The sequence below is a fragment of the Eucalyptus grandis genome, chromosome 8 (genome assembly GCF_016545825.1).
Source record: "Eucalyptus grandis isolate ANBG69807.140 chromosome 8, ASM1654582v1, whole genome shotgun sequence".
In the NCBI taxonomy this organism is placed as follows: domain Eukaryota; kingdom Viridiplantae; phylum Streptophyta; class Magnoliopsida; order Myrtales; family Myrtaceae; genus Eucalyptus; species Eucalyptus grandis.
In genome coordinates, this window is record NC_052619.1 from 46,296,641 (window position 1) to 46,423,657 (window position 127,017).

The following is a 127,017-nucleotide window of genomic DNA, read 5'->3' on the forward strand; positions in this document are numbered from 1 at the left end:
GGTTGGGCCATCTGCCCATCAAATTAACTTTCATAATTTTTCTTTCTAGAGTGAAGTTGCGTGGAGTGAAACTAGCACGAAAGTGATGAGCAAATACTCCTTTGCACTTTTGACTAAGCAATGACTAAGCAAAAAGAGACTCAAAAAAAAAAAAAAAAAAAAAAAAAAAGGAGAGACATTGTCAAAACACATGGGGCATTCGACGTCGGTGGAAGCTTTACACCTTTGAAGTGCCATTCTTCCTTAAAGTCCAAACGCGGAAATCCTCTTTTGGACTAAATGATTTGAATGAAATGTATTCTTTCACACCTAGACGAAGTCTTTCTTATAAACTTTCGCATGAAGTATCCAATTCTTTTGAAAATGACTTGCACTTCAATTTGATTGGGAATAACATCCTTAAGCAAGTGAATTCCAAAAAAGCATCTATTGAAAAGGCCCTACCTGAGCAAAAGATCCTTTGCTCCAAAATAATAGAAAATAAGCTATCAACATATTAATTAATCATTTAAAGGCGTTCTTCTACAAAACTTCTCATTTCTTTGAATTTATACATTAGAACCAACTGTATTATTTTCAACTAAACAAAAAACTTCATATATTTTCATGCCCGAGATATGAAAGGAAAGGGTAATCCTTTTCCATTACAAAAGCTTATAAAATTGCCTGACAACTATTGCTTTATGAAATGTGGGGAAGGGGAAAAAGGATGCATGTACCTCTCTACATTTGGCGCATGAATTTATCAGATTCCTCTAACACTTGTTGATAATACTATTGTTTAATTATGTATTGCGATGAAAATGTATCTCCATGTGATGCCATGATGCCATGATATTTAGCTCTGAAAATTCAAATAAACATGAGAATTTTTGGCCCAAATATAGAATATGCTCCATAGTATTAAGTTTTTACGCACAAATATAAGTTAAGCAACTTATTAATTATGTTTTATGCATATAAACAAAAAGGAGTAGCAATAGAGAAATGTAGAACCGTGAGAAATTGGTGTAATTTAATAATCATTGGCTGAAGAGTTACATCTCAACACTTATGTTGTTATAGATAGATTAGGTCCACATAGACCTAGTTTTATAATTCTCGAGGATGGTTGTGAATGTTTGGTTCAGGTGAGTATAACGTGTAGTAGACTTTTAGTGCAAATATTTGCATGGTTTGATTTACATTAATCCATTATTGGAGCCTCAAGGGGATATGAAACTGTGAACGGTGATGATGAATGCTTTGAAGTGCAGGGACCGTCACTGTGCCAAGTGGCTTGGTTTGGCGCCAGGGGGCAAGTTCTGCTCGATTTTCATGAAGAATATTCTTTAATGAAATGGTAAATTTTTATTTAAGTCCTGCAAAAGAAATACGCCGGGTTGATTATTTTGCAGCCAAAGAAGTGACACCTGCACTGCACTGGGTCTCGTTTTCGGAAAGCTCGCCCAAAAATATTCGGTCAACATCACGGGCTCGTTGGCTTTCAAAGTTTTCTCAGTCGAAATGGCGGGTAAAAGGAGTTATGCGACTGTTACTTCCTCGGAAAAGTTTGTGTGAATGTCGAACAACATTATATATATATATATAGCATTTTCATGTGTATTACAAGGCAAAGTATAGACCGTTAACCTCTCTACATATTTTTTAGAAAAATAATTATATAGACAAAAAAAAGAAAATTTTTAAATTTGATGAGTAAATGCACTTGAATAATTGCAACTTACAATAGAGCAAGCAAGGAACACATAAGTAGACAAATTAATGTGAAAATACAAATGACTCCCTCGTACCGTTCTTAAACAAAAGATGGTTACTTAAAAATATCAAAACAAGTTAATGGAAAAAAACTAGAATGTGGTACGCGTTTTGAAGATCTATTTTATGACTCATTTTTTGAAGACACAATGAGTCTTTTTTGAATAAGTACGAAATTTGAACAATTTCTTAGCTATTATACAAATTCTTGAGAAGCTAAGGTCAATGATGTGCAAGATATGTTGCCGTCCATAGAAGATGGAATATTGGAATGAAATATATCGGAATTGAATTGAGAATGAGATAGATACATTTAATTGGCAATTTTCACAATTTCCCATGCTCTTCGGCAAATTATCTTAGAGTGCAAGAACTTGTCTTTACGTGTGAGCTCTCCAGCAAATTATCTTCCTTTGTTTTTCACTTCTTACTTCAAAATGATGAGCACTCCAGCGATCTTTGAAGTCTTTAACAACATTTACAAATGAAGTTGCCGCTACACTAAAGGATTGTAGCTCATTCTATAAGTACACATTATTTCACTCTATGCTCAAAATAACTCTTTTAAAATGATTACACCAGCACTCTCTTAGAGAATACACTCGGATTTCACAATTTTTTTTTAATTACTAAAAAGTAAGTATAAGAAGTAAGAACAAAGTTTTAGTTTTAGAGCGTTTAGATCCCTCGGCCGCCTTCAGCTTCAAGTCTCACTTTGACACGTATATATAGCCCTTAAAGCTTCCTCCACGCGTTAGAGACTTTGAATAGGTAAATAGCTGTTGAAAAGGGTGATTTTAGATCAGCAGGATCACTATGGAAAATGGAATAACGAGTTTCAAAGCGTTATTCCATTTGCATAAATGAAAACATTTGCCTGTCTTTGCTTGCGCACCAAATTTCGGACCAAACCCGCGGCCTCCGAATCGACGACACTAGAATTTTTCTTCTCTCTCTCTCTCTCTCTCTCTCTCTCTCTCTCTTCCAAAGCACTTTGGCGATGGCTCTGCAACTGTGGGAGACCCTCAAAGAATCCATCGTCGCCTTCACGGGCCTGTCCCCGGCGACTTTCTTCACCGTCCTTGCCCTCGGGCTCACCGTCTACTATGTCGTGTCCGGCCTCTTCGGGTCGTTATACGACCGCCACCAGAGGCCGAGGGACTACCAGGAGCAGATGCAGCCTCTCCCTCCTCCTGTTCAGCTTGTCGAGACCTCCGAGGACGAGCTCAAGCAGTACGACGGCACCGACCCCAAGAAGTCTCTCTTGATGGCCAACAGGGGGCAGATCTACGATGTCTCTCAGTGCAGGTATGCTGCGACCTTCTTCTTAGTATCGGATGAACTTGTTATGCTCATCGCGCGATTTCGATTGTTTCCTGTGGCAGTCGTGGGTTATGGATCGGATCGTCACTGTCTTCTTAGGCTAATTCTACATGAATTTGTTGATTGCAATATACTGTCTATTCACTTGCCAAGTTAACTCTACGATGAAATTGGCCTATGTGAAGCTTAAAAAATGGTTGAGATTTATTCGTCCACACACGGTCAAATCTATGAAACAAATTACCCTTTTTTGCGGGATCTAAAAGCCTGGTTAATAACATGGGAGTAGAGTTTGCTTCATTGAATGTCAGTTGAAGATTGGCTCAGACATTACTGAAGTGATTTGTCAATAAGACCAAGAAAAATAGCTAAACAAAGAATGTTGATGAAGATATCAAATAGAGAATAATACATGTAAAAGAAAGGAAAGAGATGTAACCCACCACCCCATACCACCTAAAAAAGGGAGACTTTGAAGTTGCAATGCTGTACCATACCGTACAAAAGACAGTTGTTACATTGAGATGAGAAGATCTCGGCCGAGATCCGTCGTTCCACCCACTTGACCATGGAAGTGAAATTTGCAATACTTTAAACACTAGCAAATGGACGTTCGACACAATAAAAGTCATATTGAATGACATTTATATTTTACGACATCATGTTTTGGGAAAAGTGCCAAAAAAAGTCCTAAAGCTTTTAGCTTTGTGCCGATTTAGTCCTAAACATTTTTTTGGTGCCGATTTAGTCCTAAACCTTTTTATATTGTGCTAATTTAGTCATTTCCGGCCAATTTTGGCCGGATTTTGCTGACTGGACACCGGTCGGCTGACGTGGCCTGATCGGCGCTAACGTGTACAACTTTTAATAGTATTTTAATATTTTTGGAATTATTTATTATTTATTATTTTTATTATTTTTTTCTTCTTTTTTTTTTTTTCTGCTCATCTTCTTCCTCCGGCCCGGTCGCCGGAGCTCGGCGGCGGCAGAGCTGGCGCCCGGCGAGGTCGAGACCTCGCCCGGCCACCACCCGGATCGGCAAGGGTCGAGCCTCGCCCACGGCCGGCGAGGCTCGACCTCGCCGAGATGCGGCGCGGAGGAGCTGGCGGGGCTCGCCCTCGCCCATGGCCGGCGAGGCTCGACCTCGCCAGATTCGCGCGAGGAGGAGTTGGCGGGGCTCGCCCTCGCCGGCCGTGGGCGAAGCTCGACCCTTGCCGGATCCGGCGAGGGCGAGCCTCGCCGCCCAGGCCTCAAGGGCGGCCTCGCGCCGGGCGGGCGAGGTGGCCGGCGAGGTCGAGTCAGCCTCGCCCGGTCGTCGCCTCGGCGGTCGTCGAGCTCCGGCGACCGGCAGGAGAAGAAGATGAGCAGAAAAAAGAAAAGAATAAAAATAAAAAGAGAAAAATTTAAAAAAATATTAAAAATTATTAAAATATTATTAAAATTGTACACATCAGCGCCGATCGGCCACGTCGCTGTCGATCAATCCAGTCGAAAATCCGGTCAAAATTGGCCGGAAATGACTGAATTGGCACAACGTAAAAAGGTTTAGGACTAAATCGGCACCAAAAAAAGGTTTAGGACTTTTTTGGCACTTTTCCCTCATGTTTTCGGTTATGAGCTTGAAGAGTTATACTCCACATTCACATTGTCTCTAATTTTACTTCCTTGTGTAATGATGGAACGACTTGCATGCTCTAGCAATTGATGTCCTCACTAATTTTGGAGCTTGGACCTGATAACCTTTTTTTTTTTAACAAAAAAATTCATAACTTCAACATGTAGCTGGATATGCATTTTTTTGTTCAATTTGAGATATTTATTGAGAATAAGTAATGTATGGCCTATCTTGTAGTTAGACTTCAAGTCACGGGCAATAAGGTTTTTATTATCTATGGTTCGTGTGTAAAGTTCAGTCCAAATTAAAATTCCAAGTTGCTTTTACAATCATTTCTAGAGTATAACACAGTTTAATACCACTCACGGACCACTTTCGCTTCAAATTTGACAAAGATTGGTGCAAATGGTGCTATCACAGATCTCACAGCACCTTTTTAATGACAAGAAATTAATTAATTATAATCCGGTCAACTAATCTAGAGGTACATCGATCATCACTCACGAATTTGTCATGCAACCTCAGCGAAGTACCTTTCAATGAGATCAACACTAAGAAAAATGGAGGCTTCCCCGAAGCAAATCAATCAATCAGAAAATTGGCCTTTAATTAGGATACTATGACAGTATGGTCAGAGAAATTTATCCTATTTTTATTTGTTAAAAAATTTATCCAATGTTGAATAGTCAATTTTATTAACAATTCAATTAACAGTAAATTTAACATTAACCAAAGATGTGCGGCGAAGACACATCTAACTAAGATGAGAAATGTGGTCTTCCATTAAGAAAAGTTTATCGTGCAGATTGTCAACACTTCTTGTGGGCGAAACGCACGGTATAATCCCATATTAAAATATTCTTTGTTTTGTTTTTTTGGTCGAAAAAAATATTCCTTGTTGACCCACGCCAAAAGGCAGCAATGCACCTGGGAATTAACAGTCTATAGAGAAAATCAAAGGGTGAACAAACTACCGCTAACAAAGTACCAAATCTTTGGCAACTCATTGCTCATTGTTAACCACTTCCGTTTCGTGATTCTAATGACTTCTTCTTCTTTGAAGTGCAGAAGGAATTATGATGTCTTCCTAAGTTTTAGAGGCACGGATGTCCGCAACAACTTTGTCGGTCATCTGTACACAGCTCTAGACCAGAGAGGAATGAACACTTACTTTGACAATGAAGAACTGAAGAAGGGAGAGCAACTTTCAGCTGCACTTATGGAGGCAATCGAGGATTCACGAATCGCCATAGTAGTTTTCTCTGAAAATTACGCCTCATCTACGTGGTGTTTGGATGAGCTAGCAAAAATCATGGAGTGTAAGAAGCAAAGAGACCTCATAGTCTTTCCGGTATTTTACAAAGTGGAACCTAGAGAAGTGAGAACACCAAGAGATGACCAGAGTTATGCACAAGCTTTGGCTAAGCATGAGGTCAAGTTTGAGAAGGATCCAGAGAAGGTGAAGAAATGGAAGCAAGCTCTTTATGACGCTGGAAGCTTGTCTGGACAGCTTGTTCCTGAAAATGCGTACGTAACAACTCTTCTACTACTTCAATTAGTGAATTTCTTTTGATACTTGATCTTCTCTAAGGCTTGGGATCCTATAAAGTTAGGAGTAATTTGCCCCATCTCTCTCGTACAAGAACGCACCCTCACCAGACATTCACGCATCACAGAGAATACTTATACAGAACACAAAACTTTAGGAGTAATTTGCCCCATCTCTCTCGTACAAGAACGCACCCTCATCAGACATTCACGCATCACAGAGAACACTTATGTAGAACACAAAACTTTAAAAGTAATTTGCCCCATCTTTCTCGTACAAGAAGGCACCCTCACCAGACATTCACGCATCACAGAGAACACTTATGCAGAACACGAAACAGAGCGCCATATCCGAGCCATTCGTCCTCTCCGAGCCTCCGTTGATCATCGACACGCGGCCGATTGTTCACGTCCCCGCGTCGCCCTAGCCGCGTCCCCTCAGTCCCTCTCCATCTCTCTGTGTCCAGCGACTTTAGGCCACGAATCTAGGCTCGCAATTGCGGACCTGGGGTTGCAAGCCCAAACCGTCTGTTCCTAGCCTCGGGCGATGGTCGCTGAGGCTGGCTAATATGGATGAGATTTTCCGGTCTTCTGTGACAGAGGGACAAAAACATAGAAAGAGGGCGCAGCAACCGCTAGGACAGGCGATGGTGACGGGCACATCATGGTGGCAGGGACATGACAGCCAGAGGAACGCGATGACGGCGGCCACGAGGCAGTGGCAAAGGCGTAGGGAAGCCCAGAGAGAGAGAGAGAGAGAGAGAGAGAGAGAGAGGTGAGGAGATTAGGGTTTGAGTTTTGAGCCCTGGCACTTTTTGTTTAAATCAAATTATAGAAAGTATAGAAGAAAATCCACAAAATCCGAAATTTTGAACCTACAAATTAAGATATTAGTTAAAGTAAAGTTGCACAGTATTCAAATATGTAAGTTTCTTCGGTATCAAATACTGTACATAAATAATCAAAATCACGTGTAGTAATCTATGTCTATTAATTATGTCTACTATATATAGTTTTAGCTGAGGCTAAAAGAACCCTTCTGTGCCCGACAACGTGAAAGCTGACTTTGCTCTGTCATTGCCACATGGCATAGTTGTGCCATGTAACATATATTTCGCCAATTTTCATTTCAGTGACTTTAACAAATATATATTTGTTTACAAAAAAAAATCATGATAGTAAATTTATCAACTTAATTTTAAAGCTTAAATTCTAATAATTTGAAAATTCGAAAAATTAGAAAAAAATAAAATATCTTGAAATCAACTTTTTTAACTAGCATCTATTATTATATATAACTCATGACCAAACAAATATCCATTTACTTTGAAATTAGATAATGCAAGTTATTGTCAATACAAACCATGATATCAATCTGTATATAAAAAATACCAATAAACCATAGATAAGCTACTCCTAATTGGAAATATAGATCATTTTAGAATGTGATCTAGCTTTGCTTGGTATTAGCTTACATTTGGCACTCTTGATCAGGCTATCACTCATGCAAGAGTCATGCGATTAGCACCCTCATTCTTGGACCAATTATAAGGATTCTGTAGTACTAGATAACAGACTATATCCTCTTAAGAGAAAGATTAACTTAAAACTCTATAGAATCATATTTTCTAGACTTCAGCTTTCCAATTCGGCCAAGAAGTTAGTCGACGGAGCTTGCGCTCCCATGTTCCGCCCCCGTTACTCTTAGTCGGAGGGTCTTTTGTACTGCTAGCATGCCTCTGCTTCTTATTGAAGTTTTGAGCTAGCACTTTCACTCACAGACCCAGACTAAAATCACTTACAGAGTAAGACTTGCAAAGAAAGCTTTCTCTTGATATCCCCTCTCCTTTCAAGTGAGAAGGGATCAGCTAATGTACATACAAAAGCTAATGCCTGTAGGATGTTGCCAGCTTACTTCAACATTTACTAGCGGACAAAAACAAAAGTGAGCTGCCTACGCCTGTACAAGAGGTTATACCCTGTCTAACCAATGGGGATTATCTTTTCTGCCTTTGCTTAACAGGTTTCAATGACGCAAGATCTTTTTTGTAAATTCTTGATCGTGCAAAATTCCTTTCTATTGGTTTTGGACCGTTTTTTCCCTTTGAATCTTTTCCGTCTCATCGGTACACTTCTAATCCATGCATTTTCTCTTCTTCTGAGAAAATTAGTTTTTCGTGCCTTTTGCTGCTGACGTAGTAACCACTCCATCTGAAGGCTGGCCTTGGGCCTTTTCTTCTAAGTTGGGCATGATTAACTCATTCCTTTTTCTCTTCCAGTGGCTGATCTTGAGTTTTGGAGACCTTCCAGACTTCAAAAACATCAGCCCTGAAACATAAGCTCTGTGCACTAAGCCAGAAACTTAGTAGGCAGATCGATTACTCTCTCTCAATTTCTCTCTTGGACTTCTTTTTATTTATAGCTCATATAACCCTTGAGAATGATGATGAAAATTCTTCCATCACCACGCAGATAATACTTTTGTTTGTTACCTCTTACATGCTCTAGGACAGCTTTAAAGAATTCGATTTGAGTGGCTTTCGTAATAAAATTAATATGTGCCCCTACTTTTCTTTGTTTCTCTGGGTTTTGTTTTTTTATTTTGGTAAAATTGTTTCTCTGGGTTTTGTTTGGTTCTGCCAATTGTTGAATGTCCCAGATCTGTCAGGAATACTCTCTCCTTTCATCTAGTTCCATTCATCGGGCTGGTAACATATCACTGTAGCATATCTAGGACCACATCCTAAGCAGCTTAAAGCATGTTTTACTAACGGATGGAGTTTACTGACAAGGTGTAGATACCCTCTGTCAATGTTGATCGCGTCTGCAAACCCTGTTTCTACAAGTGCGAGTCCAGTTTCCGCTACGCTTGTGTGAAGTTTCTAGCTTAGTCATCCTTGTCCTTCCCAATGGAGATACGGATTTAGAACACAGAGTTCCTCTAAAGAAAAGTGTCTCTCGAGTCTATTATATTTCTTTATTAAAGTCAAATCTCCAGGTAGTAGGGCTTTAGAGAATACATACCTTGACTTTCCATTATTCAAGGAACTCTTCCCTGATTGTTTTGTAACATTTTAACTCAACTTCTAGAATCTTTATGTGTGAAGCAGGATCTTTTATGAACCATTGAAGTTGCTGGAAATCTTTTTCTTAAGTCTACCTAGGAACTCTACATAGATTTTAGTACCCTTCCCTTGAAGGCTGTGATCGTTGGAATCAATCTGTAGACATCAAAATTTAACACATTCAAATTTTTTATTTTCGAGTTTTTTATCACCAGATTCAAGGGAGAAGTACACTAATGGTGCCAAAAGTTGTGTACGGCGCTCACTTTGGTGCCAAAAGTTTCCGTCGGATCACTTAAGTGCCAAAAATTTTGAAAAATGATCACTTTGGTGCCATCGCCGATTTGGTTGGCCGGAAATCCGACGTGGCAGTTTTTTATTAATTTTTGACGCCGACGTGGATCGCCGGAGAATACAATCAGCATACAAAAAAAACAAAACGATGCCGTTTACCGTTTTCCCCAAATAAGAAACCCTAAATCCCCAATTTCGATTAGAACCGGAAGTTGAAAACCCTAAATCCCCAATTCGATCATTTCGAGTACATACTTCGATTTTCTCCCAAAGTTATCAGCTCGCTCTTGCAAATGGAGGACAAAAGCTTCAGCAGCGGCTCACATTCCTATAAGAAAAGTGAAGTAGATGGTGAGTATTACTGTTATTGTGGGTTACCGAGTCCGAGAAGAACATCTTGGACTCGGTTGAATCCCGGGAGAAGATTCCATGGGTGCGGCAAATATAGAGAAGGCTCGAAGTGCCAATATTTCAAATGGATTGATAGAAAATTCTCTGATCGAGCGACAGAGGTGATATTGGAGTTACTTGAAGGCCGAAATCAACCTTCACCTATGTTAATGGACGAGTTGGAGGATGTCGACTCAATGCAAGCTCAAATGAAGGGTTTAACATCTTTGGTGGACCATTTGAAGAGGAGGTTTCAAGGCTGAAAATCGAAAGAAACTTTTATCGAGCGTTGATTGTGTTCTTATTCTCTTGGGTAGTTTATTCAAATGTAAAGTGAGTAATGAGAAGAAGTTTGTATGTCTACCATAGTCGAAAACGTGGAATATGCACTTGTATTGGATTGTTTATAAGTAAAATGTTGGTTTGCTGCAATTATTGTATGGAGCAGAATGTTTTGTTGTTGTAATCTATGGGTAGAAATGCAAGGTTGGACTTGGAATGCATTAGTTGTGAGCACTTAAAAGTTTTGTTGTTTAGTTGTGTATTGTCAATGTTTGTTTTGGTTAGTTTTGCTTCAAATATAATGGTTTGCTGCATTTTTATTTGGTAATGCTTTGCTGCATTGAAAGCTTTTAGTAATGGTTTGCTGCATTTTTCTGTTTGGTAATGGTTTGCTGCATTGAAAGCTTTTTGTAATGTTTGCTGCATTTTTATTAGATAATGGTTTGCTGCATTGAAAGCTTTTGGTAATGGTTTGCTGCATTTTTATTTGATGATGGTTTGCTGCATTTTTTTATTTGGTGATGGTTTGCTGCATTTTTTATTTGATGATGGTTTGCTGCATTTTTATTTGGTAATAGTTCGCTGGTTTGCTGGTTTGCTGGTTTGCTAGTTTGCTGGTTTGCTGCAACTGTAAACCATGGCCGAAATTAAAGGATGGTGGCAAATTCACGATTGACCATTTCAGTGTCATAAGTTGTAAATAATGATCACTTGAGTACCGAGTTTTTATGAAAGTGATCATTTAAGTGCCAAGTTTTTATGAAAGTGATCATTTAAGTGCTAGTCGCGATTACAAAGTGATCACTTACGTTGCACAAGTTTTTTAAAAAAGAACATGTTAGTGCCAAACGTCACATTCCAAATGCACATTGTTCTTGCACCTTGTTCTTGCACCAGTTGATGCACCAGTTGAGTTGCTGGTGCATCTTCTTACACCAGCCCAGATGCAACACATATAATCAGCAACAGTGCAGCACAGTAACAGTGCAGCAATGCTGACAGCAACAAATTTCATTATAATCCACAACTTTAACCAACAATGCTGACAACAACAGTGCAGCAACAGCAACAGTGCAGCAACAGCAACATTGCAGTAACAACAAAAATAAAATATACAACAACAGTAGCATAACTGACTTGCTAGCATTCTAGCCGAAACCAACACAAGGAAAAATGAATAGTCATTCCAGTACTTGCCATTAACATTGATTGATTGTTTACAAAAGAAAAGAAAAGCATGTCTAACTTCACTCCCAAGCATCGAGAGTTCAACACTCTCTTAAAAAAAAAAAACAATGGCATTGCAGGCAACAACTACCATCAATCCAGCACACTCCTAAAAAAAGAAGATAACAAGAAAAAGACCATGTCCAGCATCACATGAAAAATCATGTCCAACATCACATAAAAAGAGACCATGTCCAGCACCCTCCCTCCCATCAGTCAATATTGACAACACCTTCATCTCCTTTTCCTCTTGGAGCTTTGAATTGATTCATAATCCGAGCACTCTTTCGAACTAGTCGTGCAGGTTCTTTAGTTGGGCTTTCTATCACCTCATTTTCCTTGTCCTTGTTTTTGACGGCGGCTATTTTTGTTCTACCACGTGTCATGTGTTGGTCCATATCATCACTACTGCTCCCAATCGTTGGTTGAGATGGAACTGGTGCTGGGTTCTTTTTGGATGGTTGTTTCGCAGCTGTACCCGATGTCTTCTTCTTCTTTGGAGCACTCTTCTTTGGCTGCGCCCTTGATTCTTGAGTTGGCCCACCTTGAGAGAGAAGTACCTCCGAAGTTCTCCCAGGCTACAAAAACATAGTGATATTGTCAACCAGATGAATTGAAATATAACAAATTAAATGCATGAGGCCTATAAATCTTACATTCAAAATGGTCATTCCAGTACGTTCATCTGTGTAAATCCCATAACCATATTGCCTTAATCTTTTCCCAAGAGCCCCTCTTGTTCGTTGTGGTGCATCATTTTCAGCAGCAATAATCCTTGTAGCAACCTCTGCAACTTGTGCAGTTGCTCGTCTTCTGACCTGATAAACACATAACAAATGTAAATTTTAGCCTATAAAAAACCAAACACAGCAATGTACAACTTACAGGATATTTTTTTCTTGTTTGCTCAACAGTGGACTCAGTTGTTGTTGTTGCTGTCTTGCCCATTCTAGTCCCTATCCCTGCACTTGAGCCTACAACAGGGCCTTTTTTTGGCCCTTTAGTAGGCCTTACAACAATGGACTATATTAGGATTATGACCACCGGTACTATCGAATAAGTACTGTAAAGTTACTAAGACCAAGAGGATACTTACCTTACAACATGGCTTTCTGTTTGCCCTTCAGTAGGAATTACAGCAGGGCCTTCTGTCCTCCCTTCAATAGGCCCAACAAGAGTTTCTTCAGTAGGTCCTGTCCCTGGCACTGAATCATCCATTACATCTTGTTGTTGATGCTGCTTTTTCAGCTCACAACCTTTCTTATTGTGCCCTTCCTTGCTGCAATAGGAGCATTTCATCTTTGATCCAGTCCTACTCATCCTTTGACTTGATGCCTCTTCTGCTGCATTCTTCGTCTCTTTTTGGCCTTCCTATTTGCTTCTTCAGCGGTAAAGGTAGAGGACTTTCATGATTTGTTGGCTCCCAAAATTTGCTGCTTCTGATAGGCTGCATCATGAATTGGTATGAAGCAAGGTATGAGTTTTTTTTTGTACCAATCATGTAGGTAATCATATGGGTTTTCTTGCTTCATCTCGAATAGCACAAATGGCATGGACACGGGGAATTCCATTCGGTTGCCGAGCTCGGCATGAACACTTTCTTCTATCCAGGTTGACAACATACTTATCCTGATTTTGAATAATCTCATATCCATTATCTCCATTCCAAACTGGATGGCAGAACCTACTAGCAGCAATATTTGCATCCAATCTCTTCACAATCCTAGGGCCACAGTCTCTACTCCATTTTGTAGCCTCATCTCTTTGCCTATGCAGTCTAGTCATAACCATAACTCGAATATCATCAAGCATGCTGATGATTGGTTTGCACCTGGCCTCTAAAATTCTACCATTGAAAGCTTCACTGAGGTTGTTATCAATGATATCGCATTTGAAATCTTCGCTGAAGAAGGCTCGACACCAGTGCTTAGCTTCTGTATGGAATAGTGCATCAAAACCGTCCTTTGTCAACTGCAACAATCCTTGTTTGGCTAATCTGAAATCAGCCATATTCGTACTCTTTGCTATCCGCGAATCGCTTCGTAGCCTTTCTCCTTTGAAGTTCCTTGACCAGTTTGCATATATGTGCCTCGCGCACATTCTATGCTCGGCATGTGGCATCAATTCAGCCAATGCGGGGAATAAGTCCCTACAAAAATTCAAACCAATAAATACAAGTCAAGAAAAATATGCAAGTGAAAATTTTTAAAAGGGAATATATTATAATTGACAATGAAATTACCTTTGTTGGTCGCTCATGAATGCCCATCCTCCCCATCGGTTATCTCAAGGTCAGCCATTAAATTTTTAGGAACCAGGACCAAATATCCTTGTTCTCTATCTTTACCACTGCCACGCTATCGAGAATATTTGATTATTGGCATCTCTCTCCACAGCAGCCAACAACTCTTCCTTACATAAACCCTTTCGAAAGCATCCATCTAATCCTATAACTCTTCTACAACCAGCCAAGAAGCCATTTTTGCATGTATCAAAACAAACATAAAATCTATCAAATCTAGGCCCAAGATCAGAGAGTGGCCTCTCCATAACCTCTACATATATCATTCTAGATGGGTTTTGAAACATGCATTCGTCAGCGTAATCCCATACCTGCGCATATTCTTCTTTATACCCACCTATCAATATCTTCATCACCATCATCTTAGCTCTCTTACATTGATTCCTCGACACATTAACCCCCACTTGCTCCTTCACTAACTGTTGAAATTGAGGACTCTTGATCTCGGGCATTGCTTTGATAGTATTGAAAAAATGCTTTGATAACCACACACTTGTTACCCTTTTATTGTTAAAGATAATTGGACAAGTATGCTCCTCCTGAAAAGACCTAATCTGGAATGACCCATTCTTACTAAGCGCAGCATAGAGTTTCCACGAACAATTAGCTTGTGAGCACTTAGCTCTCACAAACTCCTTCGTGTTTCTAATGAAGTTAACGCTCCTCTGTTCACCAATTGAGTTCTTTACAATAGCTTCCTTGAACTGTTTGGCATCATCAAATCTCATGCCCACCGACAAAACAGGTTTATCAACAGTCGGATCATAACAAGGGTACTTACTTTTTCTTCGAGGAGCAGGTTCTTCATCATCATTGTCAAGCTCATTTTCCGAACCAGCAACTTCATTGCCATAGCTTTCTTCATCTTCACTTCTATTACCCTCAGCTGGATCTCCATCCCTATTTACTGACTCGGGCCTTCTTGCTGAAGCTGCAAGTTTTTTTCTCAGAAATTCCCTTTGCTTTTTTCTTGACTGTGCGAGTTCATCATCATCTTCGTCACTTGGGAAATTTACTACAACCAAACATTCATCTTCCGATTCACTAGATAAAGCAATTTCCCATTCTAATCCAATGAAGTCTTCATCCAAGATTTCAGGACATCTCCCTCTTTGTTCATCTCTATCAATATGACTTATCTCCCTATCATTTTGCCCTCCATCTAACCTAAACTCATCCCCAACCTCATTACTCGCTTGAACAGGATCCCTCACTTCTCCTCCTTCAGTGGTGGTCTGCTCATCCCCATCCTCATCCTCATCCTCATCCTCATCCTCACCCTCACTATAATATTCAACATATACCTTAGCTTCTTCACCGTGAAGATAATGGTAAATGATATCCTTAATACCATTATCGTCATTAAAAAATCTCAACCCATCCTTCAATTCTTTCCCAGGAACACAGTAATGTAGTTTTTGCACTTTGCATCGTAAAAAATATACCAAATCCCTCATAAAATCAATATATGATGGCTTCCAAACATTGACATAAATAGTACCTTCATTTCCACCACTATATTCCCAATCTTCAATGCCAATAACAAACTCTCCACCATAGCAAACAATGACGCCTACCTGATTTGCGTCCATGTCGATGCTGCACCCAATGGAAAAAAAGAAAAAAGAGTTATTGTCGTTTTGTTGGAAACACGTGACAGAATCGGCAACTTTACATGCATGTTCTTGTCGTTTTGTTGTCAAGGAACAAATGCGACTAACATCTCCCAAATTCAGTGCATTTACAGAAACAAAAGAAACCGAATTAAATAAACAAAGTGAGGTCCCCACCACCCATTTTTCAATTTCATCACATTCACATTCGGTCCCCAACAAAAGCAGTCCAATTAATTAAATAAACAAATTCGGTCCCACCACTGTTTCCATCTGAGTCAAGCCCCTCAGTACCCTGTTTTTCTATTCGGTCCCCACAACAGAAAGCGAACGAACGATGAAAGAATCAATTTCTCTATTCCATCCCCATAAAAGTGACATCCCCACCACTTTTCCCCCTACTTTTCCCCCTGAGCCGAGCCCTCAATTTGCCTTCCTTGCCCTAACTTGCCATTCGGAACCCTAAATTTTCGCAAAATTGATCCACGTAGAGAACATGACAAACCTGAACAATCGTGAACGACGGTGTAACTACAGCAATGGCCGAGCGACGACAGGCGAGCGACGGCGGGCGAGCGAACGGCGGTGGGTGAACGACGGTGGGTGAGCAAGCTACGGCCGGCGTCGAGAAGAACCGTATACGAACCCTATTTTACTCCCTCTGCAACGACGTTGTTTTTGCTATGGAGCAAGGCGGCGTCGTTTCTTATGTCAATCCACGATGGATGGCAAGAAACGACGTCGTTTCTTACGAAAGAAAGGACAACGGCGTCGTTTTATGCTATCCACTGTGGACAATCTTAAGCCACATCGATTTTTTTTTTAAAAAATATAAAGGCCACGTATTTATTTTGGCCGGAATTTCTCGCCGGTGGCACCAAAGTGATCGTTTTTCCTCCGATTTGGCACTTAAGTGATCTGACAGAAACTTTTGGCACCAAAGTGAGCGCCGTACACAACTTTTGGCACCATTAGTGTACTTCTCCCCAGATTCAATGTCAAAATCTTCAGTAATAGGATTATGATTCTCAGGAATATTTTCCTTGTGATTATTTTATGGCCATCTGGTATAAACTTTCCAAGGTCTTCATTTTCAAGATCTTGTTCCCACAACTTTATTGAAACCATATATACCCGATAGTTCACCTGATAAACCCATAACCATTTCTGAAGCGGATTATACTTCATGAGTGCGTTTGTTTGCCAAACATATCATCTTCTACCTGATTACTTGGAGCTTTCTTGGGTAGCCTACTAAGATATTTTAAATTGTCTGGCCTAGTTAACAGATCTACAGTACCTCTAGACTTTTTACCTTCTACTTTGTCAGGAAAGTTTATTATATCTCGCAAATTTAGGTTTGCAATACTAGCCCCTTACGCAAGCAATTAATTTTTTCCTTTATCCATTTTACCTTCTTTTACATAGGATCATGTCTTCTTTCTTTAAAATATTTGTCAGTGGTTATAAGTGATTCATTTGCATCTCTTCGCTTTTGCTTAAGACCACTACATCATGTATATACACAGCACAAAACTTATGTAGATAATTGAAGGCATCATCCATTTCCCGCTGAAAATTGCCTAGGGCATTCTGTCTGAGATCTCTCGCTGCAGCTATCTTATAGTCATTATCTTTGTTGGTTTGCTAAGCTGAAGATAGTCTGTAACAATTCACGCTATTCCTCGTTCCTGCTCTGCATGGTTAATGACCATGAAGGTTGGGCTAGAATGCGGACTAAAACCATCTCTAATAAAACCTTTCGAGAACAGATCAGGAATTTGTTTTTCAAATACCTCTACCATCTCACAGTTTTTGCTCAAATGATGGTAATTGGATCTTTTAGCTCTAATCTGGCTTTTACACCATTAAGACTCCACAGTTTGACTTACATTTTACACACACAAAGAAAGAAATTGTCGATCGTCACGAAAGTTACTTTTCAGTTTTAGCAGGAACTTATTCCATTTCGTTCCTGGCAGTTGCGTACTCCGAATTTTTCCTTGTTCTAGGCAGAACAAATTTTGATACTAGGAGGAATCATTTGGAAATGAAGATTTTTCGCATCCAAATAGCTTATGCACCCATTATTTGCCATGCTGAGCTCACACTCTAAATGCTTGTCACATGGACAGTCTCCACAAAACTCTAATTGTTTCACAGGATAAACCTCAAATTTGTGTCTTAACCAAGGATTTTGAAGAGTCACACCTGCTATAGTAATCGTGGTGCTGTCTTGCACAAAAGACCAATTTTCGTTTTGTCCCATTAAGAATGCATTACCAAGAATGACATCCTCATCTAGTGTCGGGAAAGGAAAGATCCGTCTAAAAATAAACATTGATTCCCACCTGCCATTCTCAATGCAATAGGCTTTGTTAATGGTCTCCACCATTCATCTGGCGATGCATTAGGTCTTGCACAATTAGTACAAGCTCCAGTGTCTCTAATGAATATGGATAACACCCAGGAAATTTAAACATCACAACCACGTAAGTGCTTAACCCAGCTTCCTTGATGTGCCATTTGGGAGGGTTCGATCATATCCCAAATTTTGTCCATGGCTATGGACCATTGCCCTGCTGTATTCCTAAAGCTCGGAAAACTTCATGTATGTCTTGGGATGCGGATCTTTTCTCCTTCGCAGTGCATTACCATTACAACATTGTTCTCTCTTGACTATGCATCCTCTTCTTCATTTACAGGCATATTAATTTGTCTGTATCCTATGATCCTTCTTCAAAAGTTCTTAAGTTTACAGATCTTTGAAATGCAACCTCTTCCCGATTGACTTGTTGTACTGTATCCTGTGCTATAGTAAGAGGTTCAAAAGTCCTTAATTTCCTTGCGAAGAGGGTGTAGACAGTGTTCCAAACATAAGGTTATTTTTGCTCCCCTCTATTGGACCTGAGACGCACTAATCTCCCTAGATGCTCCAATAGGTTCTAACATAGTTGAACTCCTAGGCCGTGTAATTCTAGGGAAAAGTGTTAAAAAAAGTCCTAAACCTTTTTCATTTGTGCCAATTTGGTCCTAAACTTTTTTTTACTAAGTGCCAATTCAATCCTTTTCCGGCGAATTGTAGCTGGATTTTGTTGACTAGGTCATTTGATGTGGCACAATCAGCGCTAACGTAGACAATTTTTAATAATATTTTAATATTTTAATATTTTTGAATTTTTATTTTTCTTTTTTTCTTTTTCGTTCTCCTCCTCCTTCCTCTAGCTGTCGCCTTGCCGGCGACGGTCAAGCCTCGCTATCCTGGTGTGAGGCCACCCTCACGGCTTGGGTGACAAGGCTTGCCCTCGCTAGATTGAGCGAGGTTTGAGCCTGACGCTCGATGAGGCTCGATCTCACCAGCCCGACGTGAGGCCAACTCAAGGCTGCCTGGGCCGCGAGGGTGGCCTTGCGTTGGGCTGGTGAGGGTGGCCTTGCCGCCCATCGCGAGGCTGCCCTCGCCGACCGTCACCTCTGGATGGTTGCCGAGGTCCGGCGACCGGCGAGAGGAAGGAGGAGGAGAAGGAAAAAAAGAAAAAGAAAAAATTCAAAAATATTAAAATATTATTAAAAATTGTCAACATCGATCCGATCAAGCCACATTAGCCAGTGGGCACCCAATCAGCAAAATCCGGCCACAATTAGTTGAAAAGGACTGAATTGGCACCTAGTAAAAATGTTTAGGATTAAATTGGCACTATAAAAAAAGGTTTAGGATTAAATTGACACTAATGTAAAAGGTTTAGGACTTTTTTAACACTTGTCCCTGTAATTCTAAGGGATTAATTTTTTACCTGCAAAATTATCTATAATCGTGTGAACTTCTTCAAACAAATTTGCTATATAATTTCCTTCCTCTAGGATTTGTGGTATTTATGAATCTATAAATCATTCAGAGTGATACACCAAACATATGACCTGCGGGTTCATCCTATCCATGTTTAAATAATTAATCCTCAATGTTCATGAATTCCCCAAACAAATATCATCTAGAGCCATCAAATAATTTGGATGGGCTTGGAAGCAGACTAGCCCATGTGCTAGCTTGGCTAGTATTCCTGATATCAATTAATCTCTAAAACCCGCACATCTTTGGTCCAATACAGTTGCATCACAAAATTGGTGACAGGAAAATGAAATAACGGGACTTATCCTATTCTGATCAACCCTATATATGTATATAACGACATGTGCCTCTTGTTCTTTCTCTTGTCTCTCTAATTTTTTTGGAGATTTAGCATAGGTAAGGGTGTCAAAAACCAAACCGCCGAACCGAAAACTTCGGTTTTTTCGGTTCGATTCTCATTAAAAACCAAATTTTTTTTTATTGGTTTAGCTTTATCGGTTAACTGAACCAAACCAAACCAACAAACCGATAAGAGCTTCTTTCTTGGAAATGAAAAATATATACAACAAAAAAAAAAAAAAAAAACAAATGCAAAAACCAAAAATTGAAAGTTGGAAACCAAAAACCGAAAAACCGAACCAAAATTTTGGTTCAGTTTGTATTTGGATCGGGTCTCATTCAGTTCGGCTCAGAAGTTTTTCCTAACGGTTCGGTTTGGTTCAGTTTGGTTCAGTTTTTCAAAAAAAATCGAACTGAACCGAACCGTTGACACTCCTAAGCATAGGTACATCTAAGGTTTGAAGTTTCCTATACGACACCTATGCCATTGACGTCGATTGTGAGAAATCTATGGCCTATTTAAAGTTAAATCTTAATAATCAGTAAACAGCACTAACATCTACTTCGAGCTATTTCTGCTCCAAAGTTGATCCCGACAGATAATCTTATCGGAAAGTTTCTTCTAATACCTAAGATGTTGACTTTAAGGGCACTATATCATCACATGCATTCGTTGCTGATAACTGTTCACTACACTATGTTGAATGTTCTTCGTCAGTCTCATATTCTGAGAAAACTTCATAGAGACATTAAACCTCAAAGTCTAAATTTTCTAGTTCCTACTCATCTATAGGTTTATAAGCAGGTTCATCATGAAGAGTGACATCTTCGATAAATACTACACAAATATTATCTTTTTGTTGATATATTTATTGACAATCATGAGGCTTGTGGGCTTTCAATCCACAAAATCGGACAAAAGTTACAACTCCTTAACAGGGTTTACCCTGAGGACAACGAGGTTAGAACCTCTGTGTTTCCTTTTAAAGGCCTCAATTCTTTGTAAGTCTGGATGACTTTTCAGATTTATAAGGCCTTAGTTTTCCCCTGGAACACTCTTTTCATATCAAATTTACTTTCTTCTTTTCGATCCCTTAGGAAAGTGTATTGCACTTTTGGCTTCTCGATGGATGTTACAGCCATTTCTACCCAGCACATATTCAATGTGAGAGCAAAAGCTCTTGTGTAAATAAGGAAACTATTTAGTTGCTTCCTTCGTTTAGGGTCAGTACTCACTCTCCTCATCGTATACTTTTTGCTTGGATTCACCCACCCGGACCTTCTACTACCTGTTTTTTCTCAAAGGAGCAAGTCGTAAGCCTTCTTTGTGACCTCTGGCCATGGCTCCGGAAGTCTGTCAAGGAAAGTCTTTCAGATTGTGGAAATTCACAGCGTCAAAATAGCACATATCAAAAGTCTATAATTTCATTAGAGCATTTAAAGGCTACTCTCTCTACTATTTCCATAGAAAGCAATAAACCACAGAATTCCCTATGCAAGACATCTGTTACGATGGCTTATAGTCCCTTTACAATAAGCTCTTGTCTAGTTTATATCCTCCTGCATTTGTCATCATAGCAATGGCTGTGACCCATTTATCTATCCTTTCAAACACATGTTTTCCGCTATCAAGATTAAGAAGAGCACCAAGAACTAATAACAGGCCTTAATGGCCTTAATGGATTATTCATTAAACAAACTATGGTTTGTTCTATGTGGATAATCGGGCTTATATAAAGTCCATTTCGCTGTTAAAAGCTCAATAAATATTCCATCATCAATAGTATTGGAGATTCTTCAGCCAACCCTAAAGATTGCCGAAGATGTTGGGCTAACTTACTAGTATCATTACCATTAAGGTTAGCTGCTCTTTTTACGGGACCTAAAATGAATGGCGTTACCTTTCCTTGCTACATTTTTTGGACCTGAAGGACTTGATTTAAATCTCGTGCCTTAGGCTTCTTTTAAATAGTCTCTGTTTCCATTACATCATGCCTTTCATTGACCAATAAAAATACCTCTCTTGCAAGAGCATTTCTCCCTTGTATCTACATAGTCGTTTACATTGTGTAAGCCATTATACATAGGAGAAGATAAATCTGGTATTCTATCAACCTGTTTTGTTTATTAGAAATGTTTATTTAATTTTCTTAGAAAGAATGAAAAGCTAGGATTTTTTTCTTTAAAGAAAATACAGGCCTAATGGCATTTTTGTAAATACTTGAAGCAATAAAGTGCAAAAATGTAATAATATGACAGATTTCTAGTGGAACCAACAGTAGGCCGTGTTTGTCCAAACAGCCAAAGACGGCTCTTTATTTTTCCACTTTTAGAAGTGAGCCTACAATTGTATCAAAGGATAAAGTACTTGATTTTATTACGAATTAACCTTATTAGAAATGCTAATTTAGACTTCACGTCGGCTATTTTTATCACAGATATTGCTTCGCAAAGGAATATACCAGATAAATGGGTTGGCATTTGGACAATTAAAGAAAGACAAGACAATTTCAATGAACTTTGTAAAGAGATGAAAACAATGCCTATCAATGATTTAATATATCCAATAATTAACTTGAATTATTGATAAACGCAAAACATATTAACATACAACATTTAAAATAACATGAAGAATATTGTTTTAGGTCTGCTTAGACTCAGGTGAGATGCTAATTGAACGTATTTGGACATTCACCTCCATATATATTGCAGACTAACTTCTCATTTGGCTATTCTCTTTGAATACTTATTCCTTTCTTTGGATTACTCTAAAAGCACTTTCTATGAATTTACCCTTTTTAGATATGAAGCGGGGCTTATACAAGGTATTGTACGGATCATCTCAACTCAACTAGATCGAACGCCATTAAATGTAGCCAAGTATCCGGTTGGGATAGATTCCCGAGTACAAGAGCTTCAAACAATCCTAAATCTACAGTCCAAGGATGATATTCTTATGGTAGGATTATGGGGACAAGGAGGCATAGGCAAGACAACCCTTGCTAAAGCCATTTATAATGCTATTTTTAGAGAGTTTCAAGGTTCTAGTTTCTTGGACTGTGTTAGTGAAAATTTCAAAAGTTTCACTGATTTGGTTCATTTGCAGAAAAAATTGCTATCACAGGTACTGCGAAAAGAATTAATAGTCTTTAGTGTTGATGAAGGAAGTCAATTGATTCAAGATAGACTTTCCAATAAGAAAGTTCTCATTATTCTTGATGGTGTGGATGATGAACACCAGTTAAATGCTTTAGCTGGAGATGGCAAGTGGTTCGGTAAAGGAAGTAGGATAATTATCACAACAAGAAACAAGCATTTGCTAACTTCTCATGGAGTATATTCGGATAAGTTGTATGAAGTTACTACTCTCAAATGTGGTGAAGCTCTTGAACTTTTTAGAAAGCATGCTTTTCTAAGAAGTCAAAAAATAGAAATAAGGAGCAATCTTGTTGATAGTGTTTTACATTATGCCAAAGGCCTTCCTTTGGCACTTGAGGTGTTGGGTTCTTTCTTGTGCGGTAAAGGAGAACATCATTGGGAAAGTACCTTGGAAAAACTAGCCAAAAGTCCTCCCAAAAAAATCAACGATGTGCTAAAGGTAAGTTATGATGGATTGGAGGACGATGTAAAGGAGATTTTTCTCGACATTGCCTGTTTCTTCAAAGGACAGAAGACAAAGCACATTAAGGAAGTTCTTGATAGTTGTGATTTTGACACGACTTTTGGGGTTAACATTCTCATTGAGCGCTCCCTGATTAGTGAAGAGGACGAGACCTTACAAATGCATGACTTGATAAAATTGATGGGTATGGAAATTGTTAAAAAAGAATGTTGTGATGATGCTGGCAAACGCAGTAGGTTATGGCTTTATGATGATGTTCTTGATGTTCTATCAAGAGATGCGGTAAGACTTTTACTGTATAAGAATTCAAATTCTATTCTTATCATTGACTTTGTACTATAGTTACAAAGTAACCTAAGTGTATTTGAATAAATATACAAGGAACAGATGCAATAAAAGCCATAGTTTTGAAGCTACCAAAGTTTGAAGAGACATACATTTGTCCTAATGCTTTCACAAACATGAGAACGTTGAGGTTGCTCATCCTGCATAACGTAGGTAATTCTTTCCAAGGTCCCGTCCGTCTCCCTAGTCAATTAAGGTGCTTGGAATTGCATAATTGTGCCTTGATTCCAGAATTTGGCTATGGTCGAAAGAGATTAGTTAGACTTGATATGCCGAATTGCAAGATCAAGGAACTGCCGAAATGTAAGGTGCGCATTCCTTTTTTCATGACTTATTCCTGTATGTGTTAAATCAAATGATGTTTGTTATTTTCCTAGGAAAACATCTACAATTACTATACTCCTTATACATATGAGATCATCAAATGTAGGCTAGCAATCTAGTACATAGAACCAATGTGGCTAAAATCTTCTGTTTGTAAATAGTCTACCTTATAACTAACAACTTGATCATACTTGAAATACATTTATAACAAAGATTTCATTTTTTATTCTTGTACTTAAACTGCTTTCCTAATCACGTTCATGTGGCTTTAATTTTTCTAACCGAGTCATTTTATTTACACAAATTGTTTAATCAAGTTTCATTAGCATCAAATTTGGTCAAATTCAATTGACGTTGTCGTCAGGGATGTCGGAGTATGATGTGAATTGAATATTGTCCATATGGTCATCCTTTGTAAATAGTGAACGGTGGTAGCTGCCACAACCTGCTTCTTCTTCTTTTTTTGGTGTCAAAGTCATAACCTGTTTGACTAGCTTCTATCGAAGCTAATGTTATGACCTATGTAGCACCGATATGGACACACGACACGGCACGACACGCCGACACGTCATTTATAAAAAATAGAGAATTTCGACACGTTCCGACACGTTATATATTAATATATTTTTATATATAAATACATAAATAAATAATAATAGAAATAGCCTAGAATTAATTTACACGAAAAATATTAAATAATATAATTCATTATTTTAATTTGTTACAATAATACACAAAATTTAGAGGAAAAAACATTGTTTAAAGAAAAATGCTGAAATGATAACTTAAAATTTATTTATTTATCATATATAGCATTTTTAGTACTTCTTTCATAGTAAAATACTTAAAAAAATAAAACAATTCTAAAAAAAAAAAAAACTGAAAAGAAAAATATTGACCCCTTGCGTGTATATTTATAGCAATTTTATTACTTCTTTTATTACTTTTTTTGTGTATATTTATATTTTGACCCCTCAAGTATTAGAAATTTTTAAAATTGACCCTGTGTGTATCAGAATCGCGTGTCGGAATTTTGGACTCGCGTGTCGGAGCGTGTCAGAGAGAGTTGACCACGTGTCGGATTTTTTAACACTCGTTGACCGCGTGTCGGGACGTGTCGGAGCGTGTCGGACACGTGTCGGAGTGTCGGACATAACACGAAGGCCTCCGGAGAGTGTCCGTACTACATAGGTTATGATTGCTAACGTATGTGCGATATTTAATCTACGTTATATTGTGGAATCAGTCTAATGACCACATCAGCTAGGTTTGGCTAGATTTGGTGTTGACACCTAAATTTTGGTGACCCATTTAGACATTTAAAATTAGGGGTTAATTTTATCCCTGAAAAAATAAAATCACATGGCATATAGTTTATGAACATTTTTGTTTATTTTATTGGACCGACGGCGAGTGCAAAATTTTTCACATATTCCGTTCAGATTCTTCACACATTTATGCAATATACACCAAATGATGTATTTTCGAACAAAAGGGAAAATTTTGGATAGAATATGTGAAAAATACAAAAGGGAATATTGCACAAGGTGGATATATTTCAATGATATATTTAGGGGTATCATGCGCGAACAAAAAAGGAAAAAATATATACCGTAGAGATACATTTTTAGACCTATATAATACCACGCGTGCAATTTGTTTGGGGAGGGCCACACATATCAATCCACACGGCCATACAAAGGGAGCTTCTCTAGGGTTCGTCGAGGAAAGAAACACAAAAAGAGTCTAAAAAAGGGAAAGGAGAGATTGGACGTGAGAAAGGGGGGCACAAGAGAAAAAGTGCGCAGAGGAAAAGAGAGAAGGGACGTGCAGCAGAGGGGAAAAGAGAAAAAGAAAAAAGAAAAAGAAATAACTGAAAAGACTTCTACTGTTCATCTTCTCCGAGGGTTTTGCTGCACTGCCGGTCCCTGCATCGCTGGTCTTCGGTCTGCACCACCTCCGCTGCGTCTCCTGCCGGACCGAAACCTGCCGGCCACCACCGAGCCTCCCGAGCTCCCCTGCTGAACCGCCTCCACGAGCAGCACCGCCACTCCGCCTTTTCCTGCTCCGCCCGAGCCCGAGTCGACGCCGAGCCGCCCCTGCCGAGCCGTTCCATCCTCTGCTGCAGCGCCTCCGGCTCCCTCGCTGCGACCCAGCACCGACGACCGCCGTGCACGACTTCCTCCCGCGACGCCGCTCGGAGCCGAACCCCCTGCACAGCACTTGCTGTTCGCAATTGGCAGTGGACCCGCGAGTCCCCCACGCCGGTCTCCGCCGTTCCTCTTGTTGCCGGAGCTCTTCCGCCACCGGTTTGGCCTCGCCGGAACCCTAGCCGACGAGCTCTCCCTCGCCGGAACCCTTCGCCGGAGTCCCAAACCGGTGGTCAAGATTTTCTTTTATTAAAAAAAGAAAAAAATCGAATTAGGTAGATTTGCTTTATTTTATTAGGCCGGATTATTTTATCTTATTTTATTTTTATATCTTGGTTTCTTTGTTTATTTCTCTATGCATAATTGAAAATCTCAATATATCACCCGATTCGCAACCGCGCCAGGATTTTTTATTTCATCTATAAGGCTTTAGATGAAATAATTAATTAAGCGGGAATAAAATTGATATTTTGATCTTTAAGGCTTAAGATCAAATTATCGATTTTACTAGCAAAATATTATCCCTTGATCTGAGCGATATGTGATGTCCTTTTTGGGGTAATTTTGAATGGATTTGATCGTTTTTATTTATGTTGAGATATGTTTGAGATAGAATACCACATGTTTAGGGTTATTTGCATATTTAGGCAAAGCATTCTATTTATCATGAATTTCGGAAATAAAAAATTGGGTTAGATTAGATGCATGTTAGGATATTACTTGTTTTAGGGCTTACATGTTTAGAATAGGAATTTTATTTCAAATTTAAGAAAAAAAAATCCAAATTCAAATAAATCAATTTAGGTTGCTAGATTTTAATTGCATGTTTAATTATTTGGCAATTATTAATTTTAAAAAAAAGGGAAAAAAGGAAAAACACACAAAAAAAAAGTCATTATGCATATGTCATGTAAATTAATGCATCTTTTGCACGTCATTGCATATTAGAATAAATTACATGCTTATTTAGAATAAAAACCATGTGCACGTCATATAGAATTTTAGGTTCATACAATGCACGTCATTTAGTGGTTTTTATTAGGTCCATTTAATTAGAAATTGTCAGTCATTAGATTAATTTAGATTGCATATTTAAATGTTGCATTTCCTTAGTTTCGAATCTCATAGAAAATACAAAGAATTATTTAGAATAAATCATCTCATGCTTTGGATAGACTACATGCTTAGTTATGTTGCCATATCATATCATTTCATGTTAAATTAGTGGCATGCATTGCATATTGCATAATTTTCATTAAATAAGTGAAAACAAAAAAGAGAAATTGCGTGTTAATTAGAAACCATATCCAAGGTTGTTGATGTGAATTTTGAATTAACATTGCAGATGCTTTCGTTGCTACGAGGTAAGTCCTGCATTTTCTATTTGCTTTCTTGGGTATTAAATTGATGGTTTGCGCACCTGCATGAACACCTCACATGTTAGGGAATAGATTTAAAATCAATCCAAATTGCTTGCCAAACATTTTTCAAAATAAAAAGAAAGGTACCGAAAGGGCGTTAGAGAATTCTAGCGTAACCAAGTCCCCGTACCCATAGTCTCTGGTTCGTAGGAGTAAAATAATTCTCCCGTTATTTTACTTGGGTTTCTAATCGACCCACCAAAAGTAGATTAGTGGCGACTCCTAATTGAAAATCAATTGCATGTTAAGAATTTGAACCTAAGTCGCGAATTGGTATGGGCTTGGAAGAGCCCGAGTTAAGTCTAGGCTTAATAATCCATTAGCCAAACCCTAGGTGGTTCACACCCCCGAAAAAATTGGTCGCGACATTTGGTACGGGAGAGTTTTGATTGGAAAATTTATGTAAGTAAAAGGAATTGACTAGAAAAAGTAAAAGTAAAAGTGCTTGATTAAATAGGTAGTGAAAGTGCAGGAATGAAAAGTAGAAGATTTCTTTCACAGTATTGCCCGTTTCTCTTTTGGGGCTTTATGCCATTTCATATGGAAAAAAAGGAATTCTATCATCTTTCAAGGTGATTCTTTGGCAATTCCGGCCATGAAGAATCACTTGATCAAGGTTGTGAAGGATAAGGCTCTTTTATTCTCTAATGTCCCGCCTACTCCAAGAAACAAGCGACTCCAGAGAAGTTGGGGGTTCGATCCGTCCATCTTCAGCTCGGCGTCCTCTTCCTAGCTCTCCTCCATCTCTTCAATCTTTGGAGGGGTGCCTGATGGTCATTAGTCTGTTTTTTAATTGTAGTTCAGCCGAGTAGTTGCTGCTTTGTTTCCTGCTCTCTGTATCTTTTTGTTTCGGCACCCTCACACTCTCCCTGCCCCACAGCTAAAGTGTGAGTTACGGTGCCGAATTCTTGTTCATTTCTCCAAAGTTTAATATATATTCTTACCTTTTACCAAAAAAAAAAAAAGTAGAAGTTTTCCGTACATATACCAAAAAAAAAAAAAAAAAAACAACAGTGAGCTCAAACCATCATGACTTTGAGCTGAAAATTGAAACAAATACTTCTTCGTATGCAATTTAATGTTTGAACCTAGAATGTGCTTAAGCTATACGAGAAGACTTTTTATTTGATTCGTAGGCTTTTGATATATGTAATAGTCCCAATATCTTTAAAGGCTCCTCCCATGAGAGAATTGAGAAGCCACGTACTCATTACCCTATGGATGGTAATAGATAAATCTAATTTACTTGTTAAGTTTCAACTGGTGTACAAGATAAAATATTATAATGTCAAAATAAGATTTAACTAATTCATAGAGAATTAACAATTTTATCAATGTGACTGAGCTTGACTATGGCTTTGATTTCATGCTAAACCCAAAAGGTTGTTATCCATCTCGTGTTCGAAAATTACAAAAAATAAAAATGCTTTATTCATAATTAAGTACAAAAAAGAACCTGCAGAGAAAAGTCATCATTCAGTTTTGATTACTTACTCCCAATTCTTAAGAAGTAGTAGCATCGCTATGTGCCGTAGATTTCTAGAGTTTCGTGCGTAAAAAACTCAACACTGTTTGATGCTAGTAATTTCTTAAGAGCATAGGTAAATTTCAAAATCATCGATAACTAAATTTTGATCAGCAACTTATTTGGCGGGTAATTAGTAAATTACCGATAGTTTTATAGCATAATCAAGAAATATTTAGTCTATTAACGTGCTAGAAGTTACCAAAAGTTTTGTGAAAGTACCGACAATTATTTGATTATTTTCAATTAGCAAATATTTTTGTAAATAATCAATATTACTTGCGTAGCTTCCAATGTATTAAAGTTACTAATTTTAAAGAAAATTGCCAACCTGTAATTGAGTCTATATATCAACTATTATTTGACTTTATAAATATTACCGATTGGTTCAAGACCTTACCAGTATTTAACTGCTAAAATTAGCATCATATTAAAGTTACTAACTCTTATAGCAAGTTACCAATATTAATTTGAGTGATTTACCAACTCTTCATAAGTTAAGTTACCATTTTGTTTTAGTTATTAACTCTTACTTGATTAAGTTACTAACGTTTATCTAATTGTTTAGAAATCACTTATTTAAAAAAAATTACCAATATTTATTTGTCAATGTTTTCGTCATGTTAAAATTACAAACTCTTACAAAAAAAAAAAAATTGCCGATGTTTATTTGAGTCCATTTACTAATTTTTAATTGATTGTCTTAAACGTGCTAGAAAAGCTCCCCAAATAAATGTGGGCATATTAACCAAATAGTTGATACTTTGAAACTATCAAATAAAAGTTGGTAAGTGACTCAAATAAGAGTGTGTAAATTAAATTTCGCAAATAAATGATAGTAAATTAGTGTAATGGTGTTAGCCAATTTCAAAAGAATTTGTAATTCTGTAAGAATAACAACGTTAATATGTTAGTAAGCTCTCAAAAATAAATAAACTATTAAAATAGTGGATGGTTATGAAATAGACACTGGTGACTAACACAAATAAGAGTTGATAATCTTGGGTATTAGTAGCTTTGCTAGTTGGTAAGTTGCCACAAACGTTGTTATATTATTGAAACTTTCAAAACAATCAAATATACGTCATTAAATAACTCAAATATCAGTTGGCAGTTTCATATAAGAAATTATAATTAGCTATGCAAATAAATATTGGTAAATTACTCGTTTAGTTGGTAATTTTGGAAGCCGTTTGAAATTTAGTATAAGAGTTACTAACTTTAATACTTTGGTAATTGCAACAAATAAATGTCTATGAAATATAGGAACGACTTTAACTCCAAAAACAAGTGGACTCATCTAACATTTGGTAATTTTCTAAAAGAGATTGTAACTTAAACAAGTTGGTAAGCTGGCAAATAAACATTGATAGATTATTAAAGGTAGCAACTAAAATAAAAATCGGTAATTTCCTATAAGAGTTAATAAAAAAACTTTAACCAATTAATGATGGTAACTTAACTTGTGAAAAGTTGGTAAACCACCAAAATCAAAGTTGATAGTTTCCTATTTGAGTTAATAACTTTAACAAGTTAACAACTTTAAAAATAAATGTTGGTAATTGTTAGAGTAATTGAAAATTTTAATTTAAAGTACAAGAATGCATTCACGAGCAAATCTCTATTCTCCATGTCTAATTGTTACACATATTTTGGTAATAAATGATATCACTTTATATTCTATTGCATAATTCTCTAATCGAATAATGCAAATTTTGATAATAAATGTTTAAAAATATATATATTTTTATGTATATATAGATTCTACTTAAAAATATGTATAAGATTATATGCTTAAATTTGATTGTTTATGATGAGGTCTCGAAAAGAATCGACCCATCTCATATTTGACTTACATTTAACAAACATTAATAAATGAAAAGATCAAATTCATATTTGGCTCATATTTTACAAATAAATCATTGAATTCATAATTGAGAAATAATCACAAGGCCTCGGATGTTTAGTGGATCATCCATCCAAACTCCTTGTGGGGTTTATGTTGGGTAAAAACTGATTGCCCAATTTTATTGATACCGGGATGAGTCTACCCGACCACTTTCTTGGCCCAATCACGTTGGCCATTCCATGGCCTTCCAGTCAAGGATCCCGAGGCCCACTTTCGGTCCATCTCGTATCTGTTAGTTAATCCTAACTACAACCCACGGCCTATTACATGTTGTTGGACCTAAGAAAGAAAAGTGCCCTTTAAAAACGAAAATCCATCCGTGAATCTTGGCTCGTCGGATTTATTCATAGGCGGGTCATACTAAACCAAAAGAAATGGGCAACCGGTCCGTCCGATTAGAATGCATGAGGAAGACAATACTCACAGATACTAAAGTTTCTAATGGTGAAAATTATTCATTGTAATTCCTCAATTAGTGCTTTTCATTTTGATGGGGGCTTTTGCACATAAAATCTATTGAAGAAGATACATGTTTTTGGGCTTTTGTCAGATTCCATTAGGGGAGGCCCAAACCAACGTGTTGGTCATTTTTTCAGGCCATGCATGGTGGGCAAAGGCTATCGCCCAAGTGCATCCAAGTGATGGACGAGTACTTTGGGGCACGAAGAATTAGGAGTAGTACTCATTGATATTATATGTCAAAAACCAAAGTCTTACTCAGTTTTTCCAGAATGTTTACTATTTTATGTTTGGATTTAATATCACCACACATAATTTTTTTGCGTCGAATTTGTCATTATCTACATTAAATCCATTTTGCAACCATCTACCACATGTGTTGACATACATGCATTGTAGTAACGGAGGGTCAATTTGGGCCGGGGGTACCAATTTGAAATTTTTGTGAGGCGGAAATTAGTCATAAATGTGTCATGAGGGACCGGTTTTGGGTCTTTAATGATATTAATCCTCTCTATTAATCAGAGGATAAACCTACTAATTCCATATAAGCTGTAGACAGAATTTCATTGATGTATATATTTATTTTGTTATAATTTTCTGCACATGTTTTATCTCTTGCGAAAAAGTCACGTCGATATCAACATTCAGAATCATAAATATAGTCGTATCCAGGCAATGGACAAGCATCATACTAGTTTTCTATAAAAGTTAGTACCTTTAACTTGTTGTTAAGCTACATAATGAAATAGTTTGTAATTTAAAACTATGTAGTAACTTAAAAGTATTGGTTACTTACCAAAGCATTACTGTTAATTAAGTTTTCAATCAAAATTTTGTTGGCAACAGAATTTGACAATTGACAATGTCTGTCAACTTTTACCAACACCGAACGGCGTTCAATTTTACACAATGGGACAATGGAATCGTCCCTATGTAATTTGTTTAGGAAAACTACAAGAACCATTAATTTGACTCCGGACAGATGGAAATAATTACTTGTTCATTAGAGTCAAATTTTGTATTAAATACTTATCTCAGGTTTTTTTTTTTTCATCTAGAATGTCTACCCAAGTTGGTTTCTTTGTTCTTGCAGGACTTCATAAAACTGAACTTCATTAACTTCAGTGGATGCCAATCACTGGTTTGTATGCCGGACCTCGATTGTTTTCCAAACCTCGAGATATTGGATCTCTATGAGTGCAAAAACTTGGAGTGTGCCCACAAATCAGTTTCATATCACAATAAGTTACAATTTTTGAATTTAGGGGGTGCTCAAAACTCCATCATCTCCCTGATATGCTCGAGGCCAAGAATCTTCAACTTCTCAATCTTAGAGATTGCTCAAATTTGCAAAGACTCCCTGATTTTTCGGATAAAATGAAAGGCTTGCGAGGACTTAATTTACGAGGGACTTCAATTGAGGGACTTCCTGCATCCATAGAAAATCTTATCTCTTTGGGGGAAATGGATTTAGATGACTGCAAGAAATTGGCAATCCTTCCGTCTAGCATTTACAGGTTGCCAAATCTTGAATTCCTGACGCTTTGTGGCTGCTCAAAACTAGTCAAGTTTCCAAAGAGGAAGGGGAATTCGAGCGTTCCCCATACGAAAATGGGATTTCCTAAGTTACGTTGGCTAAACCTTTGTAAATGCAATTTATCGGAAATAGAATTCCTGGAGAATCCTTCCTGTTTTCCCTCCTTAAACTATTTGTATTTGGAGGGAAACAATTTTACTAACCTTCCTACACGTGAGCAACAATATAAGTTGCCTCATTTACCAGTTTCGTATCATCAAAGAATACAAGAGATCCTCGACATTCCAGGGCAATTTCAACGTCAATGGGCAATTGGCTACGAATCTCTGAGTGAAAAGCCCTCAAACATATGTAACTGTGACGATGCTGACCTATGTTCATGTCATGAAGTGGTCCATGAAGTGTTGGCCTTTAATCATATGTTGAAGAGTGAGGTTAGACTCTCCCTCTCTCTTTGATTGATATGGGGCCGTGTACATGTTGGCTGCGCCAAGTGTTTGTATACTGTGGAAGGCCGAAAATCCTGAATCGGTGGGCTAATTAACAAAAGAAAACATTTTGAAAGTGATTCTGCATGTACATGTGGTGGAAGTGGCTATAAGGCAACGTAACTAATATTCTCTCTATCTATAGAACTCTAGCTCTCTGTGTTATTGCAAGGATCACCCAATGAAAAACTTCAACAACATATGTGCATCCAGTTACAAAATCTTCAATATTTCATATCCCCTTTCCACCAATTAAGTGCAAAAAAATCTTTGTAATACTATTGCTAACTATGGCTAAACTATAAGACTACCCACTAAACTCATTGAAACTCCTCTTTTTAGGTGCCAATTTCGAAAAACTATCTAACAATGTGCATTATGACAGGTTTTTCATGAGCTTTATGGTTGCCGAGAAGTTGTTATGCCTGGGGGAGAAATGCCAGAATGGTTGCTCCCTAATAATGATGGTCATATTTCTTTCATGGCTTCAAAGGACTTGCTTGAGAAATTCTTAGGAATAGCTTTCTGTGTCGTAACCCAAGCAAAATGTGGAATAAAGTATGCAAAGTTGAATATTGCCTCAGATTCTGATGCCGGAAATCCTTCTTTTCTGACCAAGCCATACCTACTGAATTTCGATAATGTGTTGCTTCAGTGTTACGAACCAAGGCTACTGTGGGGTAGATACTCTATTGGTCCAAATGACTGGCATCGTTTCATGTTAACCGTTACAGCATCGGATAATCAAATTGTGAAAATATGTGGATTCCGACTAATATGCAAGCCATTAGAGAATGATTTGGAGATTTTTCTTCAACATAATCAGTCCCTGGATCCAGCTTTACTGTACGAGGTTCAACATGAAGATAATCAGACGAGCATGGTGGAAGAAAGTTCAAGTGAAACAAAAGATTTTCTAGATAATAAAACTAGTAGAGAGAAAAATAGTTCAAGTGATTTAATACTCGAAGGATCCAACGTGACTGACATCTCAATCCAGGTCTCTCCCTCCCCCTCCCCACCTTCTCTCCATCCCCACCCCCCCCCCCCAAAGCAAAAAATCGGCGCTCTCTCTGTGCATGGTTGTGTCTGTGCGTAGGTGAGCGAGAAACATGCAGTCTATGTTTAGTGCTTTGTGTTTCATAATGCAAAAGCTGAAAATGCTAGATAAACAAATTAATCAAGGGTGATTATGCACCTTATATGTTATATAATGAAAGCAAGGATCAATGCATCTAATTATTATAGAACACTAGCTTAGGTTGAATTACAATGAACATGCTCAAATCAAGCCCTAGGTGGTTCACCCCCGAAAAATTTGGTCGCGACATTGGGTTCTTCTAACTATTTTCTCATTTAGCAGAAATGTCGCTATTCCCGGAGTGGTGCTTATCGGCGAAATATTGTCCCTGGAGGAGAGATGCCAGAGGAGTTTGTGCCTGTTGAAGACGGTACCATATCTTTCATGGCTTCACAAGACTTGTATGACAAGTTCCTAGGATTGGCTCTTTGTGTTGTTTTCAGTGTAGAAGATGGAAAAAAGGAGATATCTTTTGACATCGTGCCACACATTAACGACGAAAGGCGGAATGTGCTATCGGGAACTCTCGGGTCATTTGATTTGGATCACACGTGGATTCAATACCTCAAACCAAATGCGTTGTGGGGATTATTGGAGGGAGGAGTTGACTTTGGTCAATTTGACGAGATATATTTACGATTTAGCCTTAATCTTAGAGTATCTGGTGGAACCCTAAAAATGTTGGGATATATGATAAGATGCGGGCGAGTAGAGGATGATTTGAAGGCTGTGCTTGAAGACAATAAATCAGTGAATCCAGCTTCACTCTATGAGGAGGATTCTGATGAACCAGAAGACGGCTTCGATTGGTGGACAGATTCTACAAGAGAATTCCTTCACAAATGTCACATCCATAGACGGGAACTGGTCTAGTTTTGTTGGATAGCTTGGTCACGACTTCTGAGGGAGCTGCTTCCATTTTATTATTATCGCCATGTCTTTAGAAGGGAACTACTTCTTTCTTATGATCATTATGGGGTGTTTAACGTATGAACTTTTTATTATTATGCCAGCTTCATTTGATTTAAACTCAAGTGCAAGTTCATGGCAAGTGTTTGTTGATCATGGTCTCCTTGATAAATGTCATGTTCTGCACGGAAGGCTTAGTTACATGTCGTTTACATATCATTTACTGATTTCACAGCAAGTTTTCGTTTTTGGACTAGTCTGATTGCTATCTTGTGTTAATTCTCGAGTGTCTTATCATGTCCATGTTGATTCTCAAGTTTCAACAATAGTTTGAAGCAGCTAAAGTCTTGTACATTCAAAGACAACTTCCCACAGATTCATCAACTTTAGCTGAATCAGGGATGTCATACACGAATCTCTCTAGTGATTGATGATTAATGAGGCAGAGAGCGAGGGTGACAGAGTCCCCTGGACTGCTTTTTCAGTCCAAAATTAAAGTAGGTAAGAATGAGCAAAATCATCCATTACTTTGACTGATGGCTTAGCCATAGAGCGAGAGTTTAAAGCTTCCAAAGCCAGTGACAACTGCGGGAACAAGATAATCTCCTGCAGTCAGTGCTTGTCCCTTCTCTCTTTCATCTGAAGAAAATCCCCTCTGTATCGTCGACTGGGTGTCCGATTTTGTCAACTAAATCCATTGTACAATACACAGATTTAATTGTTTGACAACTAGTTTTCTGAAATTAGTTTCACCGTTTTTCTATTATATGAGATGTCCTGGTCAATTTAGATGGATAATTTTATTCCACTGTCACACCATTTCGTGTAAAATTTTCTGAGAGTATCGCTACTGTCCATCGGTGTAATGCCGGAATAAAATCGGCGTGCTGTTGTTGGGTCTTGTTAGCTGTTATGGATGAGAATTGTTCAAACTTTGTTTGGAAGGTGAGTTTATTTTTAATCTCACCCTATTGGTAGGTTCTGTTCGTTTCTCTTCTCAAACCTATAAAGTTGTTAGTCTTTATATTGTGATCTAGTCGATTCCTCTGTTGTTACTAAACAAATTGCATGAAATAGGTGCACTAGTCTTGTGTCGTAACTGGAGGCTTCTTTGAGCTGAAAGGTTTTGAGCTTGTAGCAGGTCGCTCGCCTGTTTTTGTATCACGTTATCTTAAAGCTCTATAGCCTCCCACTTTCTTTAACATTATTTAGACACAGTACTTTACATGGTTTCGCTGCGAAGTGTCTCAATTTACAACAAACAGTTTTAAGCAACTAAAATCTTGTACATGGAAGGACAACTTCCTACAGCTGAAACAGCGATGTCATGCACCGATCTATCTAGTCAATATAGTCGTCAATGATTGATTGGCAGAGAGCAAGGGTGATAAAGAATCAATTGGACCGCTTTGTTCGGTCCAAAATTCCACTGAGGTAAGAATGGACAAGATCATACATAAATTTGAATGATGGCTTAGTCATAGAATGAGAGTTTAGGGCTTCCAAAGCCATTGACATCTGAGTGAACGAGATTTTCTCCTACAGCCAGTGCTTGTCCCATCTTTCTTTCGTCTGTAAAAACCCCCGTTACATCGACCAGGTTTTTATGATTCTGCCCAACTGAATCTAGCTTTAAACCACCCCTCCTCCCCAGAAAGAAGCAAGCCCATCGTTGAATTCAGGATTCAAAAAAGTAGCACTTACGCTCCATTTCACATTCCTCATCATTAAAGTACACTTCGTAATCAACATAACCTTTTTCCATCACCAAGTTCAATTTCATCAGGAACATTATCGATGGAAATGGAACCTTCAATTTTTTGTCAGAGCTGAATAACTAACATATATTCATTTTCAACAAATTATCTGCACTCGCTATTCGTGCAAACATCCTGAAATTGCTTATCGATGGCATATTGTGTTCTGAGGGGGGTTTCAGGGTCAAAAGAGTTATATTCCTCTTAAGGTTTACTTTTCCACCTTACCCAATTGGCGAACGTACCCTTCAAAGAAAGAGTTCATACTTTCACTTATTTACATGGTAGATGACGCTACGAACCCCTGGAGTGCCTTAACTTTGGCCAAAGGGACACTTAAGTGCCATAACTTACGAAATGTATATTTAAGTGCCAAAATCGGAGTAAAAATGATCACTTGAGTGCTAATCCGGTCAAAATCCGGCCAAAATGTCGACGTGGCACTTTTCCGGCGAACCGAGCTCAAAACGACGCCGTTTTGCACGCTGACGTGGCCAAAACGGCGTTGTTTTGGGTGGCGTAAAAAAAAAATAAAATAAAATAATTAATTAAATTAAATTTATTTAAAATATTTAAAAATGATAATTTTAAAATTAAATTTAATTAAAATATTTTAAATTAAATTTAGTTGAAATATTAAAAAATTTATAAAAAAAAAAAAGGAAAGGGGGAGGCGGTGAGGAGCCGCTGCCGCCCGCCGGGAAGGGCCGACGACAGCGGGGGAGGGTCGGCGGGGTCGCGGGCCTAGCGGGCGGCAACCCCGGCCCTAGGGGGAGGGCTCGCGAGCCCTGCCCCCCCATTGGGGCGAGGGTCGCAGCCCTCACCTAGATCCGGCGAGGGTCGGCGGTCCTCGCTCGGCCAGCCAAGGCCGCGCCCGCGGGGGTTGCCCCGGTGGGCGGCGGCCCTTGGCCCCCGGGCGAGGGCGGCCGACCCTCCCGGTGTGGCGAGGGCTCGCGGCCCTCGCCCAGATCCGGGTCGGTAGCCCTCGCCCGGCCAGCCAAGGGCCGCCGCCCGCCGGGGTCGCCCCAACGGGCGGCGGCCCTTGGCCTTGCCGGGCGAGGGCCGCCGACCCTGCCGCCGGTCGCCCGGGGTCACGGGCCCGGCCGTGGCCCGCGACCCCGGCCGACCCTCCCCACGATCGCCGACCCTTCCCGGCGGCGGGGGCGGCGGTGGCGGCGGGCGAGGGCTAATCCCCTCCCGCCTCCCCCACCTTTCGTGTTTTTTTTTTTTTTAAAATTTAAAATTTTAATTTTTTAATATTTCAACTAAATTTAGTTTTAAAATTATTATTTTTAAATATTTTAAGTAAATTTAGTTTTAAAATTAATTTAGTTTTAAAATTAATTTAATTAATTTTTTTTTTTTTACCACGTTAGCCCAAAACGACGCTGTTTTGGTTATGTCAGCGTGCAAAATGACGACTTTTTGGGCGCGCTTCGCCAGAAAAATACCACGTTGGTGTTTTGGCTAGACTTTGGCCGGAGTGGCACTCAAGTGATCCGTTTTTCTTCGAATGTGGCACTTAAGTGTACCTTTCGTAAGTTATGGCACTTAAGGTAGCGCATGGTAACGCTCCTGTTTCTCCCAATTTCTGTTCTTTTGTTCCCCGGAACAAAAAAAGAACAGAAACCTGTTTGGTAAAACATTTGTTCCCGGGAACAATTTCTCAATTTTTTGTTCCCGTTTTGTTCTCGAACAGTTTTGAGAAGCAAAAAAAAAAAGTTGCTTCTTGTTCCGGGAACAATTTCTAGAAGTAAGCTGATTTTCTTTTTAATTTTATTTTCTTACCGCAACCACCGTCAACCGCCGGAACCACCGCCGGCCGCCGCCGGTCGCCGGCCGCCAGCGATCGGCGGTCGTCGGCGGCCGATGGGCTTCCGGCAGCAGTCGGCGGTGACGGTCGGCGGCCAACGGTTGTGCGGTGGCGGCGGCTAGCGGGCCGGTGGTGGCGGCGGCGGCGCCGATCCGTCGGCAAAAATAAAAATGAATAAATACAAAAAAGAAATTGTTGCGTTACCAAACGCATTTCTATTATTTTTCTATTCCAGGAGTAGAAATTTTGTATCGTTACCAAACGGGTTCTTTTACTTAGAAATTGTTCCCTAGAGCAGAAATAGAAAAGAACTATTTCTGAAAAAAAAAAAAAACTCTTTCCGGGAACAGAAGCGTTGTCATGCGCAGCAGCCTAAGTGTCCCTTTGGCCAAAATTATGGCACTTGAAGCGTTCTTTTGCCCATGGTAGATATTCCCATCCAAAACCGTCTTTCACATAAATTGGAACCCAATGATGTCGCTTATTATATAAGTAGCCCCACCATTCATTTTCACGAAGATCATCACTCAAACATATATCCGCAAGCTATTTCAGATTCCTCAACGGTTGAGGATCATAGGCAATTGTATGTAAAATCACCTTGACTTGTTGAATTTGAGAATATCAACCTAATTTTCTAGCATCTCTTTTCATGGTATGCCATAAGCCCCATGGATACTTAGAATCGCTCGACGCACGCTCAACGCACGCTCAACTGCATTTTGAATTGTCTCGTCCTGGTCGGTCATGATAGTGAATGGTGCTCGTCCTCCCATCAAAGAAAGCCAAGCCTCAACTTCTTGCCTTTTCAATCTTTCTCACCAAAGGTAAGAGTTTCATACCCTCCTACCTCAACAACATACAAGTTAAAATACCATTTCTTCCCTGGTTTTATCATATTCTCTTCCACAATTTGATTTCCTTTTGGTTCATCACCTGTAGCATCTGTTTCACATTCTTTGTCATTAGATAGAGTGCTACCATTTGCTAAAATTATGGAAAACAAAAATGTCAGTAGCACAATTATTAGAAATGCTGACATGTTGATGATTTTGACAGGTCATTTTTCTAAATAAGAATATGATGCAATAGTAGTTTATTGGTATGATCGTAAACCAACGCCATAGTGATCTATTAATAACAACTCGTGCCATCTGCAGATCAAGGTCCTTCAACCATGTCTCTATATAATCAAACAATTATTGATTGGTGGGTGGATGGAGACAAAATAGGTACGACCCATCTCAGGCAAGCGCAAATCAGATACATAGAGCTAATAGAAATCATAAGAAACAACACAAGATGACAACACTTAATACTAATTCAATCAAAATCACACTCTGAAATCTTGAACGCCAAATGTCACAATTCAAAAACAAAGTGAAACAGAAAGAAAAAAAGAAAACAAAAAGAAGGACAATTCGAATCTAATTCCCTGGCTTCAAAAAAAAAAAATTGGGTAAAGGTAACTGGCTTCAAAAATTTGTGTATCCACATATCAATAACTCTTATCCATTTTTTTTCTTTTCAATTTACTCCATCTATCGTATGTATGGGCAGATATATTGCTACACGGAAAGCCATGTTAGCACAACATCTATGCGTTTTTCCAAAATCGTCATTAATGTGAAATAAATAAATACTAATATTAAAGAAAATAAACGAGCCCACAGAAAAAAAAGGGGGACTTGGACTCCATTGATGGAAAATGGAGGCTCGGGAGCCTAGACAGAGAAGGTTGAGTTGGGCTGTGGGGCGGCACCATCCGGCGACCTTCGCAGGTACATATTTACTAGCCCTCATACAGTGACCGGCAAGTGAGAAATGTCAAGGATTAATACGTTGCCACGAAAGAGACTTTTATCTGTAGTTCTATCGTTGCTCTGTCCCTCAAATGAATGACTTAAGGTATTTATAATAAGAGACGTGAAATGGTTGTTAAATAGGATCTTACCATGTGGCGATCCACTTGATTGAATCAATGGACAGTGTATTTCACATGTCAAGAGGACGCTAGCTACGATTAGATGGCTTGTATCATCCAACTGTAAATTGATAAGAGTACGAAAGCATCTGTATGGTGTCGCTCGCAAAAGTTAGGCTTGGATTAAGTTGATTAGTAGGATAAGAGAAGAGAGACAGCAAAGTGAAATTCGATTATTAAGAGCACGTTTGGATAGCCTTTCACCCTTTTCATATCGATGAGTCTAGATCATCAACGCTAAACTTGGAAGTTGGGGACTCCAGTTCTTCGAGCAAAGCCTTGGAATGGATTTGGTTAATTCGAGGATGGGAAGATTAGGGATGGTGAATTCACCGCCATCATCGCCTTGCTTTCGAACATTCAGCTACACATAAAAGAAGCGACTTAATCCAAGGCTCCAAGCTTACACGGATTTTGGCATTTATGCATGCTTAGGCCTAAGAAGGAAAATCCATGCAACCCTCAAACATGGATTAAAGAAAGAATTCTCAGGCATCATAACTTCTTGCCAGAAATCTGTAAAGCTTATTAATAGAGCACAATCACCATATGCAGGATGACATATTTCTAGACAATCAGCTATAAATGGCTTATTATGTTTCAAATAACAACTTTCAGTTCCCCGCCACATAAAGAATCACAAAAGTGACTTTGATTATTCTCCCTTTCAACATCTCCACCACAAATTTCCGGGTGCAAATCAATAGAGATCACAAAATTGAAATAGACCTTCCTCGAGATTTTGAATCATTACACTGTTTACTCTTTCTTTGTAGAAAACCGCCTTCTCTGAATTTACCGTGTCGTTGGCGACTTGTCGAGTAGGCCGAGTTCTCCTTTACGAAATGTTCGAAAATGAACACGTCACTCAAAGATGATGATGTGTGAGCTTAAAGACCGATGATTTTTCCCATACCTATTTCTTCGTAACGGACTTATAACTTCCTTTATTATGCTTGAGGATGATAAGCTTATGTCAATTCAATCGACAAATATTTGGAAGGAAACTATGACAAGATTCCAAATATTCGCCAAAGCCAAGACTTTTGTCGTTCCTGCGGGTCCCTCCTCAAACATCGGCATCTAAATTCAAGAAACAGGACCGCATCTAAAAGAGGCGGTCACTTTGCTGCAGAGCAAGCTACTGGAGAACTAATTAACTTCAGTAATGCATGAGAGACACGGGAACGGATCAATTACAGTGTAGTCTATACCAGTCTGTGAGGGCTTTCTTGCCTTCTAGGGAACTCAGCCACGTCCCGAAGGTCTGTCTCCCTAGCTATATAGCAAGGGTACAAGAAATGAATGTTTCCTGTCTTCCTTTACTACTCTTGCCACACAATCCTGTAGATGCAGCCAAACATGTATACACGTATGTTTAAGCAGTGAAAAATGAGTACATGAGCGGCTGCTCAAACATAGAAGCTGATGGAAGGCCTAATCACCCGCCATCTAAATCAACACCAAGATCTCTATGTATTAGCTTAGGTCATCAGTGGGGAGTGACCTTGCTAATCTGTCGGGCAATACAAATGAAAGGATCACACCAAAGAATTGTAAAACTATTTATTTTATAATGATTAGGTCTGAACTCAATTGACTGGAGTAGTTTTCCTCTTCAGCACTAGGTCATCCATCGAATAAATATTCTGCTATTAACTGGTACATATATGATGGATTTTGTCTTTCTCTGAAAACATAAAAAAACAAAATGAAATTCAAAGGATGATACCATTGAATATTAATTGAGTGTACAATTCAGCAATGTCACTATCACAATTGCCCGACCTAGTAAAAAAATTATGCAATGTCCACAAAGTGAAAAAATAGTAAATCCATTCTAAAAGATTATATGAAATCTCCAAGGTTCCAAGTCAATTGCAAATCTGTCAAAGAGATGAGAACAAGTTTGAAGTCTTTGTATTATCGACTATAGCTTTTGTCACAATTGCCATAACCTTCTACATAATGCACCCGTAACTAATTTCATTTTCAAACTAACATTTACATATAAGAGACAATTCTGGCGAGATAGGCTTGTTAGAGATAGTCACGTATCTGTGAGATTCTAGTGAAGACCCATGATCGATTTTGTTATGTGCATCGAATAATTTATAACTTTTGGGCAAATATAAAAAAAGTCATTTTTCAGTTTTTTGTGAATCATAAAACGAACAATTCAACTCGAAATGGAATGGAAAATTAACTCTTCGTCGTTTCTGGAAAAAAAATTGAAGAGGAAAAAGCATCACGTTCCATCTTCCAATGTCGTCGTCGTCGTCTCCTTCTTCTTCCGAAGCAAGATGACCGTTCGACGTCTTCCTCCGCTTCAGAGGCGAGGATGTCCGCCCCGGCTTCCTCCCTTCACGGCAGCATCGACGTCCGCATCAACGGCGAGGGCTCGAGGCGCGAGATCCCGCCGGGCGGTCACGAAGGCCGTCGAGGAGTTGCGGATCGCCGTGCTCATCTTGTCTGAGGACCGCGCTTCGTCTCGGTGGTGATTTGATGAGCTCGGTGAAGGAAGGTGATGGAGTGGAAGAAGCTCAAGGGGACAGCTGGTGTTGCCCCTGTTCTACGGAGTGGAGTCGGGGGAGATTCGATGGCAGAGAGAGAGAGAGAGGGGGTTATGGCAAGGCATTGGCCAGTCACCGATTTGTGCGATTGGCATTATTATGACCATGGGTAATCACGGTATTCCTGTTCGACCCTATAAAAGAATATTGAATTCACTAATCTGTTGATACTTGATGGGATCGATTAGTGCGTTAAGAGTCATGTTTCGGAATGTTACAGATTGATTGTTTTCTTCATGTCGGTTTTTATTTAGTGCAAGGGATCGTATATTGCCATTTATTTCCACTCCCTTTGCTACTTTGTTTTGGTGTAGGTTGCTGGGTAGAGAATGTAAGATCGTTGTTAAGTACAGGCTTGGATGAGGTTCAAATGATAGGAATATGGGGAGCGGGAGGTATAGGGAAGAGCACTATCGCTAAAGCTATCTATAACAGTGTCACTAGTCAGTTTGGTGGGTGTGGCTTTCTTGCAAATGTTAGAGAAACTTCCATTAAACCTGGTGACCTGGTTCATTTGCAGAAAACACTCTTATCCGAGATACTGTGGAAAGAAAATTTAGTGGTCTTCAGTGTGGATGGAGGCTTTAACCTGATACGAAATGGACTTTGCTGCAAGCAGATTCTGCTTGTGCCTGATGATGTGGATCATGGGGACCAGTTGAATGTATTAGCCAGAGAATGTGAATGGTTTGGAAAAGGGAGCATGATCATTATTATGACAAGAGATAAACATGTATAGACTTCTCACGGGATAGATCGGGTATATGAAGTTAAAGCATTGATCAAGGTGAAGCTTTTGAAAGTTTTAGTTCATATGCTTTTCCAAGATTGAAGGAAAAAAAAAAGAATAAGCAAGGAGATATCATAGATAATATTCTGGGCTATGCTAATGGCCTTCCTTTAGCAATTGTGTTGTCAGGTCCATTTTTATGTGGTAGGAGCAAAAGGGAATGGGACACTATGTTGGGTTAACTTGCTGAAATTCCTAATAAACATACAGACAGTGTTCTGAAGATAAGTTTTGATGCATTGGAGGACAACGACAAGGACATTTTTCTTGAGATTGCTTGCTTCTTTAAGGGGAGGAATAGTGATTATGTAACCAGAGTTCTTGATAGTTGTGGTTTAAAGACATTAATTTGGATTCAAAGTTTAATAGATAGATCTTTACCAACCGTTGAGAATCAGAGAACAATGCAAAAGCATGACTTGATTCAGCTGATGTAGGATATTGTGAAACAAGGGTGTCCAGATGACCCTGGCAAATAGAGTAGATTATGGTGCTACGATGATGTTTCTGAAGTGTTGTCGGAGGATACAAAGAGTGTTTCTCATGAAACCATTGATAATCTTATCTTCTTTAATTTACACACTATTACCTAATTCGGGTTGGGTAATGATGATTATTTTCTTTTCCTTGATAGATAACCAATGTTGTTAAAGGCGTAGTGCTGGACTTGCCAACACAGGAAGAGCTAGACATCAATCCCAGTGCTTTCACACATATGAGGAGACTCATAGTGCTCCTAGTTCTGAATGCACAGGTCAGTGGAGGTCCCATATGTCTTCCCAACGACTTAAGGTGGCTTGAATGGAATATCCTTTATCAACTCTGAAGTTTAGTTCTGGTCCAAAGATACTTGTTTGGTTCGATGTGCATAACAGCTGGATTAAATAATTAGGAGACAACTTAAAGGTATGTCCTACATGTTCATAGTAATTATGACATGAGCATTCTCTTTGTTTAATTTGATAAAAGCATGTTATTTTTAATTTGCTGCTGCTGTATAGAAATTTGAAGTTCCTGAATTTCAACTGCTGTAAGTCGTTGATTAAAGTTCGAAACTTCTCAGAGGTGCCAAATTTGGAGACATTGAACTTAAGTAGGTGCTTAAAACTCAAGGAGCTTTCAAGCAAACTGAAGCTGAATAAACAGTTGATGTAATTGGCTGCTCTTAGCTGATGAGTTTCCTGATATTAAGGGCATGGAGAGCTTAACAAAACTTTATTTATCTCAGACCTCTATAAAATAACTTCCTGCATTAATTGAAAACCTAATCTCTATTAAGTTTTTGCTTTTGATTTCATGCAAAAGTCTTATCAGTCCTCCTATTAACATTTACAAGATGCAATGTCTAGAGGACCTTTCTCTTGATGGTTGTTCATTATTTGGCTTGTTTCCAAAGAGCAGTGAGAAATCCAATCTCCCTAATGGTAGACTTGGATTTCCAAATCTGGTCTCCTTATGGGTGCAATCTGTCAAAGGCAGAATTCCTTCAGAGTCTCACCTGCTTCTCTTCCGTAAATATTTTGCATCTCTTAGGAAATAACTTTGTAAGACTTCCTGCATGCATTTGCAAGTTTGAGGAGTTGATGGTTCTTAAAAAATTAGATGATTGCAAGCAGCTATAGGAGATCCTAGAGCTCCCACCAAATATTTGCAGCCTAGAAGCAAATGGCTGCAATGAACTGTCCAGATTTCCAAAGTTGCCTATTCAGTGCATTCAATACTCCATGTCAGTGTATGTTCACTTATATTCATGTCATGGATTGGTTCGCGAAGGCATTAACCTGGCTAATATTACACGTATGCATGAGCTGGTGGGATTCTGATTTAATAGATTTGCTATAGCAAGATGTTCGTGAGATGGTTCACTGCATGGATACTATACTTCCTGGAAGAGAGATAGCATGTTGGTTTATCTAAAGTCTTAAGAATGTTCTGTCTCTTTCTTGGTATCCCAAGATTTGCATGGGAGTATCCTTGGATTAGATTTATGTGTTGCCTTGTGATTGGGGGAAGGAATTGGGGCTAGCATTTCGTGTGAGGTTCAGGTATTGGTGAATCATGTTCATATTAATAATGATACAAGAACATTCTCTTCAATATAGTTTCATCACTTATGGTTTAACTATATTACATGCTGTTCATTTGATGAGCTGGATGAGATGCTAGAGATTGAGTAGAGTCTCTTTGATGTTTCATTCAAGGTATCAAAAGCAACACTAAGAAGGCGTAGGTCTCGCCTTATATGCATGCAAGCGGAGAATGATGTAAGGGTTCTATACCAACATGAATTGCCCTTGGGAAGCACCTCAAGTTGTTACAGATAATCTCGGTTATTGGAGATATTCCTGATCCATGGTAGAAAGGTCCACCTCTGGATTGCATTTAATTCGAAATATTTGATATAATGTGTAATGTAACCTGTCGCATTTGGTAAATGATTTTTTGTACTTCGCTTTCAGCAACTTTAGTAGTTGTGCTGTTTCCTGGTGAGATCATTATGACCCTCTTGTCCATTTTCTAATGTGTTTCTATGGATATGTGATGATTACATTGGCTGTCACATGAAGCAACTTCATCTAGGTTTGTGACAAAAGATGGATGGATGGGATATTTGTTGATTTGGCTAGTGCTAATTCTAAATTTTGAAATTGAACTGTAAGGGACTGATTTGCAAATGTCCAAAATTATACATGTGCCATTTCTATTATTTAGAAGCCGCAAATTCAAAATTTTGCGGCCAAATTTAGCTTTAGGCAATTGGGAGTTATCCAAATGCTGAAATGTAAATGGATAGTGAAAGAAGTTATGTAGATCTTGTTTTTGGCCTCAATGTAAGTATTGTTTGAGTCACTATGATCTTGTGCTCTAAAATTTGCTAGATTTGTATTGCTTTTTTGTGCTTCACTCCTGTGGATCTATTTTTTTTTTTTTTTTTTTTTCATATTGCTTATTGCATCACAATACGAAGTATCAGTGTCAATACACAAAGAGACTGAAGTTCTGGCTCTTTGCTCTCTCTTTCATGTTTATGTGTATATTAATCTCTTTAAGTTTCCCCCTTTTATGCTAGTTGGAATGCTTATCACACAAGATTGTAGTAGCCCTACAATTTGATGTGAAGGTTAGCTTTTCAAAGTTCTCAGATGTAGCTCTGTTTCTGCCTTTAACCAAATTAAGCTGGCTGGTGTTAATTTTACTCTTCTGCAGAGCTTTTGGGCGTTACGTCTTTGTGGAAGTTTGAACAAGCAAGCAAGCAGCTCCATATGTTTTATGCCACAGGCATCAATTGGTTAAAATTTCTCTGGTTTTTAGCAAATTCATGGTGTATACCTTCATACGCTCAAAAATAAATTCAAATTCCTTCCTATTTTCAGAATGGTATTTCGCTGTGCATCCAAGCAATTACCCTTCTATGTGCCATTTTCTTGCCTTCGTGTCTGTTTCTGTGACAGAGTATGGCTATATACCTATGTAAGAGGATATTCTATGGTTGAGTCACATTATCACAAAACTCCATTCACTGTCACTTTCTTTAACCAACAATTTACTTTATATAGTTTTCGCTGTGAAGTGTCCTCCCTTGTCTGTGCTAATTCTCAAGTTTCTAACAACAATTTTAAGCAACTAAAATATTCTACATTGAAAACTTCTATTCTTGACCCTTTAGCTGAAGCAGCAATGTCGCACACCAATCTCTCTAGTGAAATGGCTATTCTGTCTTATCTAACTGTAACTATGAGGATCTTCATTGTAGTTTACATCTAATCTCTCCTATAATTTTCTCTCTTCAACAATGCCATGGATCCAATCATATTCATTCCTATCGAAACAAAAGAGGCAGAGAGTTATGGATAATTACGGAGTATAGCCATTATCTAGCATGAAGTGAACAGCATAATCTAGGAAGAGGAGTTTTAAACGGGCCAAAAATTTCTGATCAAGTTTAGTCTTTTCTAGTCAATAATGGCTTTGGTAGCAATGAAATTTATGGTGGACACGCACAAAGCATATGCTCTTATTGTGTAGAGCGAAGAATGCCAAGTTTTGATGTTTACTCTTCAATTCATATTAGACTTTACCATGTAACTTTACTATTTGCTGGATAATTTTACATATTGGTGCCGTTGAATTCAGATCATTTTATTCGATTGATATATCTTATGGATGGAATGCAAAAATTTCTGAAAGGCTGCATTGGACTTGACTTTAGAGCATAGCTTTTTCATTTCAAGTTCTCTTTCCCACTTGAAGCATAGTCAGAAATGAGAATAGAACTTCCATACTTTAATATAGCTTCCATTTATTTATACCTGACAAAAGCAAGGCAGAAATCAATGTCATAGGTTAGGTCGACTCGGTCGATTGGTGTTGGTGTTAAGCTAGTCTAAGTCTCGACACTTCCTCTCCCAGGCAGTTAAAATTATTTTTGATAGTAGAAGATAAATGAGTTCGAAATTGGGGATTAACCATCATACAAATGCGTTCCCATCACATTGGTGGATTCAGAGAGAGGCTCCTTCCATTTAATGACCCCCTCCGAGCCCGTCCCATACTTGAGTTTGAAATTAGTTTTATTTATTTTTTATTTATTTTTCTTTTTTTTCCCCTAATATATAGTAGTTTATTCGACACTAGATTGACCTTGAATTTGTTCTATATTGCCCAAGTAGATGTATAAGGATATTCCATGTTTACACAATTCCGTGTATAAATTTTTGGCAGGATTGGTGCTGACAGTCCGTGTGATGCTGAATGTCTTGGAACTGTCATCCAAACCCATCCCTAGAAAAAACTGTCGTTTCTACTTTGCATCCAACAAAATAGTTATGAATGACTTCGCCATCTCCAGTTCCAAGTCTGAGGTTTCTTGCATTTTCAATGAAATTTTGACGTTCTCTCTCACCAAATTTAAGATTTGCATAGCCTCCCGCCTCAACAATAGGTGATAAAAGAAATTCCGGTCGAGCAGCTCTGTCATTTCAATTCAAACCTTCTTTTCACATGAGCATGTAACTTCTTTGGAGCATTTTGATCACGACCTTTCCCAGGATTCAAGTTACGGTTGTGGTCAATTAGGGAAGATGGCATTCTGTACTTTCCATCTGGACATAAAACAAGCACTAATCTTTGCTTTCACATTGCTCCTGACACAGGCCTTGGCTTAACAACATTAGCCAATCTACACATACTCTTTCCACGACGAGAACAAGCAAAAGTCAAGTATTAGATCTTACCGTCATCTCCATTTTGCGAGCTCCTCCTTGGGACACCAAGTCCCACTTGTTTAGCCTATCTTTTGCAGTACCCTTAAGAGTTCCTCTACAGAATCGAGTACCATTCCTTGCCTCGGTTTTATTACAATATCTTCGTCAATTTGATTTCCTTTTGGCTCATCTACAGCAGCTCAGCTTCTCTTTGACATTCTTCATCGTCAGATAGCGTGACACCATTCTACACTTATGGTGTTGACATGAGTTCTTCTTGTGTTTGCTAAAATAACAAAAAGCAAAAATTTTATTATGACAATTAATTAGTGATATTGGTACAATAAAGATTATGACCGGTTATTTTTCTAACTAAGAAAATGACACTATAAAACAAACACCATAGCTAATCTATTAAAAACAATTTGTACTTTTTTTTTCTTGAAACTAGGAGCCTATGGTCAATTGGGTAAGAAAGTTGTTGTAATATTGACATGGAAGCCGATAAGGATTTTGCAATTTAAGTTAATACAAAATCACGAAAGAAATAGACAAAGAATAATAAAGGACCTAAAAAAATTTACCTAGCTTGATCCAAATATTAGCACCTTTATTAGGGAGAGTAAAAAAAAAAATTCATTATAATAAGAGAATTATAATTTATAATTGCTAACGTATTTTCATACGAAGTGTTTATAAATGAAACTACTCAATTGGACGTAAAGTGTTGTTTGTTCTGCCGCCGACGAATAGGAGCTCTCTTTGCACGGCTTCTCGATTTCCTTTCTTCACGGCGCGGCTCTCTAGGAAGTCACTGTGCGGCTAAAACCACTCGAGCCTTGCCGTGGCGGTCATTCCTGAGAGCTGAGATGGAAAACCCACACTTCCTGCTCCGTTGCTCCTTCGTGCGGCTGGCTACAATAGGCTAGAGAGGGGGAAGAAACAAAACCTTTTCACAATGACCCTTTTACCCCGCAATAAAAAATATAATAATAAAATATGGGAGTCCCTCATTTTGTCTTCTAGTGCACGAGAGTTTTCTCCCTCTCGTTCTCACCGTAGCACAACGCTCCCCTTTTAGACCCCTTTTTGTCTTTTTGTGCAAAATGTTGTTCCCTCTCTTGACTTTTTTTATCAATATGTCATGGGGAGAGAGGGAGAGAGAGAGTCCAAGCTCTTCACTTTTTCTGTGAACGCCCTTCCTATCTCTTCTCTCTCTTTTAATGCGGCCGAACTCCTTTTCTTTTCTCAATTCTCCCGTAGAAAGCGACCACCCCCCACGAAGTCCCCAGGCCCCCTGTTTATAGAGGTAGCTCCACCCTTATTGATAAGAATTTTTAGAGATAAAATCTTATTTTATTTGAAGCTCCAATCCATCACACGATCAGATTTTTCATTTGAAGCTCAAAAGATGAGGCCTTGTTCGGCAATTATTTCTGAAATAACTGATTTTATTTTTTTGTTCCCCGTAACAAAAAAGAATAGAAAAAAAAAAGAATAAAAAATCGTTTGATAAAATTTTTGCTCCTGAAAATAGATTTGGAATAGAATCAAAAAGTAGAAAAAAGTTACTTATTGTTCTTGAGAATAATTTCAAGAATCAAGCCTAACTTTTTATTTCTTTTCTTTATTTTCTTCTTCCCTCTTCTTCTTATTCTTCTTCTTCCTTCTAGTCCCAGCTAGTTACTGGCAATTGCTGGACCTCGCCAGGTTAGAGTGAGCTCCGACAAGCTCATTGAGGCTCACCTGGCCACGATGAGCCTTGGCCTCATCGGTGGCCAGGCGATCCGGCGATGCTCGACTTCGCCTGGCCATCGACAAGACTTGGCCTTGCCCTAGCCTAGCTAGGCCGAGTCATGAGATTGAGCTTTGCCTAGCTACTGGCAAGGCTCAGCCTACCCCAGATTTGATGAGACCAAGGCTTACTATGGCCAGGTGAGCATCCAATGAATTGATAAATGCTGATAATCACTAGAATTGAATTTCATCAATCATGAGTTGAGTGCAAATTTTAAACTTGCCATGCGGACTGTACCTTTGAGAAATTCCTTCTATTGCACATATGATGTGCTTATGGAACAGCAAAGAAATTCCTTCTATTGCACATATAATGTGCTTATGGAACAACAAGTATACGACCGCTTATGGAAACAAGTAGAAATTTTATTATGTGCGCCCTAAGACTTTAGCAAGAAGTTTCTCCATTCCTCCCTCTCTAATCTAGTGGCTATGGACGGGAGTTTAAAGCTTGGTCCACCATGGCCACGAGCTCGAAGCTCAAGTGACCATTGCTATGAGCTTGAGGCCAAGCTCGAAACTCAAGCTGCCAAAGCTATCCCAAGCCCTAGGTTCAAGGTCGAGCTCCATGGCCAAAGCGGCTATGAGCTCGAAACTCGAGCCACGGCGAACACAGAGGAAAGAAAAGAAAAGAAAAGTAGAGAAGAAGAGAGAAAGCAAGTCACGGGTCAGCAACGGAGGAGAGGAGAGTAACAGTGAGAGAGAATGGAGGCACTAATTGACAAGTGGGATCCATCTGCCACGTGTCAATCAATTAATTGAGTGTTTTGCCGATGACGTGGAATAGGAGATACGCCTAAGAGAAAATATTTTCTCATTCGACAAACCCATCAAAGAGAGACCTCAAAAGAAACGAAGCCAAACTTATTGATGCTCAATGAACAAAACAAAACTGTCTCGTACATGCTAAAAGAATCGAATCAATGATCAAAAATGGTATTCGCAAAATAAGTTAAAATGTACATACCATGATGAGATTATAGAGGCTGCCATTGGGTTGATAATCGAAGACCACAAGCCTCTCCCCTTTGGCCTGAAAGAAAGCCCTCATGGGCACCAAATTCGGGTGCCTCGACCAGCCCACGGAGTCCATGTGCCCTTCGAAAACCTCCTCGGTCGTGCCCGCCGTCTTACTGGCATCGAGCCGCTTCACGGTCACGATCAGCTGGTTGTTGAGCACGGCCTTGTACGTCATCCCGATCGTGCCTCTGCTGAGCAACTCGGCGGACACTCTCATGAGCTGCTCCAACGTGTACAGTTGCGACTCTCCTGCGCAGAACACCAAGCATCCGCTCCTCTGAACTCTCTGCTAAGCCTCTTGAATCTTGCTGTTGTACTTCTCTCGCAGTTCCGTCATCAAGTTCGGAGCCGCAGAATTCACGGCCCTAGCTTGCACAACGGGCTCGTTGGGCTCCGCGGGCCCTTTCGGTCTCGCGTGGGTCTGGCGTTTTCGGGCCTTGCACAGGATGAAGACGATCAGTAATGCCGAAACCAGCAGTATGACCCCGAGCGCGAAACCCAGGATCACGCCGGTTCTCTTGGGCTTCCTCGGCGATGAAGACGCGGGCGACACAACGACGCCGTTCTGAGACTGCGCGCTCTGCGCCAGCGGAGCCGGCACGGAGCTGCTCCCGTTGCCACCGGAGGAGGTGGGCCCGAAGAATGGGGCGCCCGACGCGCACGCCTTGTTGATCACCTCGCCGCAGAGCCCCTGTTCCCGGCGAACGCCGACGGGTCGAACAGGGACAGGGTCGGCGTGGCGGGGATCGGGCCGGTGAGGTTGTTCCCGGAGACGTTGAAAGCTTTGAGCAGGGTCTGGTTGAGGGGCGGCAGCACCCCGCCGAACCGGTTCCCGTCGAGGAGGAGGGTGTCGAGCCGGTCCAGGGCGGTGATCTGGGCGGGGATCGGACCGGCGAAGGAGTTGCGGCCGAGGTCGAGGACGCGGAGGCGGCGGAGGGAGAGGAGGGAGGAGGGGAAGGGGCCGGAGAAGGAGTTGAGGCCGAGGGAGAGGGAGCGGAGGTTGGCGAGGGGGAGAGGTTGGGGAGGGGGCGGACAGGGAGTTGTTGCGGAGGGAGAGGACGCGGAGCTGGTCGAGGAGGGAGTGGGTGGCGGGGGCGAGGGAGCCGCGGCGGCTGGAGGACGGGAGGGCTAGGCGGACGACGCGGCCCTGGGCGCACTTCACGCCCCGCCACTGGCAGAAGTCGAAGCGCTCGTTGAGGGCGAAGAGGAGGCGGTTGTCGAGGTCGGCCCGGGACTTGAAGGAGAGGAGCGCGACGGCGTCGGAGGGGAGGAGGAAGTCGAGGGGCGGGTCGGCGGCGGCGGCGGAGGCGGTGGGGGTGGGGGCGACGGGAGGAGGAGGAGGAGTTGGAGGAGGAGGGAGAGGGCGGCGGTGCTGAGCGTCATTGCTTGGTTGGAGTGGAGTGGGAGTTTGGGGTCATGGGGGACTGAGAAAAAGTTCACGTGAAAGTGGGGAATATGGTGGAAAATGCGAGTTACTTTTTTTGAATTCGAACGTCGCTACTGGGAAGACAGTAACATGGAGTATTTTTTTGCTAGTGTTTTGAGACTATTTCTTTTTAATGCCACGAGAGAAAAAAATCTCCAACTATTAGACTTATGGACAAATTTAGCCCTGTCAATTTCCATTAGATATTACTGTCAAATTACTTAATTAAATAACATATGACAATTGATAGGTGTACTAATTGACAGGTGTACTAATTGAGAGTTTTACTTTTCATTTGTCACATGTTTACTAATTTGTGATTTTTATAGTATTAATCTATTTTAATGAAAATTAATAGAGGGAAAATTTATTGCAAACTATATTAGTTTAGGGTTTTTAATATTCTTTCATTTTTATACAATGACATTACTTGTGATTGTACGTTTACTTGATTTTCAATATGAGCGCATGGACTTTAATTAAATCAACTAGCGCATGGACTTTAATTAAATCAACTATCTTAATTTTTTAAACATGTTATTAAAAAATGCGGTTTGCTTTTACTAAAAATATACCAAAAGTGTTCATTTGGTGTTTGCTTTCTTGAAAAGAATTCATATAGCAGTAATAATGAGGAAAAAAATCAAGTAATAATTCTGTCCTACAATTTAAAATGATTAATATATATGACATTGTGCGAGGAATAAAATAATCGCTAATATGAAAAAATGTGCACATAAAAAATGTATTTCATAAATGTAATTTTTATAATTTTTTAAATTACTTTTTAATTTCGCTTAATAATTTTTCGATTAAATAAAAAGTCCCCTTGGATGGTCTCCCCACCCCCTCCCCAACCCACCCCCAAATCTACCTTTTTTTCCCTCGTCTCTTTTCCCACGCCCAAATTTTTTTCACTTTTTTTCCCTCCCCACCACCTGACACTGACATTTCCCCCTCCCTCTCCAACACGCCAACGTCGCCAAGGCCCTTTTTATTCTTTTATTTTCCTTCTCAAAACCCTAGCAGCGCCCTTCTCTTCCTCCTCGCCGCACAACCCCTTTCCTCTCCTCTTTCTCTCGATCTCTGCTTGCTCTTGGTCCTCATCACAATCGTTCACCGCCTCGCCTCCAGCCCTTCCTCCCTCGCAACTGCAGCCTCGTTGCCGATCCATCGCAGCATCACAGAGTGGCGGCCCTCGCCTTAGTCTTTGTTCTTTCTCTGGCTGTCTCTCGCCATCGCGGGCTCGCCGTCGCTCACGGCCTCATCTCTACTCCCTCGCTCTCGCCTCCACCCTCCATTGTCTTTCTGACACGCGTGTCGAAACTTGTCGACAAAAGTTGACAAAGCCGAGTATTTTACTGGGAAAGCCAATGTAGTAGCTTTCCTTTTAAGATCTCGGACCTTCATTTTCACGAGCACCTGCCTTGTTTTACCAAATTCTAATGGCTTCTTCTTCTTCTTCGAAACGTAAAAGGAGTTATGATGTCTTTTTAAGTTTCCGGGGCACTGACGTTCGTAAGAACTTTCTTGGTCATCTCTATACAGCTTTAGACCAGAATGGTATATTCACTTACATTGACAACGAGGAAATGAGGAAAGGAGAGCAAATATGGCCAGCGCTTATGAAGGCAATTGAGGAAGCGCAAGTTGCGATCATCGTATTCTCTGAGGACTACGCTTCCTCATCATGGTGTTTGGAAGAGGTTGCAAAAATCATGAAGTGCAAGGCACAAAAGGACCTGATTGTGTTGCCGGTGTTTTACAAAGTGAAACCAAGAGAGGTGAGAGAGAGGAAAGGGAGTTATGGGAGAGCCATGGCTAAACATGAGTCTGAATTTGGGAAGGATTCGCTCAAAGTGAATAGATGGAAGAAGGCTCTTTTTGATGCCGGTAACTTGTCTGGATGGCACTTTAATAATGAGTAAGTGTTAATTGATGTGATGCACTACTTTGTCCCTGTTTCATATTTGCATAATCACATCTTCACTCTATTTTTATGAGATTTAATAATTTCTTTGAACCGTCGAATCAATATGTCAAGTACTTTTCCCTTCTTCTTTTTTTCCAGAGTTGAAGCAGAGCTTATAGAGAGAATTGTGAAGGAGATCTCTAACCAGTTAGACCGAAGACCCTTACATGTTGCTAGGCATCCGGTTGGGATACATCCTCGAGTGGTAGAGCTGGAATCAATGTTAAAACTTGAGTCTGATAATGATGTTCTCATGATAGGATTATGGGGACCGGGAGGCATAGGGAAGACAACATTAAGTAAAGCCCTTTACAATACTATATTTAGACAATTTGAGGGTACATGTTTTTTGGCAGATGTTCATAAAACTTCAAAAGATTCGAAGGATTTAGTTCATTTGCAGAAAATATTGTTGTCCAAGATATTACCGAGACAAAGAGTAGTGGTATCTAGTGTTGATGAAGGTATTAATTTAATGAGAGATAGACTTTGCCGCAAGAAAGTCCTCCTTGTTCTCGACGATGTCAATGACGTAAGACAGTTATATGCTTTAGCTGGAGAGCCGGAGGGGTTTGGTGAAGGAAGCAGGATCATCATTACTACAAGAGATAAGCATTTGCTAACTTCTCATGGGATAGATGAAGATCACATCTATGAAGTTGAGCCTCTAGAGTACTGTGATGCTCTTGAACTTCTCGATGGACATGCTTTTCGAAGAAACAACAAAAAAATAATAAGGAAGGATCTTGTCGATAGGGTTTTGCATTATGCTAATGGACTTCCTTTAGCACTTGAGGTATTGGGTTGTTCCCTGTGTTGTAGGAGAGAATGTGAGTGGGAAAGTACATTACACAATCTTGCCAAGTTTCCTAACAAAATCATCAATGATGCTCTTAAGTGGAGTTATGATGGACTAGAGGACTATGCAAAGGAAATCTTCCTTGATATTGCTTGTTTCTTTGAGGGGCAATCTAAAGAGTATATTATGAAAGTTCTTGACTCTTGCAACTCTGACCCTACAACTGTAGTGCAAGTTCTTGCTGAGAAGTCCTTGATAATTGAAGAGAGAGAGATCCTACGAATGTGTAACTTGATTCAATTGATGGCCATGGATATCATTAGACAAGAATGTCCTAATGATCCTGGAAGACGTAGCAGGATATGGCTTTTTGATGATTTTCGTAATGTTCTGTCAAGGCATTTGGTAAGATTTGCTAGTATTGATATTGATTTTGCTCTCATTGTTTAATTCTGTATATTAATTGCATTGCAAATTTTATAAATACAGGAAACAGATGCATTACAGTCGATAGTTTTAATTTTACCCGAGCCAAAGAAGATAAACATAGGTCCTAATGCTCTCACAAATTTGAGAATGTTGAAGAAGCTCATCATGAAGAATGTGCATAACTCTTTTCAAGATCCTATCTATCTTCCTAATGAGCTAAAATGGTTTGAATGGCCTGAATGTCATCCTTGCATCACAGAATCTTCCTCAGGTCCTGAGGAGTCGGCTCAACTTGCTTTGCACGAAAGCAACATCCAGGCACTGAATAAGCAATTTGAGGTGCGCATTTAAATGGATAGTCTTTATTTCCTTGTCTTCTACATATCCATATCTATTTGCTTATGAATATGAATATGCATGCGTATTACTTAGAACTTTGAATGCAACAATTACGAACGCTGATGATGCTCATTAATGTGCTTAAGAAACATCCGCATCTATGTAATTGTTTATGTTTGATTAAAGCATTAATTACAGGATGTCGATCTACTACAAGAACCAACATAAGTTGAATCCTCCCGTTTTAGGGGAGTTATAAGCACTTTCCCATGAGAATCTTGATATTGATTCGAACAGAATGTATTCAAGAAAAAAGTACAATCTTGTTTTCAATATATTACAAGTATTGAAACTTAAAAGAACAATGAACTGAAAGCATTGGTAACTCTTGTGTACCGAAATTTGGAAGAAAGACTTATCGGTGATATAATTTGACCATTGAATGATGAATGTGCTTACATTTTTAATAAACATAAATGGAGATTTAATTTATTTTTATTTTTTTTGAAATGGTAGACTCTGAAAATGTTATTCAAGATTCTGTATTGTATGGTAAAGATGGGCTGACTAGATTCTTTTCAAAATTGTGTATGGAAAGAGAAAAAGGATTCTCTTGCTTATTTGCCTAATCATTGAAGTGAGTTTGCATTAAATGCTTTTGATTGAACCTCCCATTGTTCTCTCCAATAGTATGTGGCCGAGAATGAAATGACATGTAGAAAGTGTATAGTGAAGAATTGCTGTAGGAAGCGAGTCTGTCTTAAATTGGTCCAGGCTTGACTACTCTCAGACAATGACGAAAAGGCCCATGTCTCTTTCAGTTGGGCTAACCTAATCGACGTTTTCCGACAACTATTTCTTTATATTTAGAGGGAAGAAAGAAGCAAAACTGCGAGAATTTTAATGGATGACAAGTTCAATTTCAATAAAAGTTGGGACACTTCATCCCAGGAATCTCTCCTTCTAGTTTTCAATTCGTAACTCGTTCCCCTCATTTCCTTTCAACTGAGACATCGGTTAATGCCTTTAATCTCTTTTATCCTGAAGTAAGAAATCACGGACAGCAAGCGACTCTTCTCGTCCCCTTGTTGGGGCTTAGTCTTGCCTAGCGGTAGAGCAGCTGGGGATATAGATTGATCATCCAATTCTATGTCTCGCTTTTGAAAACAAGGCTTGTGGAGTGCGACTTCTTAGAAGAGCCTTACTCTGCAGACGCGCTGGGGTGCTATGTCCAGCACTTGACCCTTCTTCTCACGAAAATTTCGCACAAATAGCTTGCTCGCCTTTTCCACTGCAAATCTATGGCACAAAGGTGAAGACTTTGAAAAATCAAGGAAAGCTATTAAGAAAGGGGTTTCCATTATCACTGGATGCTTTCATTTTTGTTTTTGTTCTTATTATTAAATATTGCATATACTTATGTTATTATTAAATAAACATTGCAATTTTATGTCTTATGATTACTTTTAATCAGAAGATAAATGTACATGATGAGGCTTGGATTAACTATAAATAAAGTTTCACGTAATCTCCAATAGAGAATTTGATTAATATGGGTATTTATTTTGCTTTTGATTTCTGCATATATCATATTTCTCTTGCGAAAAATTCACTTTGGTATCAACATTTAAAACAACATAAATACACAGGCATCTTACTAGTTTTCCATAAAACATTAGTTACTTTAACTTATAGGTAAGTTACTTAAACATATGGGTAAATTATTATATCAGTTGGCAATTTAAAACTATTCATTAACTTACCAAAGCATTACATCCAGTCGAAGTTTTGTTAGCCACGGAATTTGATAGTTACAAACGTCTTTCACCATTTACCAGCACGTAACAGTGATCCGATTTTTGTACTGTGGGACAGCAGAATCGTCCTTCTGTAATTTGTTTAGAAAAAGTACAAGGACAATCTATTTGCTCGGGGACAAACAGAAGTTGTTTGTTGTTCATCAAAGTATTCCAATAATACTTTTGAGTTATGATGAGTAACAATTCTTGTATATAGGTTCCCAGTAATCGGACATACCACTAGTTTTTTTATTAAAAATTAGAGACAGTTTTGAATTGAATATTTATCTCAGATTTTCCTTTTTGTCCAGAATGTCTATCCTTATTGGTTTCATTGTTCTCGCAGGGCCCTAAAAAATCGGAGTCCAATAACTTCAGTGAATGCCCATCGTTGGTGTATGTGCCGATCTTACGTAGCAGGTTATGGCTTTTTGATGGTTTTCGTAATATTCTGTCAAGGCATTTGGTAAGATTTGCTGGTGTTGATATTGATTTTGCTCTCATTATTTAATTTTGTATATTAATTGCACTGCAAATTTTATAAATACAGGTAACAGATGCATTACAGTCAGATGCATTACAGTCCATAGGTGAGCCAGAGAAGATAAACATAGGTCCTAATGCTCTTGCAAATTTGAGAAGGTTGAAGAAGCTCATCATGAAGAATGTGCATAACTCTTTCCAAGATCCTATCTATCTTCCTGATGAACTAAAATGGTTTGAATGGCCTGAATGTAGTCCTTGCATCCTAGAATCTTCCTCTGGTCCTGCGGAGTCGGCTTAACTTGATTTGCACGAAAGCAACATCCAAGCACTCAGTAAGCAATTTGAGATGCGCATTTAAATGAATGTTCTTTATTTCCTTATCTTCTACATATCCATATCCATTTGCATATGAATATGAATATGCATGTGTATTACTAAGAACTTTGAATGCAAGAATTACTAACTCTGATGATGCTCGTTAATGTGCTTAAGAAACATCCGCATCTATTTAATTGTTTATATTTGATTAAAGCATTAATTACAGGATGTCGATCTACTACATGAACCAACATAAGTTAGATCCTCCCGTTTTAGGGGACTATTAAGCACTTTCCCATGAGAATCTTGATGTTGATTTGAACAAAATTTATTCAAGAAAAAAGTCCAATCTCGTTTTCAACATATTACAAGTGCTGAAACTTGAAAGAACAATGAACTAAAAGAATCGGTAACTCTTGAGTACCGAAATTTGGAAGATAAATTTGCAGGTGATATAATTTGGCTATTGAATGATGAATGTGCTTACATTTTTAATAAACATAAATGGCGATTTAATTTAATTTTATTTTTTGAAATCATAGACTCTGAAAATGTTATTCAAGATTCTATATTGTATATAGTAAAGATGGGCTGAGTAGATTCTTTTCATAAGTGTGTGGAAAGAGGAAAAGATTCGTCTTGCTTATTTGCCTAATCATTGAAGTGAGTTTGCATTAAATGCTTTTGATTGAACCTCCCATTGTTCTCTCCAATAGAATGTGGCCGAGAATGAATGACATGTAGAAAGTGTATAGTGAAGAATTGCTGTAGGAAGCGAGTCTGTCTGAAATTGGTCCAGGCTTGACAACTCTCAAACAATGACAAAAAGGTCCCATGTCTCTTTCGGTCAGGCTAATCTAATCGACGATTTCCAGCAAGTATTTCTTTATATCTAGAGGGAAAAAAGAAGCAAAACTGCGAGAATTTTAATGGATGACAAGTTCAATTTCAAATATAGTTGGGACTTTTCATCCAAGGAATCTCTCCTTTTAATTCCCAATATGTAACTCGTTCCCCTCATTTCCTTTCAATTGAGACATCGGTCAATGCCTTCAGTCTATTTCATCATGAAGTAAGAAATCACGGGACAGAAAGCGACTCTTCTCATCCCCTTGTTGGGGCATCCTCTCGCCTAGCAATAGAACAGCTAGGGAAATAGATTGATCATCCTATTATATCTCTCGCTTTTGAAAACAAGGCTTGTGGAGTGCGATTCCATTGAAGAGCCTTTACTCTATAGATATGCTAGGGCCGCTAGGTCTAGCTCTTGAGCCTTCTTCTCATGAAAATTCCACGCAAAAGCTTGCTCGACTTTTCCACAGCAATCGATGGCACAGGGTAAAGAATTCAACAAAATCAAGGAAAGTTATTAAGAGAGAGGCGTTTACATCATTACCTGATGCTTTCATTTTTTTTTTTTTCAATTCGTATTGTTTCACATGCTCGAAATGTTGCATATATGTATATTATTATTAAATAAATATTGCAATATTATGTCTTAATTACCTATAATTAGAAGATAAATCTACATTATGAGGTTTGGATTAACTATATAAAGTTTCACATAATCTCCAGTGCAGAATTTGATTTATGTGGATATTTATTTTGTTATTGTTTTCTTCATATATCACATTTCTCTTGTGAAAATTCACTTTGGTATCAACATTTAAAACAATACAAATGCACAGGCATCTTAGGGTGCGTTTACTGCATCCTATTTCTTGTTCCCAGGAACATAAATTTATGTTTTTTGTTCCGGGAACAAAAAAGGAACAGAAACGCGTTTGCGTTTGTTCCTTTTTGTTCTTTTGTTCCAAGGAACAAAAAGAAAAGAAACAAAACTTAGAAACACTTTTTATTTTTCTTCTTATTTTCTTTCTTTTTTTCTTTCGCGGCCGCCGGCCTCGCCATGGCCGGCGACCGGCCGACGAGGGCCGGGGCACGGCGAGGCTCGCCGGCCCCGGCGAGGCCGAGCTCGCCAGCTGCCGGCGAGGCTCGATCTCGCCCAGATCCGGCGAGGCCGAGCTCGCCTAGCCAAGGCGAGGCCGACCCGCCTAGCTACGGCGAGGCCGACCCTCACCTAGCTACGGCGAGGCTCGGCTCGCCGTGCCCGGGCGAGGCCGCCGGCCCCTCGTCGGCCGGTCGCCGGCCATGGCCGAGGTCGGCGACCGGCCAAAAGAAAAAAAGAAAAAAGAAAAAAAGAAAAAAAGAAAAAAAGGAAAAAGAAAAAATAGAAAAATAAAAGAAATAAAAATTATACAAATTTACCAAACGTGTTTCTATTTATTTTTTGTTCCCGGAACAAGTTTACCAAATGCGTTTTTTTGTTCGAAATTGTTCCCGAATGTAAACATTTTTTTTTTTTTTTGGTGACCTGGGAACCTCCGCTCGCGCTTCGCGGCAAGGAGAGTAAACCTTGGAGCTCGGGGGCCCCACCGCCGGCCCCGTACGCAGGTAAGTCGCGCGTTGAGCATTGAAGACTGCGTCTATGAAGTCTCGAACTCTTCCCCTTGGCGTGGAGGGTACCAAGCCTTAATCAGCGCGCCACCGCGGCGGTGGTCGAAACACTTTTTTTTTATTTCGTTCGAAACAATTTTTAAACGTAAGCACAAACAAACGCACCCTTACTAGTTTTCTTTAAAACATATGTAAGTTTAACTTATAGGCAAGTTACTTAAAAATTTTGGTAAATTATTAAATTAGTTGGTAATTTAAGACTATCTAGTAACCGTAGATACTTTCTCAAATGTTGTAGTTAATTTACCAATGCATTACTTCCGGTAAAAGTTTTGTTAGCAACAAAATTTGATAGTTAGAAACGTCTTTCACCCTTTGCCAGCATGTAACAGTGATCCAATCTTTACTCTACGGAATAGCAGAGTCGTCCTTCAGTAATTTGTTTAGAAAAACTATAAGGACAATCTGTTTGGTTGTGGACAAATAGAAGTTGATCCTTGTTCATCAAGTTTTCTGAAAATGCTTTTGAGTTATGACGCGTGAAAATTTTTGTATGTAGGTTCCCGTAATCATACGGGCAATTATTTTTTGGAAAAATTACCTAAAAAATCCTAAACCTATTGCAATTGTGCAATTTATTCATAAACTTTTTTTTTATTGATTAAGTCCTAAACCTTTTACAATTATTCTCAATCGTCTATCCGGCCAAAATTGGCCAGTTGACGCCAACGACCTTTTTTTTAATAATTTTTTAAAAAAATTTTTTTTTCCTCTTCCCTCTTCCCTCTTCCTCCCTCCTTTAGCCTTAGTGACTAGCCAACGCCTTGCGACGGAGGGGTGAGCCCTCACCGAACCTGGCGAGGTCCATGCTAGACGCAACGGTGAGCCCCTCTCACCGAATCTAGCGAGGGCTCGCCCCATCGTCATTGGGCCGGGCGCGAGCTCACCGACTAGTGAGGTGAGCCCTTGCCAAACCTAGCATGAGGCCCTCCTCATCGAATTTGGTAAGGGCTTGCTCGACTACCTTAGTTTGGTGATCGACCAATCCTCCCTCTAGTTGGTTGTCGGGCTAGCCCTCCCCTTTGGTTGGTCGCTGAAGCCAAAGGAAGGAGAAGGAGAGGAGGAGAAAGGAGGGAGAGGGGGAAAAAAAAAAAAAAAAAAGAGAAAAAAGGATAAAAATTAATAAAATAATTCAAAAATAAAACATTATTGAGAAAAAAAGGTCTTCGGTTGCCATGTGAGTGCTAGCTAGCCAATTTTGGGCAGATGGATTGATCGAGAATAATTGCAAAAGGTTTAGGATTCGATTGATCAAAAATAAGTTTAGAAATTTGAATTGACACAATTACAATAAGTTTATGACTTTTTGGTAATTTTCCCCTATCTTTTGTTATAAACTAGAGGCAATTTTGAATTGGATACTTGTCTCGATTTTTCTTTTTGTCCAAAATGTCTACCCTTATTGTTTTATTGTTCTCGCAGGACCTTAAAAAATTGGTGTCCAATAACTTCAGTGAATGCCCATCGCTGGTTTATATGCCAATCCTCGATAAGACTGCAAATCTCAAGGGAACTTTATATCAAATCCATTATGGAACTTCCTGCATCCATAGGAGAAGTTGCCTCTTTGAAAGAATTGAATGTATTTGATTGCAATATGATAGAAAATGAGAAGGAATTGGAGGAATTTTCGTAGAATGTATTTCTGTGTTTGGACATGTATTATACGCCAATTAATAATACAAGAAAAGAAAAGAGTACGATAGGAAAAAATATACAAAATATGTTGTTTCCTATACTACTGTCTTAATATCTAATCTCACAGATTCATAGAATCAATTCATCCGTATTTAGATAATTAGAATCAAAACAAATCATATTATTTTCTAATTAAGTGCGTTTATTCATTTTATAAGTAGGGACGGCGAGGCTTTTCTTCAGCCCCCATTTAATGTCTTTGAAGAGACTCATTAATGATGAATATTTTCTCTTGGGATTTTCACTTTTCAAGTGTGCAACTTGTACAGAGGTTTGGACACCCCCACAAAAGGATGATTAACGGAGGCCTGACCCAAACAATTCAATAGTTTATGTTTTAAGTAGATGAACATATTTATGGCATACACATAGAGTGCAAAATTTGTTTATCAATGTATTGAGTATAATAATGCCCGGTTTGTCAACCCAATCATGCTATTACAATTTTTTTCTTATTTTATAGCTATCTAATGCTTATATTAGCTTCTCTTTCAATTGTCAAACTTAATTTCTACCCTTGGTTCTATACCATTTGAAGTGCAAGAGGTTGGAGATTCTAATTGGTTTTTTCTTTTGGTCAATTCATATTACGGAATATCAAAAAACAAACGCAAAATTCTAAATTCATCAGTGAAGTAAGATCTTTCATTTGTATCATGCAAGTACTAACCAAAGTTTTTTATTTTATTTTATTTTGTACTTTATCTATATTATCTACTATGTTTACTTTATGAGTGTATTATGAGTGTATTTCTTATTGTTCACCAAATTCCATATTTTTTTTATTAACTATCTACGAGTATAACTTCTGTTTTCTTATTTTAAGAAAGCCGTGTGGCATATCAGAATTATTATTGGTACACCATGAAATCACTCTCCATTCCAAGAATCTTCAACATCTCTATCTTAGTGATGGCTCAAAATTGTAAAGATTCCTAATATTCCGTATAAAACAAAAGGCTTGTGAAGACTTTATTTAATGGGGACTTCAACTGAGGAATTTTTCTTGCATCCATAGAAAATCTGGTCTCTTTGGAGATAATGTATTTATGTTATTGCAGCATGTCAACATCTGAAGTTTTGTCGACCCATCAAGCATAAATTTTAGTAAAGAAAAAAAAATAAAAAATAAAAAGAAGAAAGAAAAGAACAAAAAAGAAGGGGCTCCAATTTGGTAAAAATGGAAAAGCCCTGATCCAAGTTACCCAAGCCCGGCCAATCAATTTGCGGGGCTCAGAAATTCAATCCAATCACCACCAGCATAAGCCCACATGATCATTTAAAAGCCCACAGGAGCCCATAAAAATGCCCATGACACTTGGAAAGGTGGAATCCTCTATCCGTTACCCTCCCCTTCGCCGGCCACCAATCGACGCCAACATCCGCCGTTCCCCATCTCCCACCGCGATCCCTCCGGTCACTGGCCGACGGAGAATCGAGAATACCGGAGCAAAGAGGAGGACACGAAAAATTTCATTATCTCTGATCAAGAGGATTCCTTAGCTTCTGGACCACGAATCGTTGCTTGCATTCACCGCTCACCACCTCCAATCGCTGCAGACTTCCATGTTTTCCAGGTGCTGGCCACCATTGATCAGAAAAAAACCGAAACAAAGCTGGATTTTTGACAGACGAAGTTCAGTGAGATTTCTCTCTCTCTCTCTCTCTAAGCGTTTTCTTAGCCTAATTCACCTTCTCCGACGTTCTCAGTTCACTAACCATCATCGCCATCGCCGTTCGACATTGCCTAGCCGAAGTCGAACCAGCTCTCTTTGCCCGTCTCTCAACGAAGGAGTCCGAAGTGTTCAGTTATTGCTTGAGACTCCTCCTCCAACGCCGATATTCATCTCCAGCGTGTCTGGGACGTCCAGTTTCTGATTTGCCCATTCACCGAGGCTAGAGTTCCGATCTTGCCAAGGTAAGAATACATGCTCTGTTTCGGTTCTTTTGTGAGCAAAAACAGAGGCCGAAAATCCTAGCTTCTGTTTGTGACAGATTCAACTGCGATTGAAGTTCTACGGATGATCAGAACCTGTGGTGTTGGTGTTGTAATAGTCTAGGTATGAATTTCCATTTAGTTGTGGCATTTAGACTTCATGGCTGAGACAAAGTAAATTTCCAGGTCTCAAGATTCTCAACTCTAATGGCTTCTTCTTCACAGCCCAGACGAAATTACGATGTCTTCCTTAATTTCAGAGGGTGCATTTGGGAATCATTTTTGGGGAAAGTTTTTGGGAAAATGCAAAGACTTTGAAAGCTCATTTGTGAAGTACTTTGAACAAAATAGTGTTTGGGGAATTACATTTACGAAGGATCTTTGTAATAAAAAAATTAGCAAAAGAAAAATTTTTAAAAATTGACCGGCAAGGGTAGCGACCGCCGACGACCTCCAGCGACCTCTGGTGACCTCGGATCTGGGGTGGTGAGGTTGCGCGACGCTGTCGCGACCTCCAGCGACCTCAGATCTAGGGCGCCGAGGTTGCGTGACGCCGCCTCGACCTCAAGCGACCCCCGAACTGGGCGGTGAGGTCACGCAACGTCGCCTCGACCTCCGGTGACTTCGATTCGGGGCGTAGAGGTCGCGGGAGGACCTCGCCCCCCGGATCCGGGTCACGGCGGGTCGCGCACGCGCCGCCCCGGATCCGGGGCGGCGAGGTCGCGGAGGTCGCGGCGCCGCCGCGACCCATCCGGGGCGGCGAGGTCGTGCGACCTAGATCTGGTCGTCACTTGAGCCTCCGGCACCATATCTAATCGCGACTAGACTTGCGACTAGATGGGTCGCTCGACCCCGGTGAGCTCCGTGCGGAAGTCGCGGTGTGGCAGGCGACGGTCGCCGGCGACCGCGTGCGTTTGGCCACCAGATCTGCGACTTGCGGAGGTTGCCCGAATCTCGACGAAGATCGCCTAGGTCGCGGCATCCCTCTACACCCGGAGAAGATGAATAGTGCTCAACAAGGGCACGCACCGGAAAATCAAAAAATTCGTGAGGATAATTTTGAAAAAGAAAATGTGAACAATGTGGGGTGTGGGCATGTCGAAAACGCCGAAAGCCCAAGGCAAGTCTCCACCTGCCTTGGGCTTTCAGCCTTCACAAGGCTGGCATTTGGAGAATGAGGGTTCAAAATTTTTTGCCAAACGGGCTGGCATTTGCCCAAGTATCTTTAGGCCTCCAAAGGGCTTTGGGAAGTGGTTCCCAAACGGACCCATTGGCAACAACTTCATGGGTCATCTATGCAAGGCCTTGTATCCCGCCGGCTTAAGGACGTTTGTGGGATAGCAAGGAACTAAGGAAGCGAGAGGCAGTATTGCCCTCGATCATGAGGGCGATCAAAGAATTGCTCATTGCAATCATCATCTTCTCGGAGAGCTACGCTTCGTCGTCGTGGTGTTTGGAAGAGCTGGTCAAGATATTGGAGTGCGAGAAGATGAATGAATAGGATGTGATGCCTGTATTTTACAAAGTGGAATCAAGGAAAATAAGAGGAAGGCACAGGAAATCATGGGCAGCAAAGCATGGAGTCAAGTCAAGAAATGGAAGGAAGCTCTCGTTGAAGCTTCTAATTTGTCGGGGTGGCATCACGACAACAGGTAATTCTAATATATAATCACCTATGAAAAATGATAGACAGATCGAGACACACCCGGTCCATTCGTGCCTTCTCTTCTTTAGTTCGAAATTTCTTGCGTGTTTTATTTTATTTTTGGATATTGACACAAGATATCGATATTGCATAAAGGGGCATCAATGAGTTAGCTTGAGCCGGGCACGCATTAACCAGTCCCGGAAAGCCCTGGTTGGGTCAGGTTAGTAGGAGCCTAGAAAATAGAAGAAGATAAAATTAATGGAAAAATAGCGATGGAAGGGTCGGTCCTCCGGTGCTCAGATTTGCCCATGTTGCTAGGACTAGGAGTTGCTTTTACTGCTGAACCTCTGCTGTTTGAATTGTTGGAAATTTCCTATAATATTGGCTTACATTAATTAATTAATTTTTTATTTTAAATAATCGAGTTAATGGATATTTCAATATTTGTTAAACCCTACGGTGATATGATTGAATTGGGTATTGGCATCTATTAATAACGGGCTTAGTTAAGCAACAAAGTGTAGGCAATTGTGTTTAACTGAAGCCTGATGGGAATGACTCAGTTAACACGCTGTTGATTAGGGTTTGCTAGGTCCCCTCTCTAGCCTATAAAATGATAGGTTATACATATCAGTTATTTTAATCCCATTTTAATCCCATTGAAAGTTGCTATATCAATATAGGTCATAGAAAGGAAGATCTGGCATTCCGTTAGATCACTGATTATCATATTGATCTATTTTTCTTCAAGTGAAGTAATTGCTCAAACATGTACGCTTTAATTTCGCTATGTTTATTGATATCGGTGTTTTACAATCATATATAGATCTGTTTCTTCTTGATTGATTAGTTGTTTATGGGAATAACTTTCATACATGTGATATCAAAGCTAATCATATATGATTGTAAAACCCAATTTATTTTTGTGGAAAAAATTCGAAATTTTCCTCTTTGAGCTAGATATGGGCATATTATTTTTTCGTATGGATTTTTTGCTTGATTGATCCCGAAACCATAAGGCTTTTGTTCTACATGTCGAGATTTTTTCAACCATATATAATTTGATAATTTTGTTGAGAATTGAGAGAGAATATTATATTTGAAATTTTAGGGTTTATGCTTGAAAAAGTTCTAAGAATTTTCAAATTACTTACAATTGATTGATGTTCGTTGCAAATCGTTATATATATTAGCATCTTTTTGTTGTATTAAAGTAAGTTTTTAGGGCTTCAATTTAAGAAATTCGAAATTCAGCCATGGGAGGTTTAAATCCGAAACTTTGAAGTTTGTATGTGGTAGATTTACTTGGTTTTTCTTTGTTTAATTCATTCTAGTCAATTATATTGATGTCATATGCAAGTATCTGTTTCACAAACTTTTTGGCTTGAAATTATCAAGCGATTTTTCGTGTTATTTGCTCGTGCTATTGCTATTACATTGTTTGTTCCCCTTTGGACGAGCGGGTAGGGTTTATGCCTTCTCTTCCTCTCGCCTCGTGCTTCGGTGCGATTGTGCATACGGGTTTCTATGCGTTCGCATTAGGTTCTTGTGCCTCTTTCTTTTTACTTGATTGCCACTTTGCCGTTTTACTCGGTGGACTGAGATTACATGTTAGTTGATCCACGTACGCAATGGGTGATGCTTATGGGGTGCTTTTTGAGGTTTTTGCTGTTATGGAGTGGAGATTTGTGCACTATTTTTCGTTGTTTCTGGTTATTTCTATACTAAATAGTTAGTGAGTCGCTGAAGCTTTGGCGCTATGGTGCCCACTTGTAGAATTGAGTGTCTCGTTTCGATGCATACATGGTGATGATTGCAGACTCGTATTTTTTTTAAAAAAAATTCAAGATTGGATTTTGGAGCTATTTTGAGATGATAATTTTAGATCCTTGGTGATGATTTGCTCTGCTTGTGATGCGGCAGAGCAGGGCCGTGATTTGTTCGCTCCAATTGTCTTGTCTTTTATCGAAGTCTCCTCTATTGATCTGTCAAACCCTAAAACTTTATGACATATATCAAGCAAGCAAAGTATCCGTATGTTTCGGGCAAAGAAGCATCAATCCTCATGTCATGATTTTGACTCTTGATTTTGGTTCCTTGGACTCTAGATAGCAGCAATATTTTGACCTTCTAGTGGATGAGTACTGTCGCTCACAATCCCTTTTGCTTATTTAAGGCCGCACATGAATGATGGTTAGAATCCCCAATTTCAGATGTTTATTGGTAGGAATTTTCCAAATAAGATACCTTCTTGCCTATCAAAGTTCACGGCTTGTGCACCCTAAATTAGGAAATTGCAATGGGACTTGACTTTGAGTCTTAAAAGATATGAAACCTGCTCCCCTTTGTAAGTGTTTTTGGAGTGTGACGGTTATTGAATTTTGTGGGTCAAGCAGATGTTGGACCTTCAATTTGATCAAATAGGATTACGCCTTGAATTGTTTGGTGGAAGGCATTAATGGAGGTAACGAAGAGTCTGGCTTTAAAAGAGGAGAGCGTCGAGCAATCACTGACAATGGCGACTCTCCAGCTGTCCCTGTAAAGTTAGGGGTTTGCACGTTGCTCCACTGTTTTGAAATAATGAAGCATTTATTGCGAAAATTGCCAACATAATTTAGTCTTCATAAATACAAAAAGTGACATCAAAGAAAGCTGAATATTACTGCTGCAAAATTAGTCATCAGAAACAGAGATTTTGTAGTATGATAGCGCTTGCTAGGTAAATTTAATGCTTGGAGAATAGAATGGGTCACAAGGATGAAGTAGCAGCCTTGATGCTTAAATCTGAAAGGTTTTGCCCAAGAGCAGGTGTTTCTGGCTAATTGGTGGTGTTGGTTTGGTTATTAGTTAATCAAGTAAGACGTACAAGCTTATACTAGTACTCGTGGCTGGGTAATTAAAAAAAAAAAAAAGGTTACGGATACTAACCAATTTGGAGTTGGATTAGTTCCCGACTCAATTGTTCTTCACTGTTACAGTCGTGCTTACTAAGGGTTGCTCTGCCAGCAGCCCTATCCTACCCTTCTTCATTTGGTGGATAACTTGCAGCCTTTGTGGCATGGGTTCAAACTTCACTAGCATTGAGAGCTTGCTCCTGTATCGGTGCTTATTTTACTGATGGCACTTGAGGATGAGATTGATACAGTATCTAGACTGGTGAAGTGTCATGATTAATTTGGAAGACAGTGGTAGAGAATAACCAGGCAGTATATTCTATTTGATTAATGTTTTTAACTGCAGAGCACCTTTAGCTCTACTTTGGACTGCATAGGCACACACAGGCACAATATGCTAATTTGGATGTAGTTTGAATTCAAGTGATGAATTGAAATGCCATATTCAACTTGGATTCATTGCTTGTGTGTGGATTACAGGACCTCACTGCATGCGATGTTAAATTTTAAGAAAGCCTAGCTCCTATTATCAGCTTTCCTCTTTTAATTTGCAAAGGTCTCTATGCTTAAGCTTTGAACGTTTAGGGGCTTCACTATATTATAGGACATTGGGTTTTTCACGATGAAGCTAGAAAATTAAAATAAATAAATAAAATAAAGAAGAAGAAAAAAAAGGTTGGGTGTGGGCTAGACCCCACAACACCCGTGTGCTAAGTATGCTTAATAATTGTGCCAAAAATCGTGCAATTATTCAAGCACTCGCACAAAGTCCAGTTTAAAGGGTTTCAAGTATTTGACTATGAATCAAAGTCCAGTTTCAAACTCTACAAGAAAAGTAAGAAGGGAAAAGTAAAAAGTGAAGCCAATCCCTATTCTGGAAATTGATTTTCTAATTGATGGTTGTTTACCCCGGAAGAAAATAGAAATGGTAACTATTCATTTGTTCATTGTTGGTAAACTAGTCATGGAAATTAGTGTACGTGCCTTACTTTTGTTCAAAAATTTAGTATTTACCATTACCGGCACTTATTTTGTTGTAAGTGCTCAATTGGGTGAAGCGTTCTACTATCTTATCCAATGAAGGTTCGTGGATGGCAATATTCGCATAAGTTGGTGATTCTCTTGGTCTTTGTGGTGACTTTCTAGCTAGTCTTAGAAATAAGGAGAATAACTATTTCATGCTGAAAATTACTGCCCACTGATTGCAACATAGAAATCTATTCATTCAAATACTTGGCTAGCTGGATGATACACTATTTTTGATATAGCTCTTGGAACCTCTATTATGCTATTACATAGTGGTTCCTTCTCTACAAACTAATTTGAAATTAATGATGGAAATTGAAATTCAGCATTTGATTGATCAGAGAATTTGATCGATATCCGAAGCTTTCATGGTTTACTATTTTGCTCGAGTATCTTGTTAAACAAATGCACACAATATCATTGGTGTACCAGTTGCAGTCTTCAACAGGGGAACAAGTTCTTCGGATTATTTTCCGCAAGAAAGCATAGGTTTTATCATTAATTATTATTATTATTATTATTTTGGGATGTACTTGCGATATGTATGCAGTGGCAGTTGCCAGAAATCACAGTTGATGTGATCATATTTCTTGATGTGGGTGTTCCTCTAGGTAATGCTGTGTGATGTGAATAGTTGTTCACATCAATGTCGAATGGCGTTGATCTGTGGTGGAGATCCTACATTAATTGAAAGATATCTTGATGGAGTAATGCCTGGTCAGCAATGATATTGCAATGAAGTTGCGTTCCATCATAAGAATGAGGACTCCTAAGAGACTATAACCAAAAATAAAATAAAATAAAATTTGTGGCAAAAAGTGTTGTTTGATAAATGCAATATGATCTTGGGAAACACATGTTGTAAAGTGCTTCATATTTTTTGATGAATTTTTTGGGCATTGATTAAATGGAACATTATTTACAAATTGTTAAAGTTTGTAAATTGTTGAAGTTCCTTATTGATAAAAATTAGTATATACAATCACCTGCCCAAAGGGGGTTACTATGTACTAATTTGAAAATTGCATGAAGATTAATTCCAAAATTAAAAGATGGGGATGTATGACTCAAAAAGATTTATCTGCCCAAAATGTATAAATTTTTGAAAGTTATGTGTAATTTCCCTCTATATTGATATATTAGAGATGAATGATGGGAATGTGTGACTCAAAAAGGTTTATTTGCCTAAATGGGATAAATTTTTTAGAGTTATGTGTAATTCCTTTCTATGTTGAGATAATGGAGATGTATAATTTAAATGATTTGTCTACCAAAAGCAGATTGATCCTTGAATATTATATGTAATTCTCATTTATTGTCTCTATCTATTGATATCATGGAGATGTATAGTTTAGATGATTTGTCTATCCAAGGGGGATGGATCATTGACAATTATGTATAATTTTCCTTGTTATCGTTTCATAATCTTCATGTTGTGGAAAATAATGGTGCATTATACACTCTACCCAAAGGGGGTACTAATTATTTTCGTTGAATTGCTTATTGCCCATAATTGATCTTATTGCATTATGTGTGACGAACAGTTATCTTTGCTATAAACAACAATAATGTCACGTTTGAAATGTTAAGTGGATCAAATATTATACTGTTAAAGTCTTGGTCAAAAAGGGAGACATTATGATCGAAAATATCATAACTGAGTCCATGTTGGCTAATCCTCTAACAAAAGGCTTATGACCTATTTTGTTTAAAGAATATGTAAAGAATATGGGTGTTTTAGATTTTTTTGATTTCTTTTATTAGTGGGAGCTATATAATTTGTATTTATGGATATTATAGTTATATGAAGACTGATAATGTTTTTATGATGTCTATTAAAGCATTTATTTTCAATGATTATTGTTATTGATTTTATTGTTATCATTTATCCTGTTGACTGAGAAATGAAAATATAAAACAGTATCTTTAAACAAATTTTAGTTCATGTTGGATTGTGATATAGTTGTGCAATTTCATGTTATTTAAAAATTGCGCTAATTCGGTTTCATGTTGTTGAGAAATTGCATTGATGACTGATAAGAAATAATGAATATTTTGATCACATGTTGGCACTATTTCTTACTACACTACTAGGCCCATGATTCATGAAAATATAATGCTTATTATATGTGATTATGGAATATCATATGTTGTGGTACTTTCTTAACATATTGATCTCCATAGTCCTATACTAAGGTTATATAGGATTGGATTGGTTTTGAGATGCCATTATTGGAATATTATTTTTTAAAGTTGTGGCCACATAAAACAAAATTTTCAGTTATTAACCCGATAGTGTCGTTTTCAATATAAAATCTTTTTCAAAATAAAATAAGTTAATTAATGTAGCTCAAGTGGAAGAATGTTGAAAATTTTCTATAATATGGGCTTATATTAATTAATTACTTTTCTATTTTAAATAATCGGGTTAATGGATATTCCAATATTTGTTGAACCCTACAGTGATCTGATTGAATTGGATATGGGCATCTATTAATAACGGGCTTAGTTGAACAACAAAGTGTAGGCAATTGTGTTTAACTGAAGTCCGTAATGGGAATGTCTCAGTTGACACGTTATTGATTAGGGTTTGCTAGGTTCCCTCTCTAGCCTATAAAAGGATATGTTATACTTATCAGTTGCTTTAATTCCATTGAAAGCTGTTATATCGAGATAGGTCATAGAAATGAAGATCTAGCATTTCGATAGATCACTGATTATCGGATTGATCAATTTTTCTTCAAGTGAAACAATGGCTCAAACATGTACGCTTTAATATCGCTGTGTTTATTGATCTCGGTGTTTTACAATCATAGATGGATCTGTTTCTTCTTGATTGCTTAGTTGTTTATGTGAATAAATTTCATACATGAATTTCTTGATAAAACGTTTAATTTTGATTGTGCACACAAACATTTGAAGTAGCAGATTTTGCAGCGTGATACATAATGTTTATGCCGAGATCTCGTCGGGCTCGCTATCAGCCTTATCAATGCAATGAAAAATACTTGTGTGAATCCATGTTTAGTGAATCAAATGCGTGACGACCATTTATTTTATGAGCCTCACATATGACGCTCTAAGGTGCACATAATTATGATTCACCCAATCTAACGGACGGCATCCAAGGAAGAAACTCCCCAACGCATTGAAGTTTATTGGAAGTGCACCAATATGTTATTTTTCGTGCGAAGCTTTGAATGAACAATTATTTGGCCTTTATCAACATGCATGCTATCATATTACTGGAGTAACTTTTCATCAACCAACTTTTATTTTTTGTTTGGCTAGCAGTAATTAGGATCACCGTAATGTTGGATGGCGTCATATATATAATTTTCACCATAGATAGTATCGACTTCTAAAAGCTATGCAAAAAGGTAAAGAGTTATGAAACTTTATGTATGAAGGCAATCCATCACACCCACATGTGGCAGATAATTGGTTAATTTTCGCCATATATTGTATAGATAGATAGATGCTCAGCTAAAAGGTCAATTTATAGAGCTTCGTAGATTATAAATTTTTCAATCCACACTGTTTATGAATTTTTTCCAAAACATCAAATATAATTTTTTTTCTTCTTCAAAAGTATTTGAGTCCTTAATATTAAAATTTTCCCATGCATGGCAGACGTATGTCCCTTGTATGACTCTTAAAGATCCAACTATCACATTAACATATTATTATCTCGTTCATGTATATTTGATGCATTAACCATGAGAAAATTCAAGAAGAAAGTGGGCAGCTTCAAAACGTTCGAACTAAAAGTTAGAATAATGCCATGTAAAAACTTGTTCAAATTGTCTTCAATTCAATTAGCATCAACAGAAAATGGATTGCTAATGCAAGTAGAAAGATCCATTTATATAATAGAAAGTGCATAACAAAATCTTCCCATGCAAAAGCGTGCGTAAAATAATTGAAAGAAGCTAATAGTTTAATGGTATTTTGTATAAACGTGTTTTTAGGAAAGCGTGGCATCTATGTGGAAGAGAGCGTCCTCAGATCACGAGGTAGGTGGCTGGTTAAGATGTGCAAAAACTGACCCGTACACCACTTAATCGCTAAATAAATAAATAAATAACAATTTGAGATTTATATATTTACAAACACATTCATTTCGAGAAAATTATATGCCATGCCTTCACAGTCTTCAAATAGATTAGCATAATGCATCTTTCCTCGAAAAATCTGGCACCTATATATGCTTTCCTATCACAGGAAGGCACAATCATTATAATAATTGTAAGTTTTAGAAATTATTATTATTATAATTATTATTATTATTATTATTTTTTGATAACCCAAGGAACCCCGTAAGCTGACAACCGGCGAGCAAATCCTGGGGAAGCGACTGCAGGACTCATTACCACAAGTACTACTCCAAGTAAAAATCTCTAACGATGCCTCTGAGATTCGAACTCCTCCCCTTCGTGAGAGGGAGAGAGCCAAAGCTAGCTACGCTGCTAAGAGCGGTGACTTTAGAAATAATTTGAATTCCACCAAAACTATAAAAACGGGCACATTATCTTCGAACTTTTTTCTATGAAGAGCTTACTCGGATGGAATATAAATTGACCAAGTGTTTGAACTTACCGAAGAAGAATCAATTCATGTGGACTTCATGAACTTATCGATCCTTCTGCTTTTCGATAACTCATCTATGGATTCCTGCTTCCCTCGTGAAGCGCGCATCCGCGGGAAGGTTTTCAAGGAATTTTTTCTTTTTTTTCTACAATCACCTTGGTTGAGGAAAGCAGCTTTTATGTTTTGGAAATGAATTGGAGGCTAGTTCGCATTGAGACACCCATCTCTGCGACCTTATTAACACTGTCCAATTTGTGGGAAGAACTCGTCCACTCTCAATTACAAAAGACTGCGGCGATTTGCACTTATTTACTTTCTTATCTAAGTTATCTTAAAGGATGCTTCTTGGTGAGAATACGCCCATTAAACCGTAAAAGCTCATTTTCGGAATTTAGGATACTGTTACTCAAACTGCAAACAGTTTGAGAGAGAGAGAGAAGTTTGACCATCGGAACTTCTTGGGAATTTTTTTGATCAAATGATATACAAGTTTTGTTTTCCGACACTGATGTGCTTCTTTGATTGACTGAACTACACACGATGCTCTGCATGCACATGATGACCAGAAATTTCGGGCAACAGCAGATAAATAGATTGATCGAGATCAAGAGAAACCATGAACGAGAATAAGAGCTTGTCTCACTCATGAGTAAATATTTCCTTGTAACCTCATTGAACCGTGCTCGTTTTGAATTCATTTCATAATTAAATTAAAGAAAATCTAATAGAAACGGATACAAGTATAACTAATAGTAGGGGCAGATGAGAGCTTGACACCTTTTCTTTGGATGTCACACTTTTTCTGCTTGTTGGCTAGGTATTCTCCATGACTTCCATATAGACAGGCAATTACAAAGTTGGTGTTCGGAGTTCCACAGGCCCTAGGCCATATATCATCTGAAGGGCAAAGCATTCCACGATATGAAGCTTCATCAACCCAAGTCTTTTGATGTTGAACAGATCAAACGACAGACTATCTTATGCTGTTTATTTTCGGGAAAAGTACCAACAAAGTCCTAAACCTATTGCATTGGTACCAATTCAGTCCTAAACTTTTCAATTGGATCAATTCAGTCCTAAACCTTTTAATATTGGTACCAATTTAGTCCATCCGGCCAATTTTGGCCGGGCGGCGCGACATGGATGTTGGCAGGTGGTGGCCGGACGCGACGTGGCAATTTTTATGATTTTTTTGAATTTATTATTATTTATTATTAATTTTTTCCTTTTTCTTTTCTGCTTTCTTCTTCGTGGTTGTTGGCGAGCCTTCGGTGAGGCTCGCCGGTCACCGGGCAAGGAACACAAAGCCCTCGCCTATCGCCAGTGAGGGTCGTGGCCCTTGCCTGGCCTCTCCTAGAGCCGCTGGCGAGGCGGCTGCGCTAGGATCTGGGCGAGGCTAGCCTCGCCCGTGGCTGGCAAGGCCATGACGGCCATCGCCAGGGCGGAGGCGAGGGTCGCGACCCTCGCTCGGCCTCGCCCGGCCTAGCCGCCGAGTCCCCAAAGCACCTCCTCCACTTTGTCGACCCCGGACCTTCTCGACCTCGTCACCGTGTCCCTCACCTCCACAAAATCCCAATTTGAGGCCCTGGTCCCCCACCTCCCGCGACTCACTCTGCCGCTCCTCCGCCTGATCTTTGCCTCCGAAACCCTAGCCCGCTGCCCCAACACCCTCCTCTCCTTCTTCCGAGGCTGGCCTCGCCCACGGCCTTAGGCGAGGCTGAGCGAGGGTCGCGACCCTCACCGGTGGCTGGCGAGGGCTTCGCAGCCCTCGCCCCGCCCGGTGATGGCCGCCATGGCCTCACCCGGCCGCCTCGCCGGCGGCTCAGGAGGGAGAGGCCGGGCGAGGGCCGTGACCCTCGTTGGTAGTAGGCGAGGGCTTCGCGGCCCTCGCCCAGTGGCCAGCGAGCCTCATCGGAGGCTCGCCAGCAACCGCGAAGAAGAAAGCAAAAAAGAAAGGAAAAAGAAAAAAATTAATAAAAATTAATAAAAAAAATTGAAAAAATCATAAAAATTGCCATATCAATGTCCAACCACCGAACGACGTCCACGTCAGCACCGGATGGCCAAAATTGGCCGGATGGACTGAATTGGTACCAATATTAAAATGTTTATAACTAAATTGGTCAAATTGAAAAGTTTAGGACTAAATTGATACCAATACAATAGGTTTATAACTTTTTTGGTACTTTTCCTGTTTATTGTCCTTCTTACAGTTAGTACGAATTCACTCTTTGATTTATTGTTGAGCCTGCTTTTTCCAGTGGAATTCATTCATACTTACCCATAAGAAAATATGATTTTGACTTAAATAATTGCAGTTAAATGGTGCCTAAGTTAGAGGCTTCCTACCCGACACTCTAGACTCCCGTGACCTCAGGACTTGAAAGAACGATAGCGATTAAAGAAAGTGCAGAGTAGGAGGTGATGACGATGAAAGGGGAGTAGGTGAGGCCACTGCAACGGGACGTCCCTGTCTATCTTCCACATTAACTCTTTATTCAAATCCAACTTTGCAAAATTTCGCCTTCTACAGACCAACCAAGTTTTTCTTTCAATTATTTTGGTGAATATTTTCTGCATCCACGCAAGTCAGTTCTCATTTTGTGCATGTGTATACGTATAGTTGGATGTTATGATGAATGAGCAAAAAAGCGATTGGTCTTGTCCAGTTGGGGTTCGTAAACAACATCGATTATTTCTTAAAATTTGATGCTGATTGTGTATGTTAATCAATCAGTCGTGGAATAATTTCATGAAATTAATGCTCTTTTTTTTTTGTGGAGAAAATAACTTCTGAGAGTAATATTGAGACAAATAGATCTTGTTACTTTTGTAGTACTAAGACGTTAAATAATTACAAAAGGGAAAACAGAAAATGTACAGATATTTTCAATTGCACAGGAGTGTAAACCTCTTTGATTGTCAAAACTTTGTTTTGCGGATAAGGTAACATTTCCGGTTGAGCAAAATGATTTTCCTAAGTTTGGCTGAAACTTAAAATGAACAAAAAAAAAATATTTGTTCGTTTGGTAAGGAAAATCAAGTGCTACTAATTTACACATGGGCCACTAGGGAACTGAGTACGAGCATCAAAGTCCCAAGTCCAACCTCGATGGACCTTGACTTCGGTGCCGAGGACTCAAGCATGAGCATGAGCATTGATCCTAGGTCCGACCTTGATGGACCTAAGCACCAAGGTCTCAAGCCCAGCCCCGATGGACTCAAACGCAAGTGCCATGGACTCGGGCTCAACCTTGATGGACCTAGACGCTGAGGACAGGGCATGGGATCTAGGGTCCCAATCTTAGCCTTGATGGGCACACGCGTTGGTGTGAAGGGCTCGGGCTCAAGCACCAAGGCTCCAGCCCCAACCTTGTTGGACCTAAAGCTCGGCCTTGACGGACCTAGGTGCCAACATTTGGCCTTGATTCACCCAAGTGCAAGCATTGAGGTCTTGGATGCTTCCTATGCCCAAGCTTGGCCTTGATGGATCCCAACAGACCCCACCCTAGACCCAAGTTTGCTGGCAAGGCCTAAGAACAAGTGTGGGGTTTCATGCCCAAACGTAGAGTTTATGGTCCATGCGTCAATATATATTTATTTTTTGAAAAAATGGTTTTGATTTTCAATGAGGAAATCATTTTTCTAAATTTAAGTAAATATTTTCTATTGACTCATTTTCTTAAGCAATTCAAACGCTATAAAATGAAGAAAATATTTTTCTGAAAAATATTTTTTGTGAAACAGGGCATAATTGTGGATTGTATTTTCTTTCTTATAATTTTCGTGATTCTTCACAGATAATCTTCATTGTGAACCATTGCAATTTAAAAAAAAAAAAATCGAAATTCACATCCATCTATTCTTTGTCACAACGTGACGTCATAAATATTTGTACACTTTCGAAATTTTAAAATTTCAAATTTACAATACTTTACTCTTGATTACGATGGAATTGCAAATCCTCATAATTACCATCCCTATTTATGACTTTATGTTGTTTGCTACAAACATGTGTCCCAACCCTTTGTAAATTGTTGCAATTAAAAAATTATAAATTTATGATGTTTTGTTCTTAGTTATAATAAATCATTGTAAATTTCCAAGTAGTGAATCATCGTGTAATTTTCTTCTTTTTATGAGTACTCGGAAGTGTAATTAAGTCGTGTAAAGTCAATACACTGGTAAGCTCGAGCTCAACTTTACCCATAGACTTGGTACTCCAACCTCAACTCGAGCTCGATCAAGTATCCAATTTCTTACTTCAGCTTGACTAAAGTAGAAAATTGAGATACTTAAGTTTGACTCGACTCAACTTGATCACAATTAACATATAAATAAAATTTGATCACAATCGAGATGCTTGCCGGTGGCATCCACTTCTTGTTCCTGGCGGCTGGCGCTGCAATACCCCGGCTCCCTGGCGACGGAGTTAAGCGGAGCTTATAGAGCCCTGCGGGCCCCACTGCTTCCTTCTCTCCAATTCCCTCATCAATCTCTCTCTTCTGCTTAACCCGAAAAGCAGAAAATTATTTTAACCTCATTTCCTTAATTAATCCTACTTTATTTTTTTAGATGCTTTTTATCCCATTTTCCATAGTGACTGTGGTTTCAAGTAAAATGTGGTGCGACAAATTGTAATTTCATTTGCTAAGTAACTGATAGATTTGGGCAGGTAAGAATTCAATTGTTCAACATGCGTCGAGGAATTCCAATTTTTGATTATCTTAAAAATCTAATAAATATGATTGACCAACTTTTGAAGCAAGAGCACGTGAGGGCTAGTATACTTTTTTTTTTGGTAAAGAGAGGGCTAGTATAATTTAACGTACACATAAGTAAAAAAAAAAAAAAGCTCCCTTTAAAATATCTTTCGAACAGTCGCAAACTGTTACTTATAATTTGCAAAAATAAAATATAATAAAAAAAGGAAGGCATGCTCAAGCGGTTGCAAACGCCATTTCCTGGAAGCCACGGCAAAGTTTTTCAATTGGGAGGCAACGCAGGTCATGCATTTGAAAAAGACCAATGATAATATTTTGTTGACCTACTATGAAGAAAGTCATTCATCATTTTTTTTTTTTTTTGTGTCATAAGAAAGTCATTCGGAACTACGAGAAAAAGCCTATGCAGCAGTGTTTCTAGGGATGAATCGATGAAAGATTCCACTGCTAGAATTTGGATTGCGTTTCATTTGTTTGTACTTTGGTCTATAGCGATTGTCTTCTTGCATTCTAATTGAATTCTTTCACGGAGCCTTATACATTTTATTCTGATTTTACACTGATGTATTTTTTTGCAATTTCAAGATTATTTCGTTTTTAATTGATTAGTTTTTTTTTGTGAGATAAGAATTCAATTTTCAATATGCGTCAAAAGATTTCGCTTTTTGGTCACTTTAAAAAAAAGAAAAAAGAAAATTATGAGTGAGCAACAAATGAAGCAAAAGCGCATGCGTGAGGGCTCGTATATTCTAATATGCATCTAAGGAAAAAAAACAAAAAAACAAAAACAAAGTAAAACACGACATATCTTTTAGTAGACAATGACTTGATATTTATAATATGCAAAAAAGAAAAAAAGAAAAGAAAAGAAAAAGAAAGACAAAATCCCATTGGGTGCTAATGCCATCTTCCGTAGCCACAGCGGTGTATCTCGTTCAGGAGCCAATGGAGTGGCCGACCCTTTTTGATGAGATGAGATATCCTGTTTTCCATAAAATAAAAAGAAAGCAATGGGCTAAAGTTCTTTTCTATTTATTATCACACGTCTAATCTAAACTTTTTGTGTATGATACTAAAAATTCAAAACTTCTATCGACGTGACTCATTAATCTTCCGTCAAAACTCTATCAATGGGAATCATTGAAAATCTACCTATATGAACATCAAAAAGCTAAAAACATTAACATGACACCTATGTGACTTAAGTGAAATAAATTCGACGTTATTTTAATTGAAAATTCATATAATAGAACATTTATAGGTCAGTAAATGTGTCATATATGTACAAATTTAGATTTTTTGATCACAAGAGAAAGTTTAGGATAAATATATTACAGTGGACATAATTTAGGGTTTTTAAAGTCACAAAAAAAAAAGTTCAAGATAAATATACCACTGTGGACATAGTTTAGTGTTTTTTTGTAATTTTTTCCCTTATCGTTAACATGCTCTCAAAATTCATTGGCTCTTTCTAAACTTGAGTCTCTGCCCATATTTGGGTTTTACTACGTATTAGCCTATTATTTGCCAAGGCCTATCTACTTGCCGTCTCCCTAATCTTGTTGCCATGCTTCTAACTTTTTTCGTTTATTTGGCCTCGTCATTTTCACATGCATTGAATGGTAACGACACGGAGGTTTCATGTCGTTTTCCTCTGGCAACGCACATTGGATGAGATGTGAAATCAAAACAACTTATGTCGACACTATATGTCTGATTGAGTCGTGTGGTTTATAGCTTTGTGGAGGTCATTAGTGAAATTTCCATTGGATTTACATAATACGCCTTTGAACACTATTCAAGGGCTTTCTTTCCAGAAAGCAACCAATCAAACGGGCCTCCAACCAGGACGGGATGAACTTATTGTCACAAAAAATATGTTATGTTGACGGGGCAAATTATTTATCAAATCAATCAATAACAAACTCCCTTTCAAAAAAAAAAAAAAAAATCAATAACAAACTCAACAACTACTGACGCGGAAAATGCCATCTTCGATGAAGAAAAGTTGCACGCGCAAATTTTCAACACTTTCAGGCGGCTAAGGCGCACAATAATAATATTAAAAGACCAAAACATATGTCTTTGTTGACCCACGAAAAATAAAGTTAAACATCTGCCTATAAAGAATATATTGAGACAATCAAGTGGTGAACAAACTACCTCAAACAAAGTACCAGAACTTGGCAGCTCATTGCTTTTTGTTTACATCCTCCTAATTCTAATGGATTCTTCTTCTTCTTCTTCTTCCAAGCGTAGAAGGAATTACGATGTCTTTCTCAGTTTCAGAGGCACGGATGTCCGCAATAACTTTGTCGATCATCTCTACACAGCTGTAGACCATTCAGGAATAAACACTTACATTGACAGTGAAGAACTTGGTAAGGGAGAGCAGATATCAACCACGCTTATGGAGGCAATTGAGGAATCAAAAATTGCGATCATTGCTTTCTCAGAGAACTATGCCTCTTCACTGTGGTGTTTGGAAGAGGCGGTGAAAATCATGGAGTGCAAGGAGCAAAGAGGCCTCGTGGTTTTTCCGGTGTTTTACAAAGTGGAACCCAGAGAAGTGAGAACGCCGGGGAAAGGTAAAGGGGAGAGACAGAGTTATGGAGAAGCTATTGCGGAGCATAAGATCAAGTTCGGGAAGGATTCAGAAAAAGTAAAGAGATGGCAAAAAGCTCTTCTTGATGCTGGTAGCTTGTCTGGCTGGCATCATACCGATGGGTACGTACATCACTTCTTCTACTTCAGTTGGTCTAAATCTTTCGATACTATTTTCTTTCTCAAGAACACACTCTCGTCAGACACACACAGCACAGAGCACACGTTCGGAGCGCACGAACCAGAGCACCATATACAAGCCGTGTCTTCTCCGACCCTCCGCTGATTCTCGACACGCTGCCGCCCGAGTGCGCACATCCCCACGCCACCCCAGCCGCGTCACCTCAGCCCCTCTACGTCTCTCTGCGTCAAGCGGCCTCGACGACTCTAAGCTCGCGACCTCAGATCTAAGTGTCAAGCCCGGATCGACCGTCGCTAGCCGTTGGCCATGGTCGCCTGAGGCTGGGGGCGATGGCTGAGACGGGACAAAAGAGAGAGAGAGAGAGAGAGAGAGAGAGTTGCGACAACACGCGAAGGTGACCAGTACGGTACGACGGCGGGGGGAACGCAATGACGATGGCCGTGGGGCTGTGGCGAAGGCGGAGGGGAGCAGAGGTACAAACCTAGCCATCGCCCTTAACTAACACCGTTAAAAGTGGAGAATATTCCAATTAGATACCCCCTATTTTTCCAGTTTTGCCCTTCCCCGTGATGCGTATCCATGGGGCTCTTTTTCTTTTTTTGTTTTTCTTCTCTAAATGAAAAAGAATATTCTTAAGAAGCCAGTCTTCTGTTAATTAATTTTATTAAATGAAGCATGCCAATCGAAATTGAGGGAAGAAGGAAAATTTTAATTTCGTGAGCTAATGAAGTGGTAAAGCAACGCAACCGATATAGATCATATTCACTATTAAAACATATTGTTACCACCATAAAAAAATGATCAAAAGATGTTCATAAAATGAAACGAAACTCCTTAATAAAATTCGATACTAATAAAGCATAAGGATCATTCACTACTTTAGGGTTTGTGTCTCTTTTATCTAACATCGAAAATTTGCGTATTCAAAACTGGCAACAATTTTCAAGATTCTAACTTAGAGTCTAAATTTGCGAGTTCCTGCCCATCCATTGGTTTATAAACAGGTTCGTAATGAAAATTGTTGTCTTCGTTAAGTACTCTGCAAAGATTCTTTTTTTGTGGATATGTTTATGGACAAGCATGAGCCTTATGGACTTTCATCTTAGGTATTTTTATTGAACACTATCATCTTCAATAAATAGGTTCGTAATGACAGAGAAGCTATGGCTAAGCTCTTAGCTATTTTATACCTAAAATTTGTTTGAGATCATTAGAACTTACTTACTAGAATGGCTCCACATACTTCACATGTTAATTGGTCTATATTCTCCTACATTTGTTGTCATAGAAAATGATTGTGACCCATTCATCTTTCCTTTCATGCACATGTTTTTCAGTATCAATATAAATAAAAGCACCAAGGCCTAACTACAGTCCTTAATGAATGTCCTTTGAACAAATTACAATTTTGATTTATGAGGATAATCGGGCTTACATCAAGTCCTTTTTCTTGTTAAGAGCTAATCAGATATTCTAATATCATTTGAGATTCTTCAGCCTCTAAAGACTGCCTAGTTGGCTGCTCTTTTTGCAGGACCAAAAATGAATGGAGTAGATCTGAAAGTTGTCCCTCAGGATTCTTTATATTAGTCTCTTATTCAATTACATCAAGCCTTTTCATTAAAGACCCCTCCTTTCTACATAGTCATTTTCTTGAAAGAAAAAATTTGTCAAGAGAATATTTACTTCATAATGTAAGCCATTATGCATAGGAGAAGGTATCTGGATTTCTATCGGCCTATTTTATTAATTAGAAATGTATATTTATTTATTTTTTAAGAAGAAAGAACGAAAAGCTGGGCTTTTTTTCCTTTTAAAAATAATAAAAAGGCCTAATAGCATTTTTGTAAATACTTGAAGCTGTAAAGAGCAAAAAAGTAACAAAAAGATAGGTTTCTACAGGAATCAATAGGCCGTGTTTGTCCAAACGGCCGAAGAGCCTGCCTTTATTTGTCCACTTTCAGAAGTGCACCTAAAATCGTTCCAAAGGGTATAATGTTTGATTTACCCCATTGGCAATGCTAATTTGGACTTTCACGTTGGTATTTTTATCACAGATATTTGCTTCGCAAAGAATTACCAGATATGACCAAAACAAAAAAGGAATATACCAAATAAATGGGTAGGCATTTGGACAATTAAGGGAAAGACAAGTCAGTTTCAACGAACTTTGTAAAGAGATCAAAACAGGGCCTATCAATAATTTAGTATATCCAGCAATTAACTTGAATTATTAATATGTGAAATAGATTAACATACAACATTTAGAATAACGCAAAGAATATAGCTTTAAATCCGTTAAGACTAGGGCATCTTGCTAGTTAAACATATTTGGACATTCATTTCCAAATATATTGGAGACTAGCTTCTTACTCAGCAATTCTCATTGAATACTTATTCATTTTTTTGGTTTGGTCTAGAAGCACTTTTAACTAATTTTCCCTTCTCAGATATGAAGGAGGGCTTATACGACATATTATACAGGAGATCTCAACCCAACTAGATCGAACACCATTGTATGTGGCCAAATATCTGGTTGGGATAGATTCCCGAGTACAAGAGCTTCAAACAATCCTAAATCTACAGTTCAAGGATGATATTCTTATGGTAGGATTATGGGGACAAGGTGGTGTAGGGAAGACAACCATCGCTAAAGCCATTTATAACACTATTTCAAGAGAGTTTCAAGGTTCTACTTTCTTGGATCGAGTTAGCGAGAATTCCAAAAGTTCCATTGATTTGGTTCATTTGCAGAAAAAATTGCTATTGCAGGTACTACAGAAAGAATTAACAATCTTTAGTGTCGATGGAGGAAGTCAATTGATTCAAGATAGACTTTGCAACAAGAAAATTCTCATTATTTTGGATGATGTGGATGAAATGCTAGTTAAATGCTTTAGCCGGAGATTGTGAATGGTTCGGTAATGGAAGTAGAATAATTATCACGACAAGAAACAAGCATTTGCTAACTTCTCATGTAGTAGATTCGGATCATTTGTATAAAGTTAAAGCTCTCGAGGATAGTGAAGCTCTTGAACTTTTGAGAAAGCATGCTTTTCTACAAAGTCAAAAAATAAAAATAAGGAAAAATCTTGTTGATAGTGTTTTACATTATGCCAAAGGCCTTCCTTTGGCACTTGAGGTGTTGGGTTCTTTCTTGTGTGGTAGAGGAGAACATCAATGGGAAAGTACTCTAGGAAAACTGGCCAAAAGTCCTCACAAAAAAATCAATGACGTGTTAAAGGTAAGTTATGAAGGATTGGAGGACTATGTAAAGGAGATTTTTCTCAACATTGCTTGTTTCTTTAAGGGGCTGAATATATAATACATTAAGAGTGTTCTTGATAGTTGTGATTTTGACACCACTATTGGGTTACAAATTCTCATTGAGCGCTCATTGATTAGTGAAGAGAGGGGGGCCTTACAAATGCATGACTTGATACAATTGATGGGTATGGATATCGTTAAAGAAGAATATCGTGATGATCCTGGCAAACGCAATAGATTATGGCTTTATGATGATGTTCTTGATGTTCTATCAGGAGATGCGGTAAGATTTATTAGTGCATAAGAATTCATATTCTATTCTTATCCTTGACTTTTTTTATTATTATTATTGTAGTTACAAAGTAACCTAAACATATTGGAATAATATACAGGGATCAGATGCGATAAAAGCCATAGTTTTGAAGCTACCAAAGCCAAAAGAGATGTATATTGGTCCTAATGCTTTCACGAACATAAACAAGTTGAGGTTACTCATCTTGCATAATGTAGATAATCCTTTTCAAGGTCCCATCCATCTCCCTAATCAGTTAAGGTGGTTTGAATGGCCTAATTGTGCCTTGATTCCAGAATTTGGCTATGGTCCAAACAAGTTAGTTGGACTTGATATGCGGAATAGCAAGATCAAGGAAGTGCCAAAACAATTTAAGGTGCACATTTACTTGGTCCTTTTTCATTACTTATTCCAGTATGTATTAAATCAAATGATTTTTTTTTTTTATCCTGAGGAAAACATCTACAATTACTATATTCTTTATACATATTAAAGCATCAAATGTAGGCTGTCAATCTAGTACATAGATCCAATGCAGTTAAAATCTTCCGTTTGTAAATAGTCTTTCTTGTAACTAACAACTTGTTGATTATAGTTGAAATACATGTAACAAAGTCTTCATTTCTTATTAGTGTACTTTAACTGCTTTCCTAACCACGTCCATGTGTCTTTAATTTTTTTAACTGAGTCATTCTATTTACGCAAATTGTTTAATCGAGTTTCACCAGCATCAAATCTGATCAAATTCAGCCTACATGATCATCAAAGGGTGTTGGAGTATGATGCGGATTAAATATTGCCTACGCGGTTGCTCTCATAAATATTGATTGGTGGTAGATGCCATGACCTGTTTAACTAGCTTCTATTTTAAGCTAATTCTATAATTGTTGACGTATGTGTGATATTTAATCCACATTATATTGCGGGGTCAGTCTAACGGCCACATCTGCTAGAATTGGCTAGATTTGGTATGGGAGAGATTTGATTGGACAATTTATTTAAGTAGAAGGACTTGATTAAAAGGGTAATGAAAGTATAGGGACGAAAAGTAGAAGTTTTCCGTACATTTACAAAAAAAGAAAAAAGAAAAAAAGACTACAACAACAGTGAGCTTAGACCATCATGACTTCGAGCTGAAAATCAAACAAAAACTTCTTGGTATGTAATTTAATGTTTGAATATAGAATGTGCTTAAGCAATACGATGAGACTTTTTATTTGATTTGTAGACTTTTAATGCAGTAATCCCAATATCTTTAAAGACCCTTCCCATGAGAGAATTGTGAAGCCACGTACTCATTACTCTTTGGACGATACTTGTTAAGATTCAATTGATAAAATATTAGAATGTCTTAATGAAATTTAACTAATTCATAGAGAATCAACAATTTTATCAATGTGACGGAGCTTTTTTTTTTTTTGGTCGGTCAATGTGACGGAGCTTGATGAAGGCTTTTACTTTTCATGCTAAACCCAGGAAGTTTTTATCCATCTCATGTTAGAAAATTACAAAAAAGGATTTTATCCATCTGATATTAGACTAATTTCTTACCAAGTATAAAATAGTGAACATTATTGGAAGATCTTGACAATATAATTAGTAAGATTTTAATTTGTATTGAATATCTTTTGCATTTAACCAATTAAGTTAGCCCTTTTTTGCTAATCACATTAAGTGATTTTCAACTTAAAGCAATTAATAAAGTGGTGTGTAGGTAGAGTTTATCAAATGCACTTAATGATATCAACTATCGAAAGAAAGGTTTAATTTTCAGCAATTAATATAGTTATCAAACACCCTAAGCTAAAAGTAGATGATAATTTAACTCGTGAAAAATTGGTAAACCACCAAAATCAAAGTTGGTAGTTTCCTATATGATCTAATAACTTTAAAAAGTTGGCAACCATAAAAATAAATGTTGCTAATTGTTAAGAGTAATTAAAAATTTCAAAACGATCAAATAGAAGTTAGTAAATGGACCCAAATAAGAGTTATAATATATAAATAAATAGGTGATGCTTGTGCAAGGTTGAGCTACGTGGCATGCTTACGCATGAGCTTTGCTAAATAATTCGACTTTTATGGTCAATTTAGCAAATCTTTATCCTACGTGTCTAATTGTTACCCTTTTTTCGATAATAATTGATATAGATTTATATTCTATTGCATAATTCTCTAATAGAGTAATACAAAATTTGGTAATGAATGTTGAAAGTTTTTTTTTTTTAATGTATATATAGAATCTATTTAGAAATATATATATATTATATGCTTAAATATGATTGTTCATGATAAGCTCTGAAAAGAAACTAACCTATCTCGTATTTGACTTACATTTAACAAACAATAATAACTGAAAAAAAAAATCAAATTCATATTTGGCTCATATTTTACAAATAAATCATTTAAATCATATTTGAGAAATAATCGTAAGGCCCCAAAAGTTTAGGGGATCATCCGTCCAAACTGCTTGTGGGGTTCATGTTGGGCATAAACTGATTGCCCAATTTTATTGATCCTGGGGACGAGTCTACCATGACCACTTTCTTCGCCAAATCACTTTGGCCATTCCATAGCCTTCCAATCAGTGATCCCAAGGCCCACTTTCGGTCCATCTTGGATTTGGTAGTTAATCCTAACTATAGCATACGGCCTTTTACATGATGTTGGACCTAACAAAGAAAAGTGCCCTTTAAAAACGAAAATCCATCTGAGAATCTTGGCTTGTCGGACTTATTCATAGCTAGGTCATACTAAACCAAAAGAAATGGGCAACTGGTTTGTCCAATTAGAACGCATGAAGAAGACTATGCTTACAAATACTAAAGTTACTAATGGTGAAAATTATTCAATGTAATTCCTCGATTAGTGCTTTTCAATTTTGATGGGGGCTTTTGCACATAAAATCTATCCAAGAAGATACTTGTTTTTGGGCTTTGGTCAGATTCCATTAAGGGAGACCCAAATCAACATGTTACTCATTTTTCCTGACCATGTACGGTGGGAAAAGGTTATTGCCTAAGGGCATCCAAGTGATGGACGAGTCCTTCAGTGCATGAAGTTGTTAGGAGTAGTATTCATTGATATAATGTGTCAAAAACCAAAGTCTTACTCACTTTTTCCAATAATGTTCACTATTTTCTGTTTGGATTTAATATCATCACACGTAGATTTTTCGCATCGAATCTATCATTCTCTAAATCAAATCCGTCTTGCAGTTGTCTGCCACAGAGGCAAAAATTAGTCTGACATAAATATATCATAGGGGACTAGCTTAGGATCTTTCATGATATTAATCCTCTCTGTTAATCAAAGGATAAACTTGCTATTTCCTTATAAGCCCTAGCAAAGAATTTCACTAATGTGAATGGTTATTTTGTTATAATTTTCTACACATATTTTATCCCTCTTGCAAAAAGTCTTGTCGATATTAACATTCAGGATATTAAATATAGTCTTATCCACGCGATGCACATGCATCTTACTAGTTTTCTGTATAAGTCAGTACCATTATCTTATTAGTAAGGTACGTAATGAAATGGTCTGTAATTTAAAACTATGTAGTAACTTAAAAGTATTGGTTACTTACCAAAGCATTACTGTTAAGAAAGTTTCAATCAAATTTTTGTTAGCAACAAAATTTGACAATTAACAATGTCTTTCAACTTTTACTAGCACGGAACGGCGTTCCAATTTTACACAATGGGTAACAGAATCGTCCCCATGTAATTTGTTTAGGAAAACTATAAGAACCATTTATTTGCCTCTGGACAGATAGAAATAATTACTTATTCATTAGAGCCAAATTTTGAATTAAATACTCATCTCAGAGTTTTTTTTTTTTTTTTTTTTTTCATCCGGAATGTCTACCCAAGTTGGTTTCTTTGTTCTTGCAGGACTTCATAAAACCAAAGTTCATTAGCTTCAGTGGATGCCAATCATTGGTTTGTATGCCAGACCTTAATTGTACTCCAAATCTCGAGATATTGGATCTTTATAGGTGCAAAAACTTGGAGCGTGCCCACGAATCAGTTTCGTATCACAACAAATTACAGTTTTTGAATTTAGGTGGGTGCTCAAAACTCCATCATCTCCCTGATGTGCTCCATTCCAAGAATCTTCAACTTCTCAATCTTAATGGTTGCTCAAAGTTGCAAAGACTCTCTGATTTTTCGGATAAAATGAAAGGCTTGCAAGGACTTTATTTACAAAGTACTTCGATAGAGGAACTTCCTGCATCCATAGAAAATCTTGTCTCTTTGGGGGAAATGGATTTAAGTTACTGCAAGAAATTGACAATCCTCCCATCAGGTTGCCAAATCTTGAATCTCTAGGACTTCGTAAATGCTCAAAACTAGTCAAGTTTCCAAAGATGGGGGGGGGTGGGATTTCCTAAGTTATCGTTTCTAAACCTTAGGGAATGCAATTTATCGGAAATAGAGTTCCTAGAGAATCCTTCCTGTTTTCCCTCCTTAAATTATTTATTTTTGGAAGGAAGCAATTTTACTAACCTTCATGCTTGCAAGCAACAATATAAGTTGCCCCATTTACCTGTTTCGTATTGTAAAAGAATACAAGAGATCCTCGATATTCCAGGGCAATTTCAACGTCAATGGGCAATTGGCTCCGAAACTCTAAGTGAAAGGCCCTCAAACATATGTGACTTTGACAATGTTGACTTATCTTCATGTCATGAATGGCTCCGTGAAGTGTTCCACTGTGATGTTTTTTTGAAGCATAAGGTTAGACTCTCCCTCTCTCTTTGATTGATATGAGACCGTGTATGCGTTGGCTGCACCGAGTGTTTGTACATTGTAAAAGGCCAAAAATCCTGAATTGGTGGGCTAATTAACAAAAGCAAACACTTTGAAAGTGATGTAGCATGTATGCGTAGTTAGGGTGAGCGGTTCCAGGTTCCGGTTCGGTTCCGTCTGGAACCTGGAATCTACCCTCGGGTACAGGTTCCTCAAAATGAGGAACCTGGAACCTACCTGTGGGAACCGAGAACCTGGAACCTACCCTGTCACAGGTTCCAGGGTCGGTTCCAGGTTCCAACAGGTTTTTTTTTTTAAATTTTTTTTGTTACTTTCAGATTTGAACTATAACATATGCGCACGTTACCCAAAAAAAATATAACGTACACGCACATTACCAAAAAACTATAATGTACGCGCACGTTACCAAAAAAAAAAAAAAAAAAAAAAACTATAACATATGCGCACTTTACCAAAAAAAAAAAAATATAACGTATGCGCACGTTACCAAAAAAACTATAACGTGCACGCACGTTACCAAAAAAACTATAATGTACACGTATACTACACGGTAACTTCCCATTGACATGTTATCTTGATACATTAACTTCGCACTGCACAACAATAATAGAATATAATTAGAAATTTCAAAACAAATAGCAAACTAGAAAGTAGAAATAAAACACCACTAGAACAAGAATGTCTAGAGGTACAAGTTTTGAAATTTTTTTCGATTAAACCCTTAAATGAACTCAGAAAATTCTGAAATTTGGACACGTTGTATTTAAGACCTAGAGGTACAAGTTTCATGGAGAAATCGTAGTCCAATTCGTTCTGGATTAAAAGATAAAATCGATTTACTTTTCTTATTCTCTACTTGCACAGTTTTTGAAACATTTTTGGTTAAATAGGTAAATGAACTAAAAAAATTACGAAATTTAAATATGTTGTAGGGAAGACATGAAGAGAGATATTTCATGCAGAACACATTTCCAAAAGAACCTCATACAAAATGATATAGTCCACGCATTGCAACTTACAAGATCCGAACACATCAGATTGCACAGTTTTAGAAACATTTCCGATTAAATACCCAAATGACCTTCAAAAATTATGAAATTCGACTATGTGATAGCCAAGACCATAAGTTAGATACTTCATGAAAACATCGAAGTCAAATTCGTCCTAGATAATTAAATATGGACGGTTAAAATCCCTGTTCGTAGTACCGTAATTCCAGATCTAACCATCTCCAAAGGACCACGATTTCACCTACCTATTCTTGTTTTTTTTTCTCTAAATTTTTGATATGTTTTACCTCAGGATGTCCTTTACAACTTTTATTAAGAAACCGAAGTGAAATTTCGACAAAAAGGTTGCCTTACAGTCCATGCATTCATCAAGGGTCGGTCCCAAAATCTCCAGATCCAGTCTTTCCAAAGAATAACGATTTCACCCACTTATACTTGTTTTTTTTTTGTCCCAAATTTGAGTATATTATACTATAAGAAGTCCTTTACAACTTTCATTTAGAGGCCGAAGCCAAACTTCAACTAGAACATCACATACAAGTCACTAGAACATCCAAGGTCGAGCTTTTTCTGCCCTAAGTAACCGGTTCCGGTTCCGAAACCGGTTCCGGTTCCGGTTCCGATTCCGGTTCCGAAACCGGTTCCGGTTCCGGTTCCGATTCGGTTCGAAACCGGTTCGGTTCCGGGACAGGTTCGGGTTTCGCTTGGAACCGGAACCGGAACCGGAACTCGATTCCCAGAAAAAGGAACCGGAACCGGAACCGGTCCCCCTTGGAACCGGGAACTGCGCTCAGCCCTATGCGTAGTGGAGATGGCTATAAGGCAATGGAATTGATATTCTCTCTATCTATAGAACTCTAGTTCTTTGTGTCATTACAAGGATCACCCAATGAAAAACTTCAATAATATATGTTCATCCAGTTACAAAATCTTCAACAATACATATCCAGTTTCCACCAATTAAGTACTAAAAAAATCTTTGTAATGCTATTTCTAACTATAGCTAAGCTATAAGACTGCCCACTTAACTCATTCAAACTCCTCTTTTTAGGTGCCAATTTGGAAAACTATCTGACAGTGTGCATTTTGACAGCGTTTTCATTATTGGCATGGTTGCCAAGAATTTATTATGCGTGGAGGAGAAATGCCAGAATGGTTGCTTCCTAATAATGAGGGTCATATTTCTTTCATGGCTTCAAAGGACTTGTTTGAGAAATTCTTGGGAATAGCTATCTATGTTGTAGCCCGAGAAAAAGGTGGAAAAGGGATGGCCGATTTGGGAGTTATCCCAGCCATTAATGGCCGTGTAAGTGTGTCTTCGACCTGGACTTCCCTACCAGATTTCGATCATGTTTTCCTTCAGTGTGACGAACCAAGTATACTCTGGCGCGGACTCTCTATTGGTCCAAATGACTGGAATCGTTTCATGGTAACCATTAGATCAATGGGTAATTCAATTGTGAAAACATGTGGATTCCGACTAATATGCAAGCCATTAGGGAATGATTTGGAGATTTTTCTTCAACATAATCAGTCCCTGGATCTAGCTTTATTGTATGAGGTTCGACATGAAGATAATCAGACGAGCATGGTGGAAGAAAGTCCAAGTGAAACAGAAGATTTACTAGATAATAAAACTAATAAAGAGGAAAATAGTTCAAGTGATTTAATACTCGAAGGATCCAATGTGACTGACTTCCCAATCCAGGTCCTTCTCTCCCCTCTCCCTACTCCCTCCCTCCTCCCCTCCCCCAACACACCGAGGGGGTCTCTCTGTGCGTGGTTGTGTCTGTGGGTGAGAGATAAATACAGGGAGTCTATGTTTAGTGCTTTGTGTGTTTTTGTAATACAAAAGCTGAAAAAGCTAGATAAACAATTAACCTAGGGTGATTATGCGCCTTATATGTAATATAACAAAAGCAAGGATCAATGCATCTTATTATTATAGAACACTAGCTTAGGTTGAATTACAAGGAATATGCTAAAATGAAGCTCTTCTACTCGAACTTAATTATAAACTTGGGTCCTTCTAACTATTTACTCATTTAACAGAACTATCGCTATTCCCTGATTAATCCTGCTTTTCGAAATGTTGTCACTGGAGGAGAGATGCTAGAGGAGTTTTTGCATGTTGAAGATGGTACCATATCTTTCATGGCTTCACAAGAATTTTATGACAAGTTCCTAGGATTGGCTCTTTGTGTTGTTTTCAGTGTAGAAGATGGAAAAAAGGAAATATCTTTTGACATCGTGCCACACATAAATGGCGAAAGGCGGAATGTGCTATCGGGAACTCTCGGTTCACTTGATTCAAATCACATGTCGATTCAATATCTCCACCCAAATGTGCTGTGGGGATTCTTGGAGGGAGGAGTTGATTTTGGCCAATTTGACGAGGTATATTTACAATTTACCCTTGATGTTAGGGTATTTGGTGGAACCCTACAAAAGTTGGGATATATGATAAGATGATGTGGGTGACTGGAGGATGATTTGAAGGCTGTGCTTGAAGACAATAAATCAGTGAATCCATCTTCACTCTATGAGGAGGATTCTGATGAAGAAGAATATTCAAAGGAACGCAGCTTCCTTAGGCGGATAAATCTTGATGCGCTGGTCTAGTTCTGTTGGATAGCTTGGTCACGACTTCTGAGGGAACTACTCTCTTTTTATTATTATTGCCATGTCTTTAGAAGGGATCTGCTTCTTTCTTATGATCATTATGGGGTGTTTAACGTATGAACTTTTTATTATTATGCCAGCTTCATTTGATTTAAACTCAAGTGCAACTTCATGGCAAGTGTTTCTTCTTTTTCATGTTTCCTTGTCAAGCGGATCATGATCTCCTTGATAAATGTCATGTTCTGCGCAAAAGGCTTAGTTACATGTCATTTACATATCATTTACTGATTTCGTAGCAAGCTTTCATATTTGGACTAGTCTGGTTGCTATCCTATGTTAATTCTCAAGCGTCTTATCATGTCCATGTTAATTCTCAAGTTTCAACAATAGTTTGAAGCAGATAGACAACTTCCCACAGATCCATAAACTTTAGCTGAATCAAGGATATTATACATGAATCTCTCTAGTGATGATGATTCACGAGGCAGAGGGTGGGGGTCCCTTGGACTGCTTTTTCAGTCCAAAATTCCATTAGTTAAGAATTGTCGTGACCTAATCTCGAATGCATCACCTAGGGTTTGGCTAATGGATTACTAAACCCAAACTTAGCTCGGGCGCTCTCAAACCCATACCAATTCACGACTTATGTTCAAGTTCTTAATATGTAAATGATTTTTCAATTATGAGTCGCCATTAATATATTTTTGGTAGGTTGATTAGAAACCTAGGTAAAATAATGGGAGATTTACTTTACTAATTGTGAGTTCAGGATTTGATTACGCTAGATTTCTCTAACGCTCTTTCGGTACCTTTCTTTTTATTTCGAAAAAATGTTTTGTAGGCAGCTCGAATTGATTTTAATTTACTCCTTAACATGTGAGGTGATCATGCAGGTGTGCAAACTACCAATTTAACACCCAAATAAAATAATAAATAAATTATAAGACTTACCTCATAGCAACAAAAGCATCTGCAATGTTAGATAGAATTCACATCAATAGCCCTATATATAATTTCTAATTAACACGCAATCACTTAATTTTTATTTTCACTTGTTTAATGAGAATCATGCTATGCACGCTACTAATCTAACATGAAGCAACGACTACATGACATAAGTATAATATTTTTGTGTTTTCTTAATAAGCATGAAATCTATCGTAGAGAAAGAAACTACTTTATTCTAAGACAATGGTTTTTTTTTTTTTTTTACTTTATGTAAAATTCGAAATTAAAAAGAATAGTAGAAAGTGTCTATCTAGATTAAGATATCATCCAACTTATAGTAGAAATTAGATTAAGCCAAATCCTAATTTAAACTAGAATGTTATCTTAACTAGGTAATCCCTAACCTAAAATGCAATCTATCTAGGAAAAATTATCTAAACTTATTATTAACTTGAAAAATTATATAGAATTAAATTAAACATGCAATCTTATCCCGATATGCAATGACACGTGCAGAGAATACTCTAATTCTAGGCTTTTTTTTTTTTTTATAAAATTCGAAATTAAAATTGTCCAGTAATTAAACGTGCAATCTAAATTAATGAAAAGAGAATATAACATCCTAAATTAATTTTTTGGTATTTTTATTTAAAAAATTCGAAATAAAATAAATTTCCTAATCTTAAACATGCAAACTACCCTAAAACAAGCGATATTCTAACATGAATATAATCTAACTCAAATATATCTTTTAGGTTGTTTTTTTATTTTTATTTTTTTTATTTACGGAAACAAAATCGATTCAAACAACACAACAGCAAATTAGGCAACCATCTAAGAAATTGATGAATCGTATCTTGAGCATAAGATCGGATTAACCAATTTTTTTAACAAATTTGCGAATCGTATCCCGGGCGTGAGATCGGATTGGCGATTTTTCCGTGCGATTGCGAGTCATATTTTGGGCATGTAATCGACTGTCAATCGTATGCACACTGTAAAATTAAGGATTAATCCCTAATTTGAAAGACTACTTGGGGAACATGGGACAAGATAACATCGTTCGGGGTTTAATCAAGAATGCAACACCTCAAACGAGCAAACGAAATATTCGAGAATTAATTTAGATGGGAACTTTACCTACCTTGATTATTGTTTCCTAGTTTGGATGGGTATCAGTCACGATCAACTTTGCTTCATAGTAGCTGGCTCACGATAGCGTCTTGGGAATCGCTCACGACACTCGACGGTGGAAAGGGCTCTTGGCTCAGTGAGGGCTGCGTCGATGTTGTCGGACACAACTGAAAGTCTTCAAGTGGACTTTCTGGTTTGCCGGACGTCCCCTCTTCGAATTGCCTTACTAAATTTTAATATAACCTCCACTAGAGTTCCTTTGACCACCGTTTGAAGTTCTCTTAACCTGCAGAGGCACAAAAAAAAAAATTAATGCAAAGAGCGCCAAGAGGCTTTCGGTGTGACGCAAGACCAGCAGCGCCGTCGACGGCAGGATGGAGCAGCTACAATATTCCGGTGCAAGGTCACGGGCAACTTAGTCGTCACAATGCGGGTCTTCTCGGATCAGCACAAGTAGTAGGGACGCCCCAGATAAGTGACAGCAGCAACGTCGTCCACCTTGGTACTGAAAGCAGCAGCGTCTTACTCAAGTCAGGCGTGGATGGAAGCTCGGCAAGGATCAGCAAGCAATAACTCGTCACGGACAAGGTTTGGGATGACGATCAGAGCAGCAGCGCGGCAGGGCAGCAATCTCGGTTGTCTCCAACCAGGGAGGTGGATTGCGAGCGGCAGCGATTTGGGCTTGTGGCAGCGGCGCAAGTAGTGGACCGGCGGCAAGACTCAGCAGCGTCAGTGCGAAGCTCGCAGCAAGAATACAACGTCCGGCTGTGGAGATGGAGGAGCTCAGTCGCGGTCCTCTGGGGAAGAAGACGACCCACTCCTCCTCCCTTTCTCTCTCTCAATGTGCCGTGTTTTCAATGTATTGTCGCCACCTTTCCCGATCGAAAGAGAGCGCCCCTTTTATATGCAAAGGAAAGGAGCCATCAAGGAAAGAAACAAAATCACATATTGCACGGTCAAGACACGATTTCTTTTTTCAATTTCCTTCCACCTTTGACCATGCAAAAATATTCTCCTTTTTGGTCTTATATGCTCGGGCCATATGTAACCAACCCATCCGCATCCTTTTCTTTCCTTTATTTTTCTTTCCTACAAACAAGAGAATCGGTCGCCTTAATATTCGAAGAATTATGGCCATATGAAATATTCTGCTGATGATAGCCTGATTAATTTCTAAGTTGACACAATGTAATTTTCGGTTATGGACTTAGTTCAATTAATTTCATTTCATGGACTCAAACATGGTAATTGGGCTCCAAACCATACCTGCATCGATCCAATTATTTCAATAAGCTAAGAACTATTCGCTCAAGCTCATCTACCTAAATCCATCTTTCACCAGTTCAATTTATATGCAAAAGGCAATTAATGCTCCTAAAAACTATTTGCTATGCAACTAAATTTTAATATTTTTGTTTAGGGGTTAAAAAATTAATCCCTAATTTTTAATGTGATAAACAATTAATCAGGTTGCCAAAATTTAGGTGGTTAACAAGAATGAGCAAAATCATCCATGACTTCGACTGATGGCTTAGCCATAGAGCGAGACTTTAGAGCTTCCAAAGCCAATTCAACTGCGGGAACAAGATTATCTCCTGAGCCAATGCTTGTCCCTTCTCTCTTTCGTCTGAAGAAAAACCCAACTGTAACGTTGATTGGGTGTTTCTGATTTTGTTAACTGAATCCATTGTATAATTCACAGGGTTAATTGTTTGACTACTAGTTTTCTGAAATTAGTTTTAGTGTTTTTCTATTATATGAGATGTCCTGGTCAATTTAGATGGATAATTTTATTCCATTGTGACACCATTTCCTGTAAAATTTTCTGAGAGGATCGCTGCTGTCTATCAGTGTAATGCTGCAATAAAACCGGCGTGCTGCCGTTGGGTCTTGTTGATTGTTATGGATGAGAACCGTTCATATTTTGTTTGGGAGGCAAGTTTATTTATAATCTCACCCTATTGATAGGTATTCATTAGCATCTGTTCGTTTTTCTTCTCGAACCAATAAAGTTGTTAGTTTTTATATTGTGATCTAGTCGATTCCTCTGCTGTTACTAAAGAGATTGCATGGGATAGGTGCAGTAGTCTTGTGTCGTAACGGAAGGCTTCTTTGTGATGAAAGGTTTTGAGCTTATAGCAGGTCGCTCGCCTGTTTTTGTACCTCGTTATCTTAAAGCTCTAGAGCCTCCTGCTTTCTTTAACATCATTTAGACACAGTACTTTACATGGTTTTCGCTGCGAATTATCTCAATTTACAACAAACAGTTTTAAGCAACTAAAATCTTGTACATGGAAAGATAACTTCCTACAGCTGAAACAGCGATGTCGTGCACCGATCTATCTAGTCAATGTAGTCATTGATGATTGATAGGCAGAGAGCGAGGGTGATAAAGAGTCCCTTGGACTGCTTTGTTCGGTCCAAAATTCCACTGAGGTAAGAATGGACAAGATCATGCATAAATTTGAATGATAGCTTAGTCGTAGAATGAGAGTTTAGAGCTCCTAAAGCCATTGACACATGAGTGAATGAGATTATCTCCTATAGCCAGTGCTTGTCCCATCTCTTTTTCGTCTATAAAAACCACCTGTTACGTCGACCAAGTTTCTATGATTCTGCCTAACTGAATCCTCCTTTAACCACCCCCTCCTCCCCAAAAAAGAAGCAAGCTCATCGTTGAATTCATGATTAAAAAAAGTAGCACTCACACTCCATTTCTCATTCCCCGTTATTAAAGTATACTTCGTAATCAAAATAACCTTTTTCCATCATGAAGTTCAATTTCATCAGGATCATTATCGATAGAAATGGAACCATCAATTTTTTGTCAGAGTTGAATAACTAACATATATTCTTTTTCAACAAATTATCTGAACTTGTTCGTGCAAACATCTTTAAATTGCTTATCAATGACATGTTGTGTTCTGAGGAGGGCTCTGGGTTAAAAGAGTTATATTCCTCTAGGTTGTACTTTTCCACCTTATCTCAATTGGCGATCAGGTACCCATCAAAGAAAGAGTTCATACTTTCACTTATTTGCATGGTAGACATTCCCATCCAAAAACCATCTTTCACATAAATAGGAACTCAATGATGTCGCTCATTATATAAAAAGCCACGCCATTCATTTTCACGAACATCAATTGCTAGAACATACATCCCTAAGCTATTTAAGATTCTTCAACGGTTAAGGATCATAGGCAATAGTATGTAAAGTCACATTGACAAGTTGAAAAGTCAATATATCAACCTAATTTTCTAGGATCTCTTTTCATGATATACCATAACAACCATCGATGCTTAGAATTGAAAAACACGCGCTCAACTGCATTTTGAATTGTCTTGTGCCGGTTGGTGATGATAGTTCCTCCAATCAAAGAAAACCAAGGATGATTCGAAGGTTCTGCTTAATGACAATCAATTAGTGAATTTAGATTCACTCTGTGAGGATTCTCAGGAACCAGAAGATTCAAATATAGACCCTCCATTTTGTTGGCAATATCTTCCAAGAGAATACTTATGCAAATGTCACATGCATATAGATGAACGGGAAGCCAGTGACAGCGAAACAAATCAAACAGGGAATGCGGAGTGTAGTGGTGAAACAGATTGAATGAACATTTTTATGGGGGTCAAGCTTTGTTGGATAGCTTGGTCACCACTTCTGAGGGAAGGAAACTGCTTTCTTATTATTATTACGGAGTTCTAATGTACAGGCTTTTCATTATCATGCCAACTAAATTTGATTTAAAAGTGAAATCACGAGCACACCGGTCATGAGTCCATCAAGAGAAATCATCGTAATATCTAAATTCAAGTGCAAATTCATCGCAAGTGTTTGTTTTTCATGATTTCTTGTCAATCGGATCATGATCTCCTTGATACATGCCATGTTCTGAGCAGCAGGCTTAGTTACGTGTCATTTACATATCATTTACTGATTTCACAGCAAGTTCTCTTTTATTCGAGTCTGACTGCTACCCCGTGTTAATTCTCTAGCATCTTACCATGTCCGTGTTGATTTTCGAGTTTCGACGACAGTTTTAAGCAGCCGAAGTCTTGTGCACTGAAAGATAACTTCCAACAGATTCGTGACCTTATAGCTGAAGCAACGATGTCACACACCAATCTCTCTAGTGCTTGATAATTGATGAGGCAGAGAATGAGGGTGATCGTCCCTAGGACTGCTATGTTCAGTTCAAAATTCCACGAGGTAAGAATTAGCAAAATCATCCATGAATTTGAAAAATGGCTTAGCCGTAGAGTAGGAGTTTAGAGCTTCCAAAGCCATTGACGATTATACGAACAAGATTATCTCCTACCGCCAATGCTTGTCTCTTCACTTTTTGGCCTGAAGAAACCCCATTCAGTGACGTCCGCTGGATGTTTGTGATTTTGCCTAACTGAAGCAACTGTATGATTCATAAATTTAATTGTTTTAACAACTAGTTTCGTGAAATTGATTTTAGGTATTTCTATTAGATGGATAAATTTATACCATTCACACCATTTCGTGTAAAATTTTCTGGGAGGTTTGCTGTTGAACCTCAGTGTAATGCTGGAATAAACCGGTGTACTATTGCCATGTCTTGTTTATTGTCATGGATGAGAATTGTTCTTATTTTGTTTGAGAGGCAAGGTGTATTTTTAATCTCACCCTGTTGGGAGGTATTCATTAGCATCTATTTATTTTTCTTCTCAAACCTATGGAGCTGTTTGTTTTTATATTGATCTAGTAAGGATTTATGCTCTGCACGGGTTTGGAAATACGAACTATGGATGGAAAGTCAAATTATAATTTCGAAAATAGTATTTAGTGGAAGACTCTAGTCGAGCCTTACAAATGGCAAAAGAGACAACAGAGCATAGGAGAACTTTCTGTTAGTATTTGAAAATTTTTGAAGCCCTGGGCATTCTATGTGAAAATACGGTAACAGTAGATGATGCTGATTTTGCTACATCTCGGTTTTTTATATTACTCTGATTTGGACAGTATAATGGAAATCTCAATGGAAATTTAGTGGGACGATTGGATTTGCTCTATTATGGATAGGAAATGTGCAGTAGTAAAGACAGTTGTATTGAACTTGCATGCACCAAAAGAAAAAACTCAGTCCTGATGCTTTCACAAATATGAGATGCCGAGAATGTTCATTTTGCTTAAAGTGCATATCTCATCACAAGGTACTGTATGTTTTCCTAAAGAGCTAAAATGGCTTTAATGGACTAGTGTGCCCCGAATCTAGAATTTGGCTCTAGTCTAAAGAAACTTGTTGGACTAGATGTCTAGGAAAGTCATATCGAAGGGTTGGGAGGCAAATTTAAGGTAGGCTCTTGTGATGAATTGCTTTTCCTTTTCCTTTTTGTAGCTATCAATATTTGTAGAGTTTAATGACTGTAGTAGTATGAGTTTGCAGCAGGAGGATGATCTAGGAGACGTGCTCCGACACCCTCAGCCGATAGAAATAGATATAGAGGAAGACAATAAAGTAGACACCGAGGAAGAAGATAGTCTAAGTGAAACATAAATAGAGAAAAACCGATCAACTTAACGAAGAAATGATTATTTTTAATTATGGAGACACTGTGGGTTCCACTCACACCGACAATTATATGAGTGCTGGCTTGCAAAACATGCCTATCATACTGGTCACGATTTGTTGAGAAAGTGACTCTAGGGGAAGCGAACTGGGTGATTTCGATTCCAATGCCTTTTGCTTTTCACATATTTTGTCTCCAATCAAAATTTTAAATGTTTGCTCCTTCAATTTAAATTCAAAATATATGAAATACAGGTTTCGTATCATGCTATTAGTACTGACATGGTTGAGGAACCATGTTCTCTTTCTTTATGAATTGTGATGCAGAGTGCAGCAATCCAAATTGCCTGTTGAATGGCCGTGGTTTTTCAAGTTGATCTGTGAAATCTATCACATAGGCCTTTGTCACATCTCTTAATCCAATTAATGATGCCAATACTTCAGACTCTAAGACTCTTAGATAATAAGTTTTGCTCAATCTGAGATAATCTAGGAAAGTGTTGATCTAATTGTCTCAAAGATCAAAGGTCTATACATGGAAGGTTAGTTGATTCCTCTGTCGTTACAAAACAGATTGCATTGGATAGGTACAAAGTCGGGGGTCATAACTGGAGGCTTCTTTGAACTGTAATGTTTTGAGTTTGTGAAAAGGTTGCACGCCAGTTTTTCTCAACTCAGAACAAACAGTTTTAAGCAGCTAAAATCTTGTGCACGGAAGGACGACTTCCAACAATTTCGTGACCTTTATAGCTGCAGCAGTGATGTCACACATGGATCTCTCTAGTCAATGGAGTCATTGATGATTGATGAGGTAGAGAGCGAGGGTGATGAGAGTCCCCTTGGACTGCTTTGTTCAGTTCACGAGTTAAGAAAATCATTCTTGAAGATGTATAAGGGTATAGCCGAAGAGTGAGAGTTTAGAGCTTCAGAAGCCATTGACAACTGCGTGAACAAGATTTATCTCCTACTGCCAGTGCTTGTCCCTTCTCTCTTTCGTCTGAAGAAACCCTGCTCTGTACAATCCACCAGATGTTCGGGATTTTGCCTAACTCAATCTGGCTTTAAAACCCCCCATCCTCCCACAAAGAAGCAGACCCATCGTTCAAAGAGATTCACAAAAGTAGCACAAGCCCTTCATTATTCATTCCTCGGCATCCAAGTACCCTTCGGAGTCATCATGCTTTTTTCCGTAATAAAGTTTCAATTTCATCAGACATTAGTGGAAATGGAACCTTCGATTTTGGTCAGGGTTGAATAACAAACACATTCATTTTCAACTCTTCTTGAAATTCTCTGAGCTTGGTGTTCGTGCAAACATCTTGAAATTGCTTCTCTATGCAATTTTGTGTTATGAGGGGGAATGTGGGATTAAAAGAGCTATAATCCTCGAAGTTTTCCTTTTCCACCTTATATCACAATTGGCGATTGACACATCCATCAATGAAAGACTTCATACTTTTACTTCTTTGCATGGTAGACATTCTCACCCAAAAAATATCTTTCACATAAACAGGCATTCAACCATTTTACTCATTATGTAACTTGCCAACCATTTGTTCTCATGAAGATCAATCGGTCACACATGCTATCCCAAGCTATTTCAGATTCTTCAATAGTTAAGGATCATAGGCAATAGTATTTCAAATCACCGTGACAAGTTGAAATTCAAGATATTGACCTAATTTTTAAGGAACTCTTCTCATGATATGCCTTAAGCACCATCGATACTTAGAATTGCAGGACACACTCAAAGATAGCCAAGTCTTAAACTTTATTGCCTTTTCGATCTTTCTCACCAAAGGCAAGATTCTCATACTGTCCTGCCTCAACAACATACAGGTTAAAATACCATTTCTTCCCTTATCACACTTTCTCCGTCAATTTAATTTCCTTTTGCCACAATAAAAAAATTAAAATGAATTTGCAGATATCTCTCAAGTCATCATCTCAAATGATCCTTACCCAACCAAAATAATGGACATGAACCAAAATAGGCTTTCATTCTGCGTTATCACAAGAAGAACAAATTGTACGCTTGTTTTTAGTGACTTCTCAACATATTACAATCATCAACTCTGGACAGCAACAAATGATAAATTTATCTTTGTAGCTGCCCTCAAAGAAAGGCAAATCTTTGCTTGCTGCTTCTTGTTAGCCTCATATCATGGACAAACAAAGTGGAGTAGCTTGTGCATCAAATTCAAGAGTGTCTGTACCGTGCGCTGCAAGATCAACTTGAATGTCAAGCTCATGAACATATTGTGCAGAACAAGTCCAGATGACAATAGTTTATCATTGCTGGAAATCAACTAGAGACTTCACTGGAGTTCCTCTTGCTCGGGCCTTGTGAATCATCATAGTTAGGCTGGTCACAAAGGCACATCATAGAATTTGCACATAAGTAATCCTCCTCTTTGGGCTCATCAACAATAACTCTATTACTCTACGATGACTTGACTGTGACATCTTCTCATTTGCCAGATGTACAGCAACTTCAAAATTATCATGTGAAATTGTCCCATACTGATGCAAATCCAGTAAAGCCACAAACGCTTTACGATCTAAGAGAAAAGTTCTCTTAAATCCAAGATATCTACAAAAAATGTCACAGTTTGCACACAGCTTTTTGAAGGCAAATGGGATAGGCCTAATTAATTTGACTTGTTCTTCCAAGGAAAATAATGGAAGAACATCAATCAAGTTAACACACAAATAAGCAATCTCAAAGGTCCTAAGATAGGATTGCAATCGACAACTAACCAATCGGTTAACATCCCCTTCTCACGTTCAATTAGGACAGATCCACTATAATCGACAAATGACCATATGTGATCTTTCAGTGAATACTCAAAACAGGACAAACAAAAATCAATTCTTTGTTGCAACCCGTAAAAAGACATGCAAGAATCATGTAGGTGACAGGAAAAAAAAATCGTCATAAGCAGCACTAGTGGCGCTTCAGAAGATTTCCATTTCGTGCATGTGATTTTTTCAGGCTTCAATGAGATTGATATTCAGCAGGTTTGACACCACTAGTTCGGCATTTAATGCGTTGATATAATAGTGTTCCAACGAACTCGTAGGCTGTCAACACGAAACCATAGCTGAAATTCACCCACGATTTCAAATTCGATCGCTACACCAGCATAATAATCAAACATGCAGACAACACAAGTCGAAGACTGCGGAAACAAAACCCCAATTAAAAAAGCAATCGAACAATAAATACATAGAGAACGAGACACAAGCCAGCAATCAACAGCCAAGCATCTGGAATTAACGAAACAAATGACAACTATGAATTACCTGTAGCGTGTTGGAGTAGCAACAATGGCGAGTCCGCCGGCAGAAAGTGCCTGGCCAGCCATTGCTCTAAACTAATTGAATTCTCTCTGGTTGCCTCCGTCATCATCCTCTCCGACAATCATCACCACCTCGATCACCGTGACAAGAACCATCAGGCAAAGGAGAGACGAAGAAGAAGCCATCGACGGAGAGAGAGACTGAGATAGAGAGTGAAGCGGGCGCAACAGAGTCGCATGATGCACGAAGTAGATCTAGGGCGAGCAAATTGAAAAGGGTGAGCAAAGCGGAGCGAATGAAGTGCAGGGTCGAGCGGAGAACGAGCGGAGCAAAGAAGGCAAAGTGGTGTACGTAGATCTAGGGTTTTAAATCTTTCGAAATGGGGCAAATTTGGATTTTTAGTTAGGTTTTGAGGGCAAAATAAACGCATCCGAAAAGTAAAATTCAAAGCAAATTCCCCTTATTTTGAGTTTTCAACATTCTGTCTAGAATTTCACTTCAAAACTTCTTTGGGATGGTTTCTAATTACATGAAATAATTTTTCTATTCGAAACAAGTTTGGCACTGTTTTTCTTGAATAGAAATCCGTTTAATAAACTTATTTCGTCTTTTTATTTTTTATTCCAGAAATAGGTTTAGAATAGAAATCATAAGTATAAATTTTCTATTTTGCTATTTCTAAAAAAGAAATGAAAAATACAAAATTTTCTCATCGAAATGGTCAACTAATCCTTCATCCATTGCCGTTGACCACCGTCCATCAATTGCCAGCCGCCCGCTGCTGCCCCCCGCGCCACCGCCGCAGCCACCGCCGTTCGTCACTGTTATTTTTCTTAGAAACTCTTCTAGAAATAGAAATAGAAAAATATATTTCTATTCCATAAACTATTTTGGAATAAAATGATTGTCATGCGTGCCTAATTTTCATTAAATTAGCCCTTTAGCGTTTCGAAAATGCTGAAAATTCAAAACAAACCTCAACTTGCCTTAACTTTCCGCATTTCCAATACTAAATTTTCACTTGAAAACTCTTTGAAATGAATTTAAGAAACATTTCTGGTCATAAACATTTCCTCAAGAGGTTTTGGATACTAAAGCCTCTTGAGAAGACTAAACTAAATGCACCCAACATATATTCCAGATAATTGGCTATAAATGATTTATTATCTTTCAAATAACAACTCTTGGTTCCCTACCATGTAAATAATTGCAAAAGTGACTTTGATTATTCTCCCTTTCCACGTCTCCATTACAAATTTCCAGTTGCAAACCAATAAAGATCACAAAATTGAAATAAACCTTCCTCGGGGTTTTGAGTCATTACACCCTCGTACTCTTTCTTTGGACAAAAGTCACAAAACCCCGTCTCTCTCAGTTTCCCGTTTCTTTGGCGACTTGTAGAGTAGGCCGAATTTTCCTTTTATGACCATTGCAGATGATAACGATGCCCCTTGAATGATTATTTGAAAAATAATAGGCCGACTTCTTCTTTTTTGACCCTTGTAGACGGTACCCATGCTCCTCCCAGTGAAGGATTATTGGGAAAAAAAATAATAGGCAGACTTCCCTTTTTTGACACTTCAGGGCTATCCGTGGTGAAAATTTTGAACCCGAAGCACTTCTTGAGGGCAGTAAGATCGAACCATATTATTCACAGGTCTCATGTATTTTTGTGTGATGACCAGAGTAAGGGGATTAGACAAAAAGTCAATGCAATTATAAACCCTGATGTTCAGAAAAGGAGACACTTGAAAAAAAAATTCACACTGACTCTCAAATTTGGCATAGGTTATTTTAATTAGAACATTACAAAAGGACCGAAAATGAACACATCACTCAAATATTTTTTTTTTCCGACTAAAAAAGAAAAAGTTGCGCTCTGATTCTTTCTATTAAAGAGATGAGAACAAGTTTGAAGGCTTTGTATCATTAGTTGTAGCTTTTGTCACCATTGCCATAGCCTTCTACTTCCGAAGTCCATCCAATCTCAAAATTCTCCATAGCCAAGCAGTTCAGAAGGTGATCTCATCTCATTAAGTAAGGCCTCTGGATCGCGAGGATACATGGGGCACAAATGCACTTCAAAATCTCTGATTAGTATAGCACCATCATGCTCATCAAAGGTAATCAGACGTTTCCAGTTGTACCCTGAACATCCATTCAAGGGACAGCCGACCCACATGGCATCCTCAACTCAATCCAAGTCTCTAATGCACACGATCGGCCTAATCAACCAAAATATATCGATTCGTGTCAAAACATGTCGATACCTCCCCCTTTCCTTTGCCCAGCCCTACTCACTCCCTGCAACCTCTATGCAGGATATACTGCAAATATATGTGGTTTTGAGATGCTTTTGGTAGCTTACTTTGGACACTAACTAGAGCAAGCTGCATTGTGAGCTGTTATTATGGGGATTAACGGTTCCGTTTGATTTGAATTTTCAAGAAATCCGAACCGAACAAATAGAGTGAATAGCTGAACTAAATCGAATTGCGATCCAAATCGGATATGAAAACTCGGTTCAATTTGGTTTTTCGGTTTTCCACTTTTTACCTTGTTTACGAGAGCTAAATTGAATAAAAAAATAAGAAAAAAGAGAGATTTTAAGTTGGGCGTTCAGTTTTTGTTAAAAAATTCAATTCGAATTGATTAATTGAATCAGAAAAAAAAAGTTATTTTTTTCATTATTTGAATCGAATTGAAAATGTACGAAATTTCGATCCGGTTCAATTAGCTTTCGATTTTCATTTGATCCGAATCCCTATTGTTATTTCCCCCGGTTTATTTTATGGCCGTCTGCAAGGACAACGAAAATGATCTTTTTCTTATCCTCTGCTGCGCAGAGAAATTCTAGTGAAGACCCACAATTGATTTTGCTACGTGCTTTGAATAATTTATAATTTTGGGCAAATATTCAAAAAAAGTCAGTTTTCAGTTTTTCGTAAATCATAAACCAAACAATTTAACTCAAAATTGAATGGAAAATTAACTCGCGGTTGTTTCTAGAAAAAAATTGAAGAGGAAAAAGCATCACATTCTATCTTCCAATGTCGTCGTCGTCCTCTCCTTCTTCTTCCGAAGCAGGATGGCAGTTTGACGTCTTCCTCCGGTTCAGAGGCGAGGACGTCCACCCCGGCTTCCTCCCTTCACGGCGGCATCAACGCCTCCATCGATGGCGATGGCTCAAGGCCTGGGCGCGAGATCTCATCGGGCACTGACGAAGGCCGTTGAGGAGTCGCTGATCGCCATGGTCGTCTTCTCCAAGGACCACGCTTCGTCCCGATGGTGCTTGGATGAGCTGGTGAAGGAAGGTAATGGAGTGGAAGAGGCTCAAGGGGACAACTGGTGTTGCCCCTGTTCTACGGGGTGGAGCCTAGGGAGATTCGATGGCAGAGAGACGGAGAGGGTTATGGCAAGGCATTGGCCAATCGCTGATTTTTCCGGTTGGCATTATTATGACCATGGGTGTTAACAGTATTCCTGTTCGACCTGTAAAAGAATATAGGATTCACTAATCTGTTGATACTTGATGGGATCGATTAGTGCGTTAAGAGTCTTGCTTTGGAATGTCACGGAGTGATTGTTTCCTTCGTGTTGGTTTTTATTTAGTTCAATGGATCGTACATTACCACTAATTCCCACTCCCTTTGCTACTTTGTTTTGGCAGAGATGAGATCAAGTTCATTGAGGGCATTCTCAGAGAGATCTTGACTATAATAGGACGAGTACCCTTGAGTGCTGCCAAGCATCCTGTCGGTGTAGGTTGCCAGGTAGAGAAAGTAAGGCTGCGTTTGGCAGTCGGGATAAAATTCGGGATAGGATATAATTTATCAAATCCTACGTTTGGTGCTCACTCGGGATAGGATAAAGTCGGATATAAAGGGGATATAGACAGGATAAAATTATCCCATGGGGGAGGTGGGATAAAGGTGGATAGGATTTCTAATGTCCATAATAGGAAAGTTATTTTTCTTGAATAACAAATTTATTAAATTAACAAAATTGAAATTATATTAAAATATAAATAATATTTGAATTCTAATTTAAGAAAATAAAAATAAAAAATAAAAATTTAATTAATCTTATTTTAATTTATATATTCAATTTTAATTCTATTTTATAATAAACATTCAATCTATAAATTAAATATTTATATTTATTATATATTTTAGGTATTTTTGTATTTTAAATATGTTAGTACAGTTTACTATTTGATAAATTTTTATTAAAGAATGATGAAAGGGAAAAAAGAAATAATAATGAAAATAATATAAAAAAGAGGAAAAATAAAATAAATAATAAATAATAAATAAATTAAGGAATAGTGTTACGAGATATTTTCACCATCTTCACTTATGAACATTTAGGTTCATTTATAATGATATGCCGTTTATATATAATAAAAAAAAATGTACATGATGTGAACATATCCGACTTTAATACTGCGATTCACCAAACACTGGACGGGATATAAAAAAATCCCAGTATTTCATATCATAACCTATCCAATCCTATCCCGATTAGAAATCCGGACGACCAAACGTAGCCTAAGATCATTGTTAAGTACGGGCTTGGATGAGGTTCGGATGATGAGATTATGGGGAGCAGGAGGTATAGGGAAGAGCACTATCGCTAAAGCTATCTATAACAGTATCGCTAGTCAGTTTGGTGGGTCTGTCTTTCTTGCAAATGTTAGAGAAACTTCCAGAAAACCTGATTGCCTGGTTCATTTACAGAAAGCACTTTTTTCCGAGATTTTGTGGAAAGAAAATTTAGTGGTCTTCAGTGTAGATGGAGGTGTTAAGCTGATACGAGATAGATTTTGCTGCAGGAAGATTCTGCTTGTGCCTGATGATATGGATCATGGGGACCGGTTGAATGCGTTAGCTAGAGAATGTGAATGGTTTGGAAAAGGGAGCATGATCGTTATCACAACAAGAGATAAACATGTACTAACTTCTCACGGGTATATTATGTTAAATCATTAGATCAAGGTGAAGCTTTTAAACTTCTGAGTTCATATGCTTTTCCAAGAAACCAGACGGAAGACATATATTGTGATCTCATACATAATATTTTGTGCTAAAATAATGGCCATCCCTTAGCAGTTGGGGTCTTGGGTCCCTTTTTATGTGGTAGAAGCAGAGGGGAATGGGAGAGTACATTGAGTAAACTTGCTGAAAGCCCTAATAAAGATATAAACAATGTTCTGAAGATAAGTTTTGATACAATGGAGGACAATGAAAATGACATTTTTCTTGACATTGCTTGATTATTTAAAGGGAGGGATAGTGATTATGTAACCAGAGTTCTTGATAGTTGCGGTTTAAAGACATTAATTGAGATTCAAACTTTAATAGAGAGATCTTTAATAAACATTGAGAATCAAAGAACGGTATAAATGCATGAGTTGATTTGGCTGATGGATCAGGATATCATGAAACAAGAGTGTCCAGATGACCATGGGAAATGGGGTAGATTATGGTGCTATGATGATATTTTTGAGGTATTTTAGGAGGATATTCCGAGAGCTTCTCATGAAATCATTGATAATCTTGTCTTCTTTAATTTACACACTATTCCCTAATTTGGGTTGGGTAATAATGATTATTTTGTTTTCCTTGATGGGGAAACAATGTTGTTAGAGGCATAGTGTTGGACTTACCAACACAAGAAGAGCTAGACATCAATCCCAATGCTTTCATATATATGAGGAGACCGAGATTGCTCCTAGTCCTGAATGCACAGCTTAGCAGAGGTCTCATATATCTTATGAAAGATTTAAGGTGGCTTGAATGGCCTAAATATCCTTTATCAACTCTGAAGTTTAGTGCTGGTCTAAAGAAACTTGTTTGGTTTGATGTGCATAATTGTCACACCCCGATCCTCGGGCACGCACACATCCTTCTCACTTGGTCGATTTTATAATGCGATATCCCAAGACTAGTATCGCCGACCCTTTCATTTATTAAGCACATACGGAAGCAGTTAAATCCCCAGACAATAAAATGATGGGATAGAAAAGCAGGGCCATATTTTTCATATTGAAATTTATAACCAAACTTGTATACAAAACACAAACCGCTTCAAAACTATTCACATCAAAATGGAGATCTCAAAAGAAGATAGGATCTCAATTCATCCAGGCCATACTCAAGGCCCATCTCGGTATTATCTTCTTCTTTCAAAATCCTTCCCTTCAAGTTTCACCTCCAAGATCTCCTTCCCAGACTTCTCCTCCTCAGCTCCTTATCGGGGTCCTGAAATGGTTTCCCCAAACTGGGATGAGACTACGTCTCAGCGAGTTCTACCCCACTAAGCCCGATTAGTAAACCAATATACTAAAGCCTCGCCTAAACACGCACAGGGCGGATGACTTACCTTGGCCTCTCGATCTCACCTGCAAGTCGCACAATTCATAATAGGCACCCAAGCAATCATATCACCGATCGAAGCATCGATCAAATCGACCCGATCGATTATATTCCAACAAGACCACTCACGGTCATTTCCATTATCAATCAATTCACAACATCAAATCAAAGCATCGACCACAGTCGATTACATGTCATACAAATCACTCTCCACGGAGGAGTATCTAAAAGCGAGGCCACGTGCATTCTCTAGGACGACATTCCTAGTCTACGAGTCCACGTGCCTCGAACCTCGGCCCACGTGCATTCTCTCGGGCGACCTCTTCGCCAAAATGATACATAAAGTCACCGAGCCCACATGCCCTTTTAGATGCTCGGGCCCACGTGCATTCTCTTAGGTGCTATCTCACCAAAGTGATGCATCAATTCACCGAGCCCACGTGCCCTTTTACGATGCCCGGGCCCACGTGCATTCTCTTAGGTGCTATATCACCAAAGTGATGCATCAATTCACCGAGCCCACGTGCCCTTTTTACGATGCCGGCCCACGTGCATTCTCTTAGGTGCTATCTCACCAAAGTGATGCATCAAATCACCGTGCCCCACGCCCTTTTAGATGCCTTGGCCCACGTGCATTCTCTTAGGTTTATCTCACCAAAGTGATGCATCAATTCACCGAGTCCACGTGTCCTCTTTCAAGAGATTACCAATCTTCTTTCAATACCGACAACCAATGCCCAACAATTTCTCAATCAAATAATTAAATCAACTCAATAAAGCATTATAAATTTTGAATAACATACTTGGCCAATCACCAAATCAATAATTCAATCTCAATCAATTCCAATCAATTTAGGGCAAATCCCTAAAATATCACAATTCATTCAATTCCATACAACGTGGAGCTCAAATAAATAAACGGACTGCGCCACGACAATCAGCACGAGATTTCGGTCGTCGGCCATCAACATCTTAATTTCTGAAAAATAATTAATTTCGAAAATTAAATAATTAATATTAAAAATTCAATTTAGCTCAAAATAAAGCCCTATTAAATAAACGGACTTCACCACGGTCATCAGCACAATATTCCGGTCCCGAGCCATCTCAGTTGAATTTTCGGAAAATAAATAATTATTTAATTTAATTCCGAAAATTAATAATTAAATACTAAAAAATCCACTTAGGCCCGAAAAGCCTAATTGGAGCCCACTAAGGGTCCGGAAAAATCCCGAGGCACTTCCAATAATTAGTAGACCACGTCTACTTGTTAATTGCGCAATCAATTTATCTAAATCGCATCACAATTGACTAATAATTGCTAATTTATTCTAATCTAACAACCTAAACATAATTAATTAAATCTAAACCAACCTTAAGCATAATTAGCCAACTAATCCAGGATTAGTGAGATTACTCACCAAATCGCGCGCAAGTCGGATCAATCCGACGGGGGCGACGCGAGGAACAAAACTTCCTAAAGCACGGCTCGGGTTCGGGGCCCGGAAACGGCCCAAAACGGCCCAAGAGCCGGCTGAAAACCCACTTCGTGGGTTGCTGGATTAGCTGCGAAACAGAGGAAAACAGAGATGGTTGGGGGCGGTAAGAGGTCGGGAGAGCAGGCGGGGCTCCGGGGAGGCCGAACGGCGGCTCCGGCGGCCTGCTCAGCCGCTCACGGTGGCTGAACAGAAACCGAACGGGAGCTGGGTCGCACGTCAGGGACGGCAAGCGCAGGCGGCGCACGGGCGGCGAACGGCGGACGTGCGGCGTGCGCGGGCGTGCGGTGCGGCGGCGGGACAGGCGGCGACGGTGGCTGGCTTCTGCTTCCGATCTCCTGCAGCTTCTGGTTCGCTCGAACGGTGGGGGGGAGAGAGAATGTCGAGGGAGAGAGATTAGAGAGGGGAGGAGAGAGGATAAGGCTTGACCGGTCAAAATGAAAAGAGAGAGAGAGAAGTCGGTGGGGGAAAGCTGTCCGCACGAAGGGGGAGGGGAGAGGAGAGAGAAGAGAGAGAAAAGAAAGAGAGAAAGGGAGAGAGAAAAAGAAAAAGAATAATACTATTCTAAATTTTCTTTTCTCTTTCCATTTCCCTTTTAATGCCTTCCGGTCTTCGATTTTTCCTCCGATAATTTCTTTCTTGAAATTTCGGACACTCGTCGATAATTTTAGGGACGATGAGACAATGTCCAAAAATGGTGTGACACGCTCGAATATTCGATTAAAACCAATTTAAATTTCGTGGTTAGAATCAATCAAACGCGATTTTTTTACCAATCCAACCATTGAGTAGCTTTTAGGGATTTTACCGCGGATACATCCCTTAACGGCTTCATCCAATAGGTTAGTTAACTCGTAAGTGATCGTTTCCCGAGAAAAAGGACCATAGACACGTTGACGACATGCCCATTTCACTTTATCGAAACAGGGTCGAATTTCGGGATGTCACAATAATAGCGGATTAAAGAATTAGGAGATAACTTAAAGGTACATCATACAGTCTTTTATTGACGGTTTTCATTTTTGTACTTTTCACAAAGTGAAAATTTATCAAAACCTTGTTCACTTTGTTCTTTTAATTTGCAGCATTTTAGGAATTTCAAGTTCCTTATTCACAGTTGCTGTAAGTCTCTGATTAGTGTTTTGGACATCTCAGAGGTGCCGAATTTGGAGACAGTGAACTTAAGTAGGTGCTCGAACCTCAAGGGGCTTCCAAGCAAACTGAAGTTGAAATATCTTCAAAACTTGATGTAACTGGCTGCTCTAAGCTTGATAAATTTCTTGATATTAAGGATATGGAGAGCTTAACAAAACTTCATATATCTCATACCTCTATTAAATAACTTCCTGCGTCAATTGGAAACCTTATCTCTGTTGAGGATTGTGGAAAAGTCTTATCGATCTTCCTAGTAGCATTTGTGAGATGCAAAGTCTAGAGCACCTTCCTCTTGAAGGGTTGTTCACTATTTGGCTTGTTTCCAGGGAGCAGCGAGAGCTTCGATCTCCCTAATGGTAGACTTGGATTCCAAATTTGGTCTCCCTAAAGCTTAGTGGGTGCAAGCTGTCAGAGGAGGAATTCCTTTAGTGTTACCTGCTTCTTTTCTGTAAATATTTTGCATCTCTATGGAAATAATCTTGTTAGTCTTTCTACATGCATTAGCAAGTTTGACGAGTTGATGGTCCATTAAAAATTAGATGATTGTAAGTAGCTACAGGAGATCTTAGAGCTTCCACCAAACATTTGCACCCTCAAAGCAAATGGCTGCAATGCATTGTACAAATTTCCAAAATTGCTTATTTAGTGCATTCAGTCCTCCATGTCAATGTATGTTCGCTTAGATTTTGTCATGGATTGATTTATGAAGGTATTGACCTGGCTAACATTACACATGTGCATGATCTGATGTGATTTCTAATTTAATAGATTTGCGATAGCTGGATGTTGGTGAGATAGGTCACAGCATGGATACTATATTTCTTGGAAGAGAGATAGCATGTGGGTTTATCCAAAATCAAGAGCGTTCCGTCTCTTTCTGGGTACCCCAAGATTTGCATGGGAGTAACCTTCTTTGTGTGTTGCTTTTGGATTGGAGGAAGGAAATGAAGCTAGTTTTTTGTTTGAGGTTTGGGTATTAGTGAATCATGTTCATAGTAATTATGATACACAAACATTCTCTTTTTACAGTTTGATCACTTGTGGTTTAAAAATATTACACGCCGTTCATTTGATGAGCTGGATGAGATGCTAGAGACTGAGTGGAGTCTCTTCTAGGTTTCATTTGAAGTATCAGAAGCAACACTAAGAAGGTGTAGGTTTGGCCTTATATGCAAGCAAGCACAGAAGATAATCTCAATTGTCAAATATATTCTTGATTCGTGGCAAAAAGGTCCATTTTCTTGCCTTGTTTCTGTTTCTATGATAGAGGGTGGCATTACTTATGTTAGAGGATATCCTATGAAGGTAAGAGGCATCTAGAACAGAGTTGACATTTCAATTGCATTTGCAAGTTAGATTCCTGGGTAGAATCCCATTAATGTTTGTATCCAAGTTCTTTCAGTTTTTTCGGTTATCTTTTGCGTCATGAAGTTTGAGCTATAATGCAATTGAGTGTCCTCTCATATTGCCTTAAAGTTCTATTATTGAGGTTTTGCAGATTGAATTCAGCATCATGCGTTCTAATTTGTCTAATTATCTTAGTTGGTATGCCATCCTAGTATTGGCACATACAACTTAAACTGAGAAAGGTGAAGGGCCATGACCGGCAAAAGGGGCACATTCCGGTGTTCTTGTAGATGGTGGGAATTATAAGGGTCCAATAGGGGATGTGCTCAAATCTGTATTTGTTGGTTCTACATTTGTGAAAAATATGGCCCAACTCGTTCAAGTTCAGCAGATAGATTATAAAATAATGCTTACGGTTACATGGGTTATACCAAACACATTTATGCCAATTGACAAGCTACTTCTCTCTAATTGCATTCCATTTGCAAGCAGAACTATACCTTCCATCAAAGTAGCAATGGCAAGATGCAAGAAAAGGGATCCTGCATAAAGTAGCCAGCACTTGCAGCAAATTGTCAGATCTTGAATCCATGCTTCCCAAACAATTGCTGATTAAGATCAAGAGATGGACCTGAACCATAGACAATTTCTTGTTGGATATTATCAAGCAAAGGGCCATAAGATGCCACGATCAAACCATAATAAAAATGTACTCCCCTACTTAATGTGTACTTCATTAGCTGCCTGGCTATTTTATAGAGCTTCAATGCTTAATTCAACAATAGAAGGAGTCAGAGCGCAACTTTAAAGATCAGAAACTCTTCCTTTTTTGTTTATGAATTTCAATCCAAGATGTTCAAAAGTAATTGGATTTCAAGAAAATGCTCAAATTAAACATCAAGATACAAGCATTATTCCATTCCAATAATATCATTTAACCCCAAGCATACTTGCTTCTTAAGTAGACATACCTTTTGCTCCATGCACAGTAGAACTTTTCCAAAAGAAAGCGTCGCGCTTTGCTCAATTTGTTCTATTAGTTCTCTTGGGCAAAATGAAAATATCGCAACAATAGTTCACAATTATAGAGTAGGTAATAAATCATAATTAACCAGCATGATAAATTCATTAGTAGTCCAATGAGCCGATTCCAGTCAATAACTAGAGTAGCTAGGAGTTGTAAATTCACTGAAGTGAAATTTACTACTATAGCTTCACACCAACAATTATATGTAACTAGAAGTAGCAATTACATCTTTCCTCTCAAGTCAAGAATTCAGTGGGAACGCGAATTGCATCAATAAATTAAAAAAATAAAAAATAAAAAATAAAAACCTCAATCTTCATAAGTCAATAATGCAGTGTGAACATCATCTGTTTGTTTTTTATTTGAAATTAGGGAGGGGTCCATGCATGTGGTGCGTGCAAAATGGAGCATCCGTGCATTGTTAGCTTTATGAATCAAATAGCCTTTGTCATGTTGCTGCATTTGAGTGTCTGGTGAATGATCTGTTTGTTTTTGGTTTGAAATCAGGGAGGGGTCCATTCATGTGGTGCGTGGAAAGCGGAGCGTCTGTGCATTGTGAAATTCACTAAAGTGAAATTTACTACTATATCTCCACACAAACAATTATAGGGTAGCTAGGAGTAGTAATTACATCTTTCCTCCAAAGTCAAGAATTCAGTGGGAATGTGAATCACAATCAAAAGATTTTAAAAAAAAAAAACCTCAACCTTCATAAGTCAAGAATGCAATGTGAACATCATTAGTTTGTTGTTGGTTTGAAATCAGGGAGGGGTCCATGCATGTTGTGCGTGGAAAATGGAGCGTCTATGCATTGTCAGCTTTATGAATCAAATAACCTATGTCTTGTTGCTGCATGTGAGTGTTTGGTGAATGATTTGTTTGTTTTTAGTTTGAAATCAAGGAGGGGTCCATTCATGTGGTGCGTGGAAAGTGAAGCGTCCATGCATTGTGAAATTCATTAAAGTGAAATTTTACTACTATATCTCCACACAAACAATTATAGGGTAGCTAGGAGTAGTAATTACATCTTTCCTCCAAAGTCAAGAATTCAGTGGGAATGTGAATCACAATCAAAAGATTAAAAAAAAAAAACCTCAACCTTCATAAGTCAAGAATGCAGTGTGAACATCATTTGTTTGTTGTTGGTTTGAAATCAGGGAGGGGTCCATGCATGTGGTGCGTGGAAAATGGAGCGTCTATGCATTATCAGCTTTATGAATCAAATAGCATTTGTCTTGCTGTTGCATGTGAGTGTCTGGTGAATGATCTGTTTGTTTTTTGTTTGAAATCAGGGAGGGATCTATGCATGTGGTGCGTGAAAAGTGGAGCATCTGTGTATTGTGAAATTCACTAAAGTGAAATTTACTACTATAGCTCCACACCAACAATTATAGGGTAGCTAGGAATAGTAATTACATCTTTCCTCACAAATCAAGAATTAAGAGGGAATGTGAATCGCAATCAATAGATTTAAAAAAAATAAAAGAAATAAAAATCTTAACCTTCATAAGTCAAGAATGCAATGTGAACATCATCTGTTTGTTTTTGGTTTGAAATTAGAGAGGGGTCCATGCATGTGGTGCGTGGAAAATGGAGCGTCTGTGCATTGTCAGCTTTATGAATCAAACAGCATTTGTCATGCTGCTTCATGTGAAGGTTTAGTGAATGATTTATTTGTTTTTGGTTTGAAATTAGGGAGGGGTCCATGCATGTGGTGCGTGGAAAGTGGAGCGTCCGTGTATTGTGAAATTCACTGAAGTGAAATTTACTACTATAGTTCCACACCAACAATTATAGGTTAGCCAGGAGTAATAATTACATCTTTCCTCCCAAGTCAAGAATTCAATGGGAATGCGAATCACAATCAATAGATTAAAAATAAAAAAAAAAAAAAAACCTCAACATTCATAAGTCAAGAATGTAGTGTGAACATTATCAGTTTGTTTTTTGTTTGAAACCAGGGAGGGGTCCATGCATGTGGTGCGTGGAAAGTGGAGTGTCCGTGCATTCTCAGTTTTATGAATCAAACATCCTTTATCATGCTGCTCCATGTGAACGTCTAGTAAATGATCTATTTATTTTTGGTTTGAAATTAGGGAGAGGTCCATGCATGTGGTGCATGGAAAGTGGAGTGTCTGTGCATTGTGAAATTCACTGAAATGAAATTTACTACTATAGCTCCACATCAACAATTATAGGGTAGCCAAAAGTAGTAATTACATCTTTCCTCCCAAGTCAAGAATTCGGTGGGAATGAGAATCACAATCAATACATTAAAAAAAAAAAAAAAACCTCAACATTCATAAGTCACCATCATAAGTCAAGAATGCAGTGTGAACATCATCAATTTGCTTTTGGTTTGAAATCAGGGAGGGGTCCATGCATGTGGTGCGTGGAAAGTGGAGCGTTCGTGCATTGTCAGTTTTATGAATCAAATAGCCTTTTGTCCTGCTGCTGCATGTGAACGTCTGGTGAATGATTTTGTTTTTGGTTTGAAATCAGGGAGGAGTCCATGCATGTGGTGCGTAGAGAGTGAAGCGTCTGTGCATTGTGAAATTCACTAAAGTGAAATTTACTGCTATAGCTCTACACCAACAGTTATAGGGTAGCTAGAAGTAGTAATTACATCTTTCCTCCCAAGTCAAGAATTCAGTGGGAACGTGAATCGCAATCAATAGATTAGAAAAAAAGAATCAAAAAAAAAAAACTCAACCTTCATAAATCAAGAATGTATTGTGAACATCATCTGTTTTTTTTTTTTTTTTTTTTAAAAGGGAGGGGTCCATGCATGTGGTGCATGGAAAGTGGAGCATCTGTGCATTGTCAGCTTTATGAATCAAACAGCTTTTGTCCTACTACTGCATGTGAGCGTCTGGTGAATGATCTGTTTTTTTTTTTTTTTTAAATCAATGAGGAGTCCATGCATGTGATGCGTGGAAAGTGGAGCGTCAGTGTATTGTCAACTTTATGAATCAAATAGTCTTTGTCCTATTGCTGCATGTGAGCGTCTGGTGGATGAAGACGTGGTCCTTGTTCAAGCTTTGTCTACTTTTCTAGAAAGAAACAAAGACCAAAAGCAACGGAAAAACATGGGAAGACACGTATGAGTCGGGGTGTAAACGGTTCGGTTCGGTTCGGTTTTTTTGAAAACCGAACCGAACCGAACCGTTTAAAAAATTTCCGAACCGAACCGAATATGAACCGAACCGAAACGGTTTTTCGGTTTTTAGCTTTCGGTTTTCGGTTTTTTTTTTTTTTTTTTTTCAGCTTTCAGAAATTTTGGTTAGGACGGGCAGACGGCTTACCTTATGTATATGCTCCTTAAAAAATTATTAGATCAATCCCTTTATCTGATGCTCCAAAGAATCTGGACCCCAAAAAAAGCCCCTTCGAAGAATGTTACAATGATAATGTTGGTACATTGCTGCTTTGTCATTGTGAAGTTCTTCAATGATACAATGTCGCAATGCTACTAGAAATGGTTAACAGCATCCATTTTTCTATCTGTTTTTGTTGCTTTCTTAAAGTGTGCTTCCTAGTTTCTCAAAAGATGATCGAACCAGAACATTTTAACTCAAACCAATCACCAAAGAATCGTCCCCTTCTCCTTTCCCTGTATTTCGATGCTGAGATATTGCAATATACATCGAACATTCCAATCTTGTTCATTCAGTCAGCATCAGTTAACTTCATAATATGCCAGATCAGGATGCTGAGATATTGCAATATATAGCAATGAGGGTTTAAAAGTCATGGGACGTCGCAAATTGTTGGTTCTAGGTTAGAACTTAGTTGTTACTCTTTGATATCTTGTTCTGGCACTAATTGTATCGTCCATTTTTCAAGCCGTATCCCCTGAAGAAGAACTTGAATGATAACCATTTGAAATGGACCAGCAGATTAACTATATACCAGTTGAATCACTTCGCCTAGACGCAGACCGGATAACCAGCTACTGACAATGTAATTCATTGAGAAAACTAAAAGATCACACTTCTAAAATTAAGACCAACTGACAAATCAGAGTACAGCTACTAGGAACCATTTAGACTTTCTAATGTTTTGTTTTTACATCTGCACCGTGTCTTGGATAACACACATTCAAATAAGTGAGCAGCGGATGCAGGTACATGACAATTTTTTTATACAGTCACAAACTCGTTCATGACATAGCATAGTTTGTATGGAGAAGGACATATCCCATCCTGGAAAGGCACACATCCCATTCTTGGTAATAAAACAGCAATCAAAAGAACAAGAACAACGTGGGGATGTGATAAGTAAACGCTGATAACTAGGGAATAGCTGAATGGGCCAGAGAGGAAATACTGTTGAGAATCTGAATCATCATCCGTTGTGCATAATTTCCCCACAATATTAGTTCTATTGTGATCAAAATTCAACCACCACCAGGGTCATACAAAGATACAAAGAAGCATATGCTAGCACAAATATGTATAAAGAGGTGCATTTCCACCAGACGACATACATATTTCTATGTAAATGCCTCTTCGAATGTCACAGCTTGACCACACTCAGAGATCTCAGTGAGGAGAGACTACGACAAGCTGTAGAATAAAATGTGATGATCCAAAGAATCTGAGAAGCCTGCATTATTTGTCGAAAAATAAAAATAAGGTTTAAGACTAGCAATGCAATAAGAACTGACAGCTTGATCTTTCCTATTAGATATCCCGATCACTCTTCCAATCCAAAAAATGCGCACGCTACTGTAAATGAGACAATTTAAATGAAAACATCACTTACAACAAGAAAAGCTAAGACCCTGCACCAGACAAGAACAATGTAGATTTTTTTGGTCTTCAAAATAGAAAGATGGAAGGTCCACTGCAAAAAAATATAACCCATATCAGTTCATATTCACCACGAAAGAAACCAAACAAAGACTGGACTATACTCATGAACGACACCATCGACAACAACTAAACTAAAAGCTTCTTGCACTAGGTCAGTTTACTACAAAAGTTTTGTATGTAGTTAATGCTGGGCATGGTCAGAAGAACATTTGAAATTGTTCAGAGCTATTTCAGCATATTTCTATAGGGAATATGAGCGGCAAAAGGAGCAAGGAAATTAGTAATCTAAACTCTTGGTGGACATTGCCTCTCACCCAGCAATGCATTGCTCAAACACCACAGAGCACCTAATAGATTGAACATGTAAAAGGATCTCAGAAGGATATAAACAACACCATGATCTCTAAATTACAGAATAAGCAGGGACCTGCAGCTACCCTAGTAAGATCTCCTAAAATAAAGTCCCTAATAGATTGAAATACACTAGGCTAAAAGAGTCGATTTTAGCATTAAGTTCTTCCTCAATTAGAAATACAACCTTGCACTGCAGTTAGCGAACTTGCAATACAGTTGACTAGTTGAGAGGCCATTAGCTACTAGTGCTCCATTTAGAATCAATTAAATCATGCTCTGTGGCTATTAGCTTATAATTCTGTTTCGAACTACCCATGAGAGAGAGACAGATAGAGGGAGAGGGTGGAGAGAGGATTAGAAGTGGCCTCAGATTAAACTGAATCTAATCCAGCAGAACACTCGCACCTCAAATACCGCACCTTTACACTAACCTCAAACAAAAATTCACCCCTTTCTTTCACACCCTGTAATCCCAACCTCAAATTAACCTGAGTCTAATACAGTAGCAACACTCACATCTCAAATGCTGCACATTTACACTAACCTCAAACGCAAACTCACCCCTTTCTTCCATACCCTGTAATCCCAACCTCAGCTTCTGTAGAAAGTGGAACACTAAGATTTGCAAACATTAAGAGAGAAAACCACGAATTCAAGAGACCCAAGAGACCCACCTTGACATCTTTCGGGACCAGATCAAGCCTAGCCTTAGGATTCTGATAGAAAGCGGAACCCCCGCCCACATTTCTAATCTCCCTCAAATGCCCCAAGTAATTACAACCGTCGTCCGGAAACCCAAGCTCCATAATCTCCCTCCGATGGTAGCCGGCAAAGTGAAGATGGCGATGGGCTTCCAGAAATCGCCGAAGCCGCCGTCGCACGTCAAGCTCGAGCTCCCCGAGCACGAGGTCGTCCCAGAGACAGCGTTCCTCGTCCCGCTGCCGGAGGGCCTGATCTGCTCCAAGAACGCCGAGATTGCCAAGTCGGTGAGGCGAATCAAAGAGCTGGAACCGTCGGACGAGAGGATGAGTCGCAAACTGGAGGTGTATAGCCGGCAAAGTGAAGATGGCGGCCCCTCAGTCCAGAGCAGAGCGCGCGCAGGACATGCTCTGTTGCCGTCGCCGTCGCAGAAGGAAGAGGGACGAAGGAGAGACTTGCAGAAGAAAGGGGCTTTGTCCCTCAATCGATCGCCATCGCCGTCGCCGTCGCAGTCGCCGTCCCTACCGCCGTCGTCGTCGCAGTCGCCATCGCCGTCGCCGTCGCCGTTGAGAGAACTCAGACGGGAACCGATAAAAATGAAGAGACACGAGAGGACTAAGAGACGGGAGTCGGGAGAGAACCGAATTAGATTGATTTTATCGGTTCGTGCCTTTGTGGTTCGGTTTTCGATTCGGTTAACCGATAAAAACCGAACCGATAAAAACTTATCGGTTTTTGATGAAAACCGAACCGAAAAAGTCAAATTTTCGGTTCGGTTCGGTTCGGTTCACGGTTCGGTTCGGTTTTCGGTTCGGGTCTTGACACCCCTACGTATGACTGTTGAAAAAATCACATACTTGCTAGCCGGTAAACATTTGGCTGATTGATGAGTTCAGGTCCTTATGTGAAATTGATTTAGTTATTTTAAATTATTATTTGAAATTATATTCACTTTAGGTCATTTTTTGATGAAATGACTTTATTTTATACTCTTTTTCAGAATATTCTCAAATAATAACTATCAAACCATTATGTTAATAATAAATAAAAATAAAAAATGTAACGGAAATGAACTAATGGAGTCAAGTCTTGGATTCACTCTAGATTTGAGCATGTAGAAGGAACAAGGTGGTGGGGGCCACTTGCCATAAAAATCAATATTGATCATTTTTCTTTCCAGACCAGAGTTGTGTGAAGGAAAGCTAGCACGAAAGTGACGAGCAAATATTTCCTTACACTTTTGACTAAGCAAAAAAGACAGAAAAAAATGCGAGATATCATCCAATCATATGGAATATCCAACGTTAGTGGACGCTTTATACTTTTAAAGTGTATTCTCCATTAAATTCCAAACACAAAAATCCTCTTTTGGACTAAATAATTTGAATATGTATCCTTCACACTTAGACGAAGTCTTTCGCATGAACTTTCGCGTGAAGTATCCAATTGTTTTTATAATGATTTGCACTTTGACTTGAGTAGGAGGAGCACCTCTAAAGAGTGGTTCCCAAAAAAAAGCAGCTAGCAAAAAAGGCCCCACATCAGCAAAAGATTCTTTGCTCTAAAGTAATAGAAAATAAGCTATTAACGCACCAATTAATCATTTAAAGGTGTTATTCTAGAAAATTTCTCTCTTTGAATTTATATATTAGAACCAATTGCATTACATTCAATTGGATGAAAAGCTTGATCTATTTCCATTACAAAAGATTATAAAATTGTCTGACGACTATTGCTTTATGAAATGTGGGGAAAGTGCAAAAGGATATATATGCCTCTCTGCATTTGGCTTGTGAATGTATCAAATTCCTCCTCTGACACTTGTTGATCATACAATTGTTTAATTATGTATTGTGATGAAAAAATATCATCAACTCTCTTAATTTATCAACATGTGATGCTAGGATACTTAGCCCAAATATTGAATATGCTCCAGAGTATTAAGTATTTATGCACAAATATAAATTAAGCAATTTATTAAATATGTTATATGCATATAAAAAAAAAGAGAGTAATGACAGAGGAATGTGGAACCATTTTATAGTAGTCCGGTCCAAATGGGTGCCCACTCCATTTTCAGAGACTGTTCAAGAGTTATGCCTAATCAACTATACTTCAAGCCTCAAATAAAGATTGGTTTGCAATGGAGCCAACATTCATTTATAAACACGTTACACTCTTTTACAAAGAAATGCTCTCATGAGATTGATCTCTCAATAATTTGATTGCAAAGTGTATACAAGAGGGATATTGCAAGTACTAGTAGTGTACAAAAAAAAAAAAATATTGGCAAAAAAAGTCACTGATCACCAGATTTTCCAGTAAAGAGTCATTGACACCTTCAAGAAATATAAGGTATGCTTTCATAAAATTTTGTGTTAAAAAAATAATGTGTATAATTTGCTTAATTAAATAGAATGTAATACATGAATGAAATGATTATACGCATCGGAACTTCATGGAATCATACATTCATGTACATTTGAGTTCAGATAGATGGAGTCCCCACCCATTGAATATAACAACATGTGAATGGAAGTGCTGTTCATTAATTCAAGTTTTGTCGTTGCTCCACTCCTTTTTTAGGTGCATGTAGAGTGGAGCATCGGTGTATTGTCAGCTTTCTCAATTGAACAACTTTCATCTTGTCGTGACGTGGAAGAATATAATGTGGGACATCAGCCGAACATTACTCGATTTTGCTGAAGTTATCTATAAATAAGACCAAGGAAAAGAGCTATACAAAGAACGTTAATGGATATATCTACCGGAGAAGTATACAAATGAAAGAAAGGAAAGAGATGTAACCCAAAAAAGACAAGAAGAAAAAGGAAAAAAAACGAAAAAAAGGAGACTTTCAACGCACAACGCTGAACCATGCCTCATGGATGTCAATTGTTATGATGAGATGAGAAGATTTCTGCTGTTGAATTTGAGTCAGTTGCAATCGATTGTGCATACGATTAGACGTTTTACCCACTATAAATTGGAAGTGAAATTAAATCTACTTTTATGCACTAGCAAATTGATGTCCAACACAGTAAAAGACATATTTAATGACGTTTTACGACGTCGAGTTCTTGATTACAACGGAGTAGTGTAAACTTTTGTAAATCGTCATAAATAATAATTAAAAGCATTCAAACTTGTGGCCTTAAGCTATTGATTACGATTGAATATTGTAGACCTTTAAATG

General features: G+C 38.5%; 4 protein-coding genes, 2 long non-coding RNA genes and 1 pseudogene across 8 annotated transcripts; 3 read left to right on the forward strand and 4 right to left on the reverse strand.

Moving 5' to 3' along the window:
• The first annotated feature begins 2,509 nt into the window (after positions 1 to 2,509).
• LOC104416669 (TMV resistance protein N-like) lies at positions 2,510 to 35,337 on the forward strand. Its single transcript, XM_039300031.1, has 6 exons — positions 2,510 to 3,066; positions 5,765 to 6,223; positions 22,403 to 23,504; positions 23,603 to 23,875; positions 33,769 to 34,383; positions 34,747 to 35,337. Exons 1-6 carry the CDS (start codon positions 2,759 to 2,761, stop codon positions 35,335 to 35,337), a joined length of 3,348 nt encoding a protein of 1,115 aa, XP_039155965.1. The 5' UTR covers positions 2,510 to 2,758.
• Positions 11,674 to 12,831, reverse strand: LOC120286669. The gene is made up of 4 exons (XM_039299043.1): positions 12,599 to 12,831; positions 12,388 to 12,511; positions 12,159 to 12,320; positions 11,674 to 12,080 (listed from the first exon to the last, which is right to left on the reverse strand). The coding sequence occupies exons 1-4, from the start codon at positions 12,820 to 12,822 to the stop codon at positions 11,715 to 11,717; spliced, it is 876 nt and encodes a 291-aa protein (XP_039154977.1). The 5' UTR covers positions 12,823 to 12,831; the 3' UTR covers positions 11,674 to 11,714.
• A 10,605-nt stretch (positions 35,338 to 45,942) lies between the features above and the next one.
• Positions 45,943 to 47,666, forward strand: LOC104457310. The gene is made up of 2 exons (XR_727496.3): positions 45,943 to 47,411; positions 47,498 to 47,666. It is a non-coding gene; the product is annotated as an uncharacterized LOC104457310 (long non-coding RNA).
• Positions 47,667 to 52,243: 4,577 nt separating this feature from the next.
• On the reverse strand, positions 52,244 to 56,306 carry LOC120287282 (annotated as a pseudogene).
• Positions 56,307 to 83,136: 26,830 nt separating this feature from the next.
• LOC104416732 (disease resistance protein RPV1-like) lies at positions 83,137 to 83,802 on the forward strand. The gene has a single exon (XM_018861396.2). It carries the CDS (start codon positions 83,137 to 83,139, stop codon positions 83,800 to 83,802), a length of 666 nt encoding a protein of 221 aa, XP_018716941.2.
• A 21,419-nt stretch (positions 83,803 to 105,221) lies between these two features.
• LOC104457326 lies at positions 105,222 to 106,913 on the reverse strand. 2 transcript variants are annotated; one of them, XR_005545564.1, is made up of 2 exons: positions 106,553 to 106,913; positions 105,222 to 105,611 (listed from the first exon to the last, which is right to left on the reverse strand). It is a non-coding gene; the product is annotated as an uncharacterized LOC104457326 (long non-coding RNA). The 2 variants fall into 2 exon arrangements; XR_727507.3 differs by having other exon boundaries at positions 105,222 to 105,839.
• Positions 106,914 to 122,225: 15,312 nt separating this feature from the next.
• LOC104418426 (phosphatidylinositol:ceramide inositolphosphotransferase 1-like) lies at positions 122,226 to 124,462 on the reverse strand. Of its 2 annotated transcripts, XM_039299992.1 has the most exons (4): positions 123,797 to 124,462; positions 123,667 to 123,720; positions 122,719 to 122,799; positions 122,226 to 122,559 (listed from the first exon to the last, which is right to left on the reverse strand). In XM_039299992.1, the coding sequence occupies exons 1-4, from the start codon at positions 123,926 to 123,928 to the stop codon at positions 122,470 to 122,472; spliced, it is 357 nt and encodes a 118-aa protein (XP_039155926.1). In that variant the 5' UTR covers positions 123,929 to 124,462; the 3' UTR covers positions 122,226 to 122,469. The 2 variants fall into 2 exon arrangements, with proteins under 2 accessions (XP_039155926.1, XP_039155927.1); XM_039299993.1 differs by lacking the exon at positions 123,667 to 123,720 and having other exon boundaries at positions 123,797 to 124,461.
• Between the last annotated feature and the right edge of the window lie 2,555 nt (positions 124,463 to 127,017).

Excerpts from the sequence above, each read along its gene's own strand:
- LOC104416732 (XM_018861396.2), top strand. The coding sequence starts at position 83,137 with ATGGATTCTTCTTCTTCTTCTTCTTCCAAGCGTAGAAGGAATTACGAT.
- LOC104416669 (XM_039300031.1), top strand. The coding sequence starts at position 2,759 with ATGGCTCTGCAACTGTGGGAGACCCTCAAAGAATCCATCGTCGCCTTC. Across the intron at positions 23,505-23,602 it reads ATGTTCTATCAAGAGATGCG|GGAACAGATGCAATAAAAGC; the intron begins GTAAGACTTTTA and ends ATAAATATACAA. Across the intron at positions 23,876-33,768 it reads AGGAACTGCCGAAATGTAAG|GTTTTTCATGAGCTTTATGG; the intron begins GTGCGCATTCCT and ends GCATTATGACAG.
- LOC120286669 (XM_039299043.1), bottom strand. The coding sequence starts at position 12,822 with ATGAGTAGGACTGGATCAAAGATGAAATGCTCCTATTGCAGCAAGGAA. Across the intron at positions 12,512-12,598 it reads ACAGAAAGCCATGTTGTAAG|GCCTACTAAAGGGCCAAAAA; the intron begins GTAAGTATCCTC and ends CATTGTTGTAAG. Across the intron at positions 12,081-12,158 it reads CTGGAATGACCATTTTGAAT|CCTGGGAGAACTTCGGAGGT; the intron begins GTAAGATTTATA and ends ATGTTTTTGTAG.
- LOC104418426 (XM_039299992.1), bottom strand. The coding sequence starts at position 123,928 with ATGGAGCTTGGGTTTCCGGACGACGGTTGTAATTACTTGGGGCATTTG. Across the intron at positions 123,721-123,796 it reads TGGTCCCGAAAGATGTCAAG|AAGCTGAGGTTGGGATTACA; the intron begins GTGGGTCTCTTG and ends CACTTTCTACAG. Across the intron at positions 122,560-122,718 it reads GGGTCTTAGCTTTTCTTGTT|GCTTCTCAGATTCTTTGGAT; the intron begins GTAAGTGATGTT and ends CAAATAATGCAG.